Source organism: Pavona decussata, unplaced genomic scaffold (assembly GCF_977016875.1).
Source record: "Pavona decussata unplaced genomic scaffold, jaPavDecu1.1 SCAFFOLD_300, whole genome shotgun sequence".
Classification (NCBI taxonomy): Eukaryota; Metazoa; Cnidaria; class Anthozoa; order Scleractinia; family Agariciidae; genus Pavona; species Pavona decussata.
The window spans coordinates 13,109-157,287 of NW_028145697.1; the positions used below are offsets into that span (position 1 = coordinate 13,109).

Below are 144,179 nucleotides of genomic sequence, written 5' to 3' on the forward strand. Positions count from 1 at the left end.
CATTAACCTAAACACCGGAAGGGTGACGAAAACGGGGCAGACCAAGGACAACATGGAGGAGGACGGCGAAAAGGGAAAGGGAAAAGGCTGGATGGAAGAATTGGAGTGAGGTACAAATCACAGCGGCTGACAGAGCTGGTTGGCGGACAAAGTGCGTGATTACCACAAGAGATTTTCTTGAAGCTTGGCATTCTCTGCGAGATCGAAATGCGGGCAATGAACATATTGATTTTCCGGGAATTTATAGCTCACTCACGTGATTTGTTCTCTCGCGCGGTGATCGTTCGTTACGCGTCGTGATTGTAGCACGCGCAAACTGTGAACCGTTGGATAAGCGTTTGCTTATTTGTCATTTTTTTTAGACCGACGAAGGCCGGAGATTTTCGGCCGCAACGTCTTGTTTAGTTTTTATAAACGTTTGGTTTATAACGTTTTACTAGTCAGTGTCGTACACATTTTAGATCACATTAGGTTAGGCTTTGTTTACCCTCCTGTTTTATACAGGTCAACAATTAGCATCTCATTAATTTGATATGAGTCTGAGAAATAAATTCCCAATACCAAAACTAAAAAAAATAAAACAAGGGGAACAAAACATGTTTGACCGAGCGTTCCTAAAAACAGCCAGTTACATTTTCCTTATAGTGTGGAGTCCTAAAAATGAGATTATCAGTGAACGGGTAAACTATGTTACTCAGTTACACAAGGGGCTGGAGATGACAGTTTAAGGAACAGAGTTATCAAATCACCAATATAGCCTCCTTCATTTCCTCATTTTTCCCATATACTCCTTTTTGCAAATGTTTCAGTTTAGACTCGCGCAAATTAAATAATGTGATTTTCCTTCTTAGACATAGCTGAGTCATCTACGTCAAGTTAACAGAATATATGCCTGAATGATGTGTTCCTGGACGTTTTTTACTGAAGCTAGACATACAGACAGACGGATAGCTGTAATATATCGATTACAAACTTATGGCCACTCTGGGTATTTAAAAAACATTGATTCCAAACACAGGTAGTTTTAAATTCGCGGGGAGGGGAGAGGAAGGGGGAAGGGGGGGAAATAAGTAAAGAATGAGCCATGCCTTAACATGCTTGATTTTTTTGTTTTACTTGTGAGTGGTATAATAAATTATGTTTTTCTTGTCAGAGAGAGGTAGATTAACAGTAATGGATAGAGCTAACAAGTTAAACCTTCTCTCCTTATTCAAACTGGCGCCCTTAAGAGGCGATAAGCGTTTCCTTTGTTAAATGCAATTCACGTAGTAGCACTTACATTTCGTCTTTGGATTCAACCACCTCCTTTAACTTTTGCGGTATCCTTTTAAATCTTTCTCCATATGTCTCCCTGGGAAATTAAAGTAGCTTTCAGTATAAAACTTCCCAAATCTGAAAATGGCGAGCAAATTTTTTTATGAATAGTCATGTTTTTAGTCAAAAACCGGGTTCTTCGGATGCGGGCAAAATTATTTATTCCGTTCTTAACTTGAAAATATTGGTGGTTACTTAGATCAGGTACCAGTTGCAAAAAAACTAGCAAGTGCTTTTGGTAAGGTCGGTTACAAAGGGGTAGAGGATTTCTGTCTGGCGCAGTAAAACTTAAAAGCACAACCTGGCGAAAATCTTTCAAGCATCTTAAAGAATCCTAAAGGATCTGCATGGGGATCTTCGTGAGGGTCTTAATAAAGATCTTCAAGGTTCTTAGAAAATTCCTCAAGGATCCTATAATTTCTCGCCAGTATCCTCAAGGATCTTCAAGGATCCTTTAAGGGTGTTTGAGGATCTTTGAGGATCCTTAATGGTCCCAAAAAGATCCTTATTTATTACTGTGAAGGGCTTTAAGAATCCTGAAGGATCCTTGAAGGTCTTACGAAGATCTTTATCTATTCTTGCCAACAGTCCCATAAGGATCCGGAAGAACCCTAGAAGAACCTTTAAAGATCCTCAAGATTCTTTTCCAGCTCCTCAAAGATTCTCAAAATTCTTACCGAGATCCTCAAGGATCATTGAGGACCTTACGTGTAAAGCTATATTCCTGGCAACTTCAAAGATCTCCTTAGATTGCCAAGATCTTCAAGGATCTTCAAACTTCTAGCCAAGATCCTCAAGGATCTTGAAAGATTCCTGAGGGTCTGATAAAGTCTTTACTTGTGTTTAGGAGGATGAACAAGGACAATTAAAATTATTTCCAAGGACTGTCATAACACTTGTGTGCATTAGGTTACCTTCAAGGGCATTCTAATCTTTCCCACAACTCTTAAGACCATTGACATTTTCAGTAATTTACAGATTACTGTTGTAAAATAATATGTGTGTTCTTCTTACAATCTCTCAATGTGCAATTTAACAACGTGGGGACTGGAACATAATTAACTGGGGTACAAGAACGATGTTTAACTTACAATTGCCTCTATAGAAAAGTGTTTCACTTCGGCTGGCAAGTGTGAATTCAAATAGTTGTCTGACAATGAAAACTGTGGTGACAGGGTTAGAATTGTTTCTTTCTCATACTTTTTTATCTGCTGAAAAATGCATTTTTCGTCTGGTGAAATCTCTCATTTTCCATTTTGTGTAATGCATATTCTAACAACACAGCAACTAGCAAACAGTAGAAATCGTCCCTTTCCCTTCTAACAGGAGCCGGGTCACTGACAAAGGAAGTCTGTGGCAAAAGCCTGGTCTGAGAAAAAAAAAGGAGGCCTTGGCCAAGACCTATCAAAATTGACGAAAGTTGGCCAACGAAAAAGAAAAAAAACCTTAGCTGACCAGGTAACAGCCCAGGGAGACCATGTTAGCCAGTAGCATGCCAACATGCTATTCGTAATACTCAATAGGTGAGTTAAGTCGACTATGATTACAAGGCAATGAAGTACATGTAAGCACTGAATTGGAGCTTAACAAACTGATCTATTGAGCATTAGTCATCTCATCCAGACATTTTCAAACTTAGATTTTCACATTCTTTACTGTATAATTCTTACAACACAACAATCAGCAAACAGTAATAAGTTCAACGTTCCCTGTTGCTTCCTGTATTCTTTCGAATTCGTGATCAATTTCCAGGTTTTGATATCGATTTTAGCGTGGTAGTGTCGTTCGCCCGGGTTTCCACTGCTAGGAGAAACGCAAGGCCAAACAGTCTTTTCCGCGATGCCCGAAACACGAAGCGGAAAAATCCGTTCAAAAGATTTTGAGTTAGAATCAAATAAGAGATGTTTATCTTTCCCCTCAGCGTAATCCCGACTTGATTACGACCTCATCGCGTTTCCCAGAAAGGTTTTTTTTCGAGTCAGCGTCTGAGATTTCACACAGCCCGCCTCGATTAGCTCTGCTATACGCAGGCTGTGTGTATTCCTGTAAAAGATATGAATATTTAATAAAGTTGTTGTTGTTGCTGTTGTTGTTGTAGATTTCGAAAGATGCTCGGAAAGACCGCCATAGAGAGAGTTGTTCAGTTTGGAAACTACAGTCAAAATACGCAATTATTTTTTGTTTTGTGACGCCATCTTGCTTGGGGAGACACTGACACAACTTGATTGATTGCCGACCTATGAAATTTTGTGCCAGCTTTGGACTCGTCGTGAAATATGTTTCGTAACAAAGATATAAATGTAGTGGGATAATGCTTTAACAGCTGTAAAAAGGGAATTTTAAAACTGCATATTCTTCTAAAAGAAGTGTGCTTATTGCAAACAACATGGCAGGATTCCAAAAGGCAGTTTACGAACGTCGTAACGTGTTTAATCGGGTCATTTTCCTTGGGGTGCATATGATTGAAATATCTAAAAGCTATTTAAAATTTTCAATTTCCTGCTACAGAGGCTCTACATACGTAAAACAACCATTGATTCACCGATATTTTACTTGCGCCTGCCGTCAACCAAAATGGCGTGAGAAACACGCGTCTTTTGCAAGGCTTTAAAATACAACACATTCCTTACCGGCTTTCGCCTGATTTCTGCGATTCAAGCAAATTTGGCTCCACTGGAAAGTTCCCAGATAAATCACGAGGATCCATTTTCTACGAGTTTAGAACTATGCTTTCGCTTGTTCGTTCCCATCGATAGCTATTTCGACGGACATCAGTTCCTGGAAAGCCGGAAGTGTCTTCCAAATGTCACGCAATGCCACAAATGTTCGAACTGACATGTTGTTCTCCAGGAATCTAAGTCGATCGTAATTACTTTCCGCTTTCAATGAAAGTACAACTTTGAGGGAAAATATTTGGAGATAAGGAAGTAATATCTGTGTAAATATAAATTTTCCGCTCCAGTGGCGGGGAAAATTAGCTACAGCTATTTGTATTGTTCTATGGGCTCCTGACGTATCTGTGGATCAATGACCCTCAGAAAATGTTGTTCCTTTTTCCACTGCTGTGCGATCTAGGTAGGGTCCAGTTTGTATAACGTGGATAAATGTCCTTCAAGTTTAGCGAGAGAAACGAAAATTTAATTATTTTTGTCCAGGTTTACGCTGATAAATCCCTGACGTAAGAGCTTATTTAACGTTTTAACATCCGATCAGGCGTCTTTTCAGGATTTAACCAGCCGCCACCCCTCCCCCTTCCCAACTCAAATAAACTGTGTGTGATCGGACTCTCATTTTGTGCGCCAAACAGGATTCACAGAAAGTCAAACCACTATTTGTCTGCCGGGCCTCAGATTTCCACGATGTGTAAAACGCGTCTTTAGAACAATTGTGCATCTAAAGCCTGCATGAAAACTTCGCTGTGAAAACTTCGCTGCATTAAATATAGTTTTTTTTTTTTTTGGAGGTATCGGGGGGGGGGGGGGGGGGGGACAACTGGACACAAAAGTATTACAGCATATAAAATGTATATATTACAGTTTTATAACGGCAGAGAGCCATCCCAGATGATAAAAACTGAAAATGATCTTATTAATTTGTTCTACGTAGTGTATGAAAACATTTTTGTTTTTTTATTTTTCAGTTTTTACAGTCTTTATATTTCCAGTCCGGGAAGAACGCTAAAATTCTCAAGGACAGGTAGATATCTTTAATAAGAAGCAAAATCATTGCATCCTCCGGCCCGGCTGAAATACGACTAACTGTACAAGGGAATTAAAAAATATCTATAAACATCAAGTACTGAGTTCTAGGACAGATTACCGGCCACGGACGAAAACGGAAGTATCACCAGTATGCTGTATATTTACTTTCATTTGATGGCTTTTTACCCAAAAGACTTTAATAAACTTATTGTTCTTTAAAGATCTTGCCAAAAAATTGAATACTACTGAGTTGGAAAAGGAGTCACCGGTGGTAAGCGGTACAGGCAAGCTGACTGCAAGACACGTCTATCTCACTCTGTGATGTTTTAGCCGGAAAACCTTCGCGGTTTATTCTATTTAACCTAGAAAACTTACGGTAATGTTTGAAGTTTACTAAACTTTATTTATGGACGCTTAGAGGTGAATTTAAATGTCTAACTGAGGGCCTGAAGGTCCATCAAGCTCGTTCCCCCAAGTTCCAACTTACAACCCAAGCCGAAACGAAACCGTGGTGTAACGGATAATGACCTCCCCACTCTCCCTCAAAATCATATAAGACAAAATAAATATTATAAAAAGCAATATGCAGGATCATTTTATTAATCTGTTCACTAAAATATCAACTCTCACATGCAAACTAAAGCAAGATATCGAAGACATTCAAGTTCAATCAAAGAGATTCATATCATCATATTAACTCATTAATACAAATATATAAGGAACTAAATTTTTGGTCGGAAAAACCAAGACGAGGAGCGACAAACATGTTGGTAAAAGTGGTGTAAGTCTTCCAAAACTGCTAAAATTTAAAATCGCTTTATGTGTGCCGTTCCTTCACAAAATTAATAAATGCGAAAGATCCTCTGTTACTGGGTTAGCGTCACAATAGCCGCTAAACCCGTTCTACCCAAAATTCTGCCGTGAAGCAAAAATTTAGTGAGTGACACAGGCAAACAAGGACCTTCCGATAACTAATTGTTGTACCAGCGAGCTACAGGAGACTGTTGGGAGCTAACGCGATTAAATACTTTGTTGTAATTTTCTTTTCTTGTGCAATTTCTTATAGCTATACATAATTTTGATTTATGTTCACATTTGCTTCTGCTCTTGTTTTGACAATGCAATTATAAAATGTTTTCAAGGGGATAGCTTATCATTGAGAAATTCGGTCCATTCCCTTAACTTTAATTAACCACTTACGTACAGGCAAAGCCTAAGTTTTACGTGCTCGTTGTCTATGACTTACAGAAAAAGTCAAGTGTGGTTTCTTCCTCATTACCACTCGCAATATCCAAGGCTGTGGCGGTTATTTCTGTTCCACCAAAGCACATAGTTACTTCAATCTCTCTGTCACGGCCTCTGCCGGTGTCAGGAGATTGGACTGTGATGCTGCCAATTTTGGTCAAACCAGGCTCTGTCACATACTGGGTATCTGGGTTTCTTGCTGTATAGAAACCAAACGTAAACGCCGTATCTTTAGCACGAACGGGGTGAAAGATTTTTTTGGATTTCCTCTCCAACCTTCACGGTCTCATCTGCCCTTACAAAACAGGCAAATATGTCCCTGCACCTTTCAATGCCATCTGCAACGAATTTCTTTTCCTCCGGGTGAACGCCGATAAATATTCGCGTTGTGTTGGCGCCATAGGTTACACCAATAACCCGTGCAGAAATTTTTCCCGGCATTTTTCCAAACATCACGGCACCCTGGACAACTGCAATGGTTGCGTTACGTGGGATAATGACACGGCATCTTTCGGTTAACTCATTTTTTATTTCTCGCTGGAGAAGAGGAGAATCAGAAAATCCCCCCACCAGAAGCATCGCTTTGACCTTGGAAAGCTCTGGTTTCTTCATGAGGGTAAGTAAGTGGTCTTTCATGGCCTCTAGAACCGGTGTAAAGAGACCTACCATTACTTGTCGACTTAAACAAAGGTACTCGTTTCGAGCCATTTTGATGTTGTCAGCACCATAATGCTCGAGGGCTTGGGGTCGAATTTCAGCAAAGGAAGTTGTAAAACTGCACGGCAGCAAGATTCTTGTCTCTTTATTATCCAAGGCGCGATTATTGCGTTTCTTCTCCTCAAAATCGTTCATCAACTTGAGCCAGTCAATAGGGAACAGTTTGCGGTAATCGTACATCTCTTGGTCACCAAAAAGCTCATTCAAAAGACTTTCAAACTGGTAATTCACTTTAAGACCACCATACGGCCCGCCAGTTACCTTGTAGATCTCTCGAATGTTGCCATCAACCTGTTTTTCATGGACCGTCACGTCAAGAGTTCCCCCTAGAAACAAAAAAGTCATACACTTTTTGTTAAATGGTGGCCGGCCAATCGTTTAAACTATCGCTCCTATGAGGGTCAAGATAGATAGATAGATAGATAGATAGATAGATAGATAGATAGATAGATAGATAGATAGATAGATAGATAGATAGATAGATAGATAGATAGATAGATAGATAGAAATAAACTATTATAAAGGTCAAGAAACCACCTTCATATAGGTCTTAAGCTGTATTTGCAAATACAGCTAAAGACCTACATGAAGTTGGTTTCTTGACCTTTACAATTAGTTTATTTCAACAATTATTCAAGTCTCCACGATTGCTTCCAGTGATCCTTCATTTTAGGACTTTGTGGTTGGCATTGTTTGTTGACTTCTCTACAATTCAAGTAGATAGATAGATAGATAGATAGATAGATAGATAGATAGATAGATAGATAGATAGATAGATAGATAGATAGATAGATAGATAGATAGTATAGATAGTATCGATAGATAGTGTGCGCTTGTTATATTTCGACGTGCATTTCGCCGTTTTAAGCTAATACCAAAGTGTTCTATATGGTATGGATCATATACTCATTAAAAAAAAAAAAAAAAAATGAGTTATAACCTCCAATGTCGACAACCATGTATTGAGCATTTGGTTCAGATAGAAGTCCGCTAACGGGAACCTTGAGCCTCTCGGATTGTATCGCATCCATCTTTTTCTCCGTGCAGAAAATGGCTGCGGCTTCGGGTTCCAATGCAATTATTAACTGGTCTGGACGATCACGTGACACGATACCAGCCTGTGTGCACAAAATGAGAGATGGATTTGGTCTTAGTGCAACGAATGTTGACCGCTGTTGTGGAAAATCAATTTTCCTTTTTAACTACCGGATTGGAGATGAGAATTTGCTGAAAAAAAGATCAACATATTGAAAAGCGCAGGAGTTAAATGTACTGCAATTGCGTCTTTTATAAGTAATTAATGTAGTTCTGGTGGATATTTTTCTTTCGAATAATTATTTGTTTAATATAGCGCAGACCACCGATAGTCCCTATCTGTTCTTGGGGTCGACAGTAAAACAAGCAAAACACAATAAAGCACGCGAAAATTCCCGGCTTGTGTGAGGAGACGCTACGTTGATTAATAAAGAGCTCGTCAAATAAATTTTCCGGTACTGCATCTAATCAACACATTTCACAGACAAACTGGTGAGCTGTCTTGTCATCATTCTCAACATCGGTTCCTTCTCGCCATGTCGGAAGGAGTGCAATTGTGTCTAGTATATTAACTCTCATGAGCACGTGTATTGTATTTTATTTTTCAGTTTCTGATGGGCTATGGCTTTTTTTTTTTCGGATGCATATTGTAGCGTATGTGTCTGGCATTTGGAAAATAGAATACCATGGAAACAAATTAATACCTCATAGGCTGCCTCTCTCATGAACTGCTTGGCTCTTGGGCTCCATATAGCAGGCACCGTTAACACCCATTGGATATCTTCCACTGTAAAATCTTCTACTTCTGCCTGTTGTCTAATAAGATTGACCGCTTCGTCCCCCAAAAACTTGATGGAATATGCAAACACGGTCTTGGCCTCCACACGTCTCCCTCTGGAGTCATAGATCATGGTTTTCAAGTCTATATCCTATAACAAAGAAAAGACGGTTGTTTGCCAAAGAAACGTGGAAACATTTTATACTTTTGTCACGGAAAAGGACGCAGTATATTCCAATTTTTGAAAAAAAAGGGTCTTTCTAAATTTTTTTGCTACAATAACGACAGATCAATGGAGCATTAACCTACCACACGAAATTGTTTACAAGTAAACTTCTAAAACTGGGACAAGGTTTAGTGGTACTTGCGTTCAGGGTACACATGCACGCACAGAATTCGCCCTCCGCCCCCAAATTTTGACTAAACAAGTAGAAAATACGTAACCAGTTCTCGTTCGTCTTTATGACTAACCTGTTTTCAGCTTCATGCTTAACTTCAACACCTGTCATTTATAGTTTTTGTTCTGTCTGTTTGTGAGATACTAATGATAAACCCAAGCAAACAGTGGCCACGCCAAATAAGTAACAGAGCATTACTTGTAAAATAAAATCCTAACTAGCATGATTTATATTTGCTAATGCAGAGTTCTTCAGTCGCCATTGTGTTGGGATCAATCAGGACGACTTACCTCATTGTTATGCAATTCCATCTTGAAATGTTGGAAGAAGAAGTATTGTTTTTCTTCATACATACTCCTAAGAATGGCAAACTTTTCAGCTGCTTTATAACCAAATGAGTGAAACGACTTGTCTGGTTTGAGCAGCAGGCATGTCGGTGTCTTGCTTGTTCGATGACCAAGTTCACTAACCCAGTCTCTGTTCATAAAAATAGACTTTTCACCTTCTTTCTTGTTAAATGAAAAAGCAAAGCCACTGTAAGTTGTCCCGAAGTCAACGGCCACCGTTGCTAAGTAAGGTTTGTCCGAATGTAGATTTGAACTTGTTTTATCTGCTAGAAAATTACAAAGGCCAACATGACTGCTTTATAATATTTAATTTTACAATGTGGAAATTAAGATAGTAAGTCCTCTAAACAGAGATGACCACTTAATGGATGGTTGTTATAGCTTGACACTAGAAATCTGTGACTTCAGACTAATTTCACCAACATCTCTACTATACCAAGTTGCTATTATTATGTTAAGAAGTTTTCAAAAGTTAATTAGAACCAAAGTTAACTCTCGGTGTTAATGGTGGCATTAGGTGCTTTGTTGTAAGCATCTCTTCACAAGTTATATGTTGAATGACAGGTATAAGGTTAAAGATATCATGAGAGAGCCGGTTTCCAACGTGGGTTACCTTTGGAATCTTTTTGTTGCTTTGCACCCGAGGGAATAATATTATCGCTATTTTCATCGTCAACAAGATCATTTTATGGAGGGAGAAAAATCTGAGTACGCAGCAAAAACCCCTTAGAGGAACAAGAAACAATATGTCCTAACGCACTTTTTGCGCACATTAATTCTTAATCTTTCTTTCAGAATTTTGGCTCAAAATAAATATTTCATGATGTATGGAGCTCTGGTATTTGGATGACATTAGGAAATTTTGGAAGTGCTAACTACAACGCAACCTTTAAGATAGGTTATGTCAAGTTTTTGTAAGTAAAAAAAGATCATGTTCGACCCTCACACGGAGATGTTTAGATTAATCGCATTCCCTATTCAGTGATTGCGGAAAAGCTAAAGAGATTGTAATTCATGTAATGGTTGTATAAAGAAAGATATGTCGTCACGCAATGTTCTTTAAACTTAAGTAAAACAACGCCGCCTTACTTTGGCACGCGTTAACAACACGCAAAATATAGCGGTAGTAGCTAAGAACCTCCAAGGTGGTTATGTCATTAACCCTGAGTTCCGGTTAGGTTTCACAGAAATTTAAATTAAGTTTTAGGATGTCCTTTCTTTGTATATTTTGATTACAACAAGCTGTTTCTTAGAATATCGACATATCTGCTACTATCTAGACCTTTAAGCTGTAAATTAGTTAAAACCATGATAGCTTTTAAGCCCTGTTCGCTTCAATCAAATTTAATCCAAACATATTCTGTACTCGAATTCAATCGATCTGGTCGATTCGTTCTACTTCGAATATACAAAACTTCCTAAAAAAAACAACGAGCGTTAAACGTCAGGGAATTGATGGCGACTGCTTTAAGTGACCAGCTGCTGATCTTTCTCTATATAGTTCCTGCCTAAACATTTAACGCAATGATGTAAGGTTTTTAACATTAAAGTTGTACTTTAGCTTACCCGGAGATGAACAAGCCATGTTTTGAAAACTATCCTTGTCTTATGGAGGGACACGAAGAAAGCAGATTTCATGAAACTGTACTGATCGAGGGTTTTTTCCCCGAAAATGATCAACCAATCAGATCCCTTACCCTAGTGACCTCAGTACTCTTATGAATGAATAATCAAAGCTGTTGTCAATAGTTTCCGGTTTCGTGACTTCCGCTTTAAATTTCTGTGTTGTATTTGTTAATTTAATGACTGATCGTATTCTTGTTACTAGAGAGGGGTAGGGGGTGGGGGAGAGGGACGTAGCAACCTTTGATATGGGGAGAAACAAAGGACATTTATCCTGAAAGGCACTGCTGGTATTATATGTTATCAAATGTGGTGGACTTTAATAAGTGGAGGTTGGAAAAACGAGTTAATTTCCTAAGCAAAATATAAAAACGAGCTATAAGTGTGATTTAATCTTATCAAAAACCACAATTTCCGGTCATGCTTCCAAGAATTCAAACATCCGGGTAACTGACTTTCGTTTTAAGTGAAAATTTGAAGAAATTTTGTTAAATTATGGCAGCGTTCCGAAGCAGAACTTCAGCATCGAACACTGTTCAGCCACGTAGATATACTTTGTCTTCACAATCAGCCTTCAGGGTAAACAGCAACAGTGAATTGTCCACAGAAACTCTAAATGAAGCATCGAAGCAACATCCCAGCGGTGAATTGCCCACAGAGGCCCTTATTGAAGCATCCAGGCAACTTCCGGCCCGACTTGAAAAATTACACCAAGAGAACAGCCAACTTAGGTTCAAAGTAGAGTCCTTGCAGAGGTAAGTTAATTGAAGCCGGATGAGATTGGTTTTGTGTACATCTAGTGTTTAAAGTCATATAAATTGTTAGCCAAGGGACAAATTGTGACGCAGTCATCCTCCTTTTCTATATCTAAGTCGTGATATAGACCAAATATTAACTGATTAATTACAAAATTTTGGAATGTTATTATGACGCGAAGATGAAACACGAATAAAGAAACACCCTTCGGGAAAAAATACGGATGAACGGTTTTTAGATAACGTTGTTTTGTGATTACACGAGTTGCATCGCTTAACTCGTCACGAAAGGGTCGCATGCCGTTAGACAGTGAGAAATTTCCCTTCTAAAAACAGGCGTATATTTCATGATAGAAAAAATACATTTTGCTCTTCTCTCTTTTCGTGCCAATGATACATTGATTGGTCGATGTTTTACAACTGCTATGTAAGTCTTATAACTGCAGTCAATATTTCATGGTAACAACTAAATATATCTGTCAATAGATCACTTCGGGACATGGAGCGCATCAGCAATGAAAACGGACAGCTCTTGGTGGAAGTGGAGAGCCTAAAACAGAGGTATTGCAATGACCCCTTTAGTCGGTTTTCGATATTCTTGTAAGTGAATAACATTTTATCAATCTTCTGCAGTCTTAATCGCTTGTCCTAGATATTTTTATTTCTTAAAGGTCAGTGTTTCTACATAATTATGCAATGCCTTTGTAAGGTTATTAATTTGCTTTTATCTTCACCTGTTTTAAAGAAGCACTAGTTTAAAAATTAAAGCGTCGAGGATATAGCTTTTCGCTGTGTAGCTGATTGTTAAATTTTGAATTATGTAACCAATCTATAGAATTAGGTTTCATTGAGGATTTTTCAAAGCAATGGTTGTATTTGCAAATAAAGATGATGACAACAAAATTTTAAGATCCCTAACATAATATTTTAAAGCGAATCCCGAATACTTATCGATATCTGTTGCTTATAACACAAACAGTGAATTTATAACAGTCCGAAAAGGGCAAAGCCATACTAACGTTGTATAATAATAACAATAATAACGATGATGATAACGATAACGATAGCGCTAATAATAATAATAATAATAATAATAATAATAATAATAATAATAATAATAATAATAATAATAATAATTTGGTAATACAGAGACATGCAAAAATTAACGATAAAAACCGACGTTTCGGTGTCCTCATGACGCCATTGTCAAGGAAAAATAAAAAATTACTTTCTTTAATTAACACTATATGCTAATTTATTGATACACCTTGCCGCAGACTCTGTAATTTTTTTATTTCTTCTTGACAATGGCGTCATGAAGACACCGAAACGTCGGTTTTTATTGTTAATAATAATAATAATAATAATAATAATAATAATAATAATAATAATAATAATAATAATAATAAATAATAATATAGAATATACTGCAATCAATGTTCATGATTAAAATTAACGTCCAAAAATTCAAAATGTTCTGTGATTTACAGTATCTGTACTATGCATTTTTAAAGTGCATTATGTTGTCTCAGTATGAGGAAACAAAACTTTAACTGGTAAAATGTTCTCTGCAACTGAATTATTATGAATACAGTACCTTTGAACAGTAGGTTGGTTTGTTGTGTTTTTATCACTGCCCTTCCTTTACAATCCATATAAATTAGAATCCCTCTTTCTTTTTATTATGGTATTTACATGTTTTACTCGTTAAATGATGTGACTTTATAAACAATAGATTTTAGTTTAGATTCCAGACATGATTGCTATTGCATTGGTTTTCTTTAATTATTGGACGTTGATTGGGTAAATTGCTCGGAACTAAAGTATATTAGTCCCCATGCAACATGCTTTCAGTACTTGAGCTTAAAGGATATTTAAACTATCCACTTCCCCTTTCTCTGTTGCAGTTGTTGTTGTCATTTTAATTGAAAAGTATTATAGTTGGCGTAATAAGCAAGACTGCTATTTATTCTTTCTATATCGTAAATTTTGATAACTTTGTTTTCAGATTGAAATTCTCATTGGCTTAATAGTCTTCACATATACTTCAACCCCCCCCCCCCCCCCCCTCCCCTACCCCAACACCAACACTACTTCATCTGAATTTTTATTTTTTAAAACAGGTAAGAATTTATACCACAGCAACTAGGGGCACACCGCTGTTGTCATCTCCTTTGTATCTCTCTTACTTTGAAGTAAATGTTACAAACTTAATTTATGTTTTCAAAACCATTTCCACTCATAATGGGCTAGGTACACACCTAGTTGAAGTGAGGGAATTTTTCGAACTCACAATATGACCAGCTCCCAGTTTGCTTGATAGCTCAGTTTGTAGAGAAATTCGCCAGCATCGCAGAGGTCATGGTTTCGTATCCCATTCAAGCCTGATTTTTTTTTCAGGCTTTCTTTTTTGCAACTAGAGTTTATTTGCGTAAATAACTGTGAGGGTCATTCTTCTATTTAATCTTACACCCGCAGTTCCAATATATGATTCATACATTCAAATTAAAAGGTAAAATTACCTATGAAAACTATTTTTCCGGTACAAAATTATGAACAACAAAGATCGACAGTGGAAAACCTTAGAAAACAGCTCCACAGTGCAGCGACGAAGCAGCTGCGTCTCCACTGAGTAATAAACCGTAAAATGTTATTCTTATTTTTCACAACAAAATTTATATAAATATCCACGTAAACGTTCCCACTTGTAATTAGCCTTGCTGGGGTTCATCCATCGAATAATTCCTTGTACGCCCCCCCCCCCCCCCCCTCCCCCCCAACAACAGCAACAACAAAAACAACAAAACATCGAATGCGACAATTTTTGCATAGAAATGACTAGCTCTGGTTTGTTGGAGTAAAATGTTTAGAGGATAATTCCTCATGATCAATGTCACATCTTTTAACAATGTATTTGTGAGATTATCGCAGGCTTGCTGCACTGGCGGAAAGAAAAGTGAACAACGATCAAAGAAGAACTGAGAACATGTTGAGCACCAACAGACAATCTGACATTGAACGAGAGTACAGAGATGATTTTAGAGATGCGGAACGTGTTGATGCAATCAGAACTATTGAAGCCTATTTAGAGAAAAAGAAGAAGAAAAAGCCGAAAGTGCTATCTTCAGTCGAGCAACTTCAAGCATATAGGCTGGCAAGCTATATTTTTGAGGTAAGGTGATTTACCTTGTAATGTTGGAATCGTTGAATAGTTGAATTTTTAAGCTCGTTATTTCAGAGGATGGCATTTGTATGAACGGGATACTTATTTGTCACACATCGTCTACACCCTCACCTTCTTCAGAGCCCAGCTCGAGCAGCATTGCCTCCGGACCATCCACATCTTTTGCTGGAGCGATTTCGTATTTAAAGTGAAGGTCCTTGAAGCGGCATATACCATTATCATCGAGGCCTGATGTCCTAAACATGCAGCTGGATTGGATAAACGCATCGTCCGCCAAAGAGTAGCCAACGTATGCGATGAGGCACCACGCAAGATGTCTAAAGACTTTTTAAACAGACTGGCTAGTGGAGAGGGGTATAAGCTGCATTAGAACCGTGATCCCCCCTCCCCCCATCCCAAGCACCAACACCAGCTTAGTTCTGCAAGCAAAGCCCCGCGGTAAGACCTACAACGAGCCTACAATCAACGCGGAACCCCTTCTTTCTGGTCTTCGTTTTGCGAGGCTAAACCATGACCAATGACCAATGACTCACTTAAACGATGAAAAGTTGTTAATTTGTAATAAATAGTTTCATGAATCCTTTCATTTTAGTTGACACAGAAGTGTTTGATACAACTGACGTTAATTTGAAAATGAACTGAATTAATATTAAGTGTTTTTCAACATGAACGGAAGATAGCTTATCAAGAACATGTATTTACAGGGAAGGCGAAAAAAGAAACATTTTATTATTTTCTATCCTTCGATACTCATGAAGTAGCTTATCACGTTTATAAATTATTGTCAATATCCCATCTCCTTAAGGAAATAGCTCATTTAATTGTCTGGTATGGTCCAAAGCTATTTTGTCATTACTGCATGGGTTACCTGCTAATTAACAGCTATTGTGGCCAGTGATGGATATTTCGCGGCGAGGTAAATTTCCACCGCTAGCCACCGACAAACAATATACAATATATAACATATACAATATACACAACAAAAAGATGATTTTAATTCGTTTATTCCTGCCACCAGATGTGACAGGTATTTCTCGATGAGTCTGTTACGAAAAATTGTTGCGTGACCGTATGCTAATTTAGTCTAGAATATTCTCGCATATTTAATTAGTTTTGCATCATAGTGACTAAGCAGTTTTTGAAGCCGTTTACGTATGATCCTGTAAATAGATTTATATTGTAATGTTACTTTATTTAGTTGCGCCGGAAAGTTCTAGAATCTTACGCTCATTAGTATATAAGCAAATCGGTTTAGCTTTTAGAGAGGCTGTTGTTTATGAGAAGAGAGTACGTGTTTATTGTAGTGTGACAAAGGTCACGTGTAAAGTTTGGCAGAGGCCGTGTTTATTGAAGTGTGACAGAGGTCGCGTGTATATTTGGCAGAGGCCGTGTTTAATCAAGTGTGACAGAGGTCGAACTCTAATTTACAAGCCTAGCGTGTGCTTGTTGTGAAATTGACTACGCTCTTTTGGAATAAATAACCTTGTTGTTGTTCCGACAACCCTGCGTTCTGTTTAGACTTCGAACTATTCGCCACTCACAAAACGAACTCGTAACAGAGTCTCACCGGGCAGCGTTTTGAGCCAGGTCTTTCGAATATTTTGCCGTTCGACTCGTCTTCTTTGTCGTCTTCTTTGAGGCCACCTTGGTGTTTTTTGGTCGCCAACACTGCACCGCGCTTTCCGCTCATTGCAAAATATTTTCCACCACTTGATGTTTATATGATGACTAGCAGGTGCTTCTTTAAAACCTGCTGGCTTTCACAACTTGTCTTTTTAAGGAACAGACTAATGAAAAAAAAAAAAAAAAAAAAGAAAAAAAAACAGGCTGTTTGCTGGCCTTTTTCATAAAGTTTGGTAACCACTTCCTTTGTCAGAGGTTGCTTGTGCATTGTTGGAGCTATTTGACCACTTTTGCTGAGGGTTTTCAGACAATTGCTCAGAGAAGTATCTGCGTTGTTAAATTGACTGTATCCAAAAACAGAAAATGGTTCGGAAAAAAGGGGACTTCTCAAGTGAAGATCCAACGCAGCTCGGATCGCAGTAGGGGATTTTTTGGTGTAAAAACTGCCGTCTCGTTTTCTTGCTGAAAGATCAAATTTCTGAAGACATCCGTTTAGTTGTGGTGGTGACATTTCTTCAAATGGAGTTGCAAACTCGTTCTGTTTTTGAAACGATTCTTTAAAAAATATCATTCAACTTTGGTTCCCAAGTGAACAAGTGACATCAAATTTGGTTATGCAAGATTAATTTGCATTTGTAAACAGAACGTTCCTCGCTGTTTTTTATCGATAAACTCTGCGTTAAAAACATAAACCATTACATTTAAACACGGCCAAACCAAATTTAATCGCCTTCCTTGTGATTTCAGAGATTGTTTCGTTGTTAATTTGGATGATTTCTTTGCTTGTCACGAATGCAAACGGGGACGTATTTTTTTTTTTCGAAATTCACGCTAGGGAGCAAGAAGTTCGCGAGTTGCTTGGAGGTAAATAGCAAAGCGTATTCGGAGTTTGACTAGCCAATCAGAGCACACCTTCAACGCTATCCACTGATTTATATAAATTGATAGGAATTATTCAGCTTCATTTAACTGCAAGTGTCTATTTTCAAGGATACTTCATACTTTCGCGGTTTTCCTACGCGAACAAAAGTCCTAAGCGCGTCAGTTTTGAAAAAAAAAAAAATACAAACTATGCATCAATAGAAAGCTTAATAAATTAAGCTTGTGCGAAATATATAATTTCTGCTACTATTTCTTTCAAAATCGCAGGGAGTCTGAAAACCTATAAAGCGACCGTGTTTTGTTGAATTAATCTGGTATCCCGTGGGCAAAAGGAGTGGGATACATTACACAGTGATATTCACAACGCACCAATCAACAAAAATGGTGTTTGGTTGGTTATCAAAATGTCCAGGCGCAAAATTGGAGTAGCCAAAACTATGCAAGACGGCGTTGTTTCCAATACAAGAAAGAGAATACTTGAGGGAATAGTGCTTGCTTTCTAAGTCGTAACCTACAAGAAATCAGTAACGTTAGTGGCAGTACAGGAATAAGACTGGAAACTTAACATTGATCGGTTTTGACTTTCGAGCATACCTGCCAAAGCTTTCGTTACACGAATGAAATTTAATTTTTACAAGACAACCCTGCGTGTTGACTTCACTGGTCTAGCCTTTCATACACGTTTCACCGAGGGAAAATGAAACCAGCGATAACTTTTACCTCGCTTGACTTCGATCGAGTGAGTTTGCCTAGGGCAAATCATTTTACCTTGGGTAAAACTGTGGCTTGGCCTCTTTGCTTTTCTACCAAAGGAAACACAAAAAGAAAGACAAATATGATATTAACTGCCTTTCTTTTAAATGTATACAGCTTATAGTCAAGGTTTTCTCGCATTTTTTCATTTCCTCTTACAAAGTAATTTAGCGATTTTGTAATTTTAAAAATACGCAATTCTGTCATTGTAATTCTTTCATTTCGACTGCAAGCAAATGGGTTTTAACCTATCTATACAGGGGGGAAGGAGGGGGAGGGGCATGTTCTGCCATCGGCGACTTAGAAGCTAACTAACATTTTTCTTTTCTAATATTTGAGCAAACGCCATGGAACTTTAGGACTTTTTCAGAAATTTATCTGGGAAAATGTATTATTCTTGGTTAGTGTACATTGACTTTGATGTTGCCATGGCAACCACTTTTTGAAAGGCAGTTTCTATTTATCTATCTATGTATCTATCTATTTATCTATCTATCTATCTACCCATCTATCTGTCTGTCTGTTGTCTGTCTGTCTGTCTGTCTGTCTGTCTATCTATCTATCTATCTATCTATCTATCTATCTATCTAGTGGGAGTGTTTATCAACATGTTTGACACGTCTCTATTCTTTATCGGTAGGTTTCGTACGAGTGTGCATGTAATACAAGGGAATCTTTCCTTAGCTTTTATTATTCGCTGATGGAGACTTTAACCACAGAAGCACCCAACTTCGGCCTAGAAAATGACAAATCCCCCGACAAATTAAAGAAGGTTAGTAGCTTATGTTGTCTACTAATGAGATCGATGATAAGGTAATGCAATATTCATTCCAAGAGATTGTGTCCGTGTAGCTAATAAAAGTATCATTTCGTCTCAATGTTTTTAATAGTTTACACATTAACCTTTTATATTTTTGCATTAGAATTCTAGCATAATTGTACTGCATAGTACTCCAAACAGGTAACGATATATTGAGAATATTTATTACTATGATATTCTGTGTTGCTAAATTCTCAAGAAGTCAACTGACCTGCCGTGCACTTCATTACTAATGTTTAACAAATAATGAAGCGTCGACTGTCCTCAGTTCTTTTGTAAAGCACACAGGGAGCGGCTAGAGCACGAAGGAAGTGTAGGGGGGAAACACGAGACGTAGTCGAGTGTTTCTCCTTACTTCTTGAATGCTCCAGCCGCTTCCTAAGTGCTTTACAACAGAACAAAGGACAGTCGAGGCTTCTTTATTTGTTTTATGATAAAGAATCCTTTTATTTCCCCACGCATTCACATTCATTTTCAAAACAAATTTCATTTTCCAAATGAACAAAAGTAGTGTCAGCGTGCATCTGTACTCTGATAAAGCACGCTAAAATAAGCCAATCACAATCGTTGTTAGAATGGTTCGAATGATTTGATTGGTTGGATAAGACGAAAGCTGTCAAAGATGTCAAAGCGAAGCATCAAAGTTAACAAACTTTGCATAGCTCGAATGTATCGCCAGTGGTTCTTCATAGTTTTTCCATTTAAAAATCAGGATAGAAAAGTTAAACGTTCAGTGAAATCCGGTGGATTTTTGGCTCATGAACATCTGGACGTTACTAACATGGCAATTCGAAAACAAACTGCTTAAATCTTGTGGCTGGTATTAAACCAACTGCTACGCTGTGTTTTGTGAATGAACAATGAACGAATTCACGGGAGCAAGAGGATTGCTTCAACTATTGACACAGTTAGGAAAACTGGGCTGCTATGACTGCTGTGGCCTCCCACTCAATGCTTCGGAGAGGATATTTGAACAAGCTGTTAGTTTTCGACTCGAAGGGCGAGCGTTGTAATTTCTGAGGCTTGCTTCACTGCGGTGAGCGGAGGTGGCTATGATGTGCCGTGATGGAACTTGCCTGGAAAATGTAAGGATCTTGTTAGCTTATTTGATATTATTTGTGTGTATTCACTAGCTAATAAAACTTCAGTTTTCTCTATGTTTTGTTTGATTTTTCTACACGAAAATATAGCTATATAGTGTTTACCGTATCTTTTAACACTGTACTTGAGCTTATGACATTTTTACATCTTTCGTTCAAAAACTTGAGCTGTCCATTTTATGTTGTCTTTGGTGTTTTCCGTCTCTGCCTTTGGTTTGATTTCGTCAATTTCGGTGGTTGACATGTTTGCAAATCTCTATTCATTTATGTTTCTACTTGGCCCTGTGTTTTAGTCCTAACTTCTTCGGAAACTTCACTTTCAATCACCGTGTTATTTGTACTGTTACGCACACTATATCTATTGAAGCTAAGAGCTCGTTTTCGTTTTCTAGGTTATATAAGACGTTTGGGTCAATAAATAAATAAATAAATAAATAAATAAATAAAATTGAGAGAGAAGTCCAGGCATTTTGCAAACGGGCTGATGGCGTGACACCGTTGCTCCGTGCACCTGTAATCTGATATAGCACGCTGCTTCAACCAATCAGCGCGCGCGTTTTATCGAATTTTATTATAAAATGGTTTAGATATTACACACAAAGGCCATAAGACTCTCGGATAGAGTATAACACACTTTTCGTCGAAATAGGAAAGAACATGCAGATAAATGCCATTTCCAAACATATTTGTGGCCGAGACAAATTGCAGTGGTTTTCCTTGCCAAATAAACCAGTTTTCATTTCATTTCATGGGCGCTTTTAACTTCTCTTTCGCCTTGACGAGAGCTATTTATTGTCTTTCAAAGGTAAGTACGTAATTAATACAAATTCTAAACAAATGTAAGTACACAATGGATGTGTTTCCATACGTATCAGCTCGAGGCCATTTAATTTCATGTTAGGAAAACAAGACTGGTAGACTAAACACCTTTTACCTAATTACTCCTGCTAAACAAATAGGCTACAAAGTTAGTAACTGTCCCCTTTTTTCTCTACTGTGTTAGTTATCGGACCTCAAATTATCAAATTATCAACGCTCGACAGCTCAAGATTCCTTCACAGACGCGCTGGTCCTTGTGAAAGAAAAAGCAACAAGACATAACTTGGAAAAACTTGTAAAGGTAATTCACTTTGTTGCACATTTGGGTTTCTTTCAAATAAATGCTCTTTCCTTATATTGAACAAGTCGTCCTTTATGCCATACAGCTTTAAACTAACCTCACATCCACAAAATAAAATCATGTTATTAAGGCGCCACATTTTAAGAAGTCGTATGATTTGCATATTAAAGATTGTGAAGTGTCTTAAAAACTTGGTTAGTCATATGCACACAACATTTATTTAATGTGCTTGAGAGATGCAGGTAATTCAGTGTATTTGCTTATATTATTAGTCTCCAGTGTATTTGCGAGACGCTTCGTCCTGAGACGTAACCCCAAAGCCTGCGATCTGCTCACCATAGAAGTCACCCATGTGATTTGATTTATGTTGTGTTGAGTTGATTTTTATTGCGGTATCTCCTCTTCATGGTATCGATGTTTACATTGATCAGATTGTATAAGTAGTAGTAGTAGTAGTAGTAGCAGCAGCAGCAGCAGCAGCAGCAGCAGTAGTAGTAGTAGTAGTAGTAGTAGTAGTAGTAGTAGTAGTAGTAGTAGTAGTAGTAGTAGTAGTAGTATTGGAAAATCGTGGGTTCGATTCCTGCTGGGGCTCTGAAATTCTTTTCCCATAATTTACAACGTGTACTTATTATCTATTTCATTTTCATGGAAATTTTTAAGAGGATTAATTAATATTCTATTTAGTTTTTAATTCATATCATTCTAAGGCTTTCGCAGCAGAAAAATAAAGCGTATGCTTATTTATCAATTTCTTTTCAGTTTTTAAAAGGCAGTTTCCCAAATATTTTACAAACTGTCCATTACTTTCTGGAGTTAAATACTGTAGCGCAGTAATAGATGCTCTAGATTTTTCATTCCCAAGTTACACCATCGATTTAAAGTGTTACTTTTCTTTTTAGTTACGATTGAGGTGGTTGGATAACTACGGCAATAAATGGCATCACCTTCCGGATTTCCGTTCCCCCTCCCCCCCCCCCCCCCCCCACTCAAGGGTTAGGTTTGTGAAAGCCCACTCCCTCCTTTCTACCCAGGAATGCTTACAGTGGGAAAAAGCAAAGGCAACTTCCTCCTCTTTGCCCATTGTGTGCAACCCGTACGGCTGGAGGTTTTGTTTTCTTAACAATCTAGAGACTCATAATGCAAAAACTTAATTGACTACTTTGTCACCAACTTCCCCATTTTTTAGCCACACAAGTCTTTGTTGTCCTCATTTTAAGAGAAACAATGGAAAGCTGATTAATTAATGTTTGAACATGTTGTTTAGAACACATTTAACGAAAACGGTTCTGGTTTCGTTTCTTTGCACACAGGCAGTCAAGAAGGAGCTTAAAAAGAATTGGCAAGAAAAAAGTAGAAGAGGAGAAATACCAAGTTTTGACAAAAACTTGAAAAGAGATTTGAAAGGTTACATTAAATACTGCACCGAATTTTCTTGGCGTATTGTTACTCAGGCACCACCTCTAAAGATTGATTACAGGCCTACAACTTTCAATCCTTGCTACCATACTGAGAGCCAAGCGTTCGTGTCTTCCTCTCTTCGAAGCTCCCATGAACGTTGGGCTGATTCTCAAGAACGTAAAGAAATTGAGTGCTTCGTGTGGCCTACTCTGTACGAGTGGGACAACAGAGTCATACAAAAGGGAGATGTGGTTCTAAAAGAACACAGTCCTTCTGACCTTTGAATTTGTATGAAGGGTATGCACGATTCTTAGGCTTCCGCCCGGTTGGAATGTATTGCCCAGTTTTGAAAAGGAACATGGCACCCTAGCACTAAAACTAAAACATTAAACCAATCTTGATGATGTCAGTGTTGTTATCGTAACCCCATATGCTGCCGTATACGTTCATATTTTATTAATTAGGATCCAGAGACACTATGTCAAATGTTGCGAAAATTTAATTTTATCTAATAGTACGCGAGTACTATCACTCTGAGTGGCATCTTTGGCCAGGCACCGTACGCCTTACTTCACATTAATTGAGAAGAAGTATATATATATATATATATTTTTTTACCCGTATACCCGTTAACCACAGAGTGTGGTCGTTCTTTTTATGAAAGTTGAACGAAGGCAATTTTCCATTAATCGTATTTCTTAAAGGGAACCTCCACTCCGACAACAAATTGACGGTAAATTGTCGGAAATAGTGTCTAAATTATAAATTTTAGTTTAAAATGTAGAAATAACATTCAGGTGTGCTAAAAAATTAGATATGATTATCGCCTATTTTCGATTTTAAATTTCCTGGGCGCCCCCATGGTGGATTTTACGACGTCATATGGTTGCCATTATTGTTAATAAGCAAAAAATCTTGTATGTGAAACAATAGAGCAACCATATAACGTCATGAAATCCAAGATCGCGGCGCGCGGGAAATTGAAAATGAAAAATAGGCGATAATCATATTCTGTTTTGTCCGACACAGAAATGTTATTTCCATGTTTTCCAACGAAATTTAAAATAGATTGTATTTTCAACGATTTGACATTAATTTATTTCAAGAGTGGAGGTTTCCTTTAATTAGTCAAGACCTACCAATTGTAATAGCTACCACCAAGAGATGTTTGCTAGCGATAGTTTGTAATGAGGCAACATGCATCACTTCTCTTGTGGCAGCTTATTCTAATATCTAACAAATAATGTTATGAACTTAATTCGATTTTGAGACGGCAATACGACTTTATATTGACGGCTACTTGGGAAAAAATATATTTCGTATTGGGCGGAGTCGCGAAGCGACGGAGCCCATTACGGAATATATTTTCTCCCAAAGCCGTCAATATAAAGTCGTATTGCCGTCTCAAAATCGAATTTAGTTTTTTATCGCGATACTGGCATTTTGTTGAAGAGAGTAAACGGATAAGGTACAAATCGTGCGCGGATTGAAAGAGAAATTCTTACTTCAGTTAAACTGTAGCCACGGTAATATTCGTGCGCGAATTTTTTTTTCTCGGGGCGGGTTATTTGAATTTTTGGCTTTAATTTTTACGCCAAAACAAAGAAAATACAAAAGTATACAGACCGTAAAGCACCTACCATTGATAAAATAGACGAGTTAGTAGGTTTGAACATTTTACCAGCAAATGTTATGGAAAATTTGTTACCGCCGAGATATAGACAACAACATGAAAACAGTGATGAATAAACCTCACAACTAGAAGCAAGAATAAAAAGAGCAACCATGCTAGTACCCAAAAACGAAAACAGAGCATTGTTATCCTAGCTTAGATACCGTGGAGATTTAGAAATTTGAAAGAGACCATGCAGCGAAGAATACTGTAAAAATTACCGAGTCTGCCGTTCGGCGCCACGACAACAAGATCAAATTGACAGACCTGAGCCATGAAAGAGAACGCAGCAGAGCTCTTGGAGCAATTTTTTCTAGAGATAAGAGACATCAGAAAAGAAACAGATCCTTTTGCTTTCAAAATGCCATAATTTATTAGAATTTAAGCTGATTGTTATTTACCCTGGCCGCCTTCACACTCAAGAAAGTCTTTTAAGTAAATTTCTCTTCATCGAATTTTCGCTTACTTTCAAGAAAAAAGTTGTATCCGCTGTATCATGGCACACGTTCACCATAAAAAAAAAAAAAAAAATTTATATATTATAAGTGGTCCTTAAACAGTGTCAGAAGCTTTGTAAACTCAAATGAAAAGAAATAAACAACAACATCCAACATCGCACGTTCATTCCCAGAAGTAGAATTTTAATCTGTGCACGATGAACCCATTTAAGTGCCGTGCTGTCATGATTACATGACAGTTTTTGAGCCGATCAGAAACCGTCATTTTGAGACGACAATATCGCAAAATAACGTCGTCTCAGCGCAATGGGAAGATGACCCAGGATCGCGATAAAGGAAAATAAAACATAGAAATGTTTAGCACATTCCATCTGTATTTTGGGTGTTTGCTCTTACTGAAACAAACTAAGAATAGTCAATAAATGGGGAAAAAATGCAAAAAGAATGAAATTAAAAAAAAAAGAAAAAGCAAAATGAATGAGATTAAAAAAAAAAGTAAATGAAATCCGAGTTCTCAAAACGGGAGTAAAACCTATGACCTTCATATTACAAGTTCGGATGCTCTACCACTGAACTACAACTCAAGCAGTTTAAGGCCTGGGTTTGAACGGTGTTCAGAAATTATGAATGATCCCCTGTATCTTCGGTTTGACTGTCTAGAACAGGATGAAATTTTCCCTGAATATTAAACTTGATGTTTTCTTTTGCCTTAACGTATAATTTTGATCACATGACACATCACGTGACCCAAAAATGAAAATTTCGTAAATCGGCGATATGGCGGCGAATTTTCTTTATATAGATAACTGAATTAGTGTTTCCGAAGCAAATTTAAAATATTTAACTTTCTACGTTTGGAATGACTGTCCTTAAATTTTTAAATTGGAGAAATTAACAATCAAAGGTTGAATTGTGGACTAAAAAATGGCCTTTGTCCTGATAAATTTTTTCTGGAGAATAATGGACGATCATTCCAAACGTGAAGCGATGGAGATGGTTAATCTTTATTAGAAAAGCATTTTTGTTTGATGTTTTCTCTTGATGTTTCCTACCTGTCAAATCTTTGCTTTTTTCACAAAAACACTACTTATTATAGCACTACTTATTAAGGTTAAAAAATTTTTAGAATGATAAGATCTTGTTACCTTCCAAATTTCAGTTCAGTGCCATTGAAATTGTTAAAGTTATCTAAAATAAACCATTTTTCCTCTTAAAAGCCCTTAACCCAGGCCTTAAACGTCTTGAGAAGAGACTCGTGAAGTTAGGCCATTAAACTAGGTTGAAATGAAATAGGATTTTATGATCGATGATGAATGATCGGGCATACTTTCGAGTATGGCTGTGTCACTGACTGAAAAAAGAAAATACATCGATCAAGATGTTCCGTTTTCGCAGGAATTACAGTTGTGATTCATATAAAGACATCCTCACTTCTAATCATATGCCCATCTTAAACTAAAAATTACTTTATACGAAAGTACGTGAAAGAATATTAGTACCCTTTCATTGATTTTTTTTGCTTAGTGTACATGTGATGGCTGCAAAAAGAAAGTGGATTTAAATCCTTTTGATCTACCATCCGGGCTTAATAAAACTGTATACAATAAAATGAACGACATTGTTTGACAACAGCTTTAGCAAGTCCTAGCAGGTGCAATACTAAATATCACTGCTCAACACGACCTCTCCTTTCCTTATAACTTTGCCATCGCAATCTTGAAGGACGGCCCACAGATAACACAAAATGCTCTGTCCCTCGGAATAAAGTGGACGACGAGTAGAGCTCCGTGTTTCAAAGGAATTGAAGGCTTGGCTCACCATGTGACTTTCAGAACTGTAGACAGCAGTCGTGTAGTCGATCTTCAATGGCGGAACTTGAGTTAATACACACCAAGCAAATCGTGTGTAATATTCTATGTAGTCCTTCCAGTTACCTAACAGGGTGCTGTCGTATTCTACAACGAGATGTCTTTCGTTTCGCCATTTTACTGCAAGGGTTCTTTTAACACCCTTTGAAAAGGAATACAATACGTAAAACAATTAGTTTCGAGATGTTTCACCTTCTATGATCTCGTCACCTTAACTGCCCGAAGCATTACACATTTTGATGTATATGGCTTGATTGACACGGTATGGTTACCCTACTGAAGCAAGAGATCTTTAGGGTCTTAACAGACGAGGCAAATTTTATCGATAATTTTCGTTTCGATACTAAAACCCATCTCGTAGGTGAATCAATTTATCGACTGCAAATTGTGAAAAATGTAGTCGTCGACTACAAAGAGGGGTTTTTTTTATAATAATAACTTTCTGAAACGATGAGGACGATGATGGTAAAAAGATGATGATGATGACGGCCACCATTGAATAATATTCTAACGTCTTCAAAAGAAAGCGTTAGCTAGTCGTGAGATTTATCCTATTATACGTCAAAACACCTCACATTATGGAAACTGATTAATTTTTATTTCCAGGGCGATACTCTAAAAGATACCTCTTCTACAGTAGTTTTTTTTCGAAATGCTTAGTTCAAAATCCTTGAGTCTTATTATAAAAATAAAGGACAGTAAACTTAAATTACAAGTATGCAACAGCAGAAAAAGATAAGACAAATACATGCTACAACTATTATTCAATGTATTTTATATATTTTTTTTATTATTTGCTCTCTTTTGGAAAAGCAAATGGTAACTAACCGGAATTCAGTATCGAGTTAGCAAAATCGTAAGATACAATTTGTCGCGCGTGCAGTGGCTCCAGAGAAACCTTGGCGTGGGAATTCAGTATAATAATAATAAGAAGAACGTGAACTTACTTGGACAAGCATATGTAAATCGTGAGTTTTCGCTTCTTCTTTCGCAAGGATCAATAACTCGGTCAATAGATCATGAGTCGCGAGAACAGTTTCTTTTTGGGGAGGATACCGCTTTTTTCAGAAGCTATACAGAAAAGGAACAAGTTAATTATTAAGGAGTGACCTAGCTAAACAAACCTACTCTATAGCCTTTCTTAGTACATGTTTTACAATGACCAATGGCTGTAATCATCCTAGTATTAATCAAGTCTCCATGATGTGTCATGGGAAAAGAAATAAGCAAACCGGCAATTTTATGTATTGTCTAATCTAATCACTGGAGCTTCCACAGCTAAAGTTTTCAATACCGTGGACGAAGAGCTGACGAAGGAGTCTTCTATACTTGTAACAACTTCATAAGCAGTCTTAAACGCCGAATATGAGGTGTAATTTAATTACCTTCACTGGGGTGGAGATAACAGCCTGCACGCGTTTGATACTGTATAGAGTATTACATCTCATTCCAAATGAAGATTTTTGGTCTACATTAATTGGTTTTAACAAGAACAAAGTTTCAATTTAACACACAAAATGATAATTAATAGGAAATAATTATTTAGATTTGGTATTAAGGTGGTGATGAATGTGTAGATAAAGAACGAATTGAGCATTTAGGCAATGTCGTGACCTGGTTCAACCAAGCGATTGCGTACCAGCTGTCCCTCTCGGTATTACTTCAAGCTCCCAGGATACAAAAATTATACAAAAATTTAATTATGTACACCACCTTATTTCGTGCCACTACATTTGCTCAAGCAAGTTAAATAGTACTAGTAGTAATCAAAGATTACAGTGCATCGCCTTTAGACACTAAGCTGGGTTGCATAAATCATGTTAAGATTACGGGAACCGGTAAGTAAAGTTGCAAAACAATAGGTTATTGTTTGAGAACAATCGTTAACATCTGTGTTATCTTAAAAACGTTTTATGCAACCAGTCCCAGGCGTTTACAGGGCATCCTACCAAGGATGCGGCGGGGGTACTGTAGTTCCAGTTACTTCTTTGTTTCCAAGTGCAGGTTATTACTCATGCAGGATGTGTTTTTTTGATATGTTTAATGCAATCCTTATTAAACCAGACCCTGGTGATTACAATATTTGTTCGGATTGAAGTGATCCAAGTACAATGTATTAACTCTGGAATTTCCAAAAAAAGAAATGCAACAAAAAGGTTGAATATTAATTGGCATACTAGATCTTGAGTAACTACAAGGACGGAAGCGAATAAATGAGAACTAAAGGTAAATGATATGTGTATAACGTCAATATTGATTAGCGTATTGTTCTGAGTGTCAGAGGACAGTTTTACCAAATCCAATTCCGACAGTTTTTTCCAGAATTTCGCAAGGGTCTTACCAAGCCTTGTAGCTTTCGAATCGAAACCACGAGGAACGGTGCGAAATTTGCGCGCCGGGCATGATGGACAGTATTGGGACGTCAAGATGCTATTGTGACGTTTCAAAATAGAACCGACATACAACCTCTTCTCTCGATTTCTCGCGCTTAGGAACACGCACAACGACTCGATTAGGTAGCGTCTCCTTCGTGGGCGCAATGACCATCTCCATTCATGAGTTTATCAGTAAGTTACTTATTTAATTAAGAAAAGCCTTGAATTGATTAATCAATCAATTAATTCACTAGTCGATTATTTTAAAATAAGCCAATATAATTAACACCGCGAAACTTTTAGGTAGTAATAGAGGGTCAAAGATAAGCCCTGTTAGTGCCGAGGTGCCGAAGTGCCGCGGTAAATCATTGATATGCATAAAGGTCGAGTCCATGATGTCATCTATTGTTATAACCTAGAGAAAAATGCCTTTCTCCATACTAATTAGGTGATTAGGTAGTGCTTTCCTGTATACTAATTTTTTTGACTTCCTGCATACTAATAAGTTCCGACCTTGATCCTCTCTTGGTTCCGAGGTTTACCAATGAGCGCCACTCTTTCAAAATGACAACAATAGACATGCCTAGGCTTGCCCACTAATAGTTAACCCTGATTAGATCTTAAGATTTGTATTGTCAGTTTGAATAAAAGCGTGCTTTCTCTTGGTAGCTTCACTTTTGTAATCCGCTTGCTGGGAAAATTTATCTTCGAAATTTCAGGTTATTCGTGACGATCATTGCTATCATTACCGTTAAAAAAAAAAAAACAAAAAAAAAACAAAACAAAACAAAACACACATACACGCAGCAGTGTTTCCCCCTACTACTCCTTACTACTACTACTACTACTACTACTACTACTACTACTACTACTACTACTACTACCACCACCACCACCACCACCACCACCACTACTACTACTACTACTACTACTACTACTACTGCTGCTGCTGCTGCTGTTACTAGTTCCACAGTAATAGTATGAAATATATTTCTATCATCATCATGATCATCATCACTTAAAACTAAAGAACTACGTTATAACATTACAGTGCCCACGGCTTGGCAAATCTCCTTCTTTTAAAAGAGAGATTTTTATTTAACATGGGGATACGATTGGAAAACTGGTGCTCTTGGTCTCAGCATCAGTCTCCATTTGGAAAAGACGTAGTGTTGATTTCATTTTCATCCACGCTACGATTATCTCATCGGTTTATAACTTGTTAATCGGCTTAACCCCTTTCCCCAAACATTGGACTTCTTTTAAGGAATCTTCCTTTGGTTCTTGACCTCTCTCTTTAGGAATGCTGCGATGACAGAGAGAAAATTAAATATGGATCAAAGAAGAACTGAAAACACACTGAGTACCAACAGACAATCCGATCTTAAAAAACAGTACAAAGACGAATTTAGAGACGGGACAAAAGTCGATGCCATTCATGCCATTGAAGATAAGAAGAGAGGACGATCGACTAGTGTGGATCAAATACAGGCTTACAGGCTTGCTTGCTTACTTTTTGAGGTAACAAGCGTTTATTATAATAAGAAAGTTAAACAAAACAACGGGAAAAAAAAACAATTGAAACGAAAGGACAAGGAAGGCATGAGAAATGCAAATGACAGTTTGATAGTTTGGCTGAAAAAAAATAAACGAAAAGAAAAGGAGCTAAAAGCGCAAACAAAAACAAAACACATAACTGAGTACGACAGTTCTAATAGTAGCTACCGTGCACCAAAAGTGAAAAAGTTGAATAATGATACACTTTGTATACTATCGGAGATAATATAACAGGGAATTGACGACGATGTGGTGACTAAATGTGAGGGAGCCGTGCCTGGGAATATGTGCCGGTATTGTTGTGAGGAGACGGGGTTTAAGTTGCCCCCTTGACTTAGCAGTACCATTAAATGATGACCCCTATCAAGGGGAATCCTTTGTTGCTGCAGCAAAGCATTTTTCCCATGTTAGTCTTAAGCACATCCCCTAATACACGTAAGGTTGTTTCAGTACCTATTGGAGACAGGGTTGAAAGTCGCATTTTGATTGCACCCCTACATTGACTTGGCTATGCCATTCTACCGAACTCTGCACGGTAATTTTTGTCACGAAATCAGTTCACTGATGATGATGATTCCTAAATGCTGGAGACTAGTCAACGACGATTGGCTCATCGGAAAACAAGGGCAGAAAGGTTGGCAAGCGATCTTTTCTTTTCTTTAACTACTTTCAAAAAACAGGATTTTAACTGAGTCTTTGGAATTAAATTGCATCTATCACCTATTTTCCTGATGGATACTATTTAACCCCTGGTAAATGCAGTGTACATGTCTAGCGAACGGTGTATTCATGAATGAGGCAAAATTTGTAAATTTCTTTAATATCGTGCGGTACTTAGTAAATAAATAAATATGTGCGAGGAAGTGGTTTTGAATGGGGAGGGGGGCCAACAAAAAGAGCAGGAGGTCTGTGAATGAAATCCCTTTCGAAGAAACACTCTGGTCTTTCAGGTGAAGTCGACGTCAATTCCCTTCTTTTGCACATCTGTAAAATTGTCATCCCTTCATGTGGCTCATTCGTCTGCTTGTTCAATTACACGCTCTTTGATTTTTGCATTCAGGACAGTTGTTTAGAGCTCTGGGGCCCGTTTCTCGAAAGACCCGGTAACTTATAGGGCCTGATAAGTATATTTTCAAATGTTTTTTCGCCGATTAATTACACAGTGATTACAGGCATGGCACTTGGCCAATGTTTTCATAGAGTTATAAGATTTAAAATTTTAGTTTTCAAAGCTAACAAGAATTGACTTCTGTTAAAAACTTTTATCAATAAAAACACTTAGCGAGAAACGGGCCACTGGTTCGTTCGCTGGTGTATTTGGCATGTTTGTTGAACATTGTTGTCGTTGTTGTTTGTTTATTCTTTTCTATGTGCCTGCGCTTGAGGAAATACCTAAATAAGGTCTGAATGCCAATGTTACAAATATAATTTGATATAACTTCACGCCTATTCTATAGTTTCCAAACTTGAAGTCTCCAAAGAAATCGACATTATCTGAAGAATCGTTAAATGATGTGATGATATGGTCGTTGTGAAAGAAAAAGCCGTTAAGCACGATTTGCAAGGCATTGTTAAGGTAATGACAGACTTCCTTCACTGGCACTAGGCAAGAGAGCTGTAAAGGACTATTTACAAAAGAAATCTCTATATACCTAACGACCAAACCCCTCCCTACAGTTTTTAAGTTGCATTGATAATTTCAGGTTTATTTGAATAAAAACAACAGACATGAAAATGAAATAAAACAGCAAAAACACAAATACAGGTTAACAACAAGACACACCAGTAAACAAACAAAGACGAAACTACAACAATAAACACATTAGGAACCATCCCATTGACGTTTGGCGAAGTATTCTGTTTCCTATAAACACAGATAGGTTGTTCTGTTCTGAGGCACGTCAGTTTCGTTCGCCATACTGGAAACCATTAAGTAATAGCACGCAAACACGTCTCACATGTACAATTGCAGCATTGGGAAATAATCGACTCAGACAGTGAAGCCAGATCAGGGGAAAAACAAAACAAGAAAAGGTAATAGTTGTTGTTTAGCAATGTTTGAATATGCTAAGAGGTTGGAGCCGCGATTTAATTTGCGCTCTTTGGGGAAAATTTCGGCTATTGGAATCGATCCCGTGCTAATCGAGTGAAAGTATTTTGAGTGGGACTCTCTTCCTCCAGCTGGATCCACACATTTGTTTTGCAAGGTGAATGGTAAACGAGGACGAAGATAGTACATCGGATATGCGATGGAATCATCCACCCCTTTGCAAAACTTTTTGTATTTTAATTAGCTGATGTGCTGTCTTTTTGTATCTTCTCGAGTACAGACTGCTAAGAAAGAATTCAAAGAACAATGGCAGGAAAATGTGAAGAAAGGTGGACTCATACCAAGCTTTGATGAGAACCTGAAAAGAGACCTGACAGGCTACATCGAATACTGCACCGGTTTTTCCTGGCGAATTATGAGTCAAGTACCACCTCTTAACATCGATTACAACAGTTCAACTTTCAATCCTTCTTATCTTACTGAGAGCCAAGCGTTTGCGTCTACCGCTGTTCGGAGCTCGCAAGGACGTTGTGCCTATCCTCAAGAACGTAAGGGGATAAGGTGCTACGTGTGGCCTACTCTCTACGACTGGGACAACAGAGTCATAAAAAAGGGGGATGTCGTCCTCGAGGAACCCATTACTCATGTAACTGTTATTTGAACCAATTTGGATGAGCTAGGCGAATAGGCTTTAGTCTACGCAAGAATTTGATCTAAAACCCTTTTATATAGAAGGGAAAATGTTTTTTCTTTGCCGTTCAATCACAATTTCATTAACTTCAGTTTAGATGCTCCTCAGGCTATATCTTTAATTTTGCACAAAACCAAGTGCCTTGGTACTAAGGTACAAACACCACATTGAAGGAGAGTACAAGATCATTCTACCCTGTACCACCCCAGACGCACCCTAAAAGCTGCAAGCTTGCCAAATGTCCCTGCCTAATACTACTGCACTGAGCCCCAACGGACTGCACGGCACTCATTTTGTTGTTGTTAGTACTTCGCGTGGCATATTTAATTGCAATCATGCATTTACAATAGCCGGTTTGTTAAATCGCTTTTGTAATGGTTGGTGCTAGTTATTATGAGAGGGCTTACATTGATATCTACATGAAGGTTTCAGTTTAAAAAAAAAGGAAGAGAAAATGGTCTACTTATCCGTTTATAATTTGGTTGATTTTTTCCGTTAATAAATGAGATGGCAATGAAAGGAAAAAAAAAGGGCCCCGAAATTAAACACCTTACTGAAGTGTTTTGGGTCAACTTACTCTTGGGTATTTTCTTCTGAATATATAACGTCGTCCTTTGGATAAAAGCAAATATGCAATAACAATAAGCGATGCAAGAACGTTGCATTTTCGATGTTTATTGCACTGTGCTTAAATTCTGTACTGGTATGACCTAAAACAAGCGGGTTTAAATTATAAAAGTGTCCTTGTATGGTTTGGTTCTCTATCACTGATGCTGCACGCTCGGTATATCTTAGAAAAACAAACAACAATAACTACAACAACAAAAATCTCCTTGATACCACCTATGTTGAAAATGCTACCTTAACTAATTGAATAATCTATATATCATTTTCATTTCAAAAAATACGATAAAATAAAATAAAAATCTGTTTTGTTTTAAACGTTCACAACTACCGTTAATACATGGAATGCTAGCGATAGCTACCCAGGACAACCTCGCCTTTCTTAATGACATGGCCATCACAATCTTTAAGGACGGGCCACAAATGACACAAAATAGCCTGACCCTCCAGATGACCTGAGCGACGAGTGAGGCCCCATCTCTCAGAGGGCGGAAACGCTTGACTCACCACGTGACATTTGGAGCTGTAAACAGCAGCCGAGTGATCGATTTTCAGTGGAGGTACTTGAGTTAAAGCGCACCAAGCAAACCGTACACAGTAGTTTATGTAATCGGTCAATGCATGTAAGAGGAGGCTGTCATATTCTAAAAGAAAATAGCCTGTTGTCGAATAGTTGCGTTGCTTCGATTTTGTCACAATAGAATGTGTCACATCCTGCAAAAGCAACAGCATCATACATCAAGCTTAGCTTTATCCACTCTTGTCTCATTATAAGGTTATTTTATTTATTAAATATTTTAATTATGCGTGAGGTCTAGGCTTTCTTGCCTTTTCTTGATAAGAAAAATTTCCGAGTGTCTAATACCAAGTTAACCACGATCTGCTGGTTGTTTAAAAACATTTTCTAAAGATAACGCTGTGCGATTTGTGAAGACAAGAGAAGTCCAAAAATGAATAAATGACACAGGAGACTACAGGCGGTTGCTCATATGTAAAATTAATTAGACGTTATGAAAGAACAGATGAATGCACCACGAAATACAAAATGTAAGTGGTACGTACCGAGATTACAAGCTTATACATGTATATGTGTACGACTAAACTGTGGCATCACTTAAAGTAAACTTACCTTAACAAGCAAACTCAAATCGTGAGTTCTTGCTTCTTCTTTGACCAGGATCATCACCTCACTCAGAGCATCATGAGTCGCTTTCACAGTTTCTCTTTGGAGATCATATTGTCGTCTCCAAAGCTATTACATAAAGAAAATCAACCAAAAGGAAGAATATTCATGACAAGAAGTGGTATTAAAAAGACCCCTAGAGAGCTGAAATGTACATAGGAATATCTTCCTTCCCTGCACGATATTTATTTTAGAGACAACTACAGTTATTCCTGGTATTCGTTAATCGTGTTTCGGACTGATTAAGTTCATGTGGAACGGAAGTTTTTTCCCTTCTCCGGTCATTTTTTTGTTTCATGGTATTTTTTAATTGTTTTGTTTTAATAGGCCATTTCTGAGTTGCTTTGAACCTCGTTACGAAAGCGAGACTAAACGCAAAGGATTTCATGTGAAAATAAGTTTTGTCTGAATAAGAATGGAAACTAATTTTCAGAGTGAAACCTTTGCACGAAGCCTCACCCTCACAATGAGGTTCAAAGCAAGTAGGAAACGGCATTTCTTTATTTATTGTGAGGCCAGTTCATTACACTTAAACTTGAACTTCGTGCACACATGCATCTCCCCCCCCCCCCCCCCCCCCATTACAACCCATATGTCTGACTAGGTGTACTGTAGGTGAAATTTATGAGCGAAAAAATCCTTTTCGGCAACTAGCCCCTTGAAGGGCAGAATTTAAGTCATGAACAACTACGGTTGCGTGAGCTGTTGATATGTGAGCTGTTGTTGTATGTGATAGTTAACTAATTGCATTTGCAGAAGAATAATTACAAAATATGCCTTTTCAAAACAGTCACCCCAAAACCTGGTGTAGTTGCCTTAACTCCAGCGGGTCTCCTGTAGCTCCGCCGAGTAGAGCATCCGAACTGGTGATGGAACGTCAAGCTTCACTCAAGTTGGGAAAACTCGGTTTTCCTTTGACAGATAATGCCTTGACTGACTGAATACCAGGCACATAGATTTCGTTACGCGACTATTCTGATCAATTCGTTCTTAATCTCCTGTAGTTCGCACAAACCTCTTTGATTATAGGAAATTGAAGGGCAATGCAAAGGGTTTGTGACATTCACGAAAATTTATCAGGCCACGAATTGTGCAGTATCTTTCAGGCGATAAATTCACAGCGCATTTCAAGGACTTCAGTATGGATGAAAGTGGAGCGGAAGAATTCCAACAGTCTGATAATCTGGCCAAGGTTTTTCAAGACTAACTAGAACAAAAATTTTATATAATATTTTATATATAACAAAGACTTTGAGCTCTGAAACATGGTAGTTTTAAGTTATGCAGTTAAACAGAAATGTCACGTTTAAGGGAGTCGTTTGATGTTTGTGACACTGAGGCCAAGGAGAAGGAAAAAGTAGCGTTCGTATGCAAATGGTCAGTGATCAGTGTGTTCTTACTCCTTTCCATGCATGTGCGTCCACCCATCTTAACTTGTAGCTACATAAAGTGTTTGTGACATTGTTCTCGAAGAGAGGATAACAAAATGCCTTTCTAATTAAATAGCATGTACCTTATCCTGGAACGTTTTGTTGTCTGACCCAATTGAAGGAGCCTCCGAAGCTAAAGTTCTCAGCACAATGGACGTGAAATTTGCGAACGAGTCCCTCATACCTGCAACGACTTCGTAGGCCGTCTGAAAAAGAAAATATTTGGAATCCGTGTGGAATGAGTCCGCACCTACCGACGGTTTAGATATAGTTGGGGGGAGGGGAAGGTAATGCTTCCACTCTGAGCAAACGTTGGGATAAATACGTCTGAATGCGAAGCTATTGTTTACACAAGTTTTCTTTATTTAAATAAACATTCCCATTTCAGAATTGGCTCTATTGAACTTCCATAACCTTGCTTAAGTCGAGGTATCCTTTACAGATTGAACTGGGCCTCTGTTTGGCTTAGTGACCGCAATAACTAGTGCCGGTAATGGAGGACCTATTAATTTTCAATCACTCATGACAGCTGTTCTTGAGGCGGATACGTGCATGGAGAGAATGTCGTTAATTACTTAGATTACTTACAAGTTGATTACTTATAGAAGTATGTATAAGCTAGCATATGTTCTTTTTTTTTTGGGGGGGGGGGGGGTGGGGGGGAAATTGGGTGCTATGTACCTCAAATATAAAGCAGGCGAGTCTGCAACACTTCAAATAATCATCCGGTGAAATTCTGGTTACGCGCATAGTGCGAATAACTCTGGTTGTTATGATTTCAATGGCATCAACACGAGCACCATCCTTGAAGTCAATAACGTATTCACTCTCGAGTTGAGATTGTCTGTTGTGGCTCAAAGTGTTCTCTGTCCTCCTCTGGTCAGACCTAACTCTTCTTTCTGAGAAAGCAGCGTGCCTGTAAAATTTCCAAAGGTATGCTTTAGTTGTTACAGCAATAGAAATGAAATAACGTACCAAAACATGCTCGCCCAAATTTGTCGACATTGTGAATGAGTGCAAAATGTGATTGACAATTGCTTTGAACAGTCAACAGGCTTGTCGAAGACTGTAGTTTCTAATTTTTATAGCCATTGAACGATAATTAAGCTTGTGTACAGGGTATTTGTGATTTCCATATTATCGAACTACACCTGTACTTGTTTACGGATTTTTTTATTTGTCTTGTCATAGTAATTGTTATTGTTTTGTGTTTTCCCTTTGACGTGTATCGCGTGCAGTGAACTCAGATCGTATAATAAAAAGGGTTAGAGACTGTTATTAGTTCGTGTTTTGTTTACTGACAAGTACACGCACTTGCTGACTGAAGAAGGCCTAGTGCAGTATTGAACATTTCTCGTTCATTGTACTCACTCACTTTCTTATTAGTCTTGCTTTCTTCGCGATTTGTCCCTACCTTTCTTTAAAGCTGTCAAGCTCCTTTCGTTTCTCCTCGAGGTCATGCCTGGCCCTTAACATCTGTTCTTTATAGCTATTTTGATGTTTTGAAGCTGCACTAGCTTGATGTTGCGGATTCTGCTCGTATTCCTGCAATTTCTTCTTCAACTTCGCACATTCTTCGGTACTGTGGGAACAATCGCAAGTTAGTAAGCTACTTCTCCATTTTTAACTTCTTTTGGGCGTAATTTTTTTTTTTTTTTGTTTGTTTGTTTGTTTGTTTTTTTTGCTTTACGTTCCCGTTGGCGGTTGGGCCACGATCGCTCGAAGGCCGAAACGAGGAAACGTCGATCAAGGCAGCGAGCGACAATATTTCTGGTTCGCGCCACAGTCTTATCGTTTACCGTTCTCCTTGAACTATTGTAACTCATATAAAACATTAACAGCGCTGAAGGGAAGACACTTTTGAATCAAATTTTCATCATCGTGAATGCCTTCGATATTACTTCTGCCACAGCCAAGGCAACATAATTTGTGCTGTGGGAAAACTAAAAATTATTGATTAATTTTCGTGCCCTCAGACAGTCAGACTAGAGTATTTTTTTCCAGTCACATGATCAAGACCGAGTTGAATAATCACAAAATCTTAACGTATAAAAGTGAATCTTAATTCGCTCTAATCGGTGCTGATATAGAATTGCATTACCTTTCTTTTAAGCGATATTGTAGCTGAGTGTTGTTTTTCTGTAAGATTTGGACCTCATTATTGTTCTTCAGCTGCTCTTCGTAATGGGTCGTCAACTGTACAATCCTTTCATTTATGGCAAAAGAATATGACAAAGATTTTATAAACTATTATACTGCTTGGAAGGTTATGGGTTCGACTCCTGCTGGAAAAACTCGGATTTCTCTGTTTACGCCTATGCACAGGCAGCCCAAACGCGTCACTAGAGAGCATGTAATAATGAATCACTACTGGGACCATGACTTTTGAGTGCAAACGGTATTGGGTTTACAGGCAGCCGTTGAGAATTTAAACGCGTTGTAAGACTTTGTATGGGGAATAAAATATTGTCAATTCCAAAGCTTAAATAATGCTAAATTTCAACTTTCATTCAATAAAATGAATAAAACTGACTCACCTCTGTAGTATTTTCGTGCGTTTGGGGGTTATTTTACCTTTTCGGGCATTCTTTTAAATCACTGTTGACTATATGATAATTATTTATTTACGGTGACAAAGGAAAGGTTAAAAGTACTTCTCTTCGTGTTTGCTTTTAAGCTCTTTTTCTTTAGTTTCCAAAAGTGATTTCCAGAACTTCTCAGCTCTCTTGCTGGTTGAATCGACCCTAAAGAACGTAATTAAATTTAAGATAAAGCTGAATACAACGATTCAAGTTAAATATACGTCTAAATATATATGTATATATTTTTCTCACAACTAGATAAATGTTATTATCATGCACAATTGGAGGAAATTACGCGCGGTTGATTAGTATAGGTTGCTTTAAAGTCTGAAAGCTACGTAATTAAATATGCGAAGACAGGTTAGCTATTTACGAAACTGTGTCATATCGATTTCAGCGTTTGTCTTCTTCCTATTGGCTAAATAAGCAACGAGAATCAATTACGTCTGGACGTTTAAATTAACATCTAGCGTGAAGTCGTCCAAATTGATTCAAGTTTCCCAGGCTTCATCACGAAGAGCTAGACAGCTAGTGTGCATGAAACAGCAATTTTGAAAATTGTCTCCTCTCCACGAAACTTAAATTCATAACGCGTTGATTGCAGCTGATTACCATTGGATCTCGTTTTTCAATCCTTTTTTTTTTTTTTCAATCCAGCAATTTTGTAATTTGTAACTTTTGCAATTAGAAAAGGGCAGAAGCTGCACAGGTAGTACTAATGGCTAAATATTAAACAGGGGAAAGATTCTCGCACTTACATACGCAACTTAAGCAGTTGTAATAAAAAAAAGGCATGAATAAATAAATAAATAAATAAACAAACAAACAACCAACCAAACAAACAAACAAACAAATAAATAAATAAATTAATTAATTAATTAAATAAAATAACGGGATTTGAACCATGACCTCCGCGATGCCGGTGTAGTGTTCTACCAATTGAGCTGTCAAGCCAACTGGCAACTCGGGTTACTTACCCATATATATTTAGTATTAAATGCGATAAACTAATGAATTATATAGGCTTTGAGATCTTGGATGACAATGTATATTAAAGGTGTACTTTATCTTCGCGGATATGAGAGTTTTAGTTTAGTAGCAACACTTAAACAGCATCCAGATCGTCAGAATGCGAGAACAAAACGCCAAGTAGCGAGCTATGTGCATACAACAATCACAAGGTGGCAACCACGAAGGCATTGTCTGAGGTGTCTTGTCTGAATAGAAGCAGTTGATTAATTTCCCGTTAGTAACTTGGGTTTGGAAAAGAGTTTTGCTGGTTAAGATTGATCTACAGGCTAAAAATATAAAGAAGTGCAGCGTATATATTATAATCACCTTGAATGCGACGTATTTGCTTCTCTCTTCAGTTTCCTAATTTCACTTTCAAGTCGAGTTAACTCGTCTGGAAGCCGCCTCAACAACTTCATAAACTCTCCGTTGGTAGAAAGTGATTCCGTTTGACTTGAGTCAAATGATTCTCGTCGACTTCCAGCCCGTGAGCTCGATGGCATAGAATTACGGCCTGCCATGTTAATGTTGAATCTGCAATGTGTATCGATGTTCAAGCAAACGCTCTGACTACTATTCCCGGAATCCATGTACTTCCGCTTTGAAACTTTCACTTTCGAGGAAAACCGGAAAGCGTCACGCTCTTTGATTTTCGGCTTGAAAGTGAAATAATGACAAATCGATGGCACTTTACTTCAGTACACGAAACAAATTCCATCTCGTCCAAGGGAAAACATTTACTGTAGTCCATTCTCATTTTGCTTCTGTTTTGTTTTGACTTAGGAAAAAAATACATCAAGTTAAGTAAGCATGTAACACGTACATTACACGTTACACGTCATTAACGTCAGCTTATTCCGGGAAATTTCCCTTCAATATACAGCTTCATCGCATCGTTGTTTTTAAACCTGGAGGCCATTTTGAAAGGAAAACCTGGGGAACATGGCTTTTTCGGTACAAGGTAACAGTTTTAGGCATAATTATCTATGTATTAATATCGTCTTAGACTTTATGGATGGATCTTGAGTCGTCGAGGTTGAAGAAGCTGTAGGTTTTATCAATGCAACGACGGAATGACATTTGGCACAAGTACTCAACCGACCTTCTTTAAGCAAATGTTTCTGCGAGCGGAACTGTAAACACGTTTTGATATATGTTGGTCTTAAACTCCTATACGTCTAATAGCTATTGTGCTTCATACTAACGCTAACTATTCTTATTCTGTTTTGCTGGTTGAGAACGCTTTTTTCGAGTACAGTCAGTATAAAATATAGACTGCGTATTACGGACTACGGATTACGGAATACGGAATACGGATTACGGACTGGTTATCAAACACGGACTGAGGTATATAACGAGCACTACGGACTGGGTATAAAACACGGACTAGGGTAATAAACGAGGACTGGGCATAACATAGCGAGAGCCGACACTGTCAGCATAAAATCTTGCTTTATCTCGGCAAAAACACCTGGATTTTAATACGTAAGGTCGCTCCGAAGTGTCTCGGCCTCTTGGCAACCTTTCAATAATTACGTCTTTTTTCAAACAATATTTTACCACTTACATCCTGCTTAACAGTGATTTATTAGCAAACGTTTTCTTTTATTTATTTATTTTTTAATTTTTTTGGTTTGTTTGTTTGTTTGTTTGTTTGTTCGTTTTTAAAAAAATAAGTCTCATAAAAGAAAAGCAAATCGTTTTGGATGTTGCTTACGATAGATGCCGACCGCAATTTGTGCGCGAGCGGTACAGTTCGCTTATGTGCAGTCCATGGTATGGACTTCCAGGATTAGACTGTTCCAGTCGTAAGTATTCTTATGGGCCTGCAAAACCTTAAGCCAAGGCCCGGAAACTGATTGTCTCGCCTGCGAGGATTATCCCCACCCCCCCCCCCCCCCACGCCTCTCTAGCTATTTTGACCACCAAGACGAGTTGAAGTCTTCATGTAACGGCTGGTAGATCTGTTTGAAGAAATGAGTGAAAGGTTAGTTCCCCCCCCCCCCCCCCCCCTTCCTCCCCCGGGTTACTCGGGGTGAGGGTTGTCTCGGGTAGCCGATACTATCATTATTATTACTATTATTATTATTGTTGTTGTTGTTGATGTTGTTATTATTATTATTATTATTATTATTATTATTATTATTATTATTATTATTATTATTATGCGCAGTAAAACTATCTGTATGCACAGTATAATAAGCACCACAGAGCGCGTAGCGTAACCTGTGAGCCAAGCGAAACTTAAAATAGCACGTGAATAAATCAATTATTATTATTATCAATTATAAATTATTATTATTATTATTATTATTATTATTATTATTATTATACTTTGGAACTATGTTTGTAAGCTAGCACCTCCAACCAGTTTTTGCTCTCCTAATGCCTTTCAACTTTTTGTCCGCAAATTAATGAGCACTCATTTATCGAAGGTTTATGGACTCAATAACCCCTGCACGTGGATGCTAGTCCCAACGTGTCCATGCCACTCTTATTTTTATTTATTTATTTATTTATTTATTTATGTATGTACGTATGTACGTATGTATGTATGTATGTATGTATGTATGTATGTATGTATGTATGTATGTATGTATGTATGTATGTATGTATGTATGTATGTATGTATGTATGTATGTATGTATGTATGTATGTATGTATGTATGTATGTATTTATTTATTAATTAGCGAATGCTTGAGTATTCATTTTGTTTTAATTTAGGTCTTAATCCAGGAGTGGTGCCTCGCATGGGACGTTCGTCCCGTACCACCTGCCCCTTTTGGGTCTTATTTCGTTCTTTTTAATTTATATTATATACTGTAAGAGGAGCACCCAATAAAGCTGTTAAAAAATAGGGCATCAGAGGGCACTTAATTGATGAATAAGAAGTGGAACATTTAAACGTCTTATTTCTAAAAGACTAAAGAAGATTCTCGTTCGACTTCCTGAAGTATGTGTTTATCAATTCCTCATATTCAGTTTGAGTTTGACGTCGCTATTAAAACTACATACAAACAGTTCTGCATATTATGCTCACGCAGGAGCCCAATATGCTATTACTAAGGACCTTTTTACACAGCATGTGGTAACCCGGGTATCCGGGTTATCCTCCAGCGGCGCTAAAACATAAGGCGCCATCACATGTTAAATTTCAATCCTGCCTACCCGTGCTATATTTGTCAGATTCATCGGAGCATGCCGCAACTGAGGTAAATAAGTGCTCCAAAATCGTAATTCTTCACTGTTAATTAAGGCCATCTGGCCTCAAAACGATCTGTTTTAATGTCTAAATCGACGGAAAATCAGCGTTCTCTGTATGTTACAGTTCTTGAAACTTCGTAATTAAAACCTTCAGCGTAACCTTAGAAAGGCGTTTATCAGTTTATTAAATTATTTCAACGTTTATAGTTTACGCTTAAGATATAGTCATACCTACCTGCTTCGACTAGCTTTAGCTATTTGCGGGTAGGTATATACCTAACTTGTAACTCTCTGTTCTTAATAAAGTGTTGTTGTTGTTGTTGTTGTTGTAGATAAAACACGCGTTAAAACATACCACACATGACCCTGGATTGATCATTTACCTGCAAAATGAACATTTTTTTTTTAGCAATTATATTTTTTTTTTCTAACAGATTTCAGCGACGCTCTTCTTCATATCGAGAAGTCTTACCTTGCAACCGTTGCCATCGACTTTGGAACAACTTACAGTGGCTTTGCGTTTTCATTCAACAAGGAAAATGAAGAAAATGCCTCGATTTTCATGAATAGAGATTGGGTTAATGAGCAGGGGCATCGAACAAAGAAGACACCGACGTCCCTGTTGCTTAAACCAGACCTATCGTTCGACTCGTTTGGGTATAAAGCAGAAGAGAAGTATTGTAATCTAAAAAATGTGTATGAAGAAAAAGAGTATTGGTTTTTCCAGCATTTTAAGATGTGTTTACACAATGACGAGGTAAGTGTTCTTGAAACTGTTACTCTCTTTCAAACAAAAACAAACAAACAAACAAAACAAAAAAAAAGCACACACACTCGAAGAAGAAGAATGCATCCAAACAAACAACTACTTCACTCATGCTTTCAGGTTCGGATGAAGATAGCAACTACATACACTAAAAAAAGGAGCAACAGCCTATCACATTAAGCCCCATAACGAAAACGACGAAAACTATAGTTCGACCTAAGAGGATTAAAGATCAGCGCTGGAACTATGCTGGACGTTGCTTCGGAACACGTGATACGTGATCGTATTTTCCGCTTTGATTTCCAAATGAAGCACTGCGTACTGTGTGTGTTTTAAGCTGAACACATTAAAAAAATAACATTTAAAGAGAAAATGATAATTTTATAATTTTGTGTTAGGCCTTTGAAAGATGTAAGATTTTTTTTTTCTAGATTTCCAGGTACTGTAAATGACGCCTAACACCGCGGTTGGGCTGCAAATGTTTCCAAATTATGCTTTCCAAATTACTAATAAAACTTACCATACTATGCAATTGCAAATTAACGGGGGGCAGGGATGGTGCAATGGTGAGAGCACTCGCCTCCCACCAATGTAGCCCGGGTTCGATTCCCGGACTCGGCGTCGTATGTGAGTTAAGTTTGTTGTTGGTTCTCGTCCTTGCTCCGAGATGTTTTTCTCCGGCTACTCCGGTTTTCCCCTCTCCTCAAACACCAGCATTTCCAAATTCTAATTCGATCTGGAATCTGAGGGCCACAGGTTTGTCAGTCGTATCAGACTGTTAACTGTCACCCTCGTTAAACAAAGTTGATTCAGTTATCGAATTACGGTAATATAAAATATGTGGATTTAAGGCTTGCTTTTTGCGGTTTTAACTTATTTGTCCTTGGAAATGCTGTAGAGCCTGAACTTGGAGACCAAGATAATAGCAGCCAATGGAAGAAGCTTGAAAGCCAAAACAGTGTTTGCCCACTCCATCAGGTTTCTTAAGGACGAAGCAGTGGGAATTATTCGACGGGAAACTGGAGATGAAGGTTATCAAGTGGAAGATATTCGATGGGTGTTAACGGTGCCTGCTATATGGACTCCAAAAGCAAAGCAGTTCATGAGAGAAGCCGCCTATGAAGTATGAAAATGAATTGTTGAACAATTAGTTTTGCTGCCATATAAATTTACCTGTTATAAACAGTTTTGAAGTGGGACATATTATCCTAAAACCATCAAATATTTATTTATTTGTCTACAATAATAATGTGGATTTGGCAGCCGTGTTTAGTAAGATGATACACTACCCTAAAGATTTTTTTAGCTGTGTTGCAGGGATTTTCTAGCCACTGTAGTAATTTCCAAATAACACACCTGCTGTTTTTGCACCTGGCAGGCTGGTATTGGCTCACGCGAAAACCCGGAACAGTTGCTCATTGCGTTAGAACCTGAAGCCGCTGCAGTTTTCTGCACAGAGAGGAAGCTTGGCGACCCCGCATCAGATAAGAAAAGTGTCTCAGTAGAGGGCCAACTGTCGACACCTAATTCACAGTACATGGTTGTTGACATTGGAGGTAAGTGCTTTCCAAAATGCAAGTATAGTCCAAGAACCGTTCAATGAAGAAGACTGAGGCTTTGTATATTAATCGGAAAACATTTCGTTACCACCTTTACTGCTTTGTTTTTCAGATATAGAGCTGATACTGTACAATTCTTCTTTTCAGGTAAAATTTTCCTAGTTAATGACAGCCGTCTGGCACACTGATTAATGAAAGGAAATTCCACCGCGCACTATCCCTATCCCGTCTGTGGTTGTTGCTGAAGGTACAGGCAAAAGGGACTGGTTTTGAAGGGATATATTATAAATTTTGCCTTCTGTTGCCTCTTTTTATCTTAACACAGTTTGTCCCCCATTTGGCTGTCAAGGCAGGGATATGGTGGCAAGGCCATTATTACATTCTTTTGTTTTCTTACTAATACTAATTACAACGTTGCATGCTCACGTAACTGATTTCTTACAATTTTAGGTGGTACACTCGACGTGACAGTACATGAAAAACAGGATGACGGTAGCATCAAAGAAATCCACAAAGTAACTGGCGGGCCCTACGGCGGTATGAAGGTGAATTACCAGTTTAAAAGTCTTCTGGATCAGATTTTTGGTGATCAAAAGCTGTATGACTACCGCGCCCAGTTCCCATCTGACTGGCTTAAGTTGATAAGTGATTTTGAAGCAAAGAAGCGTGGAACACGTGCCCTCGAGAAGAAACAAACAAGAATTCGCCTGCCGCTTAGCCTTGTTTCCTTTGTGAATGATTGTCGTAGTGCGGCACTGAAGCGGTATGGATCAGGTGAAGTTAGGATACTCAACGATGAGTATCTCTGTTTGAGTGCAAGAGTAATGGTAAAGCTCTTTGAGCCTGTCCTAGAAGCTATGAAAGATCATTTGAGAGTTCTTCTGAGTAACCCTCAGCTTTCAAAAGTCAAAGTAATGCTCTTGGTCGGTGGATTCGCAGACTCTCCTCTGTTACAAGATGAAATCAAGAAAGAGTTCACAAGGTATATTGTGTGAATATGCATCATTTTAAACGTTGGAATAACACCTGCCTGCAAGCGTGATAAAAAAAAAATCTCAACGTCATTTAGGTGTTGCTGGGGGCAGTCTAGCTTATAGCAAGACGATTTTGAGAAATGTTTTAAACACTTCGTTGCCCAATCACGTTGTGTAGTGCATCAGCGGAAGAAAATCATGGATCTTGAATCTAAATTTGGGCGATTGTAAGTGGAGAGCTTGGATTTTATTTAACTTTGGTGGCATAAAAATAAAGCATATGCCTCTTGGTTAGTCTTCTTTTGTTCCTAACACGTACCGGCAATTTTGTTCACAAAATGCCTAGTTCTCTCCAAACCTGAATTTTCAAGCACGGCGAATTTTCGCAATTCGCGGAACGACAACGAATGCATTTTGTTAAAGAAAGCATTACTTACCAAATTTAATGATATGCAATCATGTGCTCGAAGACAAGCTTCAAACATGTTTAGTTTCCTGAGAAAAACTTAGGACCTTGATCTCTAGGGCCCTAATGAACAGCAGCTTTCTGACGGTGTCCAGAGAACCCGGTAACAATCTGGAATAGGGGTATCCTCTGGCGAAGTCGCCCACAGATTTAGAGAGTTCATTGATGGACTTCGTTCTCAATTCCGTCACTTGGAAGGCAATGACGTAGAACAATGACAGCAACAATAACAATAGCAGCAATAGCAGTGATAAAGATATTAATACTTAAAATTACATTGATAATACTCAGTAACGACTAGTGAAGCATAATTTGAAAATCCTTATTTCTTAGGAGATGCCGTGTGATTGTACCAAGTGATGCTAGCATAGCCGTTATGCAGGGCGCCGTAATGTTTGGCAAGAAGCCCAACAAAATTACTGAGAGGGTTCTCACCAAGACCTACGGTGCTGATTGCTGCCGAGATTTTATTAAGGGCGTTCACCCTGAGAAAAACAAGTTCCTCGTTAATGGAAAAGAGATGTGCAGTGATGTCTTCAACTGCTTCGTGAAGGAAAATGAAATTGTTAAACTTGGGCAGAGAATCAAAAGCATGTATCGACCCCTGCTCCCAAACGAGAGACAGATTACATATTCATTCTACGCTGCTGACGACCCTAATGCTCTGCTGATCACAGAAAGTGGAGTGAAAAGGATAGGAAGAGTTGTGGTTATGTCCCCCGATACATGGAAAGGTATGGACCGGCAAGTGGAGGTCAGTATGTACTTCGGAGGAACAGAGATTACTGCTACAGCGCGTGACATTTCCAGTGGAAACACGGCGCAGACCACGCTTGACTTTTTCCAGATTTAGTGACTCACAAAAACGTTTTCTGTAACAAAGTGTTAGAAAGCAACTAAGTGCAATTTTGTGTATATGCTACTGTAATACAATGTGTTATGCTTAAGAATGATTATCAAGAAACAAATTAAGACTTGATAAAAAGGAATAAAACATGTTGTAGCGAAAGCATTGCTGGACTCGAAAACTTCTGTGAATTCGATGGAGATGCATTGCGTGACGACAAAAAGGAAACAAAAGAATAAGGCATTAAGTAAATCTCTACTGAACCGTTGGACTCTTGGACTAACTTTTTGGATACCTTTTTGGTCCAAGTGTGTTCGACTGTTGATACTCAAAGTGGGGAGCAGAGTTCAGAAAACAATGGGCCCTTGGCCTTGGCCACTGGGCTCTTGAGCAACTTTCAAAATGGAGTGAGCCTGGATCGAGAGCGCTAAAAAGAATACAATGTAAATGTAAAAATTGGAAGAAAAGACGGCGCCCTGTTTTCGAGCAGTCTAGTTAAAAGATCCTATTCTTACTTCCGAGGACGAACTATGCTTTGAAAGGCAGGAGACTGTTTCATGAACAAGAACTTACACATATTATCTGGTGAAAAGTAATAAGTCGTTTATACTGTCGCTGTATTGTTGTGAGTGGTGAGAAAATTCATTTAGCGAGATAAATAACTAAGGTAACGACAATAGAAAAAGAAACTTGTATTATCGTTTTCCAACAACACCAAACTATAAGTAGACTCAATGTACCAGCAACAAAATATAACAGGTGTGTGTTTTAATTCATTTCGTTTTTATTGGTAATTATATTCTCCCTTTTCAATGTTAGCTAGTCCCGATCACGAGACCACAGTGCAAATACCAAGCAACAAAAATGAAAACCTCACACTGATTGAAAAACCAAACGATGACTAAAGAGCGAGCTAGTGTCGAACCCAAAGTGGAAATACATAACGGCAAAAATAAGTAGCTCACACTGTATTGAATACCCGAAGGATAACTAAAAAGTGAGCTAGACCAGAGCTTACAATACACATACTCCTGACTCATACATGAAAGCAAAAATGAAAAGCTCTAACTGTATTGTAAACCCATGAGAATTCGACTAGACGGCGAGAAAACCCTTGCATACTTGCATTTATTATGGCAACTGTCGTCCTACTAAAATGAAAATAAAGATAATATCGAAAAAAAAATGAAAAAAAAAAGAACTTTTGTTTGGTTAGGCTACTATTCAAAAGGAATCCTAGAAATGGAACTTGAACTTATGTAACTACTTTTAAAGAATGTAAGGGCCACGGAAAATAACAACCAGTTTCAGTAGTCGTGTTTGTTCAGTGGCCTGGCCTTTGAGTGGAAGCGAGGTAGGAGTTGATTTTGTTTGTTACAAACTTCAGAGCTATTCACATGAAAATGAAAACCTGTCAGAATAAGAGCAGCGTGATTTTTATATCAAATGAGGTAAGGCTTGTATCAGAACAAAGTCAACTCCTGACAACTACCCGGAGGCCAGATCTCTGACAAAACAATGGGTGGTTTGCGTTGCCGCCATGTTGGTGTGACCGCTTTCATGATCAGTTAAGTCTGTGATACGAAAACCAACTTGACGTAGCTTGCAGTACCCTCGGTGTAGTGGATCAATGTTTACTGTTCTTAATGTTACCTTGGCAAAGACATTTTGGCAGCCAAGTTTCTCAGAAACTGCAATTTCCCGCCGTTTAAAAGACATGGCGTAATATTTAACTCATGTGAGGTCATGGGCATACTTTGCAGACCCTTTTGAATGACATCCTTGTACAGACAAGATTCAATCAGATTATCAGCATGATTTTCGGAGTTAAAGAGATAGCGTGGAATCTCTATACCCCCCCCCCCCTCCCCCTCGCTAAGACAACACTAAAGTAAGAAGCCATATAGGAAACAAGAAGAACCGACCTGTGAATCTCAAGAAGACCTTTTATTACCTACTTAGTACATCTGTATCTTCGCTACATTATTCTTACAGCCTTCGCTACGAGACAGTTGTCAAAGGACACGCTCGATCTAACCTCTGAAAATAAGCAAGCAAAGTTTTAATTTTCCCTCGGGATCGAAGCAAGTAATTACATATTTTTTGTGAACTGCTTTTATAATCACAGTAGATGAAATGTTTATCCTTTAATCGTAGTCATTGCCGTAAAACATTTTTTGCTATCGATTATCCTGCTTCGTTTATTTCTACTTAATTTAACGAACTTCGACAAGTCAAGTTGCATGCTGTCGACAAAATCACGTTGCCAATTTACTTTTTCATTTTGTATTACGGGTATGTTAAATATAATAAAAATTAGTAGAAAATAAAATCAAATAAAATAAAACCAGAAAATATGTTCTCTAATTGGAACAAACTAGCCAGCTTGCAAAGGGTAAAAATTATTTTATCCTACAATTTTTTAGTCTTCTCTTCATTTGCGAGTTCACTTTCCATTCCAGTTTGGGTCATTGTCATAGGCTTCGTTAGAAAACTCACCCACGACATTCATTTCCATATTTGCTGCTTTGTTAACGTCATCAACATGCTTGGGGATTCTATAAATAATAAGAAACAGAGTTATTACCCCCTTAAACTAGACTATAAGAAAACGAGTAATTATCATGGATTGGAAGAGTGCGTTCGATATCATGGCATCCAGACCAAATCGAGTCAACCCACGTGACTTCACTTAGCCAGCGGAATTCAAAGCTCTCGCTTGAAATCGAGGCAAGTGGTCAGCCAGGCCAAGATGGCTCCCAAACCCTGAAATCGCACAGCATCCAGAAAGAAACGACACGAATAGTATGCGTTCTTCTAACGTCGAACGCAAAAGTATTACATTAAAAGGGAGAAATCCGGATAGTGTGTCTATTGTCGAGCTTATTCCCAGACTAGGATCACCATTAACAACATTATAATCTCTGAAATGGATAAAAGAGGACCCATTTCGCCCTTCCAGGTTTTTGTCATTAAACCCATACAATATTTCGTTGCAAACGTGACTTTTTCAAAACTTTCTTTGACTAACGGCAACACTTTGTGTATGGTCAACTAGGATTGCGGAGAGAGGTGTGTAGCCAAGGTCATACTGAATATAATCATCCACTATTTCAAAAATATTTGAATCGTCACTAAACGATCTAAATTAAAATATAAAGGACCTAGTAAGCTGTAACTATGATGCATATAACTTGAACCATGTCCATGACTCATGAGATGTGGATGTGGACAAAGGCGTGCTTGTGATACTAATTAATTTCGTCAACAATTAGTAACAGTATCCTTTCCAAATCGTTTTTACAGCTATTTTTATGAAAAAGAGATTTTTTCAGAGAAATATCCAATGCTTTTATTAACGTTACTTGTTTTTCGGGTGACTGCATTTCCATGCAATCATAACCGCCAGAATAATGAGCAGCAGACCGCCAGCAAGAGATCCAGCTATGATATAATAAATGGTATTGGAATCCGCTTCCTCAGCTTCCAGCGTTGAAGTTAGTGATGCCGTTGGCGTTGTTTCAGTAAACAGCGTTTCCACTCTTGAAATGGTACCATTAATAGAGCTCGAAATCTCGGCCAGAGATCCTTTTACAATGGAGACCAGTGTGTCTTTATTTATGACCTCGCTGGACAGCCCAGGTGGGGATAGCAAATAAAATGCTAATGTTGCCAACAGGGGGTCCTGGGAAATCTGTTTTGGGTAACCAGGCAGAATGTGAACTTGGTTTTCCGTGAAGATGACGTAGTTTGCTGCTCTTCTGCGACGAGCGCTGTAACAACGAAAAGAAGAAAAGGCAAGGATAATTAACACGATTGTCCAGGGAGAAGTGATAAGATAGCGACTGTCCAATTCGTGGTCAAATGTGAAACATGGAAATACGATATTGTTGCTTTTGAAACCAAATTAAGGAAAAGGGATGAAATAAACAGAAACACGTGGCATGAAGAAGAGGCAAAAAAAGGAAGAAGGAACAAACACTCAAAAGAACAAAAAGAGCATGAAAATAAAAAAGGAAAAAAAAAAAAAAAAAACAAGAAAGAAAGAAAGAAAGAAACACGAAAGTTTAAGGGGAATGACGCGTAATGAAAACATCTGCTGGCAATTTTACCTCGCAGGTGTCGATTTGCAGTTGTCTGCTTTCGAACAATACTTTGTTGCTGCCGTTGCGACCGCCGCCTTGAATGCCTCTTCTAAGGGTTGGTTCCACTGATATGAATAGCATATAATATTAAAAACCTGATATCCAATAACGAAGTTTTTTATTTGTTACACAACATCTACAACGTCATTATTTCCCGCAGTAAAGCTTCCTTAAAAGAAAATCACACCCGTAATTTGCTGTTTCAAATTGTATTCAAATTACGAAAAAAAAATTAAATTACCAGGTTAGGCTTTCCGAGTATTGTCGACTTCTGCGATGTCATTCTAGGTTATTATACGTATATAAAAGTGTAGTTCTTGTCGTAATGGTTATGGATTTCTCTATCGATTTATAACGCAATTCGCAACATGAATTCAATTGGAGAAAGTAAAATGGTGCAAATAGCATTGAAAGTTATAAAACATTACTCTTAAATAAATGCCAAACGCTTGCTTTTGGAATTTGGCATTGATATTGAAATCGATAACTCACTTTAAAAGTCATTTACAGCGGAATAAACTGAAAGTACTAGGTTCATGGGACAAACATGAAACAACCTAGTTTGATGGCCTTTAAGCTCCCACGAGTATCCTGTAGCTCACTGGTAGAGAATCCGAACTAGTAATCGGAAGGTCCTAGGTTCGACTCCTGATAGGAGCATTCGGAGTATGACTGCGTTAGTTATTGAATAATACATCATTCTCATTTATTCACCAGGCTTAAAATATTCCATCACATTTATTCCAGGACATACTTTCTAACCTGAGAGATATTCAGTCCCTGTATCTCTAACTTGACTGACTGGTTCCCCTCCTCTGGAGTTGGTGTTCGTGGAACTGGGGCTGGCGGAGGTGGTGGCGGTTTTGCACCTTTCTCTAGACCTTGTGGATATTAAACATATCTCAAGTTTATATATAACCATAACCAATATATCGTTGATGTAAAATTGATATCTTCGAGAAAATGTGTCTGGGGTCTTTGTATTGTCAGATTGGTCACTATTTTCTATTTAATTCGAAACAAGTATTTGCTTTCCTTTGCATTGCTTGGAATAATCTAGAATCTGGGAATCAGGAAAGGTTTCCTGAAGCAAACCTTAAGTGAATGCATGATTCTTAAGATTTCTGAATATTAAGCGTGCAAGACAGAATCATAAGATAATTTTCTCAATTTTTAGGGGGAACTGTCCATAGTTCCTCATTAAGCAACTATTGAATACCTGCGAAGATGATAACGATAAAGAATTATCCGAAACGTCCGGCACTTTCCGTATAATTAACAATTATTCCACGCGCGCGCCTTGTAGTGCAGCTGCTTAGCCCAAAAAATATCAAAATCGTTCGTTTTGTGATACAAGCATGAAACTTTGCAAAAAGATAGCTCTTAGGCTGCTTATTAAATTCTGATATAGGGCCAATGTGAAATGTCACTTTGTGGGGAGATAGGCGGCGTCACGTTTGTCATTACATGAAAACGAGGCTGAAAGTGAAAACTGTGTAAAACTCCATATTTTTTACTAACAATGCAGAGATTTTGATTGTAAACAATTCAAAGGCCACATTTGAAGTATATTTAAAGTGTACTCGTTGTTTTTGAAAGCTTTTTAGACCTTTATAATGTTATTCTAGTGGTGATGTAATTAAAATACTTGTTACCACATTTACTTAAAAAATAAATAAATACCATCCTTTATCCTTGCAAATGTTCTTTTGTTGGGTAAGGGTAAGCCCTCGAAACCACTAAGAAGAAAAAAATGAGTTATTCACTAATTCACCCAGTCTTCTTTCCTGCCCTCCTTATTTCAAATAATAAAGAGCACTAGCAGGGAGGAGCAGGAAAAACTGTGCGCCATAGAAGAGAAAGAGAATGCCTGTTACAAGTATACACAGCTCTGAAAATTCACGGTGAAACGAGAAAGAGGGCCTTGTAGACGTCATGCGCAAGCTTGGGTTATGCATTTCGTATGGTCAGGTGATGGATATTTCCACGGACTTAGCTAATTCTGTCACGGCACAGTTTGAAAAGGAAGGTGTTGTCTACCCTCAAAAACTACGAAAAGATGTATTCACTACAGCAGCCATCGACAATATTGATCATAACCTGAGTTCTACAACGGCAAGCGACTCCTTTCATAGCACAACCATATCGCTAGTTCAGCATCTTACGGCCACCATAAAAGGAACTGAACGTGGAACAAATGTGATAGATGGAACTGTTCAAGAAGTGAAGGCTATATGCGAGCTACCTCTTGCTTTCTGCTAGTTAATGATCCCATCGTTCCAGAGCCTCCCAGTTGTTATATAGGCCTAGAACACGGAACGATGACTCCAGTAGATGTGCCAGAAGAAGAAGAGTTCCAATTGCTTCGAAATGCGAAAGAGTTAGCATCAAAAGCAACTCTTGAGAAAGGTGATTTTATATCCTGGGCAGCATGCCATGCATGTTGTCAACCAACAACAGCGTATGTTCCTGCAGTGATATCGCTTCTTCCTATGTTCTACAAGAACGCACATTCCATCGCGATGATTCTACACGCTATGAATATGATCAAAGCTGCAGTAAATCACGTCAACCCAGGCCAAACACCTATTATTGCACTAGATCAACCACTTTTTGCACTTGGAAAACTCATCCAGTGGAACTGGCCTTCAACTCATGGAGAGAAGTTCATTCTGATGCTTGGTGGATTACACATCGAGATGGCGGCATTTAAGCTCCTTGGAGATTGGCTTGATGGAAGTGGTTGGACCATCGCCCTTGTAGCAGCTGACGTTGCAACGGGAGGATTTGCTAATTCTTTCATCAAAGCCACTCACGTCACAATAACGAGATGGGTGCACCAGGTTACTGCCACTTGCTTGTTCATCCTGCAGAGTAAGGCATATAGTGATTACCTTGAAACCCTCGAGAATGGTGAAGAACCACTCCAGTTTACAGACTGGGTCAATAAATTGTCCAAAGAGCGCCCACAGTTTCTGTACTAGAATCGAGTACTCTTTTTAGAGTTATGTGTCTTGCAGTTAATCATAGCTATCAAAGAAGGGAACTTTTCATTGTACAAGAAGTCACTTGTCTCGCTGGTTCCGAGGATGTTCTCACTAGACCACATCAACTACGCCAGGTGGATGAGTATACATATACGTGATATGAATTTACTATCTTCAACTCACCCTGACATCCACCAGGAGTTCACAAATGGATCGTTCGTTGTAAATAAGACTGAGAAAGTTTTCTCTTCAATTGCTTTAGACCATGCGCACGAGCAAGTGAATGCGCAGGTTAAAGGGAAAGGCGGAGCCATCGGACTGACGGAAAATCCAGCAGCATTAAGAAGGTGGATGATCGCTGGTCGTGAAGTCGCAAGGATCATCCAGGAATTCGAGGAAACATATTCCAAAAAAGTCAGTGAAGAAAAGCGCGACCATCATGAGCTAATTCCGGGCGTTCAGGCTGCCTTTAAGAAGGACGTGTTGTCACTCTTGTCAGCAATTGAGGACATGGGTAATCCCTTTGAGGAGGACAGTACAGACCTTCTTGTCCTAAACTCAAAAGAAATCATGGATGATACAGTAGTTAAAGCTGTGAGAGAGGTGCTGTCTATTGGTCAGGATCAGTACAAAGCCTTTGTCAAAGAAAGATTCCAGGAAAGAACAAAGCCAATAACCGAAACAATAAAGAAGAACAAGTTACCCCTGTTCAAACAACAACAACAACCGAGGAACCCGACGAAGGATAAACAGAAAGTTACAGCCCTTAAGAACGACTTGCTTTATTTTCCCGTCTGTACATAGCCTGCCAAAGCCGCGATGGTAATCTTGAAGAATTTTTCCAGCACGAGAATCAGCCTTTTCCTCTAACTCTAGCACAAGCAGGAAAAATAAGGGAATGTCAAAAGTCAGACCTAGTGAAATGCATGGAAAGGCTTGTTGAAAGGAAGATTGATGCACCCCAGCTTGAGGCGACAATAATTGATGGTGCAGTTAGTGTTCAAATACTGAAGCCGGGAATGGCAACCACGTTTAAAGAGTATGCAGAAAGCAGCTGGAGACCGTTCAGAGAGTGGACGTTGTGTGGGATGTATATCGTAAAGACAGTTTAAAGTCCACCACGAGAGAAAGGCGGGTAACAGGTACTCGAAGAAGGGTCGCATCATCCTCTAAGCTCCCTAAGAATTGGAAAAGCTTTCTTCATGTTGGTGACAACAAAACTGAGTTGTTCTTGTTTCTGGCCAAGGAGTTGCAGGCTATTGGCATTGAGGGGAAGGAGGTGTACACCACCTATGGTGAATTCGTTCTCAGTTGTCAACCAACAAAGATGATGACCTGCTCCCACAAAGAAGCAGACACCCGACTCGTGTTGCATGCATACCATGCCTCACAATCTGGCTACCGAAAAATTCTTATTAGAACCGTTGATACAGACGTAGTTATGTTAGCGGTATCCAGAGTGCAACATCTTAGCGTGGATGAAATCTGGATTCCATTTGGTACTGGAAAGCATTTTCGATACCTTCCGGTTCACTCAATTGCTGAACAACTGGGACCACAAAGAAGCAAGGCTCTCCCAATGTTTCACTCAATCACTGGAAGCGACACGGTATCGTTCTTTTCCGGAAGGGGGAAAACATCTGCCTGGGACGTGTGGAACGTGTTTCCACAAATCACGGACACCTTTTCAATGTTGGCTTCAGTTCCAGAAGAGATTCCTGAGCAGGCAATGGCCCTAATTGAGAGATTCTTAGTGCTTCTTTGTAACAGAACAAGCTCACAAACGACAGTGAACGAAGCAAGACAGGAACTATTCTCTAAAGGCAACCGAACCTTAGAGAATATTCCACCAACTCAAGGAGCACTTCTTCAGCACACGAGGCGTGCAGTATACCAGGCTGGGCACATTTGGGGGAATGCTCTTGTTCGAAACAAACACTACCAAGTCCTTTTGACTGGGGCTGGGAAAAAGATGTAAAAAGGTGGAAGCCGGTATGGACACTGTTACCTCAGATATGTTACCTCAGCAGATATGTTACGAACTCATTCACTGTGGCTGTAAAAAGGGATGCACAAGGAATTGCAAATGTGGCAGAGCGAGTCTGGTATGCACAGCTCTCTGCAACTGCGGCGGGACCTGCAACCAGGATTCCTAACTCGGACGGCATTTAAAGGATCCTAGATGCGGTTAATTAATGAATATGTTTATTTAAATGTTTTCCTTGGCCACTTGACACTAGATGCCACCAGGAGGCGTATCTATACATACTGAAACATATTGTATTTGATGTTTTAAAGCTTTGCAATAACTTGAAAATTGGCTTTCAATTAATACGCCTTTTTACTGATATGGTGTTCATTTTGAATTCTATTGTTTCTAATAGCTATTATGGGATGCTCAGAGGAACATCCCATAATTTCTGTCAATATAAATTAAAACGACCGCCTTATAGGTATAAAGAGTCTATACTTAAAGGTTGCCTGACTATAATAGGTTTACTTCCGGGTTTTTGTGACGTCACTGATCACGTGACAATAACTGCTAGTCACAAATCATTTCTTCTTCATGTTAATCATCCTACCTGAATGTTTTTTACCCTATATGTTCCAGTAATTGAAAGGTTTTATAGCTCTTTAGCCATTTTCCTTATCAGCCTCTATTTCATGCCTGTCAAATAATGCCACACCCCTTTCATCCCATAATAGTCGATTTCCCGGTGGCTTTATATCAAAAAATATTTAGGACTATTAGTTCTTTTGTTTTGCCAAGTTTCATGCTTGTATCACAAAGCGAACGATTTCTCGCTTAACAGCCGTACTATTGGGTATGATATGATAGATTGCCAACGAGGCGCGTAGCGCCGAGTTGGCTAAAATCATCTCGTATCCAACAAGCACGAGTGGAATAGCTATTTTATCAAAAACAATCAAAAAATATTGCCAACTCTTGCTGATTTCGCTTTGCAAGAACAACCAGAAGACCATTTAATGGTCGCCATTTCTCTGGCTTGGTATAATGGCTCACATACCATGGCCGCTAAGCCAATCAAATTCCCGGATTTGCATTCCACAATGATCCAGTTTTTAATGATTGCAATGATTTAAAAATATTTACCGCCAAACGTAAGCAATCTTTAAAGAAGGTCTGCCAATTTCTAAAAATCAGATTTGCTAAAAAATAAACCGCTTTTAGGCGGTTATTTCGGATGAATTTGTGACACATTTTGGGGGCTCAATTCCCTTTAAGTAATGACAAAAGCTGGTCTTATACTTGTATTTGCACTGTAAACTGCGATAAAGAAATCACACTTTACGAACAGGAAAGTTCTGGGATTGAAAGAATGAGAACAATTTCGTGTGAGTAGCGTTAGCACTTTTCAGAGCATATCAATTATGTCTTACCTTGGCACTTGTTGTCAATCCAGTACAATCCCTCGCCACAAACACACTTGTAAGAACCATGGATGTTTTTGCACTCCATGGAATCATCACAATTGAACGTCCCTTCAAGACACTCGTCAATATCTGCCATAAAGTATAAAAACTCCATTACGCATAAGCACTACACGATTCTTTTCGGTGTGTGAAATGACATTTTTTTTTACTTCGATGTTTTGTTATCGCGTGACGTTTTTCAGTATTTGGTGAAAAGAACATTTACGAATTGTGCAAACTTGATAGTCTTTAAATAACCGGTATAAGGGTCTTGCATCTTTCACTCAAAATAGTGTGCATTGTTCGTACCAAGGGAGTTGACTGAAGGTCACAAGGTTCCCTTGGGTATCACTAAGACAAATGTAAACATTTTAATAAGTCTTTAACATGGTTTTAAAGGTGTTGAAGTCAGTCTGACTTCTAATGTTTGCCGGCAGAACATTCCAAGTCTTAGGGGCAGACACTGAAAAAGCCCTATCTACTAATGTACACTGCAATCTTAATGAGAAACAGTATTCAATTATAACTGTCTAGTATCAACTTCGTGTTGAGGAAATCGCATACCTCAGTGGAAAGAAAAACCAGTCAAACAAGCACAAAGAGAGAAAGAAAGCTGCTCTTAAATAAGTTTGTAACTAACCGTTGCAAGTGAAGCCGTCATTGTCGAGAGTAAACCCCTTCGCACATGAGCAGGAGTATCCTCCTATGGTGTTGTTACATTCCTGATTGCATTTGTTCATATTAGTAAAACATTCATCGACATCTGAAAAAAATAGTCGACATGTGTCGGAACTCAGACAATTGAGATAAGAAATGTCTTGTGAATCGATTAACTTTACCTTACGTCGATGTGTTTATTCCAGTTTCTAAGGGAATATTTAGCTCATTTGGTTTTATTTGCTTGATTGCCTTTGTTGTTGATATTATTCTTAATATTATTGTGTTCACTCCATACCTGTGCAGGTTTTGCCGTCCTGTTTCAAAGCATACCCTGGCCTGCAGTCACACTTTTCCACTCCACCAGACAAAAAGCAGATATGCTCGCAGCCAATGGAATTTTGTTGGCATGGGTTCTTAGCTAAAATGAATATAAAAAACAAATCACGAGGTGCTTCTTTATGTTTGTTTCTTTCTTTTTTATACGGCATGTTTATATGAGATTAATCTGATGTTATTTATGTGTCTTATTTGAAAGGTTACCTTCTACCCCGTTTGGGTGTATTGTCGGGAGGAGGTAATACGAGTCCCTAAAAACGAATGCGTGGGAGGCTAAGCGGTAGAGCACCCGAACAAGTAATCAGAAGGTCATATTATTTCGACTGACTGAAAATATATCATTTATTCACCAGACGTAAAACATAGCATCACATTTAATTTATATCAAAGATTGTTACGTGTTACAACCTAGAGACTGTAGAAAAACTCACGTATGCAGTTCTTCGGGTTAGCGTCCTCCACTTTGAAGTCTGCATTACATTTGCAGTTGTATCCTCCTATTGTGTTTTCGCATATCTGCGCACAGTCACCAACAGGGGAGCACTCATCCACGTCTAACAAAGGAATAAGACAAGTGTGTGACGGTCAACTGTCAATGATCTGTAGGCCGATAGTATAATAGCGGGGTGATTTGATGGAAGTGGTTTGCTTACAGAGCACATGATCTTTCAGGAGGATGTTAAGAAGAGGTTGACTAAAAAAAAAATATCGTCATAAGTAAAAGAAAAGAGAAGAGAATGGAAAGCGGAGCGGAGAGGACAGGAGAGGAGATAATGGAGGAGGGGAGAGAAAAGGGTAGAGGTGAGAAGGGGGCTAGTGAAAAAAGTGTGGACAGAAAAGGAAGGGACGGGAGGTGGGAGGAAAAGAGAGGAACAGAGAATAAAAAAGAGGAAAGAAGAGAATAAAGAAGAAGAGAAGAAAAGAGAAGGGAAGGGAAAAGAAGATGAGAAGAGATTATAACACATTATATTTTAATTAAGGTTAGTTACCAGAATAAAGGAATCACGCTTACCATCACAGTTCTTCTTGTCCAGATTTAGTTGATATCCGGAATTGCACTTACAAACAAACGATCTGTGCGAGTTCTCGCAACTCTGCTGGCACCCTCCGTTGTTCTCTGAGCATTCATTGATGTCTGAAACATTTGGAATATAACATTTGCGTGATTATAAGTGAAAGAATCATGAAAATGCACCAATACAGCTTAGATCGGGTACATTTATGATGCAGCGTTTCTGCACCATCCAAAAGGCAACAATACACAATTGTAATATGAAGGTTTCAATTTTTGCATAGATAAGCAAAAAAGTGGGATATTGGAAAACATTTTTCAGAGGCCATATACAAAACATAAAATAAACTGTGCTTCTGTTACCTGTACATTGGACGCCATTTCCAGTTAAACCGGATGGACAAGAGCCACATTCAAATCCTGAGTCGTTTGCAGGTGGCTTTAAATCGATGCACTGGACACCCGGATAACATGGTTGAAAATTTTCATCGCATGCATCGAGGTCTGCTTCGCAAAACGTACCGGTATATCCGTTTTGACAAACACATTGTAGTATGTTAAATCTTTCACCATTGTTATCAACATCGTTGTCTTCATCATTTTCGTCTCCAGGCGGAAGACACGTTCCCTGATTGTGACATGCGCACACGTTTATTACTGGTCTAAGAACGGTCGCTTGGTTGAAGTCATCTGTTACCACAAACTCTACCTCGATCTGGTAAAAACAAAACATAAGGTAAGGTAAAGTCGCACTACGAGGCTAAATGGCCCACATGGCCAGAGCTTATCCCGGTTACTGTAGCAGGAAGCAACTAGGAGTATTGCTACTCCCCTCTGGATCGGATGCTAGTCCATCGCAGAGTTACAAAAAGACAAAACATAATGAGTAACAAATGTATTTTTTTGTATTTTTTAGTTACTCCACATGATCTTATTAGTATATCAGATTACAGTACAAAAGGAGTGGAGAAGGGTATAATATAGTTAGCTAATTGTATACCCTTTAAAATTACATTACAATATTTGGTAAGATAAAAAAAAAAGAAGAAAAAGGAGAACTAATTATAAATAGAGGATAAGAAAAACATAGAACGTTTTACAAGGTCGTGTGGCAGTGATTAATACTGAGCAAAATAATACTGGAAGAGAGCTCGTTTAAATAGTTGTTTTGTTGGTTTTTGAATAAAAAATGCTCTTTGAGTAACAAATGCTTCAATCGGCGTCCCTTGGGCCAGATTCACGAAGCTCTTTTAAGTCAAGATGTATCCTAAGGATTGTTCCTCAACAATAGACTATTCTTAGGCCAAAAGTACCCTATTGTTAGGAAGCATATCATTAGGATACATCTTAACTTAGGAGGGCTTCTGTTCCTTCCTGTTCCTCAGTTGTTAAACAAGACTATTTGGAGGATCGACGTTTAAAATGTAGCTGTAACGAACCATTTGAAAAAAGTGGGAGAAGACTTGACGAGCTTGTAAATCATGTCCTTCGCGGGCTAGTGTCCTTCCAATATCGTTTTGATTTTGTCTACATTGCTACTGCTTATATATCTATTAGAATATTTTAAAACGGGTCAAAACACGACCGCAGAAGTCTTGCTTCCTCAGATAGTGCGGTGCAAATGTTCACTGCTGTTAATGTTACGTAAATAACTGCGGGGTCTTTCTTGTAATATTTCACCCGCAGTTCAAATATACGCTAAGTTAGAAAATTTCCCAGTCCTGAGTCTACCAAGACCCTTTTTCTTGTATTCATGACTTCACATTTGGACTGCTGCAATTCTCTTCTCAGTATGATCGTCTTCAGAAAGAGTTAAAATGCTGCAGCTTGGTTAATCTTTAGGTTACCCAAATTTAATCATATTTCGTCTGCTTTGTTTGATCTTCACTGGCTGCCTGTGGTTTACGCTTTCCAATTAAGTTGCTGCTTCTAGTCTACAAAGCGCTTAACATCCAAGCCCTGGAGTATATTAAAGATCTTCTGCAAGTAAAGTCCACTGAAACCATACCTTATTAAACAAGCGTACAATTTGTCTTGACATTTGATAGGTTTATATTTTGTGACTTTTTTTTTTACATTTTATTATACATATTTTAACTTTTGAAATAAGCAGTGTATGAATCGCTTATGAATATGTTTATAATCTTAGTGCTATATCAGTTTAATTTCTTCTTATTATTATAAATTATATATTTATATTCACTTTAATTATTTACCTGTTCAGTGGTCACATTCCAAGTCAGCGTTACAGAGGATTCGGTGGTTGATATTTCAGCCCCCGTCGGTAGACTTCCGGTAACGCTGAATGTTAGGGAATCATTGTTGGGATCCTCTGCGGTAACCGTTATGCTGACTGTTGTGTTGACAGTCACATTGGGTTCAGTAGGCCCAGACAAAATCTTTGGCGGATAATTCTCTAAAAGCAGCAGAACGAAAGGTAAAAATAAGTTTCCAATCTCAAACTCACCTTGCTTTTTCTTATCAGGAGTATTTATTTGGTTCTCAAACTGGGGTGCTAGATAACTCTCCTGAAACACGTAACTATGATTGAACGGAGAAATAACCCAGTTAAAAAAAAAAATTGCTTCTTAAGGACGTGACGGCGCGTTTCGCGCCATTTCCTTAGTTTTGTTGTTGTTGTTGTTTTTTTGGGTAGTGGTGGCAGCGTTGCTTGGCCAAGTTTTCAAGGTAGTTATGTTTTACACTGATGACAGACTGTAGCCATTTTTAGACCACCAAGAGCTTAGATGATCTCCCTTATAAGCTCTCAGTAAATAAAACTATTTGAATCAGTGATTTTTTTTTTCAATAACAAATTAAATACTGCGTCTATTGTTTAGGGATATACTGACTTAAATACAAAGATTAGCTTGTGTCTTTCATGGTTAAACAGTACACTGTTCATCGACGATAGCGGTCTCTGATATGTCAGTTCGGCCTTATTAAAGACGTATGTTCAGAAAGAAAAGTGACAGAAAACGCCTTTTTTCCCTCATTGTTTTGATGTTTACCAAGTTGTTGAATAGCCAAATGAACTCAACTGTACGGACAATTCAGTAAAACTCAATGTGTTATAGTGCCTGTAATATAAAATCAAATATAACTTAAACTATTTAATTTTGAAATGTAGTTGAAATATCAAAGTCAAACTCAGTTATTCGCCGTGAATAGTCATTCAAAACCAGATAGAATCGAACTCACTTTAAACTGATCAATAATTACTTCTAGCATTTAACTTACGCAATTCCTGTGATTCACTTTCTAACTGTATAGACACTTGTTTCGTACTCTTTCCCACTGACGTGTCTCCTGTAGACGCTATGTCAAACAAGCAGTTGACATCCCCTTGACACAAGGCTTCTGCTTCTTGCCTTAAAGCATCGCTTGCAAAAGTGATATTTTCATCGAGGAAAATCGGTACGAATGATTTATTCGAGAACGTGCTTGTATCTTCTCCAGGATTATAAGTAAACAAGGAAGTATTATCCGTCACTTGCCCTGGAAGAAATAAGAGATACTTTTCTTTAACTATAGAACGTTCCCCCAAAAAAGTGAAGAAAATCGGAAATAAGTTATATTTTATTCGCGGTAAAATAATAAATTTCGTAGTGCAGTTTATTGGTACTTCTTTAATTTCCCTGTAAATCTTAACTTACAGACAACAGCAATTTTAGCTCAAAAGGTAACACTTGGTCTATGACAAAACATCCGTCTTGGCAACTGTAAATATGAGGTCTGTTGAGTTTCGGTATAAAGTGTCGTTTACTTTTTCGTACGGTTCCTCTTACAGAGGCCAACCAACAATGAAGAAGAAGAGATTCATTAGAGGATGGAAGGGAAATTATCCTTACCGTATATTGTATATGATATTGTCTGGGCTAAACTAACTTACATTGCAGTCCGAAGGAAAAGTGGATTTCTCTCCCAGTGGCGTTAGAAGGCAGTGTGGTGCCATCTGGTCTTAAGAAGTCATCCTGTTGATCATCATTCCAGGTTCCTAAAAGTCCTTTTGTGTAGCCCTTGAATTTAACAGGTGCAGCAAAAACTATGGACAGTGACTCTGTCACTTCCGTAGCTGTCACGGATATCCCAGACGGAAATGTTACAAGGAAGGAATTGTTTTGCGGACGCGATACTGCCACGGAGCCTTTCAAGTTTACACTGACGTTAGTTAAAGCGTCGAAACCCTGGAATTCTTCTCCGTCTACTAATACCTTCAAGCCTCCTGAAACATGGAAATCGACAAATATGAACTAAATTAAGCAATTACAACGCCTGAGAACAATAAAAAAACACACAAATATAAGAAAGTTCTAAATTATCTTAATGCACCACTAACCTTCTCCCTTGAGAGCCACTTGCACAGCGCTTGTGTTTACTTCTTTTGCCACAGCTGCGACAAAAACGGTTGCAGTTCCTCCTCCTTTGGCGAGCTTTGTTCGAGCTTGTAATTGGAAGCGTCCATACTTCACGTCTACCATTGTATACTCGCCAAGACCATTGAAGGTGTAGTTTCTGCCATCTAGGGTGACAAAGTGAGGATCACCCCACAACCAGCCTATAAAAAATGTAGATATGTGCCAAATTACTATACTACTCACGCATTAGTTTGCTAGTTCCACGTTAGAGCAGGGCTACTTCACACTTATATATACTACGCATAAAATAAGCTTCAAAGTTCCCCTTCACCTTAAAGTATTACATTCTCTTGAGAAAGTCAACATGTCGGGTTGAGAATTACCATTGCTACATACATCTTGCAAAATCTAACCGAGTTCCGCAAAGGCAATAAAACTGATTGTCAAAACAAAAATAAAAGAAAGACAGATAAATGAACGTACAAACAAACAAAAGAACGAACGAATCAACGATTGAATGAATTATTGAATGAACGAACGAACGAACGAACGAATGAACGAATGAAAACGAATGAACGAATGAACGAATGAAAGAATGAACGAATGAACTGATGCACGAATGAATGAATGAATGAATGAATGAATGAGTGAATGAATGAGTGAGTGAGTGAGTGAGTGAGTGAGTGAGTGAGAGAGAGAGTGAGTGAGTGAGTGAGTGAGTGAGTGAGTGAGTGAGTGAGTGAATGAATGAATGAATGAATGAATGAATGAATGAATAAATAGTTGAACGAACGAACAGAACACTACATTGTAAGTTACGAACAACGTGTTACAGGGATGCAACGTAACTGTAACTGTAGCAGAAAGTAAGAGCAGTTTACTTTTCAACAAGTCTCAGCGCAATTTTGTAGTCTCTTGTTTGTTTGCTTGTTTTTTTATTATTTTTATTTATTTATTAATTAATTAATTTATTTATTTATTGCGAGACAAGCTACGAAGAGAGGATGTTACAATATTATTGTCATCCACAAAATGATAGCAATGGTATAGCGTCGGTAGTGCCAGGGACAGCATTGCGTCTTGTAGCAGCGCATAAAGAACGTCTAAATGGTTCATTCATTAAAATTATCACATATTATGGTAATTAAAATTGACCAACTTACTCCAAACTGGAGGCCTGTACTTCTCACAGCCTTCGGATGGTCGTTTTGCATAAAATCGTTTGCACAGTCTGGACAGTAGACAGCAATTTTTAAAGCCCTCTACATCACTGTATTCGTGTTTCAGTCTTAGAGATCTAGTTGCAAACCTATGGTATCTGTCAATCACGCCTCCATCTGGGTAGCCTGTGATTAGAGCGCCAAATGTATCAGAGCTGGTGTAGTAGCAGCATTGTCGACCTCTATCTGCCGATGAAGGGAACCTAGTATATACACAGAAGGTATTTGCTGCTTTTGGTTTTGTCCACTGAAAACGCTCGTCAAACCGGCCTTGTCTGAGAGTACATGGGCATGGTTCAAGATCATCCGAATACGATGCTGGATCTGGCTGTGTTTTCAACCAACGAAGGCACTTCAAGATTGCATCTTGTTCGCCTTTAGAATTTTCCAGTCTAAAGAACCACTTTCCAATGATGTTTGTGTTTCCCGGAAGACTGTCAATGCGTTCCGTTTGTACTGTTCCTGATCTGTAAATTTGGGTAATAAGACAATCGTAGACACCTTAGACATATTTGGTTAAAAAGTCAAAAACAGCTAATAAATACTTCATTTTTTGTGTGTGCAAAGAGAGTATAAAAAGAGGTCTGAAATTTAACCTCTTCAAAAACTTCCTACTGTCATTATATATATGTTATTGAACTAGCGTGAGGTCCGTATTGGGAAAATATTGGTCGAGTTCCTTTTTTTGCAAGTTTATGGACCGAGCCGAAGGCGAGGTCCATAAACTTGTAAAAAAAGGACGAGACCAATATTTTCCCAATACGGACCGAACAAGCTAGTTCAATAAGGTTTTTATTATATAGGCTTTCCCGCTTGTTGCTTTCTAGTCCGCGTGAAACTTGTTTATGATCAAGTTGTGCGAGAAAAAGTGCAAGAAAGCCTTCTCAATGCTGACGCGTACTCACAAACAAAAACCACGTGGAATAATTCTGATTGGCTCGCGCACGAAAAGGCGACTTTTTATTGGTCAAGGTTTGACACGAAAGTTTGACATGTCTCGTCAATCGAAGTGAAAAAGTTCGAAAAATGAAAATTTAGCTCATTTGAGATTCCGAAGAAAATGCATTTCTTAAACGTGTTGAATGTTTAAAAGTGTCAACTTTTGAGAAAGACTTACTATGGAATGAATGAAAATAGATGAAATTGAAGCTTTTGTAGTCAAAATTGCATTTCAATCGTCTTCATCGTCACTTAAAATGGCTCGGCGCTTGCGAAGCGGTGGCTGATCATGATTCGTAATCTGGATGTTAAACGAGCAGTTTTGGAAATTTGCTCCTTGAAAAATAGCCGATCCGGCTTCTTTTGTGGTCGTCATACTGGTACTTTCCACTGTAGTTGTTGCCTGTGTATTGCCAACTGCTTGGAGCTCGCTTGTGGTTGTTGATGAGCGACTGAGGGCTAACGACATTCTTCGTTGATGCTGAATAGAAGCCGATTTGTAGGAATCCAAGCTTTTCAGATTTCGATGTCCACTCAGTTGGGCCACGTAATTTTCAGGAACATCTGAATCCAGCAATCGTGAAATGCAGGTCTTTCGAACCGAGTGATTGGTAACGCGTCCTTGCAAACCAGCATTTTGGGCAGCTTTGGTGAGTAGCTTCCCGATTTCATTCTTGCCAAGCGGACTTTTCTTGTACCACACTGCATCAGTAGCCTTTCTTTGATGTTTTACGGCCAAGTAGAATGGTGCCTCTGGTTGATTCATCTCGATGGGCCTGTGACTTCTGAACAGCTTATAGTACTTGACTGGACATCGCTCGTTATCAGTAGCTTGAGCAGTAGGATAAAATGCTCGGTGACCGCTTGCTTTGTCCTGCCCCTGGCGCGTCTTCGAGCCTCTCTCAGCTTTCCAGACCAGCATTTCATTGCCTGTGTCCGGGTCAGTTTCAAGGCTGACGTCGCCCCACTGAAGCCAGCCAAAATGTAAAGCCAGGAGCCACCAAACGGTGCGCTGTAGAGCAACCGGGTTGTGCTCGCCAAATTCTCCTTCGGCAAAGAGCTTGTCTTCTTCAACAGCGGTGACTTCTCGGCTTGCTTGTGGACGATTGCCTTTCCCTCTCTCCACGACAAGCTGTTTTCTTTTTGCACTGAGGACTTCTCGGGATAGCTTGAATTCGTCACCTTGAATGAGATTGGCTTGTGACCCGTGGGTATTAAGATAACGCTGGATGCTTCGTTGCAGGCAAGTCAAAGTTCCAGATTCGTATTCGTCGCCATTTTTCTTTCTTACATCTTTAAAAAACGCGCAGAGCAGCAGATTAAGTTCCACCCAGGGTATTGCCTCTATATTCCTGAACTCGTTCCGTTGGTGGCAAAATTTTCCCCATATTTTAAGGTCAGATTTGGTTTTCTCTGTAGTGCTTCTGGCCTGCTGTTGCTCAATGAAGTCGCGGTACTCTGAGGCCTTGTCAACGGAATCTTCTTTGGTTTTTTCGTCGAGTTTGTTGTTTTCAGAGCTTGTTTTCGTTCCTTCGTCAGTGCTCTTGGAGTTAAACTCCGACATCACGATTTAAACCGACAGTTCCTACTATATTAAGTTAATTGGAAACAGTTTTTACGTTGCGTTGTCAAAACTGAAACAGTAACCACGAAACACTTGACGCTAGCGGTCCATCTTAGCGGTCCGTATAGGAAAATTCGGACCGCTCAGGGAGCCAATTAAAATGCTCCTTTTCATCGCGGACCAGTTCAGCTATATAATAAATAGCTCTACAATGGGCATTGCCAGTCTTTCTATTTTAGTGGATGTTCCTCTGCTTGTCATTTCCTTGGGAAAGTAACAACCAATCACAAACACAAATTGAATTGTAGTAGAGCTTTGTCACTACTGTGGAGTTATATTATAGTCGCGAGATGAATCAAGAAAAAAAAAAACAGCTTGGAGACTTCTGTTTAACATACCTACAAAATATAAAATAAGTAGGAAACAATTTTTATCTCGTCTTTTAAAACAAACCTCGCCAATTCTTTTTTCATTGTCCTGTTTGGTCAAATTGATATCAGTAGTCAAACAATAAATCCAAAATCACTTTTCGTTACATTTCTTGAAATACAGTAATAAATTCATTTTAAAAAATGAATAGTCTGGCAGAAGACATTTTCCATTTCGACAACAGGCGTTACTTGACTTGTAAAATTTGCCTTGATTCATGCTAACTCTCTCTAAATCATTTCTTACGTCTTAAAATTGATTGTGTGAAAGGAAGACCTGTACCAAAAAAATGCAATGGATTTTGGGTTTCCTCTAATGATTCTGTCGCGATTCTAGACTAGTATAATTAAATCATCCTCCTTACTAAAGCAAAAAGGTCAATGACGGGACACTGCCATGCATCACATTGTTAGATAACATCTAAGGGTAAACGTAGTACCTTGCGTAGTTAAAAATGTTCCCATCTTTGTCTCCGGCGTTCCAGCCAATAACAGGAAGACCTCTGTAACTGGTATAGTGTCTATAGTTTGAGCTAAGAAAACAAGTAAACAAACAAACATTAAAATCAACAGGAAAATGTGTAGATGTGTAGAATTGCAAAAGGGTAGTATCGCATGCACCTCTTTTAGCTTTAATTAGGACGGTAGCGCTGCCTAATTCGTTATCGTTGCTCTTATATGGATTGAATAAATATCGTTTAACTGTCAGATTTAAGGTGTACATAGATTGTCAATATGTGCAGCGCCCTCTTTCTCGTACATTCAATGGACTTTGACTTTCCTGATGCCAACACACACATTATGTCACCTTTGAGTTTCCGGTAATAATAGACACGAGCTTTTGCTCATATTCCACTGTTTCAGGTCATGAGATTTAGAGCGGACATTGTCCTTCTTAAAACAATATGCAGTTTTCTGGCCAGCCGTGACCTATTTTGGCACAACATGAATTAGTAAGGGATGATGATTTAATTGCCTTCTTTTGATGTAATATATCGATCAAACACGAAGACTTCAAGTGTGTCATTCGATTTCCAAACACAAAGAAGTGTTGTTTCACCAACTTCGAGTGTTTAAACATCGGATGAAACTCCTTTCGTCCAATTATATATATTACCTCTCATACTCAGTAAAAACTTTATGAGGAGAGAAAGTCACTCTTCAGGAGATTTAAAACTAAAATCTATTTCTTATAAAAATTTGTTGACTTTTGCTTTGAATTTCTTCAAGCATTGTCAATGGTTTGACGTCTACGTCAAACACGAAAAGGGAAAATCTCATATTTAAATCTAGATTTAAGAGTAAGTGTATTACTAACACACTAGTTGGAGCAGACCACTGTATCCCGCCCTCAGGATAATTGTACAAGACAAAAGAGTACACTCCGTCGGTAATAATGACCACCTGGAACGTGTTCATCTGGAATGAAAAAAAAAAAAAAAGAGTCAATAAAAAGACAAAACTATGGAACTCATAAACTACATTACTGTTAATAGTGGGTGTGTACATCTGCCTAACCTATGGGAAGCCCCTCATGTAATGTATCATGTGTAAGGCAACACATTTGTCTATTTTGAAATTTATACCATAGTTATGACTGGTTATGAGACCTAACAAACTCCTTTGTTATATCTTTTTTTTTTTTTTTAGCATTTTTGGCCTTAACCGTGCACTAACCACAACAGATTTTAAAAGTGTTGGAGCAACTGACCAATAAAAACGTTCCTGTTAAGATATTAAACTGTAGTGTGAACATTAAACCAAAGGATTGTGCGTGGTCTCGGCACTTCCAACATGAATTGCAGGACAATTATTCTCATGGCAAGGTTTCGTAACCAGTTCGTCAATAAAGTATGTTTATACTAAGGACCATTTAAAACTTGGAACACTGGTTGGACATAACGTGTACTGAACCCAATTCAAATTATCCAACACCACAACATTTCGCTCACTTAATCATTTATGGTTCGCCGAATGTTGAGTTCGTTCGAACCGACAAATTAAAAGTAAATCTAAGAGACTTAATTCAAATGCTAACTAGCCCCCCCCCCCCCCCTCCCCTCTCGCGTTAAGATAATAGAGTAAACTGGATCTAGAGAAGATAAAAGCTTGTGTCAGTCAATCGGTGACGTGTACAGTTAAAGGGCAGTGTCATCTATTTGTGAAGTTACTTCGGAGAGTCTAAAATATTTTTGTACCGAAACATCGCTAAAAAGTGAAGTGATTATCGTTTGTTCTTTCCAGGATAAATCACTTAATATTTCCTTCTCAGTGCTCTAAGTGCAATTTATTTTTAGCGAAAAGGTACCTTGTAAAATATATTTTAATCACTTTTTACCAAAGCACAAACCGGAATTTTCTGTGACAGTGCCCCTTTAGGATTAAAGAGAAACGCTAAATTAGAAACTGACAGCATCACCTAAGGTTTGGAAAATTTCTCACTCTATGCGTTTATATGGTGGAGTTTTTTTGAATTGGTTTTTGGTTTAAATCCGCTTGTCCATACTCGTCGTTGATAAAAAAAAAGTATATCGAATTACACAGATATATGTATATACATAATAAAACAAATGGAGAGTGGTAGACATATCTTACCAAATTTTGTGAAGCTACATTATATTCCCTTGGACGTAGTTTCTCCCATGTGACAACAAGTACCCAAGATGCATTGAAATTCTTTGCAAACGGCCTGTTGTGAAGCTTCTTGACATCAGCTGACGCTTCACTCAACGTTACGTTTGAACCTGCCTGGGAGTCCGAGTACACATGATAAAACACCTTCGAAAGTCCATTGATAAACGAACTATGGCAATCTACATTGCTCCAGTATGGGGCCAACATTGCATCGTATCTCAGCCAGTATCTTTGGCCGAATTTGTATGGCCAGCGGTTAATGCGTTCACTTTCAAACTGGATTGCTCCATTGCAGCATATCTGCAGGATTTAAAAATATATATATATATGAAGGAATGAATAAATAAATAAATAAATAAATAAATAAATAAACACTATGATTGTCGTCAAACGCACGTCTAACTACAGTTAATTACATGTGTCAACCTTAACTACAGTACATGTATAGTCAAAAACTAATGGTAGTAAAAAGATCGCTGATCCTTAAAACGAAATCATAGCGGGATCAAAGAAAGCAATGGCTTATTTCCATTGTTTATATCATCGTTCGAGAAACGCAAGTGCACTACCTTGCTGGCAAACGAAAATTAGGATATCAAGATGTGAATTATAGTTAGAAAAAAATAACGAAAATTAGGATATCGATATGTGAATTATAGTTAGAAAAAAATAACGAAAATCAGGATATCGATATATGAATTATAGTTATAAAAAAATAACGAAAATTAGGATATCGATATATGAATTATAGTTATGAAAAAAAATAACGAAAATTAGGATATCGATATATATATGAATTATAGTTATAAAAAAAATAACGAAAATTAGGATATTGATATATGAATTATAGTAAAAAGAACAATTACGAAAATTCTTCGTGAATCATTGTAATCATTTTCCATTGACAAGAACCTACGGAGAAGGATCGAAATTTAATTATATCGGGCATCGTAACAGCTTCGTTGTTAATCGAAACAAAAATGAAGCATGTCCCTTTGAATAAAATTAAATGGCTAATTTAAACCAAACGTCAGATAACACATTCTGCTCGGCTCTTCGATTCCTCATGCACGTACGTTTCACCGATGCAGCCTGCTTGTGCTTAACTTTAGTTATTTTCCTTGCTTGGAATCATCGCCGGGTCACATTACCAAAATAGCTAACTGTAGTTATCGCAGTCTTAACTGTAATTAATGGCTCTGATGTAATTGCACCCTACATTACGGTTTAAAATAATTCATGATCCCATACGCCTACCAAGCCCTCGATAATAGCGGCCTTACGTACACACACGTTTAAACGCCTTACTGGTTCTTTTGGCCATGGAGTTTAGTGGCAACCAAATTTTGACAAGCAGGGGCTTTTTTTGAGAATATGGAACATTCCTTTGTAAAATGAAGAAAATGACTTTTCTTACTTTAACTTTTTATGTTTTTAGCTCATATTAGTGCTCTTTATTGGTTTTGATTACTTTTCGCCTAACTTCGGCGTTTTACTGAATTTTTGGGAAATCCCAAAAATCAAGATGGAGGATCCAAGATGGCCGACTTTTGTGGCCGTCATCACGTCCGTTGCGGACCTCAAAGGAAACCTCTCTGTACGAATATCTATCCTCCAAGCCTCATTGTCATAGTTTCTATAGCTGCGAAATTATGGAGGAGGGGGGAGGAATCCGCATCTCTCCGGTCCAAAAAGGAAAAAAAAAAATGGTCTAGATAAGGTTAAAGAACATACAAACTATGGGGAACGAATAAAGGTCAGTAATTATATGCCATTGAACAGTCAGAATGCTTACGTAAAGTTTCCTGTGCTTTTTGCCAAAAAATAACATTCCCGCCTCAGGGATAGTTATTTTAAGACATTTTCTCTTGTTATTGATGTTGTACGGAATAGAAGAATCTCCAGCAGCATCTCCATAAGGGTACATCAAGGAAATCGGTTCTGGATTAAAATAATAATAATAATAATAATAATAAACAGTGGCAGTTTGATAGGTCACTCATGATTGTAAGACCTTTACCATTAAAGAAGACCTGCGCTCTTAAGTTAAATTGTAAGAAACAGTGTCTAAATTCCAATGCTTAGTTTAAGTACTGGAGGATTGCATTTTGAAGTTTTAAACATGGATATGGTTATCGTTCATTTCTGAGTTCAAATTTTCCGCACACCACCATTTTACTAAAGGAAAATTAAATAATGTGAACTGGTAGTGTGGTCGGCACGCCATACACAGTGTTATGCGAATCAGTTCCCACACTACACCTGGCCTATCCTGTCTAGTGTAAACAATTGTCGGTCTTTTAATGCCGTTTTTCTTTCACATCTGAGGCATCATGGATTTCTGATAATTATGACAGCACAAAAATCAGTGCGATACGTATAGTACCGTAAACACAGCTTTAGAAGCACTATCAATAAATACCTGTAAATTTATACGTACAATCAGTGTAGTCTGTAATTAAGATGATAATTTCTCAACGCCTTATCTTTTTGTTTTCCAGTTTTCACTTTACTCTGCTTTGAAAATAACCTGTAATCGTGTCATACAACGCCCAAATCATATTTTGAAACTTCCCAGTTTTCTGATGTCAACTGCGTTGTGCTATACAATATCCATGGTTTAATTCGCCGTGCGAAACAATTGGTTGCATTGATTGCCAAAACTTTAGTATCTTCTTTAACTCTTTCCCCTAAAATGTTAATTCATCCTCATCTATAATCATTTTCTTTTGCGTACTTTCCTTCTCTTGAAGCTTCCTAGTTAACAGTCTATCAAATCAACTGTCGCGATGTTTTAGTTCTCTGTTAAGATTGGTGGTGTGTACTGATATTCCCTAAAATAGCAAGGTTTAGCTCCTACCACCAATGAATAGCTTTTGCTATAGCTACATATTCATAGTGATAACTTTAGGGCCTCCACAGGCGAGGAAACCTGTTATCAAAAACTTTTTAGTAGGCGATAACAAAAAGTCGTAAATGACAAAACATCTCGTGTGTGAATCAAGTTATCGACTACAAGTTAAAAGTAGAACTACAATTAGCCATTATTTAGACAATTATTTTATTATTACTTTATATCTTCAATTTAAGTATGCTAAACGTTGAGGAGTTCCGTACCAGAGGTTTAGTTTAATCCCACTATTAAATCAATTGTCGTGACGTTTTAGTTCTCTGTTAAGAACTGATATTCCCTAAAATAGCAAGGTTTAGCTCCTACCACCAATGAATAGCTTTTTCTATAGCTACATATTCATAGTGATAACTTTGGGGCCTCCACAGGCGAGGAAAACTGTTATCAAAAACTTTTTAGTAGGCGATAACAAAAAGTTGTGAATGACAAAACATCTCGTGTGTGAATCAAGTTATCGACTACAAAATAATGTTGAAAAATAAAGTCGTCGACAACAAGTAGGTTTTTCCTTTTGAAAAGGAAAACTACTTTTATTAATTGTCGATAAAGGACAAGGTAGTTTTATTATCTACAACTCAGTTTCTTTCATATATGAGTAAGTCATCGATTTCTAAAGTCTAATTTTGCAGCGACCACCGTTTTCTGCACGACGTACACATGCGCATTACAAGCATTTTCCCAGGGTCCCTCAAAACATACGGTTTACCAGCAACTAAACTTTTCATGCGTGGAAACGCATTTCTGAGCACTAATAGCTGTCAATTTAATTAAGTTATTGATTTAAAATAGTCGTCGATAACAATTTGACTTCTCTGTGGAGAACCTTAAATATGCATTTTTTCCGTTGCAAACCTTTTGTCGGCGTGATCACTGGTGTAGTAGTCGGTTTGGAATCTGCGGTTGAAAGAAAGTTGAAAATATAAATATGATTTTTTTTAGTTTAAAGAAATGTACTGAGTTAACAGTTGAACTAAAATTAGCCATTATTTAGACAATTATTTTATTATTACTTTATATATTCAATTTAAGTATGCGAGACGTTGAGGAGTTTCGTGCCAGAGGTTTAGTTTAATCCCACTAACTTACTGAATCATTATCATGGCATGCAGTTAAATGGACACTTCTTCTAGTATAGGTCATTTACCATGTCCACAAAATAACATTGGAAAATGCCCATTGTCTATTTAGGTCTCATGATTTAAAAAAAAAAGATCACATTTAGTATTCGTTTTCTTTCTTCCTGGTAATAAAAGAAAAATATATAAAGAAATGACTGAGGTCCAGACTTGGGCTTCAGGGAAGTTGTTCCATAAATTGAAAGGTCAAAGAAGCTTATCCTGTGTGTTTAGTTGAGTTGAAAAAAAAAAAAGGGATATAATGATCACAGGCCATTCTATGACAAACTTTCGAACTTAAACTAAAAACTCTGTTAATTAATCTGTTAAAGCGGAGAGTTGTTGAAAGAGGTTGAAGTACTCTATGATCGAAACAAAATACAAAAATTTAATTTATTTACATACCGTTCGAGGTTTTAAATTGTATGTCTTGGCTACCATACGTTTCTCCATTTGGCGTATATCCAATTACCACTACCGTGTAATAAGTTAGTGCCTGCAGTGGACTTAGTGTGATTTGTGGTTGTTTAGTCCTCTTGAACTTCCATACGCGCTTTACATTCCTCGGCTTGTAAAACACAACGTATTCCTTAATTCCTCCAGCAACAGCAGCGGGGAGCAATGTTAAAGTGACCTCATCACCCTTGATAGCTCCACGAGGAATGTTAACAGCTGGTACATACAAAATTGAGACATCTTTCCTGTTAGCAGTATCAATGTAATGATGTTCCTTTTACTTTTCTTTTGGTACATGCAAAGATGGACGATACGGCACACAATACGACTTACATCAGCAAAACATAAATAAATAATAAATAAAATAAAATTTAATTAAAAATTAAAAATTAAATTTGTGGAAAATATCATATTCTAGTTTTATGAAAGTCAAATATCTAAAAGGAAGCTATCAGACCGATACGCCTAACGAAGAATACTCTTTTGTTTTCATTGCTCACCACTGATGCTTTCCTTCAAAAAAGTCACGGAAACTGCTATCTTACTGGGAGGTGTTCACATTTCAGCGCATGTGCATGAATCCAAATGCTTTTTTTCTCTTTCTTATCAACTTTATGGCCTTAAAAATGCCACTCACATGTACTTCAGTAATCACATTCCTTAAGTAGTCCAAGCAAAATGACTGGTGACCAAAATTTACAGAAAATGCTACTGGACTGTACTCATATTGTCAATATTGAATTTAGTGTTGACCCGTAGGATTTATTCCACGTTATTCGCATGCGAAACATCGAAATCATATTTAAAAAGTTACCACCGAGTTACCTATTCCCTTCCAAATGGTTAGTAAACAACGAATCAAATTAAACAGGCTTGGGTCATAGCGAAAAAAGGCGAAAAAGTATTTTGATTCATGGACATGAGCAGAACCGTGAACCCCTCCCTTTAAACATACGTATAAGTAATTAGACCCTTTAGGCGAAAGATACAATAAAAAAGAACAAGAAGCATATGGGTTATAGGTGTAATGGCATCAACCACCGTGCTAGTGAATGATTGACAGCCTAAGTCCTAGACTGCTGCACACTCACTTGTTGTTTTTTGTTTTTCTTTTCTTTTCCTTTTTTTGAACTCACTACAACGCTTCCTGCAAAACTGTGCAAGTTAGGTATTTTTTCTATAATAATCTAATGATTACTTACAGATCTCTGGTGTTGTGCCTACAGCAAAATAACTGGCGTTAAATCCTTGTTCCTGAAACCCGCCATCTGATCGAAAAAGCATCTCAGCGAAGTTTGTAATGTTGACCTCGGCAATTAAAGCAAACGGTGGCTGATTTCCGCAATATGGAGTAGACTTAGAGACGTCAAACAGACTTCCAAACTGAATGTAATCACTCCTTAAATTCCTAAAAACAATGAAGTTGAAGTTAGAACTGTTACATAGCCAATGGACATAACTTTCTTTGAAGCAGACAACCGAAATTAACTTTTTTCCCAGAGTTCGAACCTGAGACACTCAATCAAGAGATCACTACAAACAGTTGGACCACCTCTCTCCTACGTCATGGTGTATTGTCATTTTTCATGCATTCATATATTTTGACCAAACTTACGTGCAGTTTGGTCCTCCTTGTACGTCCTCTGTACGGAAAGTCTCAAAGGCTAGGGCAAGTCGGTACTTGAATAAATTAGGTCTTATCAACCAGTAACAATTTAATCTATTTGGATAGTCCTGTGGAAAGCCAGGGCTTGTTATTGCTCCCATCCTTCTGTCAAAAATGCCTCTACAGCCTAGAAATATCGGTTAAAGTACATTTGAGAATACTCCAAGTTAGGTATAAGGTATAAAGTATAACTTTATTTAACGTCGAAACGTGGGAAGTGGTCGCCCAGTCTCCCGAGCCAGGGACTCATGTTAAAATCACTCGACTAAAGAAAGAAAAAAAAACATATCTAGGTTCAAAGCGTATGCCATAAAAGTAACTTGCTAGCGTACTTTCTCGTCAACTTAAAGTAAGCCAAAGAGGTTAACTGGAAATGTTAAACGCCGACTTCAAAAAAACTGGCCCCAGCTACCCTCCACGGTAGATACTTTCGTTGCCTCAAGATACAGTGGAAGCATTTTTCTCTGTAGTGTATGGTCTTCAGATTGATCTACAATATAGGGAATTCCTATGCTGGTATAACGCTTTATTGGGTCTTGAATGTCCCTACTTTCCCATAACGTTCGCCTACTAAGATTTCTACTTAGATTTTCCTATTTTCCGATAACTTACTAAAACATCATAAAAAACAATAAAACGATATTAAGTAAATAATATTAAGCAAATGCATCATAACTTGTAATTCAATCTGAAAATTTGAAGTTTGGGTGCATCTCTTTTACAAAGTGCCGTTGTCATGGCAAAATCAATGGACTGGCAATTGCGTGACATCAAAATACTCTCACGATCAAGGGATTATTGAACCAAAAAACGTTTGGAACGTGACGGAAACAAAACCCTGCGTCTAGGTCCCATTTCTTCTTGGGTATACAGCTATATTAAACGTTTTACTTTACCTGGTCGGATTGCATAAGATTGACTCATCACCCCGACACCAACACGAGTAAACCCAGCAACTTTGATTTCGTAAATATCAGTGTATCTAAGATTATCACTGATTATGGTTTTCAAGGCCGTTGGTCCAACTGTTATCGTAGAATAACTTCCGTCATCCAAGATGCTTCGATGGTAAACCTTGTAACCTAGTAACATTCCGTTTACACTTTCATTTCTGATGGGGGACCAAGTTACGGTTATGGCGCTTTCGTGGGCACTCAGCACGGTCACATTACCAGGCGGTTCGCTTGGAGCTACAGAATAAAACAAAAACATAACCGTTAACAGGCTTTATGGACACTTGCTGGTCTATCGATGTCAGGACATCACTGACACGAAAAGAAATTGTGATGTGTTAATACACGAAAATTTGATGCAGTTGTCTCAAACTACAGACGATGCAGACAATTGAGTTGCCACAGTGCCAGATTCTATAAGACATCTTAAGAAAGTAACTATTTCTGCAACCATTATCTGCATTGTGAAGGCTTTTCCCAAGCGGTATATATCGAATCACTCGCCTTGGAAAGTAGTCTGTTAAGGACATGCAACACAGAAGGACCGCGAGAAAGCCCTTTAGAATGCAGGGAACGAATTCAGAAAACTTCCACTCATTTGCTAATGCTTTTTGCAACAGGGACAGGCTCCCTATTTTTAATTTCAAATGTTTAGTGAAACCTCCCGTAAGCGACCACCCAAATTGTCAAGCCTAGGTGGTCGCTTACGAGAGGTCAGACCACAAGAGGTCTAAATTTTGAACTCTTTTGTATAAGTTGGCTCCAGAGGTTTAGTAGCTACCAAAATGTTTTTTCAACTTTCCAAAATTATATTGCAAAAGAATTTCAGTATCCAAGTTGATGGTTTGCCTGTGATGATTTACCTAAATGAGGCAAATGGGGCAAATCTATTTCGGAACACCTTGTGCCCCCGATTGTGACATTCATGTCCCCTGAACTACCCAAGAATGTACATTTGAAAATGTTACAAAGGCAAATTGTCTAACTCCTGACAGGGGATAGAGATGAGGAATTTTGTCACGTATGTGACTAGCGGTCGCTTACGGGGAGGTTAATAACAAAAGAAAATTCTAAACAGTCATCTCTAAAAGTTGTCGTGGTCGCCTACGAGAGGTGGTCGCTTACGAGAGGTTCCAAGTGCTCGCGCAAGAGAGGTGGTCGCAAGGGGAGGTTCGACTGCATTAACTTTACTTGTGTTGTAACGTCAAACGTGTAGTTGTCATTATTCGGTTAGCAATTGATAAGTTCACACTACTGTGCTAATTAATCCTTTTGGGCTTTTCCAAAGTTGAAAGGAAAAAAAAAACATACTATAGCCTTATGTTATTTACCTTCTTCTGGGGTTCTAATGGTACGTTTCAGACTTCCTCTGAAACTTAATGCTCCACTTCCATTATGCATCGTTACAGCCAAGACTTGAACATTGTATTCAGTGAGGGCTCTCAGCTGTCGCACTTGTGATTCTGTTTGATTAGTGTTATTGGCTGTTACCACGATCGGACCAGCTTCGTAACCTATCGGAGTACATATTACAGCATACAGGTAGAGAAGGTATGAGGGATCAGGAACATAGTGTGTCCACATGACCTTTATGCTTGACGAATTTATGCCGGAGATGCTGATGTTCCAGCTGTCCACTTGAGGAGCTTAAAGGAATTTAAACATAAAAGAGATTAATCGCATGGTGATATATCAGATATCAGTGCCTTACAGATTGAAAGCTAGTACACAAACTAACAAGAAATTCGTAGTGGCGAGGAGCCTGAATTTCAAAAGTTTCTCTTGGTTGACAATCATGTTACTGCATTAACGGTGGATTCACGTGACCCCTGACTCCACAAACAGACTTATTTGAAAGTCCATGAATCTTGGGGTAAATGCCACTTTTTCAAAGCCATTTGAATCCGTTACTATGTAATATCTGGCTGCTTTGTGGTTAATATTTTGGTTCAGAGAAAAATTGCACCGAGATTCTGCAGTTCTGTTCGCTGTTTAAGGTTCAACTGAGTGAACACGATTGTTTTAAGAATTAAGAATGCAGGCAACATTTTGAAAGTGCTTTTGTTGGTTTGACAACTGGATACAGCCACTCAAACAATTACTTATTAAAAGCAAATTTTCACCAAATTTTGTGATTATTAAGATCACATTTATAAACTTCATTTAAGGTGGCGATTTCCTCTGCTTTATCACCATCAATAATTAAAGTACGTATGAAGTAAGAAAGTTATAATTATCTGAAAGGCCTTACAAATTGACCGATAATGGCGTTTTCGTTTCTAAAATATCTTTCCTCGTTCCAGAATCAATCTTTTTTTTTTTTTAAACTGTTGACGTCACAAATAGTTTCAGTACAAAATCAATCACAAAATCAAGAATATATCAGTATATATTGGAGTGATGCTGCTCAAACTTAACACCGGTAATTAATGTAGGCCAGGTAAGAAATAGAATGACACCCATTTGGACGTTTCCATGGTATTACTCTCGGCCCCAGTCCCTTTCTGCTATGAACCAAATATCTCCATATTTTTACCAGTATACGAGCGGCAGGCAGTCTTACGTGAAACACGCGAAGTGCCCATATTGCCCTACGTCTCATCTCCAGCTCATTGGGAGTAAATGACGTCTGATTAAGACAAAAACGAGAACGTGAATCGAACATAAAAAAGTCCCGAAAGCAAAAATGTAGCCATGGCAACAGCAAAGTACGCGTCATTCAGTGTCTTACCTGAGGTACATTACTGGTGCCAAGCCAATATTTCCCGAGATATTCTTGATTTCGTGATTTATCTTTGTACTGAAACTATTTGTGACGTTATCAGTTTTTGAACAAAACAGAATATCCTGGAACCATGGAATATAATTCACAAAGGAAAACGCCGTTATTCTTCACTTAGAATGACTTTTCAAATATGCATAAGTTATTTTTTACTTCGTGCATAGGTACTTTAATGGGTTTTGGAGAATTTCTTTCCTAGAGTGCTTTTCTCGTCATCGATGTGTCCCTTAAGCACGTTGCGTCATCCAGTTCCTGGGAATGGTTTTCGACCAATATACAAATTGCTTAGCCTTACCGTCTACGATCGTTTCATTCAGAACAACGTAAGAAGCTTGAAATCCTGGCCAGCCACTTGAATATCGAGTGGATCGATATTCGATGCGTAGCTTGGGTGCTAATATGCTAAACGGACCTTTTTCACCACAGTGACGTTCCGGTATGGTATCACTAGCGTCTCTTACAGAAACATAGAAGCTTCTGAAATGAGAAAAAAAATGCGATTTGACGTTAACAAAATTAGATAGTAAGAGATTAGTTTTGTAAAAGAAAATTTTATATACAGCTATTCCAATTAACGTTGTCGGATCAAAGCTTAAAGCTTAAAGACGTCTTCAAAGAGGCTGCCACCTCATCCACTTGATATCCTAACATTTCTTTCATCCAAATGGCTCGCCATCGTATATCTTCACTGGACGGACGAGGCATAGCTGATTTTGATTAACTTCGATTATGCATAAGAAATCCACAGAATATTGAGGTCTTGCCTTACAGCTTTATACTTTGATCCGACAACATTAATTGAAATAGCTGTATAAACAATAGAGTTAATGTTCGCGGGCGAATATTTTTCTGGCGCAACTCAAGTTAATGTGAGCCCTTACTGCAGGCGAACTTTAAGAATCTTAAGAGCATCATCTGTATCACCGTAACAATTTCAGAAGATTTAAAAGAATAAAGTGTATCTTGAACCGTTTATTTGAATGCAGATTTAATAATAATAATAATAATAATAATAATAATAATAATAATAATAATAATAATAATAACAATAATAATAACAATAATAATAATAATAATAATAATAATAATAATAATAATAATAATAATTGCATTAATGTTGACGGAAAAAAAACCCCGCAAAATTACCCTCAATAATCCTTACTTAAACCATTTGTTATTCTCCATCTCAAAAACAATAGTTTAATTTAGTGACATATAAAACAAACGAGTATGGTCAAGCGGCGAATTCAAAGAGAAAATAAAAAGCGTATTTATTTCCAGCCCTGATGCCTTGACCTGATTTGACCTTGAACTTAACTTGTCTATCTCTATCTCCTAAAATATGTTGTATTGTAATGAGGCATAATAAAGAAACTGTTTAATAAACTTATTTAGCCCAAAGGCCTCTCATATTTTTTGTCACCTTTCTGGGGACTGAATTGGTTTATTTCTTCAAACCGTAGAATTTTGTTTGCATGTGAACGAAAACTATTTTTCATAATAAAAACTTTGCACTTAACCTCGCTTCTTTTATGATGAGGTTCGCAGCAACTCGGAAATGGCCTATTGGGCTGTGATTTGAAAAAGTCTCAGATTAATTTACAGCAAATTCAAACAATCGTCTTCTGTTTTAGCAGTGTATTTTCATAACATTACATAAAATAACCAGAACGTGTGAAAGACTTGTCACTACACTGTAAGGCCGCGGTAAAAGTAAATAGTGAAGGTACTCTGTGAATTCCACGATTTCCTCACTTAGTAGATCATCATTTTTTCATCGCACCAGGCGTTCTCCCGTTTTGTTTTTTTTTTCTTTTATTTATTTGTTTTTATTATTATTATTATTATTATTATTATTATTATTATTATTATTATTATTATTATTATTATTATTATTATTATTATTTTTGATCGTATCATGTTGCGTTTCGGGTAGGTCTGTGTCGTTTTCTAGAATAATACATCAATATGAAAGCAGCGGCTACCCGAAAGTTACGCCTGCCGGAATATTGGGGCCCCGTATTTGATCGGTGGGCCATTAATTTGGCTGGTTCTTTCACTGTTCGGTAAGTATGTCCTCGCATTTTTTTTTTTTTTGTTACATCTCATATGGCAATCGTACGACACACACAAATGACATTCGTTGACAAACTGACCCTCAACAACGTGTGACCTACGATTACCACATTTTTACATGCAAGAGTTAAAGAGCAGCATACCCGCATTCGTAGGAAAGTGGAAGATTGAAGCGTTGAAAGGTGAGAAGAACAGTTTTGTTTCCACCCTCAGGGGAAATATCCCAAGTGCAATCTGAATTCTCGATTCTGTAAGGAAATCCGCGGCTTAGGATTACTCCTGAACTGTTGCGTATTGTTGCGCCACATTCTGAAAAGAAAGAATAAAAAGTTTCATGAGTGCGTAATGAGATTAATACTTTTATTAGTGACTATTTTCACCATATACTACAATGCCAGAGAAAAAAAAAACCTTATTTTTATCACCTTGTCTTATGCGTGGATTTGTGTAAAAACGGGTACAGAATTAATTGTAAGGGCTGGAGGGAGAATGATTTTTCCTTCGCGCAAGTGTAGAGATAACAAAAATTCGAGCTTGTCCCAGAACTTTTTTGTCCATTTTTTGTCCTTGAAATCGATTAAACTCTTTATGAAAGAATCGATTTAAATTTTAGAAAACTAAAAATTCGTAACACAGAGAAAAAAAAAAAAAAAAATTAAAAAACAGGAGAAAAAAAAAGTCCAATAATTTTGAGCCTGCCTTAGAGATCACGTTACCGAGGGACTGTGTAACGTGTCAGCTGCTGTTGAATGTGAGGGAAATTATCAATCTCCACTTGAGAATAATTTCACGTTTCTAGGATTCCACATGACCGGTGCTTAAGACCAAAATGTGTTGAAAGTCATGGATATTTCCACAGAAACTTGCGTGTCTTGTTAACGACTTTACAGCGATTTGTCTTATTAAGAAACGAAAATAAATGCTTAATATTTTATGCAGCACACGTTCTAAGCCAATTGCACATATTCTGTTCCTTAACGAAATCTCAGTTTGGGGTGGATTAGCTACTTAAGTAACTGGAAATCCACATTGAAGCAAAATAGCTGAAAGTGCAATATTTCTTTTGTAGAATACCATAGTTTATTCCGAAAAAGCTTTCGGACGAATAAACTTTCGGAACAAATAAAAAGTTAAGTCCGAGATATTTTCCATAATATTTTACCATCCTAACATTTCCTGTAAATATTTAGGTAAATGTGGAAATTACTGCAATTTTAGGCGTTTTGTTGCAGGCGCACCGTTTGATGCTTGTTTAACATTCTTAAAAAATTAAATTATCGTCTTCTTCGTAACGACATTGAAGATGAAACATGCAGCCTCGCAAAACGTTAGTTTTTTATGCAGTTCGCCATTTGTTTTGTGCTGTTTTCGAAACAAAAAAAGTCGTCTGCATTTTTTTTTTTTTTGAGATTGAACGGTCTGAACTGAACTGTGTTGAACAAATTTAATACAATTAATACTTTGCATCGTACCATAGTGTTAAGTCTGAAATTTTAATTAAAACAGGTTAAAAAGCAACTCAAGTTTATCGCCCGGAACTTATACGTCGGAATATTTTCGTGGTAAGAGCAGCGTAACCCTTTTACATCTTTATTGTGTCTATGTCCATGTCTATGTTATGACTATGGAAACAATTCAGATAGAAAAATTACCACATGAAAATTGTAAAATAATTATATAAATAATAATAATAATATATAAAATTTGTTTTCGTTTTATACCGACTTACTTCTTTCTTTGTGACTATCTTCCTTCTATTGCATACACTGCACAGCTGCACTACACTGCACTACACTACACTACACTACACTACACTATACAGCCGTCTTAAAAGACAGCTATATGGTGCTCGTGACGTTCCTGTGTCATAACAGATGACTTACTTGTCGTAATCCACCTTTCATAACGTTGTCCTGCTTCCCCTTTAGATGTGAAGGGCTTAACCCATATTCTATAAGTGGTACTTGATCGCAGTCCAGAAATCCTCATTTCCTGTATTTCAGGACCTACAGTTATGTTTCTTAGGTTGCTCCAGTAGTAAGCGATTAAGATATGAATTCGATATCCTCGCAGTATGCCTCGAACATCGCGCTGTGGAAGCCTTTCCCACTTGATAAATACTGTACTGTAATCAATGACGTCATAGTACCGTATATAAGGGCTTCTAGCTGGCACTAGAAAGAAAAAAATATATGGAGCAACTTTCTAAGTTAATGTATCTAAGAACAAACTCGCAAAATACTTGGATGAGAAATATGTATATGCAACAGTGACCAGGTTTTCGATCAATATTTCAAAGAAAGAAACGTTATCATTATATATATAGGGAAACAATTCAGATTGAAAACTTACCATATGAAAATTGTAACAAATAGAATTGTTTTCGTTTTATACCAGCTTGCTTCTTTCTTTGTCACCCTCTTTCTTCTGTTTTTTTTTTTTTTTTTTTTTTAATTTGTTTCATTCTCTTTTTGCTGTAGCCTCGACTTTAATATACTTTGTCAAAGTCCGTTCTTGTGAAGTCAGGTCAGGGGCCTGTCTCGCTACTGCATAACTAATTAACACACTTTCGGCGCCTTAAGAAGTCGACTTATGGCAAGTCTACGGTGCTCCTATTTCTTTTTTCTAGCCGCTTAATTATCCTTACTTGATAGAAGAAAACAAACATCACGGAAAAGTGGTTTTACCTCCTTCTTCTGTTTGTTCCTGACTCCAACCAGTATTACCACGCTTGCTTTCGTCAGTTAAGATGGCAACTACAGTTAAGCTGTAGTTGGTAAAAGGCAGTAGTCCTGAAATCGTGACGTGGGTTTTATCTGCTGGCAACCAAAGCGCACTGTATACCGGTCTTACCGAGTTGGCTGTATTGCTGTTGTACAGTATTAAGTATTTTTTAACTGATGACACGCCTAAAAAAACACTTGGAGGTTTTGTCCACCTTACGTTGATTGATGAATCGCTGACGTTGAATTGTACCCCTGTCCACGTATGTAACTCCCTCCCTGGTGAAAAGACAAGATAGTTAAATTTAACCAGAAATTTAACCAATTTTATCGTTTTCCCAAACTTATATATTACGTCTTATATATAACGTCTTGCGAGAACGTCATTATGATTGGAGAAAACGACCTTGTGTATCCTGTCACGTGATTAACCTGTTCGTGATGGTGTAGTGGTAGGTATCGAAATTTTAGTTTAAATATTTACGCTAGACCACAGGGGGCCCAAGCCAGCGTCGGGTAGAGAGCGTGTTATAGTTAATTAATTAATTACCAATGTGTCGATGACCTTTGAGTGCAAGTGGTATTGGGTTGCAGGCGGCCGTTGGAAATTTAAACGCGTTATAAGACTTTCTGTGAGGAATTAAATATTGTCAATTTGAATTCGAACTTTACATAATGCTAAAAATTAACTTTCATTCAATAAAATGAATAAAAATGATTCACCTCTAGTATATACTTATGCGTTTGGGGATTACTTTACCGTTTTAAGCATTCTTTGAAATCACTCGCTCTCTTGTGAGGCGAGCTTGGGATGCCTGTGGTTAGACGCTTGACTCTTTAAAGTCCAAGCAATTTTTGTAAAACTTTTTTTTCATCTTAATTCAGAGTGTGTAACCCCTTATGCATTATTCTATTTCTTTGCATGAAAACACCGTGTCCTACCTGTTATGGTGGTTATATTTTCAGATTCTGATCTGTAATGTGCCAAGATTCTTGAACGATTAAGAATGGGATGGTATTTGGAGTATTTAAAACCATCTGCAGTAAGATTCAGGTCACCTCCTTCAATCAGAAAAGTCTGGTTTGTTATTTTTCCACAAATTTCCAAGAGATTGTTACTTTTCTTTTCTTTGGCAGTGGGGATAAAAATACGAACTCCTCCTCTAAAATAAAAAAGAGACAGACATAAATTAAATAGCATTCCTTATTAACATGATTCAGGCACTCTTAATAAAAGGTTAAGTGGAGGCGCGGTAGTGTAGTGGTTAGCGCGTCGGACTTTCGATCGGACGGTCGGAGGATCGGGGGTTCGAGGCCAGATTGGTCTCTTCATTGCTGTGTTGTTTCATTGACAAGAAACTTTGCTTCACATTCTCTCTCTTCACCCGGGTTTATAAATGGGTTCCGGCAATATACTGCTGGGGGTAACCCTGCGATGGACTTGCATCCCATCCAGGGGTCTGAGTAGCAATACTCCTAGTTGCTTCATGCTACAGAAACCGGGCTAAGCTCCGACCATGTGGGCCACTCGGTTAGACTCTAGTGCAACTTTGCCTTACCTTACCTAACAAAAGGCTAAAGCAGAAAGCAAAGCTAAATATCTCAAATTATCTCAATTCAGCAGCCTGAAGGAAGAGTTTGGGGAATATAAAGTATATTGTTATATACTTAGACTTTCTCTTAACAAAACGAGTGCTGTGATTGGTTGATTCTTTGTCACGTGCCCCGGATCAAATACAAATGTATCCCGACCGGGATACAATTCCTCAGTTGCATTGTTGCCCTCTCAGTTGTTTGTTTGTTTGTTTGTTTGTTTTACAGTGATTGTTGAGGAGAAAGTCTAAATTATGTAACAAAGTAATAATGTATGGTCCTTCAGGAAACTAGTTAGTTTTGTTTTCCCTCGAAAACGAAACTATTTCCCTCGGGACCATAAATTAAGTGTGTATAGTTGACCATACAGAGAAGCTTCGCTCAAAATGTTACCTCTTGCTAGCCAAAATGGAAGCAAAAATTTAACAAGTTAGCGGAAACACCTGTGAACCGAAAGCGTAAAACCTAAATACAGTTATAAAAATTATAGGAAAACTAAGAATTTTCTATAACGGAAGGAATAGTATTGTTTATTTCGAGGCATCTTTAAATACGAAAGGGATGCACTTTTTTGTTTCCTTTATGCGAAAGGCATTTCGGTAAGATTTGGTACTTTTAAGAGTTAGGGGCTTGATCACCAAGAATAGTTACGGCAAGCAACTTTCTTAAATGATTTTAAGACTTAATTGAATCGCCACAGTTTGAAATAAACTAATTTTAAGTAAGACAGCACTTGGTGTTTTAAATTTCTTCTCTTTATTATTGCAGCTAGGTAGATCGATAGCTGATAATAGTTAATTTATAGTTGATGGAATTGCCGTGTATCGTATCGTATCGTACAGAGAGCTCTCTGGTGAAACTTCATTCCCTCGTTCACTAATCCTCCCACCTCCCCCCTTCCCCCCCCCCCCCCCCCCCCCTGAAGCTGGCCCCGCTGACTGTTTGAAACATGGTATTAAAGCATAGCGTTGTACCTTGGGATTACTTTCAATCCGATTAAGTGTTTAGATTACTTAAAGGCGTATAAAAGTGTGAGGTAGATCATTTTGTCTTTAAATTTATTTAACGATTTTTTATTACATATTTACCTGCAAGACCCGTCATGGTTTCTTATACCGAGTGAAACGTCGACAAATGTCAGCCATATCATTGACATGTTGGATTGAGGATTAATAATCCAATAGCAGCGTGTGTCATCACCTCTGCCATAACCAGCCGTAGGAGGACTATTTGGATAGTTAACACTGGAGAAGAAACCGTTTTCGTCGTCAAGGTAACCACCACACACTATAAAACCAAAGGGAACACAAAATGTTTTAACACTGACTACATTAAATAAAGTTAAGCATTGCATACATTGACCAAGTAAGCCATGTAAATGTAAAAGCTATGTTTGTTTGCGAAATGAATACAAAAATCAAAAATAAAAATAATTCCAACAGGGTGGAGGCAGACCCAGATGGCTATGTACAACGGTAGCCGAGGATTTGGAGAAGTCGGGACATGAATTCGGAGATCCGGACTACAATTCCTGCGCAGTGTTCACTCGGCCAACCTATCCCCGTCCCCTTATCCATCCTTTCTTTCATCAATCCATCAGTAAATCCACCTATCCACTTATCTATCCATCGATGAAATCAATTACTATGAAAAATTAATTATTTCAGCCATCCCTGTCCCCTTATCCATCCTTTCTTTCATCAATCCATCAGTTAATCCACCTATCCACTTATCTATCCATCGATGAAATTCGATTAGACCCAGCGATTAGACCCAGTCCGTAGTTCATGGCGAAAGTCTATTCTTCGTGCAGTCCGGTTAAGGCGCTGGTCACTTAACTTTTTTATGACATACATTAATAGAAAGAAAGGACCCCTGCAGTTATTTACCTTACCTAAGCAGTTGCGAAACGAAAGCCTGCATGAAAATTCGAGTTTGAACGGGATTCGAACCTTCTACGATGTCGGGGCAGTGCTCCACCAATTGATTAATCAAAGAATTTATTTTCGAAACTGTTTAAATTGCTTAAATAAGTGCGAGAGTCTAATTCTTCTATTTAATCTTCCACACGCCCGCAGCTCATATATATAGTCATCCTCCACGGGGATATTACGAACTAACAATATAACCAGCTGCCGGTTGACCTAGTAGCTAAGTTAATAGAGCACTGTACTACACTTACGGTAAAGAAACATTTACACTTACATGTTGCTAAAAAACTCCTGTACGTTCCACGACCTTTCCTTGTAAATCCAGCTATGGCTATAGTGTATGTTGATTCCCCTTTGAGGTTCCTCAAGGTTATCCTCGTTGAATTTGGACCAACCACCATCGTCCTGCTATTATTATAGTTAAGTTCATCCATTGCAACGTATGTAACTGTATAACCCAGTAATCTGCCTTGTGCATCGTTTGGACTGATAGGACTCAGCCGAAAACTGATAGTGAGCTCATATACGTTAATAAGCCAGTGGTACAAATAAGGTCCCTCTCTAGGCACTTTGGAGAAAATTAATCCAATATTAATATATGGTTCGTATAACTTTATACGTAGTTTTTCGTAATGATATCCTCTTACAGGCGTACCGGCAGGGTAGCAACAGTGTTGTTTTATTTCTTTTCTTGGCTTACTGTCTACTGAATCTATCTAAAAGAAAATTAATGGCTTTTCAAACAGGAAGCGAGCTGCCTCCAGCGGCTTGTTCTTTGCCGATAAATGTAAAGAAATGTCCTCGAATACGAATCTGTTAACTTTTCTTCGTTCAATCTAACCATACCTACACCGAATGTGAGTAGGAGGAGGGGAAGGGGGGTAAGTGTCAGATCCTGTCCATGCCAACTTCAGACGTCTATAAAATTTATATCATTTTAGAAAAAACCATCAAACTCCGTTGCCTTTTTCACAAACCTATCTGGGAACAATTTGATGCGGTCGGTCAATATTCATTTAAATTGATGTTACCATTGAAACCAATTTTTGACTAGCAGATTTTAAGATGGAATATTCCTGTTTTAAATGAAAAAAATATTGCCTGTCAGTGTTATTGCCATAGCCTTAAAACTCTTGGAGTTAAAGTGCTACTATGACTAAATTCGTGTCTTTCTAATCTGAGCCATTTTAAAACATAAACAAGTAGTCTGTACGTGAAGAAGAATGCTGTTTACTATTTTCAAATATCTCTTTTTGTTCCAGAGATATTCGAGTTTTTAAAATATGCAAATTAGCCAAGTGATGACGTCACAAACTCAACCGAATTTTGGTCAAATATTATGAAAACAGATATCCCAGGAAATTTGTATCAGAAATACTTGATTCTTTGCAGTAACATTGTTCTAGGTGCGCTCCATAATATGAGCTTATCAGTTTTATTACCATGGCAACATACTGGGTTCCAGTCCTCCCTGATACTTAAGGCTTTGCTGGCCACCTTTGGCATTCTATTTTGATATTTGCCAATGGTGCCTCATCTGCATGATTCAGCAAGCGTATAAATATGTTAGGTCGAGTTCGTGGCCTTGTTAAATGTTTTTCAAGCTGAAGATCACTAAAATATTGAAATCAGGTTGGAGGGGACTGGAAAAGAGTGAGTTGCCATGGGAACCAAATTTTTTATAGCCGTAGGTGTATTGCTTTTAGAACTATTATTGTTCCTCTTATTTACATATCTAACACATTTTTCAACCGTGAATATCTCCGGAACCAATGCAGATATTTAGAAACGGTAAACGGCTTTTTTAATCTTTCCTAGAATTCTATGTGATAAACCTTAAAATTCAAGAGGTAAAAATTTGATCATAGTAGCACTTTAAAGACTGGTGCAGATGGCATTAATATGCAATCATTTTAACCAGGGAAAAAGTCAACTTTATTTCGTTTTAAGTGAAATTTATAATTTGGTCCTACAACTGTTACTTTACGCCAGAAATCAAATACACAAAACTTACCTCCTTCGTCTGTTTCGACAGTAACTTGCGTACTCTTGTAGATCTCACCGTGGGCATCTACTAAATAAACAATTACCACGTGCTCACTGAATATTGGCAAGTTGGTCAGACTCGTTGACGTCAGTGATGAGTTCACTGTACGAAAGATTTCTTTGTTGAAGCCGTAATAGTTTACAGGTCTTGTCTGATTCACGAACAAAATAAAGAAATTGGCTTGCCAGCCTCCTGGAAAGTTTCTCCAATCTACAACTAAACTCGTCTCGCTGGTGTTGAAAGCACGAATATTCCAAGGAGTTGATGGAGGACGAGCTAAAAAAGAAATAATAAAAAACAACGACTGAGTCTATTGTAAAAGGAAAGAGCTGAACAAACTGCCTTGCGAGGCGTCGCGGGGTTACGCGAGATAAACAGCTCAACTGTTTCCTCAAGTGTGCGGTTAAGTTTTTCTGAGAATTTCGCCTCGCGAGGCTAAACTCAAATACCAAAAAACAACAGATACGAAAACTCAGCTGCATACGTGATGAAACAGATGAGGTAATCACCTCGCGGGGTAGTTTTCTTAGCTCTTTCCTCAAGTGTGCGGCAGGCTTTAGTAGCTACAGTAAAACAGCGTCATCGTTATTGTTATTAATACAGGGGGAGGGGAAGGTGCTCCATGTAGTAAAAAAAAGCCTCCTTTATTTCATCAGTAAGTTTAAATTAAATTGGTAAATACATTAAATGTATGAATGCAGAGAATTGCAACTTCTTTTACTAAATACACTGGACCGCGGGTAGCGAAAGCTAATCGAGGCGGGCAGAGTAAGACAAGAAGAAGATATAAATAAGGGGGTAGAAAATACTAAGAGAATGAAATGATTACTTTATTTAGTAGCCTGTGTACTGAGACGTTCAGCTCCGATCTGGGCGCCCGTTTTAATCCTCGTTGTATGAGAAAGGTTAGAAAACGACCATGTTAATGCATTGCAAAGGGCTGCAAACACTCAACGTAAGTTCGTATAAAGAAATCAAAACGTAAAAATTGGTGTGAAACGTCCTGATATACCAATCACGTAAGAGTACCATACCTGATTGAAGGCTTCTCCTTACTATAGCGTATGTAACCATAAATCGGCTGTATCGACCGTACAAGTTTGCATGGAGCGTAATATAGTTTCCTGCCCCAAAATGTACTTCCACCAAGACTTGCCGTTTCCTAGAGTATCCTCTCTGACTAATTAAGATCTTAGATCCACTGCTTGAATAAATCTTCAAAAAATCGCTATAAAAGCCAACAAATTGAAATATTGAAGTAATGTTTTCCAGATGATAACAATAAACAGCAATAGAAATGAGACATTCGTGTACATCAAAAACTGTTTTCAATCGTATTCTTTGATTTAAATGGGTGCTTTTATGTGTTATTTTGGTCACTTGTTAAGGGCTACAGTGACATATAGCGTGCTTGGGTAACATTTGGGGATTGCGTGACATAATTCAGCCTTCCCTTGCGAAAGGAAGAAGAAAGAAAAACATTTGTCAGGAGTTTGTTGTTGCTTGGACGATTTCTTCAATCTTTTTTTCCGAAGTGAGCCGTTTGGTGAAGAAGCCTTTCTCAGCCTTCTTAGTGCAAGCTGCGAGAGGGAACTCGAAATGCTGCTGTCTGTGCATAGGACAAATATGCTAAAGTAAGTCTTCCGGGGTTTTGTGAGAAAAGAGAACAGAGTATAGTCGATTTAGCATAGATGAATCCAATGTTTATGGGTTGGATAAGTTCACGTTCATTCCAGGCGTATTACTTCTCCCGAGGAAAGCAATTAATTTTAATTTCCCTCTTGGATCTAGGAAAAATAAAAGTCCTCTTTAACCAATAATAACCTGTGTAACGTATGTGATGAGAAATATTACTTGCTACTTGTCGATGCTTCGTCGGGGAAGATAAGCTTTCGAAGTGGATCTCGTCTTGAAATTTTTCAGTAGCCAATCACACTTACCTGTTAGAATAAAGGTAGACTTCTATGAAAAGAAGGCCAACTGCATTGCTGATACCAGCACTACCTATCGTCCAGTTACATTGCAGTTCACTGTAATCCGTTTTATTGAAACTGATACTTCCAAAAGACTGATTGAAAGTAGTACCGCATCCTAAGTAGAAATGAAACAAAGCGAAATAAACTCAGTTTCTTTCATTGTTTGCTTGTTTTGAGACACATTTTTCTCTAATTTACAATGACTATAATAACCCTAAAGAAACGATATTTTAAAATTTTGGCAATAAGACCACCATACTGTTTACTCTTTACCCCCAATGTTTGACTACAACTTGACTACAGCTCGTTAATATTAAAATATTGCACATCGCTTTGATACCTTTACTAAGCTAAAGACCTAGGGTGAGTTGCATAAAACTTAACGTCGGGCGTTACTGCTAACGCCAGACCTTCATCCCAGTCGGTCTCAATCAGTATTTTAACGTCTGACGATAGCATTTACGCACGCCGTTAAGTTTTATGCAACTCGTCCCTGGGGCCTTTGTTTGTACTTGTAACATGTTCCTTTGTGGAAACCTCTTTATTCTACCAGTGGTAACTAATAAGTCGTCATGAGCTACACATTGCCCTGACGCTATTCTTTAGTACTCACCAGCTGTAATTATAACGCGTCGTGACCGAGGTCCCTGACCCGCTAACGTATAGGCTGCGACCGTTACTTGGTATGTTCTGCCTTCATTTAAGCCACTTAAAACTGTCTGACGTACATTTGGGTCGGTGATGTTAATGATGGTTTCACTGTACCAGTAATAGCTGATTTGACTGTAATATACTCTGTAGCCTTGTATCCGACCATTGGAGAGCTGTTTCTTAACTGGATCCCACAATACAATTATTTTCCCTTCGTTTAAGCTTTTTACGCGTACATTGGATGGTGCAGCAGTGAGAGCTAAAAAAAAAGACATTGTTATTGTTTCTCAGTTGTTTTTTGCGTCACTTTCTTGTGCTCGTGCTCGTGCTCGTGCTATATAGCTACTATTAACAGCCAGAACAAAAGCCTATCTTATGGAAGAAATCATCTGGAAAAAAAAAATCTCAAGTAATGAAATAATAATATTAACCCTGGAATTACATAAAAATCATTTTAAGTAAATACAACAAGAGGGAAATTTGATTATGTAAACACTTTCACTGAAACGCGAAGACATTATAAGAATTTGCAGGACACAACAAAATGGTCAAAGATAAACGGTCAACAGGTCGACAGTAAATACAAACACACATTTAACGACGATCTGTATGCGGCTTTGTTAGTATTGTCGTATATCAATTTTGATACAAACAAATGAATTTGGAAGCTTAAATTTTTCATGTTTTGTTTTTCTTCGATTCGAGAATGACTTTCAAACGGGAAGTTCAAGTTTAAAAGGGGCCTGACTAGGCTATTGTCATCTTCAGCGTAGCATTAACTGACAAACAACATTGTGTCCCCTTCAACGTCCTTTACCGATAAAAAATTGGGTTGGTTTTCAGCATAAACCATGTTAAACAAATCAGCATTCGATGGTGATTTATGAAATTTTGAGGTATATTCTCAATTAAGAGAACGCTTGAGTCAACAACTTCCCATGGCTGAATGGCGTCTAAATTTGCATCACACGTCCATAAAGGTGTGAGATGAAGAGGGTACTCGCCCTTTTTTAGCCGAACTTCCTGTTTAAGGAACAAATTATGATTTCAGTTGTCGGGGTGAACTTTAAAATTACCAAGGAAATTCTTACTTTCTAGACAGGTCTTACCTCCTTCTCCAGTGAGCACTTCCTTGATTTCAGTGGAATAAGTGTCGTTTCCGATGTTCCCTGTAAATGCAAGTACCTGAAATCTGTATCTCCGTTATGGCTTTAACAGTTTGGTTACGAGATAGGATCGATCGTACAAAGAGTTCACTTGAAACAGAACAGATGTGTTCTTATTTTCCTCTATAATCATCACCATAAAATGGCTAATGGATACATTGAGAGGAAAATCTGTCCACTCCACTTTTACTGATGATGAAGTAGTGTTGCCAAATGATAGCTTCCATGATGATAGATGAATAACTGTAAAAAAAAAATGAAAAATAAATTAAAACGGAACGAAACGCGTTACGTGAAGAGAATTGAGCCAACTAGTTGGAAAAATAATTGAAATTGGCAATTAATTAGGATATATTTTTTTTCTTTTCAGGCAGCTTTTTGGGATACCTGTGAAAGGGTCTTGAAGTCCAACATACGACGCTGAGAAACCGCTCGAATAACTGTGTCTTCGCGATCGGAACGCTATGTTTGCTTGTTCGCCAAGAACAACACGAGAAAAGGGACCTATATAACCGCAGATGGTGTCATTATCGCCATGGGCGATTTCTTCTGCCTCCACACTAAGAAAGTCCCTTGTCCTGCAATAAACAACAAACAAAACACGTTAAAGCGTTCACACCAAAAACAAATCTAACAAAAATTCTTGATTGTTTTTAATAAAACAATTGTTCCACTCTTGCTTATTGGGATATCTAGCATCTCACACCCAACGCGCGCTCGTGGAATAACTGTTAAGTTTTTAAAAGATACTAACCAGCAGTGCGATGAAACCCAGCCCAAATAGAAGGTGTGGAATTTTATCCATATTGCTTTAACGCTGTTTGAGTTAACTTGTGGTTTAATTGTCCAACGGCAGTCTTGCCCTCCACCATAGGAGCACGGATAATTGGGACTGTGTAGGGTGCCGTGACTCTCTGTCAGCATTCTATGACCTTCACAAGCTGAAAGAAAACGGATTCGTATGCCATAATATAGCCAGTGGGTTGACGCACACGATGGTGTCTGCGCACGCTCTTTGAATTTAATGCTACCTTGGAAACCATGTTTCGAACGACAGATTTCTTAGAAAGTGGGATATTCTTGAAGGAAAGAAGTAACGTTACCTAAGATCCTTCTGTGTGTTTAGCTTATTTTTGATTTTTGTGTTCTTCTATTGGGTTTGATTACTTTTTGGTCAATTTTAGTGCGGTTTCCTGATTTGTTAAGGAAATTCAGTAATCCAAGATGGCCGCCGTTTAGCAATCATAATGTAATTACCACTTCATATGAAGTCCTCTTTTTTTATGTTGGGACCTCAAAGAAAACCAATTTTGAGCGTATTATCTATCCGTTAGGTGTCATAGGCATAGCACTAATAATATCGGAATTATGAAGGGATCCACAGAAGTTGAAATTAAATTAGTCAGCCGATCTAGAAAGAGTTAACGTTACATGTCAATCCATTTCAAGAAATTCTTTAACGGCTTTGAAAAAAGACCATAACTTTTGAATTTAAGACTTTTGCCATCTAAAATGGGTTCTCCACGTGTGTAAATTGTTTAATTATATATTTTTTTATTTTAGCCGACGTCTTTGTAGATAATCACACAGCATTTCATCTCTCATACATCAGAAAACATCTAATGCTTCATGTGTCTTTTCACCTGGAAACAACACGTTGAAAGCTAAGTGACTTGTAAAAGCCATTTTTCCGGCTGTACCTAATAAGGCAAGGAAATATATATTCTGGACACTCAGTTAAAAAATGGTAAGAACTCCATATTCGTAAACAACAGACCGTGACATCCACTTACCAGTGTACAGGTAAATATTCCGATATGGTCCAGTTCCCGCCGAAGTAAACCCAGCAACCAAGATTTTGTACTGTTTCCCTGGTTTGAGGCCAGTTAAAATGTAGCTTCTGTTTGCTACACCGACGTTAACCCGTAGGGAAAAATTTCCTTGGCAAAGGTCCTGATACCGTATAGTATAACCAAGAAGTTTGCCATTGTGATATTGCTTTGGAATCGGATTTATTGAAATGTTAATGCTGTGGGCTCCAAGAACTTTGTAATAAACGTAAGGCGACGCACGGGGAACTAAAAAAAAAATGATTAGAGATGAACGAAAAAAAAAAAAAAAAGAAAAAAAAAAAAAGAGAGAGGATTAGTACATGAAATAAATCAACTCCCCCAAGAGTTTTTAGACGTTATGTTTAATGCATCTTTTACATCGGCTGGATTAAACAGCACTTACAGAAACAATCATATAATGCGGGAGGAACAAAAAATTAAAATTCAATTAACCCGATATACTGAACTAGGAAATAGCAAAATTACAGACTAATGAAAAAAAAGTATTAACACATGAAATGAATCACTTAAAATATCACTTTTAAATGCTATTTTGGGTATATCAGTTTAATTTGGTAAGATCACAAACAGTCCTTTTAATGCCGGTTCACATCACCCATTCAGTAGATATATTTAGTTCAGTCACTAAAGAATATGGTAATTAATGATGGAATGACTTTTACATAGGATTCAAGTAAGCTCTTACATGTGCTATCATTGAGACATGCAGTCTCAATGATCAACAGCAATTGCTTCTTTAAAAAAAATAAGTCAAATTTTAAAATGTGTTCCACAAAATAACGTTTAACTTGTTCTATCTTTTGTGTGACGGGGCCATATGAGCAACGTGCAAACTTTAAATCATCCTATTGTAAGCTTACAAGAAAGAATAGTTCGGTGTTCATTTGTAACGTTTGAAAAAAAACTTAATAAAACTTGAACTTGAACTAGAATATAACGGTAAGCAAGACCCCTGGGAAGAAGACAAGTATTATCAGGAAAAACTTGCAATATCAATTCACAGTGTAAAAGTGCTAAGGAAGAGGAGAGAAACTGTCGAAGGCGAGTAAACGCTAAACGGAATCGTTCAGTGCTGTGGGGATTAATTCCGATTTGCATTATAACCATGGCGTGTGCCATGTGACGAGCCATGGGCCTAAGGGCTTAAGTAGTGTTACCAAAGCAAAATATTCATTTGGGAAAAACAAACATAGCAGCCTCATGCAGCCAGTGAAAGTAGGGTCTGTCTTTTCTTCTGTTCCCACTATTTTACTTCCCAATCTAAGTTATTGTACTCTTTGTGAATTTAACAACAGAACATTAATTGATTGTTTAAAAATGGGCCGATAAACAATTGCAAATAGTTCACATGGAGGAGGTAGCGTAGTGGATAATATAGTGACGTCAAATTTCTCTCATCAAGCCTGTCCTCCAAATACTCACCCCCTTCCGTGGTTGAAAATGAGACTTGTAAACTCTTGTGTGGTTGGCCCAGGGCATCAATGGCAACTGCAAAGAGTCGATAGTCACTGGACGCGTTTAGTCCTTCTATGAATGCAGATGTAACATTTGGGAAAAGAACGTCTCCTGCTACCTTATCACCACGTGTATTTTCCACTATAGCGATATAGGCCCGAACCTGTTTTCCCAAAACATTAGATAGTTTTGGCCACTGAAGAGTGATAGTTGATGCTGAAGAATTCACCACAGTAGCGTTCCATCCATCCACTTGCGCCGCTGTGAACGACAGAAAGGGAAATATACACTTGGAAGTGAATGGTGATTCTAAAAGTCACTTCCATCTGCAAATAATTTAAGCCCCGTTTACAACAGTAAGTTTTCCTTGACGAGTTTTCCCTTGAAAAGTCTCCCTTGGTAGTATGAATTGGAAAATATGACAAGTTATTCCTTGAGAAGTGTTCTTGTTCAAAAACTGTTTAAAAACTGGCATGCTAGTTTTTGAACAAGAACCCTTGTCAAGGAAACACTTGTTATAAGGACGATATTTCATAATGTAAATTAGACTTGTCAAGGAATTGCCAAGGCCTTATTTAAAATTTGGTTCCTAGGCCCTTGCGTGTTCCGGATGGCTAAGACCTTTTTTACCGTAAAGAATAGAAAGGCAAAGAAACTAAGCTAAGCTAAGCTCTCGAAAGGTATATAAATACAAAACATAAATCATATGTCAAGCAACCCGGAAGAAATTGTTGAAGCTTTCATCGGGGTCTTTAGCCCTTAGCTCACCAACAAAAATTTTTGCCATTCCTTAATGAGTTTCCCTTAGTTTCTCGGACGACTACGGACTAAACCACCACCTTCGCTTTTTTGTCTTCCCCACTTTCATTTCATAACCTGCCTGTATAGCAAAGCTGCTGCGGCTCCAAAAACAAAACGCTTTTGCTGTTTCTTTTAACTTGAACGGCGCCATGATTTTTTTATTCTTATTTTAAGCTCGAACACTTGTCAAGGAAAACGTGCGCGTTTGTACAGTCAACAATTTTTCTTGGCAAGTTGGCTTGTCGAGTAAAACTCTCTAGTGCAAATGCGGCTTTAAGTTCAGACTGGATACAACTTAAGCTCTGACGTCAGTACCCCCATCAACCCCGCTAAATATTTTTCAGGAGTACCCTTACTGTACTCAGACGACTACATTAGACGGATAAACAATTGATAACAAGGTCCATTTCAAAAACGATTTCATCGCTTAAAATCATGTATAACAACAGAAACAAAGAACAACGATATCTTTTGGCTTACAAATTAACTACCGGTATATGCTTAGAAACATAACACGTCTAGTGCTTTTAGGCTTCTTTAAAAAGACTCGATGAATAATGGCAATAATCGTAAAGAAAAAATAGTTGTACCAAGGATGTAACGTTGAATAGAAATAAGGTACATCGATCAAGTGTACATGTATTTTCAGACTAAAACATTATTGGCGGACGTGCAAGACTTCTTACCTGAGTCAATACTTCCGTTTAGAATGGCATAACGAACAGTAAGAAAATCGCTGGCGCTTCTCGATGAAACCTTGACAGTGATGTTTAGAGATGAAGTGTAAATGAAACGCAAATTCAGTGGGGCACAGCAACGATTCAAAATCCTTTGGCCGCGGCTCCAAGCAGATACACAGAAACTGAAACAAAAATTAAAATTAAAACACAGAATTGAAAAACAATCTTGCATTCTGAAATCATCCCGTGTAACATCAAATTAAATTTTAAAAAAATGGTTCTGACAGGGCGTTATAAATTTTAGTGCATTTGTTGGACGTTCTCGGCAAAAACAAAACGTGATAAACGACAGTCAAGGTTCTGATGAAAACGATAGCATGCGATGGTAAATTTCACCTCTCTGTTTTAACTTAAACACCATTTTACTAATTCTTTACCTGGATTGTTTTGCTACATTGCACAAGTTGGAAGAAAAGTGTAATGCGTTGCGTGACACTGCTTGACGTTTGTATGTTAAGTTGCATATTATGGTATTAAAAGGAGTTGAGCGTATGGACGTTTAAAGGAAAGTGGTCAAAACTACTCTCCTTAAACAGCACCACCAAACCACAAAATAGATGGTGGTCTCGGCCTGCATCCCCGTTTCTCAACCTCTAAAGATGGTGTCTTTACTGCATAGCGACCCCTCTATCCAGCAGTAAAAAAAGGACAATGAGATTTAAAACTCAGTTTTGTTGATTACCAAACATTGTTTACTCTTTCTAGCTGAATATTTTTCTGTAAACTGAAATTCTAAAGCCAATACAATTTTGTCGGTTAAATTATCATGGGGCAGGTAGTATCTTCGATTAACCCCCCCCCCCCCCCCCCCAACCCAGACAAAGGGGGTCCTCTTCGAAAAAATCTTCTTATAACCAGATCGCTTATACAAGATTAATCTCCAAATACTGATCAAGAACAACTCGCCGATTCAAAGGCACATCCATTGTAGCAAAAACAAAAACAAAAATAAGGCTGCGCCATGCTGAATTCATTTTCTTTTTCTTTTCTTTGACCGAATGTTGAGAGCTTTCATAACATTTTAGAAAGCGTTTTCCCTTAAACTGTAACAAGAACATGGAAGAAAGCTTGTATTGGACAAAAGGTAATCCCCGAGAAGGTAGTATCGCTCCATCTTGTCCACTCGCGCGGAGCGAGCGATATAATAAGAAAATAATTAAGGCTGCTTAACAATATTTTGAACACGGAGCTCAAGTCATCGGTTCTATACCGAACTGGTGTGGACATTTCAATGTTTTCGCAACTGTTCTTCCATATGTCTTTTACATACTAGCCTCCCAACATAGACCCTCATCCTATCTGACAAAGCTTCTTAGATTAGGACTGCTCAAAATGAGAAGCATACAGTTTTACACTCCTTCAAACCTGGATCATTCTCTCTTCCTTCTTCTGTTAGCTATCTAACGATATCAATAAGTCCAAAATCCAAAAAAGACCCAAGCGAAGGTAATGCACTGGCCGGATTGAAATCCAGAACTACAACTTTTGAGCTTTTCAGAAACAAAGCAACGCACGTGCTAAACATTTATAACTGTACGTTATTGATTGGAACGACATGGAAAACATATAACGTCTTACCTACAACTAGGGTACTTATTTGTATCCATGGCAAGAACCACGTGATCTCCATTTGGTTTGTAAATGTCCCCTATGCTCCACTGACACTGAGCAACAGTAATCCTTTGGCTTCTTTTGAAGGAGAGCTGTCGAAACGGTTCCGTCTGTAGACCGCCACATACTGAATAAAGAAAGATCTTCGGTTAGCGTCTTCTAGCATTAATTAGCTAGGGTGAGAGAGATAAACAGACATTTCCCACAACAATACAATACTTTATTTGTCATCAACAGAAAGTATTTACAATAATTAATTATATAAAAATAAATGAATGGAGAGAAAACCTAGAGACAGAGAGAGATCAACCTGTCTCCGTGTCTACAGTTGTTTGGACAAAAAAAAAAAAGGTTCTCTGGGAAATACCCAATAAATATCAATAAAAGCTCAGAATCCATACTGCCCGAGATGGCGGGCAATATGGATTCTGAGCTTTTATTGAAATTTATTGTGTATTTTTTAGACTACCCTTTGGCATCGTCGCGTATGCTTTCACGCTTTTTTCGACAACCTTTGTCGAAACAGCTGTATACATTCCTCCACCCATCCGTGAGTTCATCTACTTTTCTACTTTTCTATCCATCAATGAAATGTAGTATTACAAACAATTCTTTGAGCCACTGGGAATGCTGGACCAATCCTTAGTTCATGGTCCACAGTCCATCCTCTGTGAAAGGCACCGCCTTTTATGACATTTTTATAGAAGAAAGACACGCAGTTATTTACACAACTTAAACAGCTGCAAAAGGAAAGGCTGAAAAGAAATTCAGGCTTGAGTGGGATTCGAATCCATGACCTCTGTGATGCCGGTGCAGTGCACTCCAAGCTATCAAGGCTTTCATTTTCGCAACTGCTTAATTGTATTAATAACTGCGAGGGTCTTTCTTCTATTTAATCTTTCACCCGCAGTTCAGATACACGTTTCACATATAACCATGTTCATTTATTCAACCTCCTCAGGTATATTAAGAACTCACAGTATGACCAGTTACATGTTGGCCTGAAAGCTTAGTATAACACTGCACCGGTATCGCAGTGGTCACGGGTTCAAGTCTTGTTCAAGCCTGAATTGTTTCAGGCTTCCTTTATGCAACTACTTAAATAATGTAAATAACTATGAGGGTGGTTCGCTAGCTATTTAATGTTTCACCCGCAGTTGAAATATGAAATTTTAAATATATTCATATTCTTTTATGATATTGTCACACAGCAAGCAATAAAAGTAAAAGCACAAGCCATTGCTTAGGCTTCTTTGAAACATATGCATATCTTTTACGGCTATTACTCTAGCGAATTGACGAGTGCTAATAAGGCCAGCTACAACTCACCAATGACAATTCTATTCAATATCTATAGATCACCGAAAAGGAGGAGGAATGGCAGGACGGTATATAGCAAACTATTCACTTGTTTTTTTGTTTGTTTGTTTCAAATGAACAGAGACGCGCAGTCTGGCGACCACATGCTCAAACAAAGTCACATAGTCAATCAGTAAACTGGACATGCCTCAAGCAGAATGTCAGCATTGTTAACTTCTCGGCCGTTTGCAGTGAACGAATGTTGGGTTTCTCCGACCCGTTTACCGTGAAAATAAATGGAGATGACAAGGTTGTTTAGTGTAAAACGAGCGGATGACGCGTGTTAGCACTTTGTCGCACAATTGCTTTGTTGATGGCTTAGTCGGTTAACGGAGTTTTATGAATTACCATCAGAGATCAGCTGCTTCAATTAGGGATTAAGTCCGTTATTGGCTAAACAAATCGACGGTTGTCCAAGATGAAATATTTTTGTAGCTAGGCGGTGACTAAAGATAATGGTCGAGAGCCGCTCGCACAAACAACAAATTGCTAAAAAAAAAAATCTGCAATCTTTTACCATCCCGTTTATTTCCATGCTTTCAATTTCTGTCTTAAATTCGTTTGTTGTTAAACCAAAATGTTCTTTTTAAACTTATATTGGTATCGAAATCGATAACACTTCCACTGTAATTTACAGGGCTTTTTTTTATTACAATAAGCAATACTTTTATATCTTGCCTTCGAAGAGTGTCGCTCCGGACTTGGCTGCTCTTTAGTGCCTTTCCAAATTACATTTTATTTCATCGTATTTATTTCTTCCTCAGAAACATCAACAAATGGCTAAGCGACCATTTTTAAAAATAAGTGCTCCCGCTATATTCACCTCGCGCCAGGTGATTATAGCGGGATATGACACTAGCCTCGACCGATGAGATCAATAGAATCTCCATAATCACCTTTTAGTATTTATACTAAAAGGAAATAGTTGTAGAAATGGAGACTTTTATTCTCCTTACACCTCCTTGATTCACTTTAGCGTAGGGCTGCGTCAGCCTTTGCGCCTTTAATTAACACTGACTGGAGACTAAATGGAAACTGACCATACTGGCGACTTCCCGAACAGCTCCTGAGTGGACTAATAATAAAGGATTAAAGTCTGTCAACAGCTGAAGTTGCAGATATAACTAGGATAATGTCGCGATGACCTTCCACGTTTATATTTGACAACAGCCCATTTTACAGTTGTGTGCTAAGTGACCCGGCCTTGGATTGTAAGCGAGACTGGAGTTGACATTGATTTGATACAAGCCTCATTGCTTTTCATATGTAGATCATGCTGTTCTTGTGCTAACTAGTCTGTATTTACATATGAAAAGTAGTGAGGTTTGTATCAAAACATGGTCTGACCCCAGCCTCGCTTACCATCCAAGGCCAGGTCATTAAGCGCACAAATGTAATATGGCCTATTATCCTGCGAAATCACGCGGATTATCGCCCGATACTCGGCCAAAATCAGGCGATGTTCTGCAATGTTGAATAGGATAATTGTTTATAGCAGAAACGCTGGAGGCGATCTTTACTTGTTAAAAAAGAAACTTGTAGCATTTGACCGCGCGCGGACGTAGATGAATGAAAGTGGAAGTTTTGTCCATGTTTGAATGGAATTGAGAGGGTTTTGCATCAAATTAAAAAAAAAAATTGAGTACTCGTCTAACGAGCTAATCGCTCCGGCAAAATTTTCCACAAATTTCTAGCTTCAAAAGCTAAAACCAAACAGTATTTTGAAGCTGCGAAGTATTTGTTGTGTCAGCCGGGCAAAGCTGAACAGACTGGAAAAGTTTTTTTCAACGATTTCTCTGGTGAGCTGAGTGTTTCTTTGTTTACTACGCAAGCAATTTCACGATTTTTCCTCAGTGTCTAGTGCCTTGCTGCTTGCAACGACTCTGGATCTTTAATAAAAATAAACGGTTTTTCAAGCGGCTCTGATGCTTCTGAGAATAATTCCTTTGTACTCCGTCTATCTTTTTGTCTGCCAGAAAGAAAATTTCTCGAGGCACTTCAGTGCGAGCTCGGATTTTCTCAGGTGCTTTTTTCCATCTCTTCAAGACGAGTCGAGATCTCTGTTTAATGGTTGAGAGAGCCAATCTAAGGAAATAAATGTACTGTTTGTAATTTCTGAGCCCTAGAATACGGGACAATCCAAAAAACTCAAAAGTCTAGCGAAAACTATACCAAACGTTTTTGCTGGACTGTAATTTGCCAGTTCGTAAACAGAAAGGTAAGAAGTAAAAGTAAAAGTTTTTCCACTAACCATTAAAATTCTTATCAGCAAACTTGGTTGCCTTCCTTGTGTTCAGTATAAAACAGCGTTATTAATAGTTTGGTGTTCTTGCGAGGTCGTTACTTTTTGAAAGCCCTCTGCCATTTTTTCTCCCCGACGCACGAAAACTACGTATATCGTATATCTGTTATGTGCGGACGATGTATATTGAGTTCACCATGACCATATTCGGGCAATGTTATCATGTGTTGAATAATAATTGTTTGTTCGCTTCCTTTCTTTCTTGTTTCAATAACGTTACTCTACACTTTTGGTAAATGTAAAATTTAAACTTACATGTCACTGCAAAAGTCCTGTACGTTCCATTTCCTTTCCTTGTAAATCCAGCTATGGCTATGGTGTATGTTAATCCCTCTTTGAGGTTTCTCAAGATTATCCTCGTTGTATTTGGACAAACCACCATCGTCCTGCTATTATTATAGTTAAGATGATCCATTGCAATGTATGTAACTGTATAACCCAGTAATCTGCCTTGTGCATCGTTTGGACTGATAGGACTCAGCCGAAAACTGATAGTGAGCTCATATAGGTTAATAAACCAGTCGTACAAATAAGGTCCCTGTCTTGGCGCTTTGAAGAAAATTTATCCAATATTAATATACTGTTCGATTTGCAAATACGTGTCAGCAACTGAGTTTTTTTTCCCTGACTGTAATCCTAATAAATCGCATTTCAGGGCATTCCCAGCCAAAAGTAAGCTGCCTTAAGAGTGCCTGACTGTAACTTTCGAGAATCGCTGGCCAAGCTTGAAAAATCGAAACTCCTGATAATTTGCCTGAAGTTTACTTTTGGGGAACTATCTTCGAAAATATTATTTGAATGTTCTGGAAATTTATAGTTTTCGAGAATTTTGGAGAAAACGAAATTACTGGTTTTACCTCATTAATTATGCAAAAATCTCACTCAAAATTAGCCAAGTTCAATACGCTTGTGTTGAAACAGTACGCAACGCTAGAAAACGAGGTCGGTTTTGATCAAGAGCATTACTCACCTACTTTCTACCAATGGGACCTATGTAAACTTTTGTAGAACTTTGGAGGGTTTATGGCTCTTTGAAAAATTGACATTTTAAGGACTTCGCGATGAGGTGAAAATTGAATAAGTTTGAAGGTTTAAAATGCATCTTGGTATGTCAGATATCGACTCGAGAGGAACATTGTGATGAAGCTTGGGTCTTCGTCTTTAATAATACGAAATAAAAAATCTGGGCAATCAATGCACGCGCTGACGAAAACCAAAGGTAGTGAGGCTTCGTTAACAAATTTGCATAATTCGCAACTGTTGAGAAAATGCTATGTTGTGGTGACTCGGTGAAAACATTCACCCAAGCTATCTTCAAATGGTCATTTTATCTCATGTTGCATTTGTCTGTTTCTCTTTCTTGTTTAATAACATGGTAGAAAAGGCCTGGACAAAAAAAAGTGTGTGATCGGAAAAGAAAATATTCGCCAAATTGCGGTGGGAAATTTGCATAATGCAAATCTCCCAATAAATCTTTCTGCAAAGGAATCTGATTGGGAAGGTTTCGTTAAGAGTCTATTTGAGCGAAACCCTCCATATAAAAGAAGTCAAACAACGTTTAATAATCCGATTTCAACAAATAATTGTCGAATCTTAACCTTTAAATAATAGTGCCAAACTGATGCTCGCTATTGCGTTACCTGCGTCACGTCAATAGCTGTCGATATTGCCCACAAACTAACTTGTGCTGCAAAATTGCCACTTACAACAACTAGAAAAAAGACCTCACCTGGCTTTATTTACTGGCATATAAGCGGTTTTGCTAAAAATTAAACGTTCACATGACACTGGAATCACCTTTAAAAAATACACGCTGTCAAATGAGTGCGAAAGTTAGACATAGAGTTGGTGAAAGTGAATATTATTAATTAAATCAAGTTTGTTTACTGGAATGCTTTTTCAAATAGCTAGTCCAACCTTTTTCACTGGCCTTCCAAATAATAATCACCCAGAAGCGGGTCAGAAGCGGCACGCCATATTTTAACGTAATTACTGATATGAAATATCAGAGCTTCAAAACCTGTGTGTTTCCGTTTAGTAAAATAATAACTCAGTTTATACCTATAGTTCACATTGGCTGTAGGGCATGTATTTATCTTTAAATTTGACGAATGTCAACAACAGAAACACGGGTATCTCAGTGACACTGTATATGTGCAATGTCTACTGCATACATCACAAGGTCTATGACCTTTGTTTGACCTTTGTATTGTCATGTCACGATGAGTGTTACACAATGGCGTAAATTATAAGGGCTTGTATGGGAATTTACGAACGTGTTTTGGAGTCCAAAAGTAAAGGGCATGAATTGAACAAAAATGGCTTACCTTGTCTCCTTGATATCTTGCCAGGTATTGTGTGCCATATTTTGGTCATTTCAGTACGATTCCAGTGGGTTTTAGGTTCGCTGAAAATTTTCCTCTCTCTATACGGTATCCTACTATATATATATTTCCCCAAAATCTTGGTCACCTCGGTAGCAATAGTATTCTTTGAAATAAATTGCAACGTTAAAAACGTGGTCGGTATAAAGACGAAGAACTGTGGACCACGGACTGGGTATTAAAGAGGTACTAACGCAGGGGGACTATGGACTACGGACTGACTGCATGCCCTACAGTGCACATTGGCTGTAGGGCATGCATTTGTCTTTGTCGTATGTCAACAACAGAAACACGGGTATCTCAGCAATGTCTACTGCATAAATGGGTCATAAATGTCTATGTACGACATCTACATGATTGTGCACGTGACCTCATTGGTTGATCACGGTCAATGATCATCAAACATCCTTTTGCGCATTTAATCTGCACTGAAAGAGCAAGTTCTCATCATATCGAACCCTGAGATGAATGCTAAAAAACTAAAATGCCGGACTCTCTTCAGCGCGTATTAAAAATCCAGCTGTTTCGCTGAGATAAAGCAAGATTTTATGTTTGCACTGTCGATCCTCACTATTTTATTCCCAGTCCTTGTTTTGTTTCTCAAAAACAACAATAAAGGGACAAAAATAACTACCGAAACTTGATTTTATACATCTTAAACTTAATGAAAATGAATACAGGAAAGATATGATTGTCATACTTCAGTTCTCCTTTAAACCCAGTCCGTAGTCCATAGTCCACCTATACCCAGTCCGCTGTCCGCAGTCCTTTGTCCGCGACTCTTCAGTCTTTTATACTGTCCTCCTTGTTAACGCTGCAATCATTTCAAAGAATACTATTGCTACTGAAGTAACAAGCCTTTTGGGGACATATAGAGCAGGATATAAATTGAGGAAAATGTTCAGCAAACCTTTAAAAACCCACTGGAATTGTACTGAAATGGCCATAATATGGCACACAAACACTAGCAAGACATCAAGAGACAAGGTAAGCCATTTTTGTTCCATTTATGCCCTTTATTTTCGACTCCAAAACACTCTCGTAAATTCCCATACAAGCCCTTATAATTTACGCCATTGTGTAACACTCATCATGACACTCGAATTACAACGTGACAATACAAAGGTCAAACAAAGGTCTCTTGAACGCTCATAGAGCTTGGGCTACCACTGGCTACCAGCGATGTACGCAGTAGACATTGCGTGTATACGACCGTATACAGTGTCACTAAGATACCCGTGTTTCTGTTGTTGACATTCGACAAAGATAAATGCATGCCCTACAGCCAATGTGGACTGTAGGAAGAAATGAGTATTATTTTGTTAAACGGAAACTGGCACTCAGGTTTTTAAGCGTGTATCCGTACATGTGCGTTATTTCATACCAGTAATTACGTTAAAATATGGCGTGCCGGCTGACATTGTTTTTCAGTCACTTGCGAAGGTACAGTATCAAAAAGCACGAACAGAGAGGGTTTTTTTACTGACCCGCTTCTGGGTGATTATTGTTTGGAAGGCCACCGAAAAAGGTTGGACAAGCTATTTGAAAAAGCATTCCAGTAAACAAGCTTGATTTATTGAAGCTGAGTTTGTCACCAGGTGGGTACATTAAAAATTATTCGGAGATACAAATAAAGTTACACTGGTGGATTAAAAGCGTTCTAAAATTATTTACAATAAAAATGTTCCCAACGTTTCGGTCGCAATCACGGACCTTCTTCAGGGGAAGTGAAAGAAAAATTATGCAAAAGCACAGTTATAAACCAGACGCTGATTAAAATTCAGGATATGTGTCATTTTTTCTTGTTTGCGAGAGTCAAGTGTAAATACTCCTTGGGGAGTAACGCCCCGTCGGCTCGATTGAGTAATATCGACAACGACAACGAGTAATATCGACACTGCAGTCCAATGGATGACCCAAGCGCTTCATCCTGGATGACAGCAACTTTAAACCATCGGTGAAAGATACAACCCCCCATGCGGAATCTGTACGGGGGTACAGCACAATTCCATACGTTAGCGGGACCTCTGAGCCAATTAAGAGAGTTCTGGAAAACCATGGCATCAAAGTGGCATTTAAACCCTATCAGACAATTAGCAAGATGTTTCCAAAACCGAAAGACCAAATGGATAAAGAAGATACTCGTGATCCTGTTTATGACATTCCATGTGCTAATTGCAGCAAGAGTTACGTTGGCGAAACGCAGAGAAAATTCATAACAAGAAAAAGCGAACACCAAAAGGCTGTCGCACGACGACAAGGCGAAAAATCAGCACTTGCAGACCACGTGATAAAAACAAATCACGACATCGCGTGGGATGAGGCCACAATTCTCAGGACCAGCAATAATTGGCACCAAAGAAAGATTCTCGAGGCCTGGGAGATTAATTGCGCCAAAGACCCACCCAATCGAGCCGACGGGGCGTTACTCCCCAAGGAGTATTTACACTTGACTCTCGCAAACAAGAAAAAATGACACATATCCTGAATTTTAATCAGCGTCTTGTTTATAACTGTGCTTTTGCATAATTTTTCTTTCACTTCCCCTGAAGAAGGTCCGTGATTGCGACCGAAACGTTAGGAACATTTTTATTGTAAATAATTTTAGAACGCTTTTAATCCACCAGTGTAACTTTATTTGTATCTCCGAATAATTTTTAAGCTTGATTTAATTAATAATATTCACTTTGACCGACTCTATGTCTAACTTTCGCACTCATTTGACAAGCGCGTATTTTTTAAAGGTGATTCCAGTGTCATGTGAACGTTTAATTTTTCGCAAAACCGCTTATATGCCAGTAAATAAAGGTCTTTTTCCTAGTTGTTGTAAATGGCAATTTTGCAGCACAAGTTAGTTTGTGGGCAATATCGACAGCTATTGACGTGACGCAGGTAACGCAATAGCGATCATCAGTTTGGCACTATATAAATTTAAAGGTTAAGATTCGACAATTATTTGTTGAAATCGGATTATTAAACGTTGTTTTGACTCCTTTTATAATAGACTCTTAACAAAACCTTCCCAATAAGATTCCTTTGCAGAAAGATTTATTGGGAGATTTGCATTATGCAAATTTTGGCGAATATTTTCTTTTCCGATCACACACATTTTTTTTGTCCAGATCTTTTCTACCACGTTATTAAACAAGAGAGAGAAACAGGCAAATGCAATATGAGATAAAATAACCATTTGAAGATAGCTTGGGTGAATGTTTTCACCGAGTCGCCACAACAAAGCATTTTCTCAACAGTTGCGAATTATGCAAATTTGTTAACGAAGCCTCACTACCTTTGGTTTTCGTCAGCGCGTGCATTGATTGCCCAGATTTTTTATTTTGTATTATTAAAGACGAAGACCCAAGCTTCATCACAATGTTCCTCTCGAGTCGATATCTGACATACCAAGACGCATTTTAAACCTTCAAACTTACTCAATTTTCACCTCATCGCGAAGTCCTCAAAATGTCAATTTTTCAAAGAGCCATAAACCCTCCAAAGTTCTACAAAAGTTTACATAGGTCCCATTGGTAGAAAGTAGGTGAGTAATGCTCTTGATCAAAACCGACCTCGTTTTCTAGCGTTGCGTACTGTTTCAACACAAGCGTATTGAACTTGGCTAATTTTGAGTGAGATTTTTGCATAATTAATGAGGTAACACCAGTAATTTCGTTTTCTCCAAAATTCTCGAAAACTATAAATTTCCAGAACATTCAAAATATATTTGCGAAGATAGTTCCCCAAAAGTAAACTTCAGGCAAATTATCAGGAGTTTCGATTTTTCAAGCTTGGCCAGTGATTCTGAAAGTTACAGTCAGGCACTCTTAAGTGGCTTGTTCTTTGCCGATAAATGTAAAGAAATGTTCTCGAATACGATTCTTTAAATCTGCTACCTTTTCTCCACTCCTTTGTGCATTCAATCTAATCCTACCTACACCGAATGGAAAGGAGGGGGGGGGGGGGGGGGGAGGGTGGTTGGTGTCAGAGCCTGTTCTCGCTAACTTCGAACATCTTTAAAACTTATATTATTTTAGCAAACGCCATCAAATTCCGTTGCCTTTTTCACAAATCTACGTAGGAACAATTTTATGTGGTGTGTAAGTATTCATTTCAATTGATGTTACCATTGCAACCAATTTTTGACAGGCAGGTTTATTATAAGATGGAATATTCCTATTTTAAATGAAGAAAAATTGCCTGTCAGTGTCATTGCCAAAGCCTTAAAATTCTTGGAGTTAAAGACTGGTGTAGATAGCATTGATATGAAATCATTTTCACCAGGAAAAAGTCAACTTTATTTCGTTTTAAGTGAAATTTATAATTTGGTCCTACAACTGTTACGTTACGCCAGAGATTAAAAACACAAAATTTACCTCCTTCGTCTGTTTCGACAGTAACTTGCTTACTCTTGTAGACCTCACCGTAGGCATCTACTAGGTAAACACGAATCACGTGCTCACTGAACACTGGCAAGTTGGTCAAACTCGTTGACGTCAGCGATGAGCTCACTGTACGAAACGTTCCTTTGTTGAAGTCGTAATAGTTTACAGGTCTTGTGTGATTCACGGACAAAATAAAGAAATTGGCTTGCAAGCCTCCTGGAAAGTTTCTCCAATCTACAACTAAACTCGTCTCGCTGGTGTTGAAAGCACGAATATTCCAAGGAGGCGATGGACTACGAGCTAAAATATAAATTATCAAAAACAACGGCTGAGTCTATTGTAAAAGGAAAGAGCTGAGCAAACTGCGTTGCGAGGCAATTAGCTCCTTTGTTCTGTAAGAGTGCGGTTAAGCTTTCGTGAGAATTTCGCCTCGTGAGGCCAAATCTCAAAAGTCAAACACGACAGATATTTTCCTCACGTCTTTGCGAGGCGAAAAACTTGCGAAAACTCAACCGCACATGTGATGAAACATGCAGCTGATCTAATGGCCTCTTGGGGTGTTTTCTTAGTTCTTTCCACAGGCTTTCGTATCTACAAAAAAAGAGCGTCATCGTTATCGCCATTAACACATAGTGAGTGGAAGTTGCTCCATACAGTAGCCTGAGTAATGAGGCGTTCTCCGATTTCGTTCTCAAGAAAATTAAAGCATGGGTCTCTATTTATTTACTGGAAAAAGCGAGGGGGTGGTCTATCTAATGAATATTTAACCAGAACATCGTGAGACTTCAGAAGCGTTAAATGGCACCACTTTTTATTACATCTTGGAGGTTGCCCGTAGTTTTAAAACTTTGCAAGTGTTAGGCACTTCATTTCTGTGCTCGGGCCTTTTAAAAATTCCTTTAATTTTGAAAATAAACGGCTATTTTCACTAGTGTTCAGTCCCTAAAAAGTGAAATTATCAGTTTATTTTTGAAACTGAGAGAATATTTAAAAAGGACCAGGCACGGAAATGAAGTACCTATAACCGCAAAGTTATAAAACTATAGGCATTCTCCAGGAGGCAAAAAAAAGTTTAAGTGCCATTTTTGCTCAAACGTTTTCTGGAATGTTGCTGTCGTAACATGTCACGTGACCTAATTTACATACGTCTTCTATGTCAATATGTTGACATTTACAATTATATTACGCTGCCAAAGTCTCACGACGTTACGGCTAAATCTTCAGATGATACACCGCCCCCCTGTTTTTTCGAGTAAATAACTAGAGACCCTTGCCTTAATTTTCTTGAGTTGCCCCCTTTTTTCTCGTTGTATGAGAAAGGGTAGCAAACGACAATATGTTGATGTATTGCACAGGGTTAAAAAAAAAAACTGAGCGTAGGTTCGAATAAAGAAATCAGAACGTGGAGAGTAGTGTGAAACGTCCCGATAAGCCAATCACGTAAAGGTACCATACCTGAATGAAGGCTTCTCTTTAGTATAGCGTATCTAACCATAAAACGGCTATATCGACTGTACAAGTTTGCATGGAGAGTAATGAAGTTTCCTGCCCCAAAATGTACATGTACTTCCACCGGGACTTGCCAATTCCAAGAGTACCCAGTCCGACTAAATATCTCAGATCCACCGCTTGAATAAATCTTCAAAAAGTCGCTATAAAAGCCAAAAAAAAAAAAGAAGAAGAAGAAGATATATAGCACTTTAACGGAGGGACAAGTGGCGAAGACAAAACATTTAAGTTATAATTAAAGATGCAGGTTTATATTGAAATATTGAAATAATCTTTTAGAGATGATAAAAACAATAAACAGCAATAGAAAAAAGACAGTCGTGCGATCAAAAACTGTTTTAATATATTCTTTGATTGAAAAGGGTGCTTTCATTTTTGGTCACTTGTTAAAGGCTATATTTGAAATATAACGTGCTCAGGCAACATTTGAAGATTATATGATATGATGCAGCCTCGCTTTGCGCAGAGGCAAAGGAAGGAAAAACATTGTCGATTGCTTCGATATTTTATTCCTAGGTGAGCCGTCGGTAGGAGAAGCTTTTCTCGATCTCCTAAATGAAAGCTGCGAGAGGGGACTAGAAAATCTTCTACTGTGCATAAGAAAAATATGCTATAGTAAGTCTTGTGGCGCTTTGTAAGAAAAGAGGACAGTATATAGTCGATTTAGCAGAGAGGAATCCAATGTTTAAAGGATGGATCAGTTTACGTTACTCCAGGCGTATTAATTATTGCTGCCGTGGAAAACAATGAATTTAAATGCCCCTCGAGGATCTAAGAAGAAAGAAATAACAGTCTCCTTGAAACCAATTATAAACTGTCTAACGCATGCGATAAGAAATACTACTTCCTACTTGTCGATGATCAGTCAGGGAAGATGAGCTATCGATGTGGATCTCGTCTTGAAAAATTTTCAGTAGACAATGACGCTTACCTTGAATAACCGAAGTAGACTCCTATGGAAAGAAGGCCCACTGCATTGCTGATACCAGCATTACCTATCGTCCAGTTACATTGCAGCCTACTGTAATCTGTTTTATTAATACTGATACTTCCAAAAGACTGATTGAAAGTAGTACCACATCCTAAGGAAAAATGAAACAAAGCGAAATAAAGTCAGTTCGTTTCGCTGTTTGTTTGTTTTGAGACAATTTTTTTAAATTTGCAATGATTATAATAACTCTAAAAAAGCGATATTAATTTTGGCAATAAGACCACCTTACCGTTTACTCTTTACCCTCAATGTTTGACTACAACTTGACTACAGCTCGTTAATATGAAATATTGAACATTGCTTTTTTGATACCTTGACTAAGCTAAAGACCTGGGGCCTTCGTTTGTACATTTAACATGCTCCTTTGTGAAAACCCCTTTATTGGTAACTAATAAGTCGTCATGAGCTACACATTGCTCTGACGCTATTCTTTAACACTCACCAGCCGTAATTATAACCCACGGCGACCGAGGTCCCTGACCCGCTGACGTATAGGCTGCGACCGCTATTTGGTATCTTCTTCCTTCGGTTAAGCCACTTAAAACTGTCTGAAGTACATTTGGGTCGGTAATGTTAATGATGGTTTCACTGTACCAGTAATATCTGTTTTCACTGTAATAAACTCTGTGGCCTTTTATCTGACCATTGGAGAACTGTTTCTTAACTGGATCCCACAGCACCATAATTCTCCCTCGGTTTAAGCTTTTTACACGCACATTGGATGGTGCAGCGGTGGGAGCTAAAAAAAGACATATTGTTATTGTTAAAGTTTTTCTTTTTTACAGTTGTTCTTCGTGTCACTTTCTCGTGCTCGTGCTCGTGCTAGCGCTATATAGCTACTATCAACAGCCAGAACAAAAGCCTATCTTATGGATGAAATGATCTGAAGAAAAAAATTCAAGTAATGAAATAATAATATTAACCCTCGAATTACATAAAAATCATTTAAAGTAAATACAGAAAGAGGGAAATTTAATCATGTAAACACTTTCACTGAAACGCGTAAAAGACACTATAAGAATTTGCAGGTTATTTCAAAAGAAAAAATAATTTAAATATTCTTTAAATACAATAATGTAGAGCACCTGGACAAGAAAGAAACAAGAAAGAAAGAGACAATGGAGAGTTGTTCAGTAAAACGTTTGTTGTGGTTAGTTGCTTGGACACAACAAAATGGTCAAACAAAAACGGTCAACGGTTCGACAATAAATACAAACACACATTTAACGCCTATCTGTATGCGGCTTTGTTAACATTGCCGTATATCAATTTTGATACAAACAAATGAATTTGGAAGCTTAATTTTTTTTCTTCAATTCGAGAATGACTTTCAAACAAAAAAGTTCAAGTTTAAAAGGGGCTTGATTAGGCCATTCTCCTCTTTACTTAGCATTAACTGACAAACAACATTGTGTCTTTTTCAACAGCCCTTACCGATAAAAGTTGGCTTAGTTTTTAACATAAACCCTGTTAAACAAATCAGGAGTATCCAATCGATGAATTCGATAATCGATGATAATTGATATCAATCGATACCAATCGATATCAATTAATCGATTGATATTGATAATCGATGACCAATCGATGGCGAAGATTCGTGTGGTTATCGATTGGTATCGATTATCAATACCAATCGATAGATTGGTATCGATTGGTATCGATTGGTTGCAGATTGACGGAACCGGAATCGACGCATAAAAAACACAAGTTTGTACGCAGTAATTGTAAACACATTTCAATACTCAATAATTTACATGTAGGAAACAGGCGAAAAGGTGTGCAAGGCGTTACCTATTTTGTGCTAGACATAATTTTGGGGCCCACAGTTTTAGCTAAAACTGTGGGCCCCAAAATTATGTCAAGCACAAAATATGTAACGCCTTGCACACCTTTTCACCTGTTTCCTACATGTAAATCCGCTAGCGTAGGTGCGGTTTTACGTAATGTAAAATTTATTTGTCTTTTATGTAGGTATATATACAGGTCACTTACGTTGTATTGTAAAACTCCCGTTAGTCACACGAAACGTGTGGTTATCGATTGGTCATCGATTGGCCGATACCAATCGATACCAATTAACTAATTTTATCGATTCATATCGATTGATCGATTGAATTTCCGATCATCGGTTTCCATCGATTGGATACTTCGGTCTATTGTGTTATCGCGATCCTGGGGGATCTTTCCATTGCGCTGAGACGACGTTCAACAATAGCCTCCATTTGGCGCGAAAATATGCTCAGATATTTGTCCGCGGACATTATCTGTTCCGAGAACTAGACAGTTTTCCGAGAGCGACGCTCGAGGAAAACTGTGAGCTTCGAGGAGCAGATAATGTCCAAAGACAAATATCTCAGCATATTTTTAAAGTCAAATGGAGGCTATTGTGGTTATTATCCTTCAAATATTTTTCGCAACATGTAGCAACTTAACGAGCTTGAGTATTTGAACATTTCGTTTAAGAACAGTCTACCGTCAAAAACGTTTAGAGCGTATGTTGTTTTCTGATACTGCTTTATCGACCAGCAGGTTTATCTCTCCTTCTGTCACAATAGCAAACCGTTCCACCGTCTTGACACTAATTTTAATTGCAAACTTGACGCGCCTTGAAGTTTTTGAAATTGGGAAATATCACTTGGGGAACATCATTGGATATTCCCCAGTTTTAGCCGGGGTATATTTGGTCACATGAGGCGTTTAGACCAATCGCGCGCGTGCGAAAATATTTGATGGATTATAATTTGGGATATTGTCGTCTCAAAATGAAGGTTTCTGATTGGCTAAAAAAAATGTCATGTAAGCATGACAGCACGGCACTTAAATGGGTTCGGCGCGCACAGATCAAAATTTTACTTACAGGTCTGTGAATTTGATCTCCTTGTCGTAGCCCCGAACGGCAGACTCGGTAATTTTTACAGTATTCTTCGCGGCTTGGTCTCTTTCAAATTTCTAAATCTCCACGGCATCCTTGCTAGGATAACAGTGGGTACAAGTATGGTTGCTCTTTTTATTCTTGCTTCTGGTTGTGAGCTTTATTCATCACTGTTTTCATGTTGTTGTTTATATCTCGGCGGTAACAAATTTTCAATAAAATTTGCTGGTAAAATGTTCAAACCTACTAGCTCGTCTATTTCATCAATGGTAGGTGCTTTATGGACTGCAAATTTTTGCATTTTCTTTGTTTTGACGTAAGAATTAAAGCCAAAAATTCAAATAACCTGCCCCGAGAAAAAATTTCGCGCACGGATATTACCATGGCTACAGTTTAACTGAAGTAAGAATTTATCTTTCAATCAGCGCACGATTTGTGCTTTATCCGTTTACTTTCTCCAACAAATTGTCAGTATCGCGATAAAAAACTAAATTCCATTTTGAGACGGTAATACAACTTTATATTGATGGCGTTGGGAGAAAATATATTTCGTATTGGGCTCCGTCGCTTCGCGACTCCGCCCAATACGGAATATATTAATATATTTTCTCCCAACTAGCCGTCAAGATAAAGTCGTATTGCCGTCTCAAAATCGAATTTAGTTTGTAATATTGTGGTGGTGATGTATGAAATTTTGCGGTATATTCTCAATTAAGAGAACGCTTGAGTCAACAACTTCCCACGGCTGAATGGCACCTAAATTTGCATCTCACGCCCATAAAGGTGTGAGATGAATGGGGTACTTACCCTTTTTAGCCAAACTTCCTGTTTTAGGAACAAATTATGATTTCAGTTGTCGGGGTGAACTTGTCAAACTAGAACAACCCACACCATTTAAAATTACCAACCAAATTCCTAGTTTCTAGACCGGTCTTACCTCCTTCTCCAGTGAGCACTTCTTTGATTTCAGTGGAATAAGTGTCGTTTCCGATGTTCCCTGTAAATGCAAGTACCTGAAATCTGTATCTCCGGTATGGCTTTAACAGTTTTCTTACGAGATAGGATCGATCGTACAAAGAGTTCGCTTGAAACAGAACAGATATGCTCTTATTTTCCTCGGTGAACATTACCATAAAATGGCTAATGGATACATTGAGAGGAAAATCTGTCCACTCCACTTGTACTGATGATGAAGTAGTGTTGCCAAATGATAGCCTCCATGATGATAGATGAATAACTGTAAAAGAAATATGAAAAATAAATTCAAAAAGAACGAAACGCGAGACGTGAAGATAATTGAGCCAAATAGTTGGAACAATAATTAAAATTGGCAATTAATTAGTATATAGATATTTGTATTTTTGGTAGAATGTGTTTCGTAGAGCGCTCAATTCGTTTGATTGAAGAGCGTTGTATAATTCTTCACAGAAGTTCAGGCTTCAGGAGTTTTCATCGTTTATTGCTACAATACTGTTTCGTATGGTCCGAAGTTATCGGACTACACTTATCAGGCAATTTTTAACGACTCTTAAAAAAAAATTTAAAAATTGTTCAAAAATCTTTAAAAATTGCTTGATGAGTGTGGTCCGATAACGTCGGACCATACGAAACAGTATTGTAGCAATAAACGATGAAAACTCCTGAAGCCTAAACTTCTGTAAAAGAAAGGAAGACTTGGTTACTGGTGGAAAATTAGTTGAAATGTGTGTTAAATCGAGTAAGGTTTCATCATTAGAGTTCTAATGAACTGTTGTGGCTTCAAGTAGCATATAAAACGACTTTCCTTTATTGAATCCATGTTTTCTACATTTTTAAACTAACTAGATGGAGTTAAAGTTAAGCTGAAATTTTAATTTATTATAGTTTACAACACTTAAAGGAACTCTAATTTTTAGGTAAAAATATTTTGAAGCAACATTTTTAAAGTATTGTAAAAAAAATGCAGGATTTATAATAAAACATTTCTCAACCTTGCACATTGATGAGTGGAATTTCTGTTTGACTTGTCTTTCAAATCTCCTACTTATCATGCAAATACAATTATTAATATGAATCAAAAATAATTTTGATAAGTTAAATACCTTACTACAAGCTAAGGCACATACAGAATCAAGAAATTGCAGAATTTTGAAAAAAAAAGTATTTCAGACAAACTCAAATATGTATTCCCCTAGTTTGAAGATGACATAAGATCCACATTTGCCCACATCAAATGTCATCTTTAAACACCTTTGTCTGTATTTAAACGGAACAAATGTAATATTTGTCTTAGATATACACCACATTTGTTCATATTTGTCATTGAAGCAAATGCATCATTATCCTATTTTCCAAGGATAAATGCCATATTTGTCTGTCAATTAAATATGGACAAATATGACAAATGTCATATTTAAATCATGCTTACACAGCATTCATATCGAATCAAATCTAATTTTTCACCCATTGAATTATACAATTAATTAGTATATATATATATATATATATTTTTATTTTCAGACAGTTTTTGGGATACCTGTGAAAGGGTCTTGAAGTCCAACATACGACGCCGAGAAACCGCGCGAGGAACTGTATCTTCGAGATCGAAATGCTAAGTTTGCTTGTTCGCCGTGAACAATAAGAGAAAAAGGAACTATATAACCACAGATGGTGTCATTATCGCCATGGGAGATTTCTCCTGCCTCCACACTGAGAAAGTCCCTTGTCCTGCAATCAACAAACAAAAGTCACAAAAAAGCGCTAAACGTTTCACACCATAAAAAAAAAATAATAATAATAATAATAATAAATAAATAAATAAATAAAAATATAATGATTTTGAAAGCGAAAACACGATTTTAATAAGTGTTATGGATATAATTTGTTTGACCCAGGTAAACTGACAGTCGCCAGAACAGATGGTTATGACGTAGAAAAAGGAACGGGTCCTTTAGTCAGTAAGAGAGGCACACTCGGGAAAAAATCCAAGTTTCTCCAACAGGAGTCGAACGTATAATCTTCCGATTAGGCTAGGTTAATGTTAATGTTAAGGTTAGGTTAATGGCTTAGCTCCCACGAGCTAGCAGTAGGAGACTACTCGAACTTATATACTACGGATTAATGAGAGCTTTCTGTATTGACAATTATTGCAAGATACAAACCAGCAGTGCGGTGTAGAGGACTTTAAATAGAAGGTGTGGAATTTTATCCATATTGCTTTAATGCTGTTTGAGTTAACTTGTGGTTCGATTGTCCACCGGCAGTCTTGCTCTCCACCATAGTAGCATGGGTAATTGGGACTGTGCAGGGTGCCGTGGCTTTCTGTCAGTGCCCTGTGACCTTCACAAACTAAAAAAGAAAACGAATCTTTGTCTTATAATGGCCTGTGCGTTGATGCATCACGATGGTGTCTGCGCACGCTCTTTGAATTTAATACTACCTTGGAAACCACGAACTTAAAAAGAGGAATATTCTTAAAGAAAACAAGAAAAATTACCTTAGATCCTTCTACGTGTTTAGCTCAGTTAAGTGTTCTTTCATTCTGTTAGATTCTTTTTTGATCAATTTCAGTGCGATTTTCTGATATGTTAAGGAAGTTTAGTAATCCAAGATGGCCGCCGTTTGGCAAACATAATGTAATTACCACTTCATATCATGTCCTCATTTTCCGTTGGAAACTCAAAGAAAACATATTTGAACGTATTATCCATCCTCTGGGTATCATAAACATAGCATTGATAATATCAGAGTCATAAAGGGAGGAGATTTCGCCTTCTTCACTCCCCCCAGGCCTCAGAAGTTGAAAATTGCCCGATCTAGACTTAATTAAACGTTTCACATTCTTCCATTTCAAGAAATTTATTTACTTTGGAGAAAAGACCACAACTGTTTACTTAAGACTTTTGCCACCTAGAATAAATAAAATAAATAAATAAATAAATAAATAAATAGGAATTTCAGTGGAATCCGCGGAGTGGCTCTTCCATCCACTGTTTCCAGGTCGAATTGGAATTTGGAAATGTTGCTTTTTGTGGAGGGAGGAAAACCGGAGTACCCGGAGAAAAATCCTCGGAGCAGGGACGAGAACCAACAACAAACTCAACCCACATATGACGCCGAGACCGGGAATCGAACCCGGGCCACATTGGTGGGAGGCGAGCGCTCTCACCACTGCGCCATCACTGCTCCCAGAATGGTTTATTCACATGTTTTCAATTATTTCTTTATTTATTTCAGTCGACGTCTTTGTAGATGATCACGCAGCATTTCATCTCTATGCGTACATCGGAAAACATCTCAGTAATGCTTCATGTGTCACCTTTTCACCTCGAAACAACATGTTTAAAGCTAAGCGAGTTCTAAAAGTCATTTTCCCTGCAGTACCTAATAAAGCAAGAACATATTATCTGGACATTTAAGAAATGGTAAGAACCACCATATAAACAGTAGACCGTGACGTCCACTTACCAGTGTAGGCGTAAAAACTCTCATATGGTCCTCGTCCCGTCGAAGTAAACCCAGCAACAAAGATTTTGTACTGCTTCCCTGGTCGGAGGCTAGTTATAATGTAGCTTCTGCTTGCTGAATTGACGCTAACCCTTTGGGAAACATTTCCTCGGCAATATTCTTGATACCAAATAGTATAACCAAGAAGTTTGCCGTTGTGATATTGCTTTGGAATCGGATATATCGAAATGTTAATGCTGTGAGCTCCAAGAACTTTGTAAGAAACGTATGGCCGTGCACTGGGAACTAGAAAAAATGATTTAAGATAGAAAAAAAGGATTAGTACATGAAACAAATTAACTCAAAACCGTTAAGTTAAAGGTTATTGTGATATCAGTTGGGTAAAAGCCCTAAAAGGAACAATCACAATGCGGTAGCTAGCCGAATAAAAATCAAAAATGAAATCAGCCTGAAATACGTACCGAATAGGGAATAGGAAAATGACTGATAACGAAAAAACAGAAGTGTAATAACTAATACGAAATAAACCATTTCCCCCTAGAGCTTTTAAATGTCGCTTTTAAATGCTATATATGGTATATAAGTTGGGTACGATCACAAAGGAATAGCTTGCGAGACCAATTCGCAGTGTAAAACCACTAAGGAAGAGGAAAGAAATTTCCGAAAACGAAAAAAAAAGGAAGCGAGATCGTTCAGTGCTGTGGGGATTGGACAAGGCCGATTTGCATATGCTATGTGACGAGCCATGGGCCTTAAAGGGAACCTCTAGTCCGGAAAGAAATGGATGGTAAATTGTTGAAAATAGTGTCTAAATTCTAAATTTTAGTTTTATACGAAGTAGAAATACATTCAAATGTGCCTAAAATTAGATATATTTGTCGCCTATTTTCGCTTTTAAGTTTCCCAGGGGACGCCATTTTAGATTTTATGACGTCATAGGTTGCCGGCATTGCTACGCAGAAATTCTTTTGTGTGAAACAATAGAGCAACCGTATTACGTCATGAAATCTAAGATGGCGGCGCCCAGGGAATTTAAAAGCGAAAATAAGCGACAATCATATCTAATTTTAAGCACACTTGAATGTTGTTATTTCTAATTCTTAAAATAAAATTTAGAATTTAAACACTATATTTAACAATTTACCGTCAATTTGTTTTCAGAGTAGAGATTTCCTTTAAAGGCGCTAAGTACTGTTAGCAAAGCAAAGGTCACTCGGGACAAATTTCCTTCACAGCCTCGTGCGGTTTCTTCTTTTACTTTATTCTAACCAGTAATCTATGTTATTATACTAATTGTGGATATAACGAAAAATAGATTGTTAAAAATAAACCGATGAATTGCAAATAGTTCATGTGGAGGAGGCGATGACGCCAAATTTCACTCATTAAGTCTGTCCCCAGTTACAAATACTCACCCCCTTCCGTGGTCGAAAATGAGACTCCTAAACTCTTGTGTGGTTGGCCCAGGGCATCAATAGCAACCGCAAAGAGTCGATAGTCACTGGACGCGTTTAGTCCTTCTATGAATGCAGATGTAACATTTGGGAAAAGAACGTCTCCTGCTACCTTATCACCACGTGTATTTTCCACTATGGCGAGATAAGCCCGAACATGTTTTCCCAAAACATTGGATAGTTTTGGCCACTGAAGAGTGATAGTTGATGCTGAAGACTTCACCACAGAGGCATTCCATCCATCCACGTGCGCCGCTGTGAACGACAAAAAGGGAAATATACACTTAGAAGTGAATGGTGATTCTAAAAGTCACTTCCATCTGCAAATAACTTAAGCCCCATTTACACCAGCAAGTTTTCCTTGACGAGTTTTCCCTTGACAAGTTTCCCTTGCAAGTGTAAATTGGAAAATATGACAAGTTTTTCCTTGAGAAGTGTTTTTGTTTGAAAACTGGCATGCTAGTTTTAGTAGTGAGGGGCGCACCACGGTTTCCTTTTTTTCGCGGTGGTTTCTCATTAATACGCGGTGGCATACATTAACGACGATGACGTCACCACCTATTGTCTTGCTCACTCATTATAGGATGATGTCATATTTTATTTTAGCCTTACCAACAGGTTATGAACTGGTTTGACAAGTTTATCAATGATGTCATGCTCTATTTTTAACTTATGGCAGTCATGGGCGGTATCACCGGTTTGACAGGTTTTTAAAGATATTTTTGGATACATGACATCATATAGTATATTACATAAATACTTAATTGTATAACTCCCCTTGGGGGGCTCTTCCGCCATACGTGAAAATAAAAATAATAATAATGAAAACTATTTACATTTGAATGATAATATAGAGAGAAAAAAAAATACGATAAGCTCCAAGATCTACACCCACGCGTGTGTCTAAGAAAAATAAAGGCACATAACTACAAATGGCCCGTTTGTCTCCTTTTGTCCCTTTTGTTGTGGTTTTGGCCTTTCAGGCCTGTGTTTGGCCTTTTCTGACACTCTATATAACCTGACTTTTACCGAAAACTCGGAGATAATGAATAATATTTGTCGTTTGTGTTTCTCGCCTAAATTAACTAAGCACCTTTCCCGCCTAATGACTAAAAACGATTCGTTTCAGGTTGAGCTTTGTTGAGGATTAAAGAGTTAATACAGTCTTTTGTTGTCTTTGTTTATTACAGCGCTCGGATTAAGAATGTTCCGGTTCATAAATTCCTTGCTCCTAAATTGTGCGTGTTATAACACACACACAGATTTTGCAATATGTATATCAAATTAAAGTCGGTTATGTTTGATGTTGATGGCTGTCCACCTTTACTTACGTCAACAAGGGTCAATGCGCTTTTGGCCTTCAGATCAGAGACTTAAGTTCTTGTGCAACCTCTCTTCACGGTCCGTTAGCCACTTATTATGCAGAAGTAGTGACTTAAACCAAAACCTACATTTGCATAAAAACTCTACGGAAAAAGCCAATTAACTTATCATAAACAATAGTCAGCTTAAGTTCATAGAAATAATCAATTAAAACACAATCAAAACACGCGACTACTAAATGCTTGCTATTAAACAACACACATTTCTTGAGAGACCTGAAAAGAACTTTATTGCCTTTAAATAGAGAATAAAAAAAATATAAAATTGTTTAACTACCAGAGATTTTGAAGGAATTAAGGTAACTCTCAACTCTATATCCGAATCGCCGAGTTTGCTTTCGTATGTTTATAAAAGTCATCTGTTCCTATACCTCAGAACGGGTTATGTCTGATTTAATTGTTGCTCTTTTAAGGGAATATATTGGTTCCATTACGGCAACTTAACGTGGACAGCGGTATCGTTATCTGTAAACGTTTTTATCACGATGTCTAATTGGCGGCAAGAAAATTAAGGATAATTCAAACAGCGAATTTCAATTTTCTTTTCAAATAGTTGAATGTTATGACGACATGTTCTGTTTTTGCTGACCTTGCCTTCTCTTCCTCCTCCTCCTCAGGGAAAACCATTACCACTACCACCTCCACCACCACCGGTGGCGTTTCACCACCACTACCACCGGTGGTGTTTCACCACCACCACCGGTGGTGGTGGTGGTGGAACACCACCGGTGGTGGTGGTGGTGGTGGAGGTGGAGGTGGAGGTGGTTTTTGTTCTTTCTAAACAGACTTCCGAATGCAGATTTTTTAGCTTAGAAATTGTAGATCCTGGAGCTTATCGTATTTTTTTTTCTTTCTCTCTATATTATCATTCAAATGTAAATAGTTTTCATTATTATTATTTTTATTTTCACGTATGGCGGAAGAGCCCCCCAAGGGGAGCTATACAATTAAGTATGTATGTAATATACTATATGATGTCATGTATCCAAAAATATCTTTAAAAACCTGTCAAACCGGTGATACTGCCCATGACTGCCATAAGTTAAAAATAGAGCATGACATCATTGATAAACCTGTCAAACCAGTTCATAACCTGTTGGTAAGGCTAAAATAAAATATGACGTCATCCTATAATGAGTGAGCAAGACAATAGGTGGTGACGTCATCGTCGTTAATGTATGCCACCGCGTATTGATGAGAAACCACCGCGAAAAAAAGGAAACCGTGGTGCGCCCCTCACTACTAGTTTTTGAACAAGGACCCTTGTCAAGGAAACATTTGTTATAAGGGAGATATTTGATAGTGTAAATTACACTTGTTAAGGAATTGCCAAGGCCTTATGGAAAATTTGGTTTCTAGGCCCTTGTGTGCTCCGGATGGCTAAGACCTTTTTCACCGTAAAGAATAAATAGGCAAAGAAACTAGTCGAAAGGTATATAAATACAAAACATAAGACATATGTCAAGCAACCCAGAAGAAATTCTTAAGGCTTTTCTGTAGCCCTTAGCTGACCAACAAGATTTTTTGCCATTCCTTAATGAGTTTCCCTTTGTTCCTCGGACGACCACGGACGAAACCATCACATTCGCTTTTTTGTCTTCCTCGCTTTTATTTCAAAGCCTGCCTGTATTAGCAAAGCTGCTGCGGATCCAAAAGCAAATCGCTATTGCTGTTTCTTTTAACTTGAACGGCGCAATGGGTTTTTTATTCTTATTTTAAGCTAGAACACTTGTCAAGGAAAACGTGCGTGTGTGTACAGTCAACAATTTTTCTTGGCAAGTGGGCTTGTAGAGTAAAACTTGCTAGTGTAAGAGCGGCTTTAAGTTCAAACTGGATGTAACTTAAGCTCAGACGTCAGAAGCCCCATCAATTCCGCTAAACTTATTTCAGAACAACCCTTACTGTAATCAGACGACTGCATTAGACAGATAACCAATTAATAAAAAGCTCCATTTCAAAAACGACTTCAACTCTTAAATCATATATAACAACAGAAACAAAGAACAACGATATCTTTTGCCTTACAAATTAACTACCGTTATATGCTTAGAAATATAACACGTCTAGTGCTTTTAGGCTCCTTTAAAAAGACTCGATGAATAATGGGTATAATAGTAAAGAAAAAAATAGTTGTATCAAGGATGTAACGTTGAATAGAAATAAGGTACATCGATCAAGTATACATGTAATTTCAGATTAAAACATCATTGGCTGACGTGCAGCACTTCTTACCTGAGTCAATACTGCCGTTTAGAATGGCATAACGAACAGTAAGAAAATCGCTGGCGCTTCTCGATGAAACCTTGACAGTGATGTTTAGAGACGAAGTGTAAATGAAACGCAAATTCAGTGGGGCACAGCAACGATTCAAAATCCTTTGGCCGCGGCTCCAAGCGGATACACAGAAACTAAAACAAAAATTAAAATTAAAATACAGAATAGAAAAACAATTTTGCGTTCTGACATCATCCCGTGGAACATCATCTTAAATAAAAATAAATAAAAAAACAATGGTTCTGACAAGGCGTTATAAAGTTTGGTACATTTGTTGGACGTTCTCGGGAAAAAAACAAAACGTGATAAACGAAAGTCAAGGTTTTGATGAGAACGATAACATGCGATGGTAAATTTCACCTCTCTGTTTTAACTTAAACGCTGTTTTACTAATTCTTTACCTGGATTGTTTTGCTACATTGCACAAGTTGGAAGAAAAATGTAATGTATTGCGTGACGCTGCTTGACTTTTGTATGTTAAGTTGCATATTATGAAATTGAAAGGAGTTGAGCGTATGGACGTTTAAAGGAGAGTGGTCAAAACTACTTTTAGAAAGCGTTTTCCCCCAAACTGTAGCAAGAACATAGAAGAAAGCTTATATTGGGGAAAAGGTGAGTGAATCCCGGAGAAGGTAATGTAGCTCCATCTTGCCCACTCGCGCGGAGCGAGCGATATAATAAGATAATAAGGCTGCTTAACAATATTTTGAACAAGGAGCTCAAGTCATCGGTTCTATACCAACCTGGTACGGACCTTTCAATGTTTTCGCACCTGTTCTTCCATATTTCTTTTACATACTAGCCTCTCAACATAGACCCTCATCTTATCCGTCAAAGCTTCTTAGATTAGGACTGCTCAAAACGAGAAGCATGCAGTTTTACACTCCTTCAAACCTGGATCATTCTCTCTTTCTTCTTCCGTGGCGTCAGCTATCTAACGATAACAATAAGCGGTCAAATCCAAAACAGACCCAAGCGAAGGTAATGCACTGGCCGGATTGAAATCCAGAACTACAACTTTTGAGCTTTTCAGAAACAAAGCAACACACCTGCTAAACATTTATTACTGTACGTTATTGATGGGAACGACACGGAAAACATACAACGTCTTACCTACAACTAGGGTACTTATTTGTATCCATGGCGAGAACCACGTGATCTCCATTTGGTTTATAAATGTCCCCTATGCTCCACTGACACTGAGCAACAGTAATCCATTGCCTTCTTTTGAAGGTGAGCTGTCGAAACGGTTCCGTCTGTAGACCGCCACATACTGAATAAAAAAGGATCTTCGGTTAGCGTCTTCTAGCATTAATAAGCTAAGGTGAGAGAGACATACAAACATTTCCCACAACAATACAATACTTTAATTGTCATCAACAGAAAATATTTACAATAATTACTTATATAATAATAAATGAATGGCGAGAAAACGTAGAGACAGAGAGAGATCAACCTGTCTCCGTGTCTACAGTTGTTTCGACAAAAGTTGTCAAAAAAAAAAAAAAACGTAAAAGCTTAAGCAACAATGCTGAAAGGTAGTCTGTGAAATACCCAATAAATATCAATAAAAGATTAGAGTCCATAATGCCCGAGATGGCGGGCAATATGGATTCTGAGCTTTTATTGAATTTTATTGTGTATTTTTCAGACTACCCTTTGGCATTGTTGCGTATGCTTTTACGTTTTTTTAGGACAACCTTTGTCGAAACAGCTGTATACATTCCTCCATCCATCCGTGAGTTTATCTACATTGCCACTTTTCTATCCACCAATGAAATGTAGTATTACAAACAATTCTTTGAGCCACTGTTCATGGTCCACAGTCCATCCTGTGTGAAAGGCATCACTTTTTATGATATTTCTTTATAGAAAAAAGACACTCGCAGTTATTTACACAACTTAAGCAGCTGCTGCAACGAAAGGCTGAAAACAACTTCAGGCTTGAGTGGGAATCGAGTCCATGACCTCTGTGAAGCCGGTGCAGTGCTCTCCAAGCTATCAAGGCTTTCAGTTTCGCAACTGCTTAATTGTATGAATAACTGCGAGGGTCTTTCTTCTATTTAATCTTTCACCCGCAATTCAGATACACGCTTCACATATAACCATGTTCATTTATTCAACCTCCTCAGGTATATTAAGAACTCACAGCATGACCAGTTACATGTTGGCCTGAAAGCTTAGTAGAACACTGCACCGGTATTGCAGTTGTCATGGGTTCGAGTCTTGTTCAAGCCTGAATTGTTTCAGGTTTCCTTTACGCAACTACTTAATGTAAATAACTGTGAGGGTGGTTCGCTAGCTATTTAATCTTTCACCCGCGGTTGAAATATTAAATTTTAAATATGTTCATATTCTATTATGATATTGTCACACGGCAGGCAATAAAGGTAAAAGCCGGGCGGGCCTTAGGTACAAGCCATTGCTTAGGCTTCTTTGAAACATATGCAAATCCTTTCCAACTAGTACTCTAGCGAAGTGACGTGTGCTAATAAGCTAAGGCCACCTACGACTCACCAATGCCAATTTTATTCAATGTGTAGATCACCGAAAAGGAGAACGAATGGCAGGACGGTATATGGGAAACTATTCAGTTGATCACCTGGGACCTTGAGACAAAGGAGTGACCTAATAAATATGTTTTGGGATTTATTTAACAATTATTCGCGGAAGGCTCAGTAAATATTGGTGGATATCCCCTGAGACGAAGTCGAGGGGAATATTCACCAATATGACGAACTGAGCCTGAGGCCAATTAAGTTGTTTTAGTATGGTTACTCCCTCAGTTGATTATCAAAGAAAAGCATAAACAGTCCGAAAATGTCAATTTTGTTTGTTTGTTTGTTTGTTTGTTTGTTTGTTTGTTTCTTTGTTTCAAATGAACAGAGGCGCGCAGTCTGGCGACCACATGCTCAAACGAAGTTACATGGTAAATCAGTAAACTGGACATGCCTCAAGCAGAATGTCAGCATTCTTAACTTCTCTGCCGTTTCAATAAGACAAAGCATTCACTTCTCCAGTGAATGAATGTTGGGTTTCTCCGACCCGTTTACCGTGAAAATAATTGGAAATGACAAGGTTTTTTAGTGTAAAATTAAACGAGCGGATGACGCGTGTTAGCACTTTGTCGCACAATTTGTTTGTTGATGGCTTAGTAGGTTAACGGAGTTTTATGAATTACCATCAGAGATCAGCTGCTTCAGGTAGGGATTAAGTCCGTTATCGGCAAAACAAATCCACGGTTGTCCCAGATGAAATATTTTTGTTGCGAGGCTGTGACTAAAGATGGTGGTCGAGAGCCGCTCGCACCGACAACAAACTACTAAAAAAATTCTGCAATTTTTTTATCATCCCGTTTACTTTCATGCTTTCAATTTCTCTCTTAAATTCGTTTGTCGTTAAACCAAAATGTTCTTTTTAAGCTTATATTGGTATCGAAATCGATAACATTTCCACTGTAATTTACAGGGCTTTTTTATTACAATAAGCAATACTTTTATATCTTGCCTTCGAAAAGTGTCGCTTCGGACTTGGCTGCTCTTTAGTTTTCCGAATTACATTTTATTTCATCGTATTTATTTCTTCCTCAGAAACATCAACAAATGGCTAAGCGACTATTTTGAAAATAAGTGCTCCTACTATAATCACCTCGTGCCAGGTGATTATAGCAGGATATGACACTAGCCTCGACCAACGAGATCAATAGAATCTCCATAATCACCTTTTAGTATTTATACTAAAAGAAAATAGTTGTAGATATGGAGACTTTTATCCTCCTTACAGTTCCTTTATTCACTCTAGCGTAGGGCTGCGTCAGCCTCTTCGCCTTTTAATAACTCTGGAGACTAAATGGAGACTGACCATACTGGCGACTCAACGAACAGCTCCCTGAGTGGACTAATAATAGAGGATTAAAGTCTGTCAACAGCTAAAGTTGCAGATATAACTGGGATGGTGTCGCGATGACCTCCCACGTTTATATTTGACAATAGACCATTTTATAGTTGTGTGCTTAGTGACCCGGCCTTGGATTGTAAACGAGGCTGGAGTTGACCTTGTTTTGATACAAACCTCATTGCTTTTCATATGTAGATCATGCTGTTCTTGTGCTAACTAGTTTGCATCTACATATGAAAAGTAGTGAGATTTGTATCAAAACATGGCCAACCCAAGCCTCGCTTACCATCCATAAGCACACAAATGTAAAATGACCTATTATCCTGCGAAATCACGCGGATTATTGCCTGATACTTAGCCGACGAGGCCAGGCGATATTCTGCAACATTGAATAGGATAATTGTTTTATTATTCAACACATTGATAGCAAAGTACATGCTTATAGCAGAAAAGCTGGAGGTGATCTTTATTTGTTAAAAAAGAAACTTTAACATTTGACCGCGCACGGACGTAGATGAATGAAAGTGGCAGCTTTGTCCATGTTTGAATGAAATCGAGAGCGTTTTGCATCAAATTAAAAAAAATTGAGGACTCGTCTAGTGCGCCAATCGCTCCGGCCAAATTTTCCTCAAATTTCTAGCTTCAAAAGCTAAAACCAAACAGTATTTTGAAGCTGCAAAGGATTTCTTGTGTCAGCCGGGCCAAGCTGAACAGACTGGAAAAGTTTTTCAACGATTTCTCTGGTGAGCTGAGTGTTTCTTTGTTTACTACGCAAGCAATTTCACGATCTTTCCTCAGTGTCTAGTGCCTTGCTGCTTGCAAGGACTCTGGATCTTTTATAAAAATAGACGGTTTTTCAAGCGGCTCTGATGCTTCTGAGAATAATTGCTTTGTACTCCGTCTATCTTTTTGTCTGCCAGAAAGAAAATTTGTCGAGGCACTTCAGTGCGAGCTCGGATTTTCACAAGTGGTTTTTTCCATCCCTTCAAGACGAGTCGAGATCTCTGTTTAACGGTTGAGAGAGCCAATCTAAGGAAATACATGTACTCTCTGTAATTTCTGAGCCCTAGAATACGGGTCAATCCAAAAGACTCAAAAGGCTAGCGAAGACTATACCAAACTTTTTTGCTGAACTGTAATTTGCCAGTTCGTAAACAGAAAGGTAAGCAGTAAACGTTTTTCCACTAACCATTACAATTCTTATCAGCAGACTTGGTTGTCTTCCTTGTGTTCAGTATAAAACAGCGTTATTAATAGTTTGGTGCTCTTGCGAAGTCGTTACTTTTTGAAAGCGCTCTGCCATTTTTCTCCCCGACGCACGAAAACTACATATATCGCAGGATATCTGTTATGTGCGGACGATGCATATTAAGATCACAATGACCATATTTGGGCAATGTTACAATGTGTTGAATAATAATTGTTTGTTGGTTTTCTTTCTTTCTTGTTTCAATAACGATACTCTACACTTTCGAAAAATGTAACATTTAAACTTACATGTCGCTGCAAAAGTCCTGTACGTTCCATTTCCTTTCCTTGTAAATCCAGCTATGGCTATGGTGTATGTTGATCCCTCTTTGAGGTTTCTCAAGGTTATCCTCGTTGTATTTGGACAAACCACCATCGTCCTGCTATTATTATAGTTAAGTTCATCCACTGCAACGTATGTAACTGTATAACCCAGTAATCTGCCCTGTGCATCGTTTGGACTGATAGGACTCAGCCGAAAACTGATAGTGAGCTCATATAGGTTAATAAACCAGTCGTACAAATAAGGTCCCCGTCTTGGCGCTTTGAAGAAAATTGATCCGATATTAATATACTCTTCGATTTGCAAATACTTATTAGCAATCGAGTTATTTTTTTCCCCTTACTGTAATCCTAATAAATCGCATTTCAGGGCATTCCCAGCCAAACGTAAGCTGCCTTAAGTGGCTTGTTCCTTGCCGATAAATGTAAAGAAATGTTCTCGAATACGATTCTTTAAATCTGCTACCTTTTCTCCACTTCTTTGTGCATTCAATCTAATCCTACCTACACCGAATGGAGAGGTGGGGGGTGGGGGTAATTGGTGTCAGACCCTGTCCTCCTCAACTTTGAACGTCTTTAAAATTTATATTATTTTAGCAAACGCCATCAAATTCCGTTACCTTTTTCTCAAATCTACCTAAGAACAATTTTATGCGGTGTGTCAGTATTCATTTAAATTGATGTTACCATTGCAACCAATTTTTTACAGGCAAGTTTATTATAAGATGGAATATTCCTTTTTTAAATGAAGAAAAATTGCCTGTCAGTGTCATTGCCAAAGCCTTAAAATTCTTGGAGTTAAAGACTGGTGTAGATATCATTGATATCAAATCATTTTCACCAGGATAAAGTCAACTTTATTTCGTTTTAAGTGAAATTTATAATTTGGTCCTACAACTGTTACGTTACGCCAGAAATCAAAAACACAAAACTTACCTCCTTCGTCTGTTTCGACAGTAACTTGCTTACTCTTGTAGACCTCACCGTAGGCATCTACTAGGTAAACACGAATCACGTGCTCACTGAACACTGGAAAGTTGGTCAAACTCGTTGACGTCAGTGATGAGCTCACTGTAAGAAACGTTCCTTTGTTGAAGTCGTAATAGTTTACAGGTCTTGTGTGATTCACGGACAAAATAAAGAAATTGGCTTGCAAGCCTCCTGGAAAGTTTCTCCAATCTACAACTAAACTCGTCTCGCTGGTGTTGAAAGCACGAATATTCCAAGGAGTCGATGGAGTACGGGCTAAAATATAAATTATCAAAAACAACGGCTGAGTCTATTGTAAAAGGAAAGAACTGAGCAACTTGCGTTGCGAGGCAATCAGCTCCTTTGTTCTATAAGAGTGCGGTTAAGCTTTCGTGAGAATTTCGCCTCGTGAGGCCAAATCTCAAAAGTCAAACACGACATATATTTTCCTCACGTCTTTGCGAGGTGAAAAACTTGCGAAAACTCAACCGCACATGTGATGAAACATGCAGCTGATCTAATCGCCTCGTGGGGTACTTTTTTCAGTTCTTTCCACAGGCTTTCGTATCTACAGAAAAACAACGTCATCGTTATCGCCATTAACACATGGGGAAGGGAAGGTGCCCCATATAGTAGCTTGAGTAATGAGGCGTTCTCCGATTTCGTTCTCAAGAAAATTAAAGCATGGGTCTCTATTTATTTACTGGAAAAAGCGAGGGGGTGGTCTATCTAATGAAGATTTAACCAGAACATCGTGAGACTTCAGAAGCGTTAAATTGCACTACTTTTTATTACATCTTGGAGGTTGCCCGTAGTTTTAAAACTTTGCAAGTGTTAGGCACTTCATTTCTGTGCTCGGGCCTTTTAAAAATTCCTTTAATTTTGAAAAAAAAAAAAAAAAAAAAAAAAAAGGCTATATTCACTAGTGTTCAGTCCCTAAAAATTGAAATTATCAGTTTATTTTTGAAACTGAGAGAATATTTAAAAAGGACTAGGCACAGAAATGAAGTGCCTAATAACCGCAAAGTTATAAAATTATAGACAGTCTCCAGGAGGCAATAAAAAGTGGTGCCATTTTTGCTCAAACGTTTTCTGGAATGTTGCTGTCGTAACAGGTCACGTGACCTAATTTACATACGTCTTCTATGTCAATATGTTGACATTTACAATTATATTACGCTGCCAAAGTCTCACGACGTTACGGCTAAATCTTCAGATGATACACCGCCCCCCCTGTTTTTTCGAGTAAAGAACTAGAGACCCTTGCCTTAATTTTCTTGAGTTGTCCCCTTTTTTCTCGTTGTATGAGAAAGGGTAGCAAACGACAATATGTTGATGCATTGCAAAGGGTTAAAAAAAACTGAGCGTAAGTTCGAATAAAGAAATCAGAACGTGAAGAGTGGTGTGAAACGTCCCGATAAGCCAATCACGTAAAGGTACCATACCTGAATGAAGGCTTCTTCTTAGTATAGCGTATCTAACCATAAAACGGCTATATCGACTGTACAAGTTTGCATGGAGAGTAATGAAGTTTCCTGCCCCAAAATGTACATGTACTTCCACCGGGACTTGCCAATTCCAAGAGTACCCAGTCCGACTAAATATCTCAGATCCACTGCTTGAATAAATCTTCAAAAAGTCGCTATAAAAGCCAAAAAAAAAAAAAAAAAGCAGAAGAAAAAGATATTATAGCACCTTAACGGAGCGACAAGTGGCGAAGATAAAACATTTAAGTTGTAATTAAAGATGCAGGTTTATATTGAAATATTGAAATAATGTTTTACAGATGATAAAAACAATAAACAGCAGTAGAAAAGAGACAGTCGTGCGATCAAAAACTGTTTTAATATATTCTTTGATTGAAAAGGGTGCTTTCAGTTTTTGGTCACTTGTTAAGGGCTATATTTGAGATATAGCGTGCTCAGGCAACATTTGAAGATTATATGATATGATCCAGCCTCGCTCTGCGCAGAGGTAAAGGAAGGGAAAAAAATGTCGATTGCTTCGATACTTTTTTCCTAGGTGAGCCGTCGGTAGAAGAAGCTTTTCTCAACCTCCTAAATGAAAGCTGCGAGAGGGGACTAGAAAATCTTCTACTGTGCAAAGGAAAAATATGCTGTAGTAAGTCTTGTGGCGTTTTGTAAGAAAAGAGGACAGTATATAGTCGATTTAGCAGAGAAGAATCCAATGTTTAAAGGATGGATTAGTTTACGTTACTCCAGGCGTATTAATTATTGCTGCCGTGGAAAACAATGAATTTAAATGTCCCTCGAGGATCTAAGAAGAAGGAAACTAACAGTCTCCTTGAAACTAATTATAAACTGTCTAACGCATGCGATAAGAAATACTACTTCCTACTTGTCGATGATCAGTCGGGGAAGATGAGCTATCGATGTGGATCTCGTCTTGAGAATTTTTCAGTAGACAATGACGCTTACCTTGAATAACCGAGGTAGACTCCTATGGAAAGAAGGCCCACTGCATTGCTGATACCAGCACTACCTATCGTCCAGTTACATTGCAGCCTACTGTAATCTGTTTTATTAATACTGATACTTCCAAAAGAGTGATTGAAAGTAGTACCACATCCTAAGGAGAAATGAAACAAAGCGAAATAAAGTCAGTTCGTTTCGTTGTTTGTTTTGAGACATTTTTTTTTTAAATTAGCAATGATTATAATAACTTTTAAAAAAGCGATATTAATTTTGGCATTAAGACCACCGTACTGTTTACTCTTTACCCCCAATGTTTGACTACAACTTGACTACAGCTCGTTAATATAAAATATTGAACATTGCTTTGATACTTTTACTAAGCTAAAGACCTGGGGCCTTTGTTTGTACATGTAACATGCTCCTTTGTGAAAACCCCTTTATTGGTAACTAATAAGTCGTCATGAGCTACACATTGCTCTGACGCTATTCTTTAACACTCACCAGCTGTAATTATAACCCATGGCGACCGAGGTCCCTGACCCGCTGACGTATAGGCGGCCACCGCTATTTGGTATCTTCTGCCTTCGGTTAAGCCACTTAAAACTGTCTGAAGTACATTTGGGTCGGTAATGTTAATGATGGTTTCACTGTACCAGTAATATCTGTTTTCACTGTAATAAACTCTGTGGCCTTCTATCTGACCATTGGAGAACTGTTTCTTAACTGGATCCCACAGTACCATAATTCGCCCTCGGTTTAAGCTTTTTGCACGCACATTGGATGGTGCAGCGGTGGGAGCTAAAAAAAGACATATTGTTAATGTTAATTTTTTTTTTTTTTTTTTTTTTTTTTTTTACAGTTGTTCTCCGTGTTACTTTCTCGTGCGCGTGCTCGTGCTATATAGCTACTATCAACAGAAAGAACTAAAGCCTATCTTATGGAAGAAATTATCTGAAAAAAAAATTAAGTAATGAAATAATAATATTCACCCTGGAATCACATAAAAATAATTTAAAGTAAATACAACAAGAGGGAAATTTGATCATGGGAACACTTTCACTGAAACGCGTAGAAGACACTATAACAATTTGCAGTTTATTTTAAAAGAAAAAATAATTTAAATATTCTTTAAATACAATAATGTAAAGCACGCGGTTATTAGACAAGAAAACTCTACAATGGAGAGTTCTTCAGTAAACTGTTTGTTGTGGTTAGTTGCTTGGACACAACAAAATGGTCAAAGATAAACGATCAACGGGTCGACAATAAATACAAACACACATTTAACGCCTATCTGTATGCGGCTTTGTTAACATTGCCGTATATCAATTTTGATACAAACAAATAAATTTAGAGGCTTATTTTTTTTCTTCAATTCGAAAATAACTTTCAAACAGGAAGTTCAAGTATAAAAGGCGCCTGACTAGGCCATTCTGGTCTTCAGCGTAGCATCAACTGACTGACAAACAACATTGTGTCTTTTTCAACAGCCCTTACCGATAAAATTTGGCTTAGTTTTCAACATAAACCCTGTTAAACAAATCAGCATTCGACTGTGATATTGTGGTGGTGATGTATGAAATTTTGAGGTATATTCTTCATTAACAGAACGCTTGAGTCAATAACTTTCCACGGCTGAATGGCGCCTAAATTTGCATCTCACGCCCATAAAGGTGTGAGATGAATGGGGTACTTGCCCTTTTTTTAGCCGAACTTCCTGTTTAAGGAACAAATTATGATTTCAGTTGTCAGGGTGAACTTTTCAAACTAGATCAACCCATACCATTTAAAATTACCAACCAAATTCCTAGTTTCTAGACAGGTCTTACCTCCTTCTCCAGTGAGCATTTCGTTGATTTCAGTGGAATAAGTGTCGTTTCCGATGTTCCCTGTAAATGCAAGTACCTGAAATTTGTACCTCCGGTATGGCTTTAACAGTTTTCTTACGAGATAGGATCGATCGTACAAAGAGTTCACTTGAAACAGAACAGATATGCTCTTATTTTCCTCGGTGAACATTACCATAAAATGGCTAATGGATACATTGAGAGGAAAATCTGTCCACTCCACTTGTACTGATGATGAAGTAGTGTTGCCAAATGATAGCCTCCATGATGATAGATGAATGACTGTAAAAATGAAATAAAATAAATAAATTTAAAAACAACGAAACGCGAGACGAGATAATAACTGAGCCAAAAAATCGGAACAATAATTAAAATTGGCAATAAATTAGTATATATATTTTTTTCTTTTGAGAAAGTTTTCGGGATACCTGTGAAAGGGTCTTGAAGTCCAACATACGACGCCGAGAAACCGCGCGAGGAACTGTATCTTCGAGATCGAAATTCTATGTTTGCTTGTTCGCCGTGAACAATAAGTGAAAAAGGAACTATATAACCACAGATGGTGTCATTATCGCTATGGGAGATTTCTCCTGCCTCCACACTGAGAAAGTCCCTTGTCCTGCAATGAACAAACGAAAGTCACAAAAAAGCGCTAAAAGTTTCACACCACAAAAAAAAAAAAAATAATAATAAAATAAAATAAATAAATAAAAATAATAATGATTTTGAAAGCGAAAACCCGATTTTAATAAGTGTTATGGATATACTTTGTTTGACCCAGGTAAACTGACAGTCGCCAGAACAGATGGTCATGACGTAGAAAAAGGAACGGGTCCGCTAGTCAGTAACAGAGGCACACTCGGGAAAAAATCCAAGTTTCTCCAACAGGAGTCGAACGTATAATCTTCCTATTACGCTAAGTTAATGTTAATGTTAAGGTTAGCTTAATGGCCTAGCTCCCACGAACTAGCAGTAGGAGACTATTCGAACTTATATACCACGGATTAATGAGAGCTTACTATATTGAAAATTATTGCAAGATACAAACCAGCAGTGCGGTGTAGAGGACTTTAAATAGAAGGTGTGGAATTTTATCCATATTGCTTTAACGCTGTTGGAGTTAACTTGTGGTTCAATTGTCCATCGGCAGTCTTGCCCTCCACCATAGTAGCATGGGTAATTGGGACTGTGCAGGGTGCCGTGGCTTTCTGTCAGTGCCCCATGACCTTCACAAACTAAAAAAGAAAACGAATCTTTGTCTTATAATGGCCTGTGCGTTGATGCATCACGATGGTGTCTGCGCACGCTCTTTGAATTTAATACTACCTTGGAAACCACGAACTTAAAAAGTGGAATATTCTTGAAGAAAAGAAGGAAAATTACCTTAGATCCTTCTACGTGTTTAGCTCAGTTCAGTGTTCTTTCATTCTGTTAGATTACTTTTTGATCAATTTCAGTGCGATTTTCTGATATGTTAAGGCAGTTAACTAATCCAAGATGGCCGCCGTTTGGCAAACATAATGTAATTACCACTTCATATCATGTCCTCATTTCCCGTTGGGAACTTAAAGAAAACATATTTGAACGTATTATCTATCCTCTGGGTATCATAGACATAGCATTGTTAATATCAGAGTCATGGAGGTAGCAGATTTTAGCCTTAATCACTCCCCCCAGGCCTCAGAAGTTGAATGGGTTATTCACGTGCTTTCATTTATATCTTTATTTATTTCAGTCGACGTCTTTGTAGATGATCACCCAGCATTTCATCTCTCGGCGTACATCGGAAAACATCTCAGTAATGCTTTATGTGTCACCTTTTCACCTCCAAACAACACTTTGAAAGCTAAGCGAGTTCTAAAAGCCATTTTCCCTGCAGTACCTAATAAGGCAAGAACATTTATCCTGGACATTTAAGAAATGGTAAGAACCACCATATAAACAACAGACCGTGACGTCCACTCACCAGTGTAGGCGTAAACACTCTTATATGGTCCTCTTCCCGTCGAAGTAAACCCAGCAACAAAGATTTTGTACTGCTTCCCTGGTTGGAGGCCAGTTATAATGTAGCTTCTGCTTGCTGAATTTACGCTAACCCGTTGGGAAACATTTCCTTGGCAATATTCTTGATACCAAATAGAATAACCAAGAAGTTTGCCGTTGTGATATTGCTTTGGAATCGGATATATCGAAATGTTAATGCTGTGAGCTCCAAGAACTTTGTAAGAAACGTAAGGTCGTGCACTTGGAACTAAAAAAAATGATTTAAGATGGGAAAAAAGGATTAGTGCATAAAATAAATCAACTCTCGCAAGCGCTTTAAAACGTTAAGTTAAAGGTTATTGTGATATCAGTTGGGTAACCCTACGGGGACAATTAAAATGCGGTGGAATAAAAATAAAAAATGAAATCAACCCGAAATACGTACCGAAAAGGGAATAGAAAAACGACTGATACCGAAAAAAAAAAAAGAAGTGAATTAACATATGAAATAAACCATGACACCATAGAACTCTTAAATGTCCCTTTTAAATGCTTTTTGGTATATAAGTTGGGTACGATCACACAGGAAAAGGTTGCAAGACCAATTCGCAGTGTAAAACCACTAAGGAAGAGGAGAGAAATTGTCGAAAACGAGAAAAAGGAAGCGAGATCGTTCAGTGCTGTAGGGATTGGACAAGTCCGATTTGCATATGCTATGTGACGAGCCATGGGCCTTAAAGGGAACCTCTACTCCGAAAACAAATGGACAGTAAATTGTTGAAAATAGTATGTAAATTCTAAATTTTAATTTTAACGAAGTAGAAATACATTCAAGTGTGCCTGAAATTAAATACATTTGTCGCCTATTTTCGCTTTTAAGTTTCCCGGCGACGCCATTTTATATTTTATGACGTAATAGGTTGCCGGCATTGCTACGCAGAAATTTTTTTGTGTGAAACAATAGAGCAATCGTATTACGTCATGAAATCTAAGATTGCGGCGCCCAGGGAATTTAAAAGCGAAAATAGGCGACAATCATATCTAATTTTAATGACACTTGAATGCTATTTCTACTTCTTAAACTAAAATTTAGAATTTAAACACTATTTCCAACAATTCACCGTCAATTTGTTTTCAGAGTAGAGATTCCCTTTAAAGGCGCTAAGTACTGTTAGCAAAGCAAAGGTCACTCGGGACAAATTTTCTTCACAGCCGCGTGCGGTTTCTTCTTTTACTTTATTCTTACCAATAATCTATGTTATTATACTAATTGTGGATATAATGAAAACTAGATTGTTAAAAATAAGCCGATAAACAATTGCAAATAGTTCATATGGAGGAGGTGATGACGCCGAATTTCACGCATCAAGTCTATCTTCAGCTTCACAGCTTCAAATACTCACCCCCTTCCGTGGTCGAAAGCGAGACTTCTAAACTCTTGTGTGGCTGACCTAGGACATCAATAGCAACCGCAAAGACACGATAGTCACTGGACGCGTTTAGTCCTTCTATGAATGCAGATGTAACATTTGGGAAAAGAACGTCTCCAGCTACCTTATCACCACGTGTATTTTCCACTATGGCGAGATAAGCCCGAACATGTTTTCCTAAAACATTGGATAGTTTTGGCCACTGAAGAGTGATAGTTGATGCTGAAGAATTCACCACAGAGGCATTCCATCCATCCACGAGCGCCGCTGTGGACGATTAAAAAAGATAAATACAAAAGTGAAGATAAATGCTTTGATCTTTGATCAATCTGCGTATAAATTAAGCTTAAACTTTTAATTTACAATGTCAGTTTGCCATTAGCACTGCCATTCTAATTCCATTATTATCCTTACTTACACGATTTTATTAGACAGATACTTGATCACAGGTTCATTTAGAAAACGATTTCACCTCTTCAAACTGAAAATCAATATACCAATGGAAAACACAGAACAAGGATATTGTTTCCCTTTCAAACTGCCGGTATATGATGACAAATAAGTACAAATAGAATACGTCCAGACACGATGAACCCTCAAGACAATAGTAAATATTAGCTGTAACCAGGAATGTCACGTTGAATAGAAGTAAGATAGATCAATCAAGTATACATGTAATTTCAAATAAAAAAAAAAACACCGTTGAAGGACGTATAAGACTTCTTACCTGAATCAATACTGCCATTTAGGATGGCGTAACGAAAGGTAAAAAGATCCTGGGCTCGTGTTGATGAGAACCTGACAGTAATGTTCAGGGATGAAGTGTATATGAAATGCATATCCATCCGCGTGCAATAACAACGTTGCAAAATCATTTGGCCACCATTCCAAGCGATTAGACAGAAACTAAAACCAGAAATTAAAATCAAAATACAGAACGGCAAAACACGCCATAGTAAGTATGCACACAAATTCGATGTATACTCGCACGTATGTATGAATATGTTGAACAAGCAGATCAAGTGATGGGTTATATACCTTTTCAAGGTTTCTCAAGTGTTCTTCTCTAGTTTTGATATACTAGATCTAGACTCACAAAGAAGACCTTTATCTAATTCCTTATTCTTGAAAGCTTCTGAGATTGGGACTTCTCAAGCATGTCGTTTTATACTCCTTCTAACCTGGATAATTCTCTCTTTTTAGTGTTTCCAAATTTCTGTTAGCCCTCAAACGTTATAAACTGACCTCAGATACACAAAAAAGAGCCAAGCGAAGGCACTGCTCTAGCCTGGCTGGAATCTGTCAGGAACTACAACTTTTAAGCTATTTAAATACAAAGCAATACACGGGCTAACCACTTATGCCCCTTTCTTGGAAAAATGTGATAAAAAACTTTTTAATAAAATTAGCGGCGACAGTTCTCACCCGTTGTACCCTATGTTGCCCCAAGTTAAAGCGTCCTCTCTTAGATTAAGACGAAGTACTAGTCAGTTACCTAAGATAAACACCGAACGTTTTATAAGTAGCATTTTTAATAGGCTTGGGCTTAGATACAATTTAGTATTATGAATTTCTTATTGTAAGCGCCTCGACTAATTGATTAACTTTTTTTTTTCAAATCCATGTAATGTTTGATATGCATTGTATCGAACGAATAAAGACATAATTATTAGAACGATACGCAATGATATATGACGTCTTACCTACAACTAATGTCCTTTTTTGCATCCATGGCAAGAGCCACGTGATCCCCATTTGGTTTATTAATGTCTCCTATGCTCCACTGACACTGAGTTTCAGTGACCCTTTGACCTCTTCTGAAGGAAAGCTGTCGAAACGGTTCCGTCTGCAGACCGCCACATTCTGAGTAAAGAAAGATATTCTTCCGTTAGCGTCCTCTAACATTGACTGAGGTGAGAGGGGCAAACAGAGACAGAGAGAGATGAACCTGAAAATGGAATGTTTCTCAGTACAGTACATGTTAAGATATGCCCTCCCAGTAGCCATGCAGAGGCGTGTTCAAAATCGAAGCGCACACGAGTTGAACAAAGAGCCTCTGTACTCTTTATCATCCTTTGACGTCCGGTTTTCCTCTCTCCACAAAAAACAACATTTCCAAATTCCATTTCGAAGAGCTCTTTTGTGATTCGTGGATAAATAAACTACATTAATTTCATTTTTCCACGTGATTAAAGCCAGTAGCAAAATTGATTAAAACGTCTCCTATCAAAAACTTGAAATGCCACCTGTCCGCTAACTTCCTACGGCTAGACAATTTAGGATATGATTTATACTTTTCATTAAACAGAATGCTATCTCATGATGATTTTTTTCTGATGGTATCTAGCAAGAGGTGAAAATTGCTTTCAAATACTAACCCATGGAGTTTTTTAACATCTGA

General features: G+C 38.0%; 5 protein-coding genes, 3 long non-coding RNA genes and 1 pseudogene across 15 annotated transcripts in view; 3 read left to right on the forward strand and 6 right to left on the reverse strand.

The window, feature by feature from the left end:
* The window catches only part of LOC146454455 (uncharacterized), a 17,167-nt gene extending 13,070 nt beyond the window's left edge, over positions 1-4,097 (reverse strand). For 4 of the 5 annotated variants that reach the window (XM_085095240.1, XM_085095242.1, XM_085095243.1 and 1 more), the window contains exons 1-2: positions 3,945-4,097; positions 1,280-1,351 (exon numbers count right to left, since the gene is read on the reverse strand). In XM_085095240.1, coding sequence (XP_084951366.1) covers positions 1,280-1,351; positions 3,945-4,021 — 149 coding nt within the window. In that variant the 5' untranslated portion in view covers positions 4,022-4,097. The remainder of the gene's footprint in view (positions 1-1,279; positions 1,352-3,944) is intronic. The other variant, XM_085095241.1, reaches the window with a different exon arrangement.
* A 1,485-nt stretch (positions 4,098-5,582) lies between these two features.
* LOC146454457 (heat shock 70 kDa protein 12A-like) lies at positions 5,583-11,158 on the reverse strand (annotated as a pseudogene). The gene is made up of 5 exons (XR_014859214.1): positions 11,102-11,158; positions 9,479-9,801; positions 8,717-8,941; positions 7,918-8,095; positions 5,583-7,303 (listed from the first exon to the last, which is right to left on the reverse strand). The product of XR_014859214.1 is annotated as a heat shock 70 kDa protein 12A-like (transcript).
* A 334-nt stretch (positions 11,159-11,492) lies between these two features.
* LOC146454458 (uncharacterized) lies at positions 11,493-25,080 on the forward strand. Of its 2 annotated transcripts, XR_014859219.1 has the most exons (7): positions 11,493-11,913; positions 12,400-12,474; positions 14,845-15,085; positions 18,996-19,127; positions 21,279-21,395; positions 22,706-23,484; positions 23,907-25,080. XR_014859219.1 is itself a non-coding variant. In XM_085095260.1 (6 exons), exons 1-6 carry the CDS (start codon positions 11,654-11,656, stop codon positions 23,075-23,077), a joined length of 1,197 nt encoding a protein of 398 aa, XP_084951386.1. In that variant the 5' UTR covers positions 11,493-11,653; the 3' UTR covers positions 23,078-25,080. The 2 variants fall into 2 exon arrangements, 1 of the variants encoding a protein (XP_084951386.1); XM_085095260.1 differs by having other exon boundaries at positions 22,706-25,080.
* LOC146454459 (uncharacterized) lies at positions 20,335-21,283 on the reverse strand. The gene is made up of 2 exons (XR_014859221.1): positions 21,089-21,283; positions 20,335-20,477 (listed from the first exon to the last, which is right to left on the reverse strand). It is a non-coding gene; the product is annotated as an uncharacterized LOC146454459 (long non-coding RNA).
* LOC146454460 (uncharacterized) lies at positions 23,275-29,988 on the reverse strand. The gene is made up of 2 exons (XR_014859220.1): positions 27,739-29,988; positions 23,275-26,933 (listed from the first exon to the last, which is right to left on the reverse strand). It is a non-coding gene; the product is annotated as an uncharacterized LOC146454460 (long non-coding RNA).
* Positions 29,989-34,119: 4,131 nt separating this feature from the next.
* On the reverse strand, positions 34,120-40,884 carry LOC146454461 (uncharacterized). 2 transcript variants are annotated; one of them, XM_085095258.1, is made up of 8 exons: positions 40,622-40,884; positions 39,356-39,445; positions 38,803-38,907; positions 38,116-38,283; positions 37,383-37,617; positions 36,785-36,907; positions 35,218-35,340; positions 34,120-34,802 (listed from the first exon to the last, which is right to left on the reverse strand). In XM_085095258.1, the coding sequence occupies exons 1-8, from the start codon at positions 40,882-40,884 to the stop codon at positions 34,437-34,439; spliced, it is 1,473 nt and encodes a 490-aa protein (XP_084951384.1). In that variant the 3' UTR covers positions 34,120-34,436. The 2 variants fall into 2 exon arrangements, with proteins under 2 accessions (XP_084951384.1, XP_084951385.1); XM_085095259.1 differs by lacking the exon at positions 38,803-38,907.
* Positions 40,885-40,969: 85 nt separating this feature from the next.
* Positions 40,970-48,881, forward strand: LOC146454462 (heat shock 70 kDa protein 12A-like). The gene is made up of 7 exons (XM_085095257.1): positions 40,970-41,098; positions 41,178-41,255; positions 43,934-44,256; positions 45,164-45,388; positions 45,644-45,821; positions 46,275-46,806; positions 47,598-48,881. The coding sequence occupies exons 2-7, from the start codon at positions 41,237-41,239 to the stop codon at positions 48,115-48,117; spliced, it is 1,797 nt and encodes a 598-aa protein (XP_084951383.1). The 5' UTR covers positions 40,970-41,098; positions 41,178-41,236; the 3' UTR covers positions 48,118-48,881.
* Positions 48,882-49,349: 468 nt separating this feature from the next.
* Positions 49,350-49,997, forward strand: LOC146454463 (uncharacterized). Its single transcript, XR_014859222.1, has 2 exons — positions 49,350-49,790; positions 49,827-49,997. It is a non-coding gene; the product is annotated as an uncharacterized LOC146454463 (long non-coding RNA).
* A 39-nt stretch (positions 49,998-50,036) lies between these two features.
* LOC146454464 (uncharacterized) lies at positions 50,037-115,942 on the reverse strand. The gene is made up of 47 exons (XM_085095361.1): positions 115,702-115,942; positions 115,200-115,350; positions 113,238-113,350; positions 112,751-113,059; positions 102,303-102,462; positions 100,671-100,846; positions 99,151-99,444; positions 97,669-97,953; positions 96,630-96,816; positions 96,263-96,453; positions 95,819-95,878; positions 94,672-94,968; positions 94,023-94,173; positions 93,117-93,310; positions 92,050-92,358; positions 90,310-90,603; positions 89,193-89,391; positions 87,454-87,674; positions 86,476-86,790; positions 85,672-85,962; positions 83,932-84,097; positions 82,008-82,189; positions 80,262-80,576; positions 78,874-79,167; positions 77,927-78,104; positions 77,514-77,719; positions 76,261-76,527; positions 75,593-75,634; positions 73,625-73,770; positions 71,791-72,129; positions 70,514-70,614; positions 69,636-69,728; positions 66,208-66,731; positions 65,026-65,244; positions 64,579-64,911; positions 63,927-64,184; positions 62,903-63,102; positions 61,050-61,401; positions 60,687-60,809; positions 60,106-60,228; positions 59,634-59,756; positions 59,319-59,441; positions 58,646-58,768; positions 53,019-53,137; positions 52,224-52,321; positions 51,477-51,884; positions 50,037-50,669 (listed from the first exon to the last, which is right to left on the reverse strand). The coding sequence occupies exons 1-47, from the start codon at positions 115,940-115,942 to the stop codon at positions 50,558-50,560; spliced, it is 10,005 nt and encodes a 3,334-aa protein (XP_084951487.1). The 3' UTR covers positions 50,037-50,557.
* Between the last annotated feature and the right edge of the window lie 28,237 nt (positions 115,943-144,179).

Excerpts from the sequence above, each read along its gene's own strand:
- LOC146454458 (XM_085095260.1), top strand. The coding sequence starts at position 11,654 with ATGGCAGCGTTCCGAAGCAGAACTTCAGCATCGAACACTGTTCAGCCA. Across the intron at positions 12,475-14,844 it reads GTGGAGAGCCTAAAACAGAG|GCTTGCTGCACTGGCGGAAA; the intron begins GTATTGCAATGA and ends AGATTATCGCAG. Across the intron at positions 15,086-18,995 it reads TGGCAAGCTATATTTTTGAG|GTTTCGTACGAGTGTGCATG; the intron begins GTAAGGTGATTT and ends CTTTATCGGTAG.
- LOC146454461 (XM_085095258.1), bottom strand. The coding sequence starts at position 40,884 with ATGGATTCCGGGAATAGTAGTCAGAGCGTTTGCTTGAACATCGATACA. Across the intron at positions 38,908-39,355 it reads AAAAGCAAACACGAAGAGAA|GATTGTACAGTTGACGACCC; the intron begins GTACTTTTAACC and ends CATAAATGAAAG. Across the intron at positions 37,618-38,115 it reads CTTGACAGCTTTAAAGAAAG|GCACGCTGCTTTCTCAGAAA; the intron begins GTAGGGACAAAT and ends GAAATTTTACAG.
- LOC146454462 (XM_085095257.1), top strand. Across the intron at positions 44,257-45,163 it reads TGTGTTTACACAATGACGAG|AGCCTGAACTTGGAGACCAA; the intron begins GTAAGTGTTCTT and ends GAAATGCTGTAG. Across the intron at positions 46,807-47,597 it reads ATCAAGAAAGAGTTCACAAG|GAGATGCCGTGTGATTGTAC; the intron begins GTATATTGTGTG and ends CTTATTTCTTAG.
- LOC146454464 (XM_085095361.1), bottom strand. The coding sequence starts at position 115,942 with ATGGTGCTGTGGGATCCAGTTAAGAAACAGTTCTCCAATGGTCAGATA. Across the intron at positions 113,060-113,237 it reads GTTTTTCGCCTCGCAAAGAC|CTCGTAGTCCATCGCCTCCT; the intron begins GTGAGGAAAATA and ends TTTATATTTTAG. Across the intron at positions 96,817-97,668 it reads GAATATTTACCTGTACACTG|CTTGTGAAGGTCATAGAATG; the intron begins GTAAGTGGATGT and ends GTTTTCTTTCAG.